General features: G+C 49.8%; 6 protein-coding genes across 12 annotated transcripts; 3 read left to right on the top strand and 3 right to left on the bottom strand.

Moving 5' to 3' along the window:
• Positions 1 to 3,771: 3,771 nt before the first annotated feature.
• On the bottom strand, positions 3,772 to 4,897 carry DEFB121 (defensin beta 121). Its single transcript, XM_042930136.1, has 2 exons — positions 4,840 to 4,897; positions 3,772 to 3,938 (listed from the first exon to the last, which is right to left on the bottom strand). The coding sequence occupies exons 1-2, from the start codon at positions 4,895 to 4,897 to the stop codon at positions 3,781 to 3,783; spliced, it is 216 nt and encodes a 71-aa protein (XP_042786070.1). The 3' UTR covers positions 3,772 to 3,780.
• Positions 4,898 to 28,430: 23,533 nt separating this feature from the next.
• Positions 28,431 to 37,564, top strand: DEFB123 (defensin beta 123). Its single transcript, XM_042931341.1, has 3 exons — positions 28,431 to 28,490; positions 28,813 to 28,960; positions 37,327 to 37,564. The coding sequence occupies exons 2-3, from the start codon at positions 28,903 to 28,905 to the stop codon at positions 37,518 to 37,520; spliced, it is 252 nt and encodes an 83-aa protein (XP_042787275.1). The 5' UTR covers positions 28,431 to 28,490; positions 28,813 to 28,902; the 3' UTR covers positions 37,521 to 37,564.
• A 12,026-nt stretch (positions 37,565 to 49,590) lies between these two features.
• On the bottom strand, positions 49,591 to 59,856 carry DEFB124 (defensin beta 124). Of its 2 annotated transcripts, none has more exons than XM_042931340.1 (2): positions 51,938 to 51,995; positions 49,591 to 49,745 (listed from the first exon to the last, which is right to left on the bottom strand). In XM_042931340.1, the coding sequence occupies exons 1-2, from the start codon at positions 51,993 to 51,995 to the stop codon at positions 49,591 to 49,593; spliced, it is 213 nt and encodes a 70-aa protein (XP_042787274.1). The 2 variants fall into 2 exon arrangements, 1 of the variants encoding a protein (XP_042787274.1); XR_006200504.1 differs by lacking the exon at positions 51,938 to 51,995 and adding an exon at positions 59,774 to 59,856 and having other exon boundaries at positions 49,659 to 49,745.
• Positions 54,671 to 62,995, top strand: REM1 (RRAD and GEM like GTPase 1). Of its 2 annotated transcripts, none has more exons than XM_042931338.1 (5): positions 54,671 to 54,748; positions 55,771 to 56,177; positions 57,254 to 57,336; positions 59,814 to 60,015; positions 61,209 to 62,995. In XM_042931338.1, the coding sequence occupies exons 1-5, from the start codon at positions 54,687 to 54,689 to the stop codon at positions 61,475 to 61,477; spliced, it is 1,023 nt and encodes a 340-aa protein (XP_042787272.1). In that variant the 5' UTR covers positions 54,671 to 54,686; the 3' UTR covers positions 61,478 to 62,995. The 2 variants fall into 2 exon arrangements, with proteins under 2 accessions (XP_042787272.1, XP_042787273.1); XM_042931339.1 differs by having other exon boundaries at positions 54,689 to 54,748; positions 55,671 to 56,177.
• A 22,669-nt stretch (positions 62,996 to 85,664) lies between these two features.
• HM13 (histocompatibility minor 13) lies at positions 85,665 to 124,810 on the top strand. Of its 3 annotated transcripts, none has more exons than XR_006200501.1 (13): positions 85,665 to 85,945; positions 94,224 to 94,322; positions 99,816 to 99,898; positions 104,977 to 105,065; positions 106,718 to 106,803; positions 106,882 to 107,007; positions 107,811 to 107,868; positions 111,026 to 111,109; positions 114,224 to 114,260; positions 117,152 to 117,254; positions 121,483 to 121,568; positions 123,290 to 123,492; positions 124,342 to 124,428. XR_006200501.1 is itself a non-coding variant. In XM_042931334.1 (13 exons), exons 1-13 carry the CDS (start codon positions 85,763 to 85,765, stop codon positions 124,442 to 124,444), a joined length of 1,284 nt encoding a protein of 427 aa, XP_042787268.1. In that variant the 5' UTR covers positions 85,665 to 85,762; the 3' UTR covers positions 124,445 to 124,810. The 3 variants fall into 3 exon arrangements, 2 of the variants coding, with proteins under 2 accessions (XP_042787268.1, XP_042787267.1); XM_042931334.1 differs by having other exon boundaries at positions 123,290 to 123,436; positions 124,342 to 124,810; XM_042931333.1 differs by lacking the exon at positions 123,290 to 123,492 and having other exon boundaries at positions 124,342 to 124,810.
• On the bottom strand, positions 117,806 to 128,173 carry LOC122215691 (translation initiation factor IF-2-like). Of its 3 annotated transcripts, none has more exons than XR_006200503.1 (4): positions 127,560 to 127,903; positions 120,279 to 120,759; positions 119,508 to 119,618; positions 117,806 to 118,823 (listed from the first exon to the last, which is right to left on the bottom strand). XR_006200503.1 is itself a non-coding variant. In XM_042931336.1 (4 exons), the coding sequence occupies exons 1-4, from the start codon at positions 128,164 to 128,166 to the stop codon at positions 118,741 to 118,743; spliced, it is 858 nt and encodes a 285-aa protein (XP_042787270.1). In that variant the 5' UTR covers positions 128,167 to 128,173; the 3' UTR covers positions 117,806 to 118,740. The 3 variants fall into 3 exon arrangements, 2 of the variants coding, with proteins under 2 accessions (XP_042787270.1, XP_042787271.1); XM_042931336.1 differs by lacking the exon at positions 120,279 to 120,759 and adding an exon at positions 120,796 to 120,852 and having other exon boundaries at positions 127,560 to 128,173; XM_042931337.1 differs by lacking the exon at positions 120,279 to 120,759 and having other exon boundaries at positions 127,560 to 128,173.
• Positions 128,174 to 139,651: the final 11,478 nt, after the last annotated feature.

Below are 139,651 nucleotides of genomic sequence, written 5' to 3'. Positions count from 1 at the left end.
CCTGAGACCATCCAATCTAGCCGCCCTCCTTTGTGCCTGGGCCTCTCTAATAAAGATGGGGGGAGTGGAGAGCAATCTTCAGGGCAGCCCCTGAATCTCTCTCTCTCTCTCTCTCTCTCTCTCACACACACACACACACACACACACGCACACACATACACATACTTTCTTCAGTTCCCCAGTAGCAAAAGAAGGCCAAGATTTAGAACACAAAATCCTGGCTCCCCTTCTAATAACTAGGCAGAAAAAAAATGATCTTTTCACTCTCTATGCTGATGCCTGGTCAAGTAAAATGGAGGAAAAAAAAATTATCAGGCAATTGCTACATTGAATTCTTAATATATCACCCTGCCACAATGTCTGTTCCAAAAATATTAAGTACATTTGTATAACTGATCTCATTAATATGTAATGATTTTGCTTTTAAGGCAAAGCATGACGTCCACAAGGCCTCCAGACATTCAGAGAAGACACCCCCTGACTCACGCAAGTGTATATTTCAGTTTGCTCGGCCATAATGGAAGCATCCACCAATGACCATCACAGCGATGGGTGATGTAACTGTAGCCACCCCTGCTAAGTGTCTCATCTTATAATCTCAATACGTATCTCTAGTAATATTCCGTGGTTATTGAGTATCAAACATTGATACTATTCCAAGGTGAAGCTATGCCCTAAAGAGGAAATGCTCATGTACCATTCCCGCTATTTTAAGCCAAACAGAGATCTCATTAAGTCAAAACTGTTCAACTAATATTGCTTGAATACTCGATTTGTGCTAGATTCTGCTCTGAGATACAGAAAATAAATCAGCCGCGGTCTTCATGGGGCTGACAGTCTATTATGAACACACACTCTGAGCAAATATAAGTACAGGTGTGGTGGGTGCAGGATCCAGGTGGCAAGGCCAGGACTAGGGGGAGGTGAGGGAGGTGCCCAGGAGGCACTCATATGACCCTGAGACTGAGGGCCCCTGACGGCTTGCACCTTAGGCACCTCCCCCTCCTCCCCCTAGTCGTGGCCCTGGCAGGTCTGAAGCCACTGTAGGAGAAGTCCAGGCAAGGCTCCAGATGTCCAGTGCCAGGACGGCTATGCTGCTGGTAAGATCCTGGAAGATTATTTCTGCTGCCCACTGTCCCTTGGTCCTTCCAAGCCCAGTTCAATTGTCGGGACTTCTAATCAGTTCTATGAGCTACATGGCATCCTGACAAGAAATGTCCTTTCTGCTTAAGTCGGTCCCTGATGAACTCAAGCCATTACATCCAGTGACAAATTTAAGGTGCGTCATCATCAAATATGTTGAGGAACGTTGCTGTATTCCATAAAGAACCCTTGTGACATTGGGCGCCAGGATGTGGGACAATCGGACATGGCAGAGAGATGAAAAGATCAGTGGCAAAACTCAAGGTAGGAGGTCTGGGGTGGGAGAAAGAGGGAGGATGCCAAGGAGGGACTGAGCCGAGGGGGTAGCCCTGAAAACAGATTGAACACTAATCGAGTATTCAATCGATATTAGTTGAACAATTTTGACTTAATGAGATATATGCTTGACTTACAGGGCCCCTCCCCCTCCAAAGACCCAAGGGGCGATGATGGCAGACCTGTCATGAGAAGTGAACAGGAGGGCATCCTGTCTTTTTTTTTTTTTTTTTTAATTCAAGTTAGTTAACATACAGTGTACTCTTGGCCTCAGGAGTAGAACCCAGTGATTCATCTCTTACATGTGACACCCAGTGCTCATTCCAAAGAGTGGGAGGGCATCCCAAGTCTTCCTGGGAATCGAACGTGTGCTAGATTCTGTCCTGGGTGCTTCCTACCTGTGATTTCATTTAATCTAATGACACCCCTGTGCCTTCGGTGGGATGGATCCTCACTTTAGAGATGAGAAAATAAAACAGAGAGGGTTAAATGGCCTGCCCAGCGTCATGCAGCAGATATGTGACTCAAGGACTTGAACCCAGATCTTCGGATCCTGAATCCAGTGTTCCAAACTGTTTGACACGTCTGGTGATACTTAGACACTGAGGCTGGAGGTTTTCATGAAAAAAAAAAGGTGTGCTGGGGATGACTGAGTCAAGCCATAAGGCTGAGGCCAATTTTAGTGTATGAAGGGACTGGATGGTAAGTAGGTGATGCTGAACAGAGCTTCCCAAGTCAGAATAAAGAATCAAATCCTTTTTGATTAATCAGATAAGTAGCAAGGGCTGGGAACACTTGAGACCATGACCCAAATCATGGGGCTGGTAATGGGAAAATCCCCACTGTCTCAGTTCGGGATCAGTCTTAGAAAAAGACTAGCCCACAGTTCAAGATCATGTGGCCCCCACTGGGAGGAAAGGAAAAAGATGAAATGGGAACCCATGTGGGGCCTGATACCTGCTCTCTGCAGGTGGAAGAAAACTATGAGACACAATCCAGGACTCCCTAACGGGGTAGAACTGGGGGTGTCATCAGGGGAGAGCAGTCACAGCCTTTTGGGCTGAAAGTAGAGAAAACGAAGCAGCGGGCTAAGAATGGGTTCTCATGGGGCGCCTGGGTGGCTCAGTCGGTTGAGCGTCCGACTTCGGCTCAGGTCACGATCTCGCGGTCCACGAGTTCGAACCCCGCGTCGGGCTCTGGGCTGATGGCTCGGAGCCCGGAGCCTGCTTCTGATTCTGTGTCTCCCTCTCTCTCTGCCCCTCCCCCGTTCATGCTCTGTCTCCCTCTGTCTCAAAAATAAATAAACGTTAAAAAAAAAAATTTAAAGAATGGGTTCTCATGTTCATCACAGATTCTTGCCTGCCTCCTCGACTTACCCTGAAACACCCCGAGATTCGGCCCCCAAAGCAGCCGTAGCCTGTATCTCGACTCTAAAGCTACACTGTCCAGCACGATAACCACTACCCACATTTAGCTATATAGATTAGATTAGATTGGATTCAGTATTCAGTTCCCCAGTTACACTAGCCACATTTTTTTTTCATGTCCTCATCGAGCTTACTGATTGTGGGGGGTGGGGGGGAGGATATAAATAACAAATCACGTAATACGTACTTGTGGAATGATTTAAAAATCAAATGCTCTCTGTTTGCATTACTGTCCCCCTCCCCCCCACCCCCACCTCCCCACCCTACCCCCCCACCGCGTTGACTTTATACGTACTCACGTACCTTTAGAAAACATAGCATTGGTTGATGTTTTGGTTTCTATTTCAGGGGACGTCTTTCTTTTTTTCACCCCACAATATGTCTTGCAGTGTTAGGTAGACTGACATCCTCTTTTTTAAGTGATACGTAGTGGTCATCAGTATGCATACTTCGTTTCCGGGCTAATGGGCATTTAGAATGTTCTGGGGCTTTCCTTTTGCATTACAAACAAGGATGCAACAGGCGTCTCCAGCCACTCACTCGCCACATCTCAAATGGTCAATAGCCACACGTGGCTAGTAGCTACCATATTGGACACCGCAGAGCTGGGATGTTTCCATCATTATAGAAAATTCTCCTGGCAGTGCTGACTCTAGAAAACAGGAGTCAAATGGGTAGAATGAACACTCCTTATTTGCATCATCTGGGATGAACTGTGGGCCAGCAGGCTAGGCGCTAGGTGCCAAACAGACTAACCTACTGGTCTTCCCTGTTCTGTCTCACCTGCACGCACACCTCCCTTTGTTCTTGATTTGTAAGTTCAATGAGGCGGACCTACCAGACACAAATGGGACAGTTGAGAATGATTTAGTAGAGCTGTGGGCTCCGATGACGTTGGGCTCAAAGTCGGGCGAGATGGGCCAGACTGCAGAAGTTACTCCAGGCTTCCGGTTGGCTTCAAGGATCTAGTTTTGACAGGTACATGCTTGGGGTTGACACAACACTTAGTCTCATCATTGCATAACAGGTAGAATACTTCGCTGTCTTTACACGTTGTTCTGCACCTTCCTAACTTTTTCCAGCAGTGCCTGGCTGAAATTAAAAGGGAAGGAGAGGACGGGGTCAGTCCTGAAATAAAGCAGAGGGCTGGGCAAGGGGGAAGGCACCCCAGCAGAGAAGACAGTAGTAAGGAAATAAGGAGATGTGCGGGGAGGAGTATTGGCCATTTTCCTTTCTTCTCCCATTTGTGTCATCCGTCACAACCCGGAAGTCCTCCCCAGGAGGCAGCTTCCCCTCCCTGGCCAACTCCTTTGGGGGAGGCAGGAGCCTTCCCCCGCCCCACACTAGGTTTTGTCTCCCTCATAATACAATGTAACCAGGTACCCAGTATCAGTTACTTTTTCCCTTTGCCCTCAGTCCCCTCTCTGACCCTATCAATGAAACAGGAGTCTGAAATACACCCATCTAGACATCTGCAAGTTTTCTAGGGCATCTGCAAAACTCCCAAGAATGTAACACTCCCTCCTCCACAACATCCTGGGCCTTTTTGTGCGTCTTAACCAGCCTAGATAATTAGCTGCTCTGGGGGACCCACAGCCTAGAGTGGCCCAGATAAATTAAAATTGCCTGAGAACGGTATCAGAATCCTCAATCAGAAATTCAGGAACCATTTTCATGGAGGCAACAATAGCTCGAAATTCAAATCCCCCCGATGTTCTTAGAAAAGTGCCCATTTCCTCCATATTCCGCACCCGAATCTCTCTCCTCCATGTACCCTCCTCCCAGATCATCATGTTCCACTTCTCCAAAGCACACCAGAGAAGATCAGAGTAGTCAAGTAATAACACTGGAAAGATCAGCTGGTACGAGAGAACTCAAATTTTCCCCTGGCTACAGAGATCATCCAGAGGCCTCCAAGGAGGCTGCCATTCTCCTAGTCCAGGCTGCTGGACCCCCCAGAATTCCCTGAACATGACACACTCCCACTATTTACCTTGGGTAACCTGGGCCAGGAGCAGGCTAACAGTCAAAACCAGGAGAATACGCTTCATGAACGCTGAGGGCTCAGGGGGAGATTAGGAGGCTTAGAGGCTTCTGGGCTGGCAAGACACGCAGAGGTCTGCATTCTGGGCAGTCCAGATGGGTATTTATTGCCCCGAGGAGCGTGGCAGAGCCATGATCAGTGAACCAGAAAGGGAACAGTCCCTTAAGATTAGACAAGCAGACAAGTCATCAACCACACTGGTTGAATGGCCACCGGATACCCCACCCTTGTCTAAACCTCCAGGGGAGGCTGGGACAGGGGGAAGAGACGTTAACAAAGAGAAGACACAGCCTTACCTTTGAGGAGGTTTGCAATATAACTGGGGAGCCAAGAAGGGGAAAAAATGTTTTCGCTAGTCATTCAGTTCTGGTAAAAGAAAAGAAAGGGCAGGGAGACCGAAAAGGAGTGATACTTCTGTGTCCCTTGGGTTCTCTCCAGCAATAAGAACATCTTAGGATGTCTCATATGTTGGGGATTCGTTTTAATGGTAAAGGAAAAGCATGGGGCGCCTGGGTGGCTCAGTCGGTTAAGCGTCCGACTTTGGCTCAGGTCATGACCTCTCGATTCGTGAGTTCAAGCCCCGAGTCGGCCTCTGCGCTGACAGCTCGGAGCCTGGAGCCTGCTTCAGATTCTGTCTCTCTCTCTCTCTCTCTCTCTCCTGGCCATCAATACTGGAAACTAAAATGTCAGGCTTTGTGGAGTGGGATGAGGAGGAAGGCCACAGCCCTGACTTTTAACAGCGTGTGTTTGAGAACAAGTGGCGTCCTCCTAGGTGGCAAAGGAAAGGCCACTTTCTCCCATCGCGGTGTTTCCTATAATCTATGGTAGACTGCGTTACCGACCCCAATTTTACACCCCTATCTGAATCCATTTCGAAGGTCTCATCCCGGGAGGAATGCACTTCCCTGTCCTTTCACTTTTGTCTGGGCTGTGAGACTCGCTTTTTAGCCAATGGCGCATGGCCAGGAGTGACAGCGTGCCAGTTTTGAGCCCAGACTTTAAGAGGCGATGACCGTTTGTACTGCCCTTTAGCGCCTCGGCCATCACCGTGAGAAGCACGCGCCCCAGTGGTCCAAAGACAATGAGACATGCACGGAGCAGAGCCACCCCGGCTTGCCCACGGAGCTGCAGTGAGAAATTAAGCTGTGCCTGCTACTCCAACCCCAAGCAGAGCAACCCAGCCAAAGTCCAGCTTCCCCGCTGACTCGTGAGCCATGATCAAGAACGCCGTGTTAAGACCCTGAGTTTGGGAGTGGGAGAAGACAGTAATGGCTTAGAGATACATAAAGCCAGCAGACAGATCAGAAAACAGCCAAATCGAATGCTTTTTAGCACAGTGATGGAAAGGTCTGTCATTTCAAAATGGGCAGACACAAGGGCACACGAACAGGAGGCATGTCTCCTTTCTGATACGGAATAAGACAGCTGTCTCCAAGAAAAACGAATGCTCTAGACAAGGGGCCATCAGACCTTTTCTGTAAAGGCCCAGATAGTAAATATTTCCGGGTTCTCGGGCCATGCAGTCTCTGTTGCAACTACTCAACTCTGCCTTTGTAGCACAACAAGCGACCACAGTGTGTAAACAAATGGGTGTGGCTGTGTTCCAAGCAAGCTTTATTTACAGGCACTGACATGTGAATTTCATATAATTTTCACACGTCACTAAATATTTTTTTTATTTTTTTTTCAACTGTTCAAAAATTTAAAATCCAATCTTAGCTCACGGGTCATACAAAATCAGGCAGCAGGCTGGATCCAGACTGGCAAATGTTAGAAAGCTAAATAACGCCAAATAATGACAGGGAAATGAGAATAGAGGAATATTCACGTACTGCTGGTGGGGTGTGGATCAGAGGCTGAATGACTATGAATCTCAAAGGTTCAGGGCCCCTCACTAGCTTGGACCCTTGTGAGTGCTGAGAATTCTAGAATGTTCTAGCTAAGGAGGGGAAACAAGGTTGCAATTAGGAAACGTCAATAAATAAGCATTTCAGGCTGATTATCTTAAAAGATCCCAGTAATCTATTGTAATTTTGTAGCTCATTCTAAATACACAGTCAGGGGCGCCTGGGTGTTGCAGTCAATTAAGTGTCCGACTTCGGCTCAGGTCATGATCTTGCAGTCTGTGCGTTCAAGTCCTGCGTGGGGCTCTGGGCTGACAGCTCAGAGCCTGGAGCCTGCTTTGGATTCTGTGTCTCCCTCTCTCTCTGCCCCTCCCCTACTTGCACTCTCTCTCTTTCTCAAAAGTAAATAAACATTTAAAAAACTTTAAATCCATATTCACTTTGGGACCTGGTTTTGAATTTGTAATTTTGTGCTCTTTGTAAACAGAATCCCAAAATTCTAAAAAGCTGGCTCCTACTCTTGAGATGGAAACAGTCATTCTGGGGAGGAATCTAATGACAGTCCAATTAAGTGTAGGCATTTGTTGTGACCCAGAAATCCCAATCCCGGGTACATGTTCCAAAGAAATCCTCCTTTTCCAAAAGGAATATGCGTGGGGATATCATATGCTAGAGAGTTTGGTGTGCACAAATAAATATGGATGAGTGTTGAAAACCAGTGCTCACTATAACTGCATCACCACTTTGGAAAAGAGTTTGATGGGGTGTTTGTTTTGTTGTGTTTTGGTTTTAGTGTGATGGTTTCTTAAACATTTAGACACACACTTACCATACAATCCGGTGATTTCATTCCTACATATTTATCCAAGATAAAGAAAGGGCTATGTCTACACCAAATAGTGTGCAACACATTTTCATAGCGGTTTTATTTATTCACGAGTAGAAACAACTGAAATATCCATCAAGTAGCAAAGAAATAAAAGGCAGTATGTCCATATAATAGAATACTACTCAGAAGTAAAGAATTAATGGTTACTACACACAGTATACAGGACTCTAAAAAGTGAGTGAAAGAAGCCAGATAAAAAGAGACCATACTGAATAAATCTATTTGTATGAAACTCTAGAAAAGATTAATCTACAGTGACCAAAAAAAAAAAAAAAACAAACCAACAACAACAACAGCGAAAAATATCAGTAGTTGCCTAGGGCTGTTGGGAGGGGGTGGGCATTGACTGAGATGGGACAATAGGGAACTTTTAGGAAGATGAAAACATTCTATACACAGGTGTCAAAACTCATCAAAATGTATACACTTAAAATGGGCCCATTTTTTAAAAAAAAATTTTTTTTTTTTTAACATTTATTTATTTTTGAGACAGAGAGAGACAGAGCATGAACGGGGGAGGGTCAGAGAGAGGGAGACACAGAATCTGAAACAGGTTCCAGGCTCTGAGCTGTCAGCACAGAGCCCGACGAGGGGCTCGAACTCACGGACCGTGAGATCATGACCTAAGCCGAAGTCGGCCGCTTAACCGACTGAGCCATCCAGGCGCCCCAAAATGGGCCCATTTTATACATCAATTATGCTTAAAATTGCAGTAAAGTTGACTTCTCTAAAAACTAGTGCTAATTTTAAAAAGTAAGCAACAGAACGAAATATATGACCTAAAACCACTATGTAAAATAAAAATACATACACTGTTTTTTAATCTTTTTTTTTTTAATTTTTAATCTTTCTTTATTTTTGAGAGACAGAGTGCGAGCAGGGGAGGGACAGAGAGAGAGGTAGACGCAGAATCCGAAGCAGGCTCCAGGCTCCAAGCGGTCAGCACAGAACCCAACGCAAGGCTTGAACTCACAAACCATGAGATCATGACCTGAGCTGAAGTCGGACACTTAACCAACTGAGCCACTCAGGTGCCCCCAAAATACAAACGCTTTAAATAGGTACATATTCAAACATGGAAAGAGTTGCTTGTGCAGGACACGGATAGGAATTGATTGTAGGGATAGAAATCAATTCATCAGTAAAAGCATCAGCCTAACAGCAACGCTGAGAGGAGCCTGGGTGGCTCAGTCGGTTAAGTGTCCAACTCTTGATTTCGGCTCAGGTCATGATCCCAGGATTGTGGGATGGACCCCCATGTGGGGCTCTACACTGAGCATGGGGCCTGCTTAAGATTCTCTCTCTCCCTGCCCCACCCCTCTCCCCCACTTGTTCTCTCTCACTGTCTTTAGAATTTAAAAAAGAAAAAATCAACAATGCCAAATTTGCTGTGAATAATTAACTGGCTAAAAGAAAGAAAAAAAGGGGGCTATTTGATAAGAGGCTTTCTTCTAAGGATCACTAGTGAGGAAATCAGCCCTCTGGACTGGAACTCATTTCCTTTCCTTCCAGAAAAGGTAGCTAAGGCCCAGGGCAAAAACAAAGGCACAACTCCCTCCATTCTTGAGGAGAGAGGTTGTTTCTAGAGTCTTGAAAGACTGGAGAGAAAGTAGAGAGCAACTCGTGGGAGCCCCATTCTTGCAGAAACCTGAGTTTAGAAGGAACTTCATTTGTACATCCAAAGAACTTTTAAAAGACACAGAGTTTCTCCTACACTAAACTGTTTCGAGATCTACCTCTCCTGCAGTAAAGAACTTTATCATAATAGGGGCGCCTGGGTGGCTCAGTCGGTTGAGCTTCCGACTTCGGCTCAGGTCATGATCTCATGGTCTGTAAGTTCGAGCCCCGCGTCGGGCTCTGTGCTGGCAGCTCAGAGCCTGGAGCCTGTTTCAGATTCTGTGTCTCCCTCTCTCTCTGATCCTCCCCCATTCACGCTGTGTCTCTCTCTGTCTCAAAAATAAATAAACATTTAAAAAAAAAAAAGAACTTTATCATAATATACAAAATGGAGTATTACTTGGCCATCAAAAAGAATGAAATTGGGGCACCTGTGTGGCTCAGTTAGTTAAACATCTGACTTCGGCTCAAGTCATGATCTCATGGTTCGTGGGTTTGAGCCCCTCATCAGGCTCTGTGCTGACAGCTCAGAGCCTGGAGCCTGCTTTGGATGCTGTGTCCCCCTCTCTCTCTTCCCCTGCCCCACTCATGCTCTCTCTCTCTGTCTCTCTGTCTCTCTCAAAAATAAACAAACATTAAAAAAATTTTTTTAAAAAAGAATGAAATCTTGTCATTTGCAACAACATGGATGGAACTAGAGTGTATTATGCTAAGCAAAATTAGAGAAAGACGAATATCATATGTCTTCACTCAAATGAGGAATTTAAGATACAAAACAGATGAACATAAGGGAAGAGAAGCAAAAGTAATATAAAAAACGGGGAGGGGGACAGAACATAAGAGACTCTTAAATATAGAGAACAAACTGAGGGGGGGGGGGAATGGGCTAAATGGGCAAGGGGCATTAAGACACTTGTTGGGATGAGCCCTGGGCGTTATACGTAGGGGATGAATCACTACATTCTATTCCTGAAATCATTCTTGCCCTGTATGCTAACCAACTTGGATGTAAATTAAGAACTTCACCATAACCCTGCATGTTTGTTCTCGTGGATGCCGATTCGCAGAATAAGTGGCCTAAAAAGGAATGACCGGAACCTATTATACGAATTATTTAGCAGAGTCAGCACTGGTTTTCAGCAGTCAAGGAGACTCTCATGAAAGACTGCGTCCCCTCCACATTTTTGCTTCATTGCAGTCTCTGGGGGTGGGGACATTGGAGGGAGGTGAGGAAAGAGGATGAAGCTACTGGCCACAGGAGGCTTGGAGACTTTCTGGCTTTCTTTCTATTACATTCCAGCTCTCTGGCTCCTGGTGCCGTGTGTAATTAGCAATGGCAATGGATATGCTAGTATTTCTTCTTCAAGTTACTTGAAAGGATGTAGGGCCAGTGTGGGGGAATTAAAAAAAAAAAAAAAAAAAAGCTTTGGAACCAAACAAATCCAGGTGTAAATCCTCACTTTACCATTTATCATCCACGGGACTTTGAAGTTTTTATTTAAATTCCAGTTAGTTAACATACAGTGTCAGATCAGGCTCAGGTATACGATACAGTGATTCAACACGTCCATACAACACACGGTGCTCATCGTGGTAAGTGTACTCTTAATCCCCATCACCTATTTTACCCATCCCCTCCCCACCTCCCCTCTGGTAACCATCAATTTGTTCTCTAGAGTTAAGAGTCTGTCTCTTGGTTTGTCTCTCTCTCTCTCTCGCTTTTTTCTCCTTTGCTCATTTGTTTTGTCTCTTAAATTCCACCTACGCGTGAAATCTCATGGTATTTGTCATTCTCGGACTGATTTATTTCACTTAGCATTGTACTCTTCCAGCTCCATCCATGTGGTTGGAAATGGCAAGATTTTGTTCTTTTTGATGGCTGAGTAATAGTCCGTTGTTTATAGACACCACCAGCCGCGTGGCTTTGAACAAGCCCATTAGTGGCTTTGAACCTCAGTTCGGCATTTCTCATATGGAGACAACACCGCGGACCTCAGAGGTTAGCTGGGAACATTAAATAAGGTACTACTTGCGAAGCACATAGAGCAATGTCTGACACACAGGAAAGCCCTGGTGACTGGTAGCTGTTGTTATTTACCGTGAATTCTCACCTACCTTGCCTTCTTGGAGCATTTGACTCATGACCTCTTTCCTCCCTGAAGCTCTCCTCGCTCCCCTCCGTCATTAACCTAGTCAGTATTCAGCAAAGATTGTCAGTGATTCAGAGACCTCTCTGCCCACTGTGGTTTTTCAAATCAAGGTAGTAAGTTTCAAAACTTTGGGTCTCAGTCTAAGATCCAGAGTGTTTACCCAGAATCCAGGCTCAAGGCCAGATCTCTCTTCTGTGTCTGGAGTGTATACAATGTATCTCTGTTCGAGCTCTGATGAAAGGCATATCAGAGCATGTTGCCAAGTTTATCCCTGTTTCTAGCTCTCTTGGGCCCCTCGGGATGACTTCTTAGTGTTGCCCAAACCTTTCCAGAAGTTGCTCTTTCTCTCAAGGCGTCATATCATTTTGTCTTCTTTCCCAGGCACCAACCACTGCTGTCTCCGTGTCAGGTCGTGTTTTCATCCCTCCTAGAATGTCTTTCTCTAACTGCCCCCCTCCCTGCCCCCCTACGCATGCCATTTTAAGGTTCCTATGGACCAAAGTCTAAGGTCCTCTGGACATAGTGGTAGAGGAACTAAGAGGGTTCTGGTCCCTAAAATGCTTACAGCTTCTTCAGGAAAATGGAAAGCAAGCATTTTTAAACGAACTTCCAAAGGCGCTTAAGAAATGTTTGCTAAATAAATCAAACCTTGATGAAGCAGCTGCTATGAACAGTTCAACTCTGTTGGGCACCAGAAATACCAAACAGTATAGGATAGTGGCCCCTAATAACCAACTGTATTAGGATAAACTAGATTACGATGTAGTAACAACAACAACAACATCAAAAGACTCTTGGTGGCTTGTGAGAACAAAGGTTTACTTTTCGCTCACGCTGCACGTTCTTTGCGGGTTGGCCGGAGACACTGCTCTGTCTTCTCACTTGGGAACCCAAACCGATTGGTAGCCACTCAACCGCTGCTGATCACCATGGCAGAGGAAAAAGAGAGCCCCGGTGGGTCTTAGAACTGCCTTTTACAGGGTGCCTGGGTGGCTCAGTCGGTTAAACGTCCGACTTCAGCTCAGGTCACGATCTCGCGGTCGTGAGTTCGAGCCCCGCATCGGGCTCTGGACTGATGGCTCAGAGCCTGGAGCCTGCTTCCGATTCTGTGTCTCCCTCTCTCTCTGCCCCTCCCCCGTTCATGCTCTTTCTCTCTCTGTAATAAACGTTAAAAAAAAAAATTAAAAAAAAAAAAAAAAGAACTGCCTTTTACATGCCCTGACCTTGGAAATAATGTGTATGATCTAACTCACTGGCTACAACAGCGACACGGCCCTGGCCAAGCACCAGAGGGCCAAGAAATGCACTCCCACCGCACACCTAGAATGCCAAGAGCCGGAAGTATTTGAATAGCGTCAACAGCCACACGTATCATCACCGTGGCCAGGCAGGACGGCCACACGAATAAAAACAATACAAAGTACTCTGTGCTGAATCAAAATAGAAAAACACATTCGGGTGGAACAGCGCAAGAAAAGGGACAATTAACAAAGGCCAGGGAGGTCAGCAAAGTTTCATGGAGGGCCTTGTCAGAGCCTTGAAGGGAGGCAGGTTCCAGAGAAATGGCAGAGGGGAGGGTGTGACGGGGTATTCCAGGTAAGGGAGCAGTGTGGACAGAGCGATGGTGGCTTCCAGGCTTGTGAGCCATTTGGAAGCAAGGAAAATACTGCATGGCTATAGCTGAGAGTTCATGCACCATATAATGTTGCAGGATTGGAGAGCCATGAGACCTTTAAATTCTTGAATGCAAATATAAGAAACTTAGACTTGGCTCTGGGGGTCAAAATCAGAAAATCGAGGGAGACTAAGAAGGTAGGAATCTGGTCCTTCCCTTCTCTCTTCCCATTTTAGCATGAGCATCTTTCTGTTGATCTGTTTGATATATTGACTTCCATTTAAGGGTTTGTTTTTTAAGTTTTCTGCTGGGGCACCTGGATGGCTCAGTCAGTTAAGCGTCCAACTCTTGATTTTAGTTGAGGTCGTGATCTCATAGCTCCTGAGATCAAACCCCGCGTCGGGCTCTGCACTCACAGTGCGGAGCCTGCTTGGGATTCTGTCTCTCTCCCTCTCTCTCTGCATCTCCCCTACTCACGTTCTCTATCTATCAAAATAAATAAATCAACTTTTGAAAAATATTTTCTGCTGCTTTAAAAAGAAGCTTGAAAATCCCTAGTGTCAACAATATGGAGTTTTTTGTTTTGTTTTGTTTTTTTAGTTTTTGAGCATAGATTCTTAGAATTCAGAACTAAGAGGCTGTCTCATGTCTTATGTTATCGAAAGCAAAAGTTCACTCTAACCAATCCTCCCCCTTTCTTTTAAAACACTTTCAGTGATGGAAAAATTAGTACATGTCAAGATAGCACATTCCATGCTTGGACTCCTGTCATTTTAGGAGTCTATTTCTATCGAACCAGAATTTACCCTCCTGTAACCTTTACCCAGCATCCTGATTTCTGCCCTCCAACAGCTACCGAGAATGAGTCCAAAACAAAACAAAAAAACACTCAGGACCACGTCTTTGAATTTTGACAACGTACAAGCCAGCCTCGAGAGAACCAGAGCTTCCACGATAGCAGATACGAGAAAATAACAATCCTGCTGGGGATGCCGAGAAAGTGAGATCAGCCCCTGTTTGTGAAGACTTAACTTCAGAGGGAGAGAGAGCCAGGTACACAGGCCAAAAGCACTTACAATAAGAGTTACCACTTATGGTGTCCTTCCTCGTGCCAGAAACTATTCTGAGTGGTTTATACATGTTAATTTACTTCATCTTCCCTGCAACCCTGCAAGATAGGGATGATTATGCTCCTCCTTTTCCTGATGAGGAACAGAAGCAGAGGCAAGATTGGGGTCTCTGCAGGGAAGGCTGCTGTGCACAGGGGTCTCTGGGGTTCACGGCCGGGCCGAGCAGGGGAGGCTCTCTGCCGGGACTGGCTCAGCAGCACTGAGCAGCATGTTTGGCACATGTCTGTAGGCCAGTATGATACTATTTTGATGACCAAAGATCGCTTTGCAATATAGTTTGAAATCAGGAAGCGTGATGCTTCCAGCTTTGTTCTTTCTCAGGATTGCTCTGGATATTCAGGATCTTTTGTGGTTCCGTGCAAATTTTAGGAATGTTTTTTTTTTTTTTTCTGTTCCTATAAAAAAAAAAAAAAATGTCGTTGGAATCTTGATAGGGATTGCACAGAATCCAAGGTGGCTTTGGGTAGTATAGACACAGTTACGATACTAAGTCTTCTGATCCATGAACACGAGAATACCTTTCCATTTCTTTGTATTTTCTTCAATTTCTTGTATCAAAGTCTTGTAATTTTCATATACAGATCTTTCACCTTCTTGGTTAAATTTCTTCTGCAGTATCTTATTGCTTTTGATGCTATTGTAAATGGGATTGGGTTGTTTGGTTTTTTTTTTTTTTTAGTGTTTTTATTTATATTTTTGAGAGAGAGAGAGAGAGACGGAGCGTGAGCAGCGGAGGGGCGGAGAGAGAGGGAGACACAGAATCCAAAGCACGCTGCAGGCTCTGAGCTGTCAGCACAGAGCCCGACACGGGGCTCGAGCCCACGAACCGTGGGATCATGACCTGAGCCAAAGTCAGACGCTTAACCGACTGAGCCCCCCCCCAGGCGCCCCTAAATGGGATTGTCTTTCTTTCTTTCCTTTTCAGATAATTCATTGTGAGGGTACAGAAACACAACTGATTTTTGTCTGTTGGTTTTGTGTCCTACAACCTTGCTAAATTTGTCGATTAGTCCTAAGCTTTTTGGTGGAGCCTTTAAGGACGTGTTTAGATACACAATCATGTCATCTGCAGAGAAAACTTCATTTCTTCCCTTCCAGTTTGGATACGTTTCATTTCTTTTTCTTGCCAGATTGCTCTGGTGAAGACTTGTAGGACTATATTAAATGTAAGTAGCAAGAGCGGGCACCTTTGTCTTGTTGCTGACCTCAGAGGAAGAGCCTGCAACCTTCCACAGCTGAGTATGACCCTCTCTGAGGTCAGGAGGTAGGGATGCCGTGGCCGGCTGGACTCTGTGGTCGAGTAGGGCTGCTGGCTGTGGCCCCTGGTCGAGAGGAACCACTACAAGGGCTCTGCAGTCCCCTCTGGTTGGATGAGATCTCAGGCTGCGTTTCCTGATGGGGTGGTGCCACTGAGTGTTCTCCACACTTGGGCCCAGCTACAGGCTGGGGGTGGGGAGTGGGGCTCCATAATTAGCCCTGCTGGGATCTCAGCCTATCTCCTGGGGCCACACGGTGCCACTGGCTGGATTCTGTGTTCAGGCCGGGCGGCAGCAGGCTGCCAGGGTCTCCGACCAGGCTCCTGGTCAGCAGGACCGAAGGCTATACTCAGCAGTTGGCGAGGGCTGCAAATTTGCTTCCCGGCCGGAGCAGGCCATAGAGTGTGCATCATTGGCCAGGGAGCTGGCAGCTGAGCTCCCTAGCCGTTTGGAATCACTGGCTCTGCAGAGGGACAGAAATGCTGGCTGAGATCTCTGCTTGGGTCTGCTGCAAGCAGGAATGCAGTCCGAGAGCGGGTACTGGCTGCTGTAAGCCCCGCTCCCTTCTCCATCTCTACCTGATCCCCAGTACTCAAGCCGTACAGATTCCTCCCAAAGATCCCCGTGAAGCAAGACCCTAGCGAGCCCCTCTGGAAGCAGCCCACAAGGCCGAGCTGGATGCCCAGCTTAGGTTCTCTTTCTCCCCCTGGAGAAACCATAGACCCCGGGTATCCCTCTTGTTGCAACACTGTGCTGGCCTTGGGCGGGGGGTGGGGGGCAGGGTACCATCAGAGTGTATGTTTTTTCTCCTTTTCTGAGGTCCGGGAGTGCTTCAATCTTACCCCCAAGTTCTCAGATTTCCACAGTGCCGTCCTGTCTATGGATAGCGGCTAGTTGGTCTTTCCGTAAAGGGGACTGAAGTTTAGAACAACCTATGCCACCATCTTGATAACATCACTTTCCCCTCTCAGTCCCTCGAGGAACTCAGGAAATCAGGGGGCCCTGATTGGATGGCAATCAGATTTCCACTGTCTGGAGGAGTGAAGGTTTGTAAGTGATACAGACCGTGTTATAAAAAACAAAGCCAGTTACGCGTCTGACTCTCGATTTCCACTCAGGTCATGATCTCGCGGTTCGTGAGTCGGAGCCCCACGTTAGGCTCTGTGCTGGGCAGCCTCAGAACCGGCCTGTGGTACTTCCCAGAGGTGGAGACCAGCCCACATCCTTGCCCTACAGCCTTGCCCCGTTGCTGAAAATCTGCACAGCCCAGATCTCCTCTCCCGTGTCACACTGACAATCCTCCTCTTATCTGAGCAGAAAACGAGAGCTTTCTTATCTGAAGAGGCTAACACGTGGTCTCTGGATGGGGGGAGGCAACAAGGCGCCCTCTGAGAGCAGGGGGATCGTATTGAACACAGGAAGAGAGTTAAGTGAAGTTTTACCTATTTAAGGGTAAGATCTGGCCTTCTTTCCCATCTCCGCTTTGAAGACACTGACAGGCAGATTTGTACATGTTGAGCAGGATTTTGGAGGACAGTGTCCAGGGAAATCTGACCAATCCCAGAGGAAAAAAACCCTGAAGATACAGACACTGTGTCTGCTTCTGTTTCAACTGCTGTAACAGACTACCATTGACTGGGTGGCTTACACAATAAGCATTTTTTTTTTCTCCCAGTTCTGGATCCTGGCAAGTCCAAGATCAAGGCACCAGCAGATTCAGTGTCTGGTGAGGCCCTGCCTCCTGGTTTATTCATAGGCTCTTCTCACTGTCTTCACAGGGCAGATAGGGTGAGACAGCTCTCTGGGGTCTTTTCTTATAGAGACACGAATCCCATTCATGAGGGCTCTAAGCACCGCCCAAAGGCCCCACCTCCTGACGCCATCCCACTGGGGGTTGGGATTTCAGCATATGAATTCAAGAGGAACGCACACTTTCAGGTCATAAAGATTGCAGAGGATTCTTCCAGGGGAGATTTGACCAGTCCAAGAGGAAAAAAAGACCTGAAGACACGGGTACTGTGTGTTCTTTGATAAATGAAGCCAGTTGGTCATGGCCCACTCACAATATAAGCAAATAACCAAGAACTACTAACCAGATGAGGAAAGCTTCTAACATACCGGAAACAGAAGGAGGAGGAGGAGGAGGAGGAGGAGGAGGAGGAGGAGGAGGAGGAAGAGAGGGATGGGTGGCAACAAAATAATAATAATAATAACAGCAACTGAAAAGAAGTAGATTATGCAGGAGACAACGTCATCGTCATCGGAAAAATCATCTAAATGAGAGAAGCTATTAATACCATGAAACTAGGACAGGATTATTTTTAAAAAGAAAGAAAAAAGGGACACCTGGGTGGCACAGTCGACTGAGCATCTGACTTCAGCTCAGGTCATGATCTCACGGTTCATGAGTTCAAGCCCCACCCCAGGCTCCATACTCTCTCTCTCTCTCTCTCCCTCTCTCTCTGCCCCTTGCTCACTCGAGTTCTCTCCCTCTCAAAAATTAAGTAATTAATTAATTATTTTACAAAAGGAAAAAGGGGCGCCTAGGTGTCTTAGTCGGTTAAGCATCCAACTTCAGCTTAGGTCATGATCTCAAAGTTCATGAGTTTGAGCCCCGGGTCGGGCTCTGTGCTGACAGCTCAGAGCCTGGAGCCTGCTTCAGATTCTGTGTCTCCCTCCCTCTCTGCCCCTTCCCCATTTGTGCTCTCTCTCTCTCTCTCTCTCTCTTAAAAAACAAACATTAAAAAAATAAATCAATAAAAAGAAAAAAGAATAAGAAAAAAATTTTAGTGAATAAAAGTACGAAGATAAAATTTCTAGAAATTAGATTAAATGAGATAAAAGCAGTAGAGAAAATATAAGAAAATGAGAAAATGAGGGTGCCTGGATAGTTCAGTCAGCTAAGCTTCTGACTTCAGCTCAGGTCACAATCTCACAGTTGGTGAGTTCGAGTCCCACATCAGGTGAGCTTAAGCCCTGCTGCGGGTGAGCCCCACTTCTCTCTCAATCTCTCTCTCTCTCTCTCTGCCCTCCCTTACTTGCACCCTCTCTCTCTCAATTAAAAAAAAAAAAAAGAAAATGAGAAAATTAGGGAATCCCACATTTGCAAAATAAGAATTCTAGGAAAGGAAGGAAGGAAGGAGGGAAAGAAGGTAGGAAGGAAGGAAGGAAGAAAAGAGTTACATAAATAGGAAGCAAGAAACACAAAAGGCAGGAAATCATCAAAGAAATAAGTCAAGGAAAAAAATGTTCTAGAATTGAAGGGCATGCATTTCCAAACTGATGGGGTCCATTGAGTGCTGAGTAGGATTGATTAAAATAATCCTACAAAAAATTTAGGCACATCATGATGAAATTTCAACACCCCGCAGTAGAGAGAAAATCGTAAAAGCTTTCAGAGAGAAAGAACAGTTTATAATACCGAGACGAGTTTCGGAATGGTCTCGGATTTCTCCACGGTGACACTAGATGTTGAAAGGCAATGCAACAATGCCTTCAGAATGTTGAGAGGAAATCATTTCCAATATGGAATGAGCAACCAAACTACTAACCGAGTGTGAGGTTACTACACGGAGGCCAGATGTTTTCCAGAGGCCATCAGGAGGTACTCTGCCAAAAGTAAAGGGGCAGATCAAGAAAGGTCTAGGATCCAGGAAGCAGGGCATTTATCACAGGAGAAAATCAAAGAGAATCCCCAGAATGATGTCAACGGAGACCCAGGATGGCAGCGGGTCTGGAGGCACCCAGTTCAGTCTGGAGCAAGTCCAACTCCAGGCAGATAAAATTGATAAGCTACCTAATGGTTCTGACCTTATTCAGAGGAGATAACAGACAGTTAAATTCTCATTTTTCATATCAGGAATTCAATAGGGAATACGTAAAAATGAAAAAAAAAAAAAAGGAAATAACAATAGTAAGTAAGCATATTATTTAGAGATATGGAGTGAAATCCAAAGAAACAACTAAAAGATATGAGGGGCACCTGGGTGGCTCGGTCGGTTAAGCGTCCAACTGTTGGTTTCGGCTCAGGTCATGATCTCACAGTTCATGGGTTCGAGCCCCGCATCGGGCTCTGTGCAGTCAGTGCGGAGCCTGCTTGGGATTCTCTCTTTCTCTCCCTCTCTCTCTGGCCTTCCCCTGCTTGTTCTCTCTCTCTCTCTCTCTCTCTCTCAAAATAAATAAAAGATTTAAAAGATAAGAAAGGGGTTCTCTTTGGAACGCAAGAAATGGAGAAAGGGAGATGTGTGGGCTATATGTTATTATAGCCCCTTATTCAAAGCTGAGTCCTAAAACTATGTTTGGCTTTGATGAAAATCCAAACTAAGTATAAAAAATTAAACTAATACACATAGAAAGAAACAATGGATTAAGAATCAGGCCTGGGAGTGAATATAACTTCAGCTTAACTCTTCAGCTTCTACAGCAATCCCAGAACATAAGACCCCTTGTAACACTGCCTGCCCCAGCTTCCTATCTCAGAGGTTCAAATAAATACGATACGCATCTCTGTTTATATTTGCCATGGTCCAAGAGGCGAGGAGCTGTTTCTAAGCCTGTACGCGGACGGGTATGTAATCCCAGCATCTCCCCATGATAGTTATGTGAATGGCACTGAGTAAATCACTTCACTACTCTGATCCTCAGGTTCCCTATCCATAAAATAAAACTGATAACCGTAACTACCTCTCAGGTAGGTCTAAAGGGACAATGAGATCATAGATGCATCTAACATACAGTAGATCTGGTTTCCTCTACTATATATACTTCCTTACCCAAGCCTTCCTTCTACTCGACTTTGATTAGGTGTGCCAAGAGACGAACACAGAAAACATCCAAAGGTATTTTAATCAAGCTCAGGAATCTGCTGAGGTCAGACTCGGGGCAGGGTTCTCTTCATTTCTGTGCCCTCGGGCTCAGAGCACTAATTCACGACTGTAACGACTTTGGCTGAAACTTGGGCTTCACGCAGCACAGTTTACCACTCATGCAGAAAACGTAAACCTTTTCATTCTTGATGCATTTCTCACGGCAGGAGCCACGAAAATTCCAGCATTTTTCAGTGCTGCCTGATACAAAGGGGAGAAAGGGAGAGAAGCCGACATCAGTCCTGAGGGGCGCTAGGTCCTGGCTTGAGAGGGCTAAAAGCCATGCAGAAGACCCTAGAACATGGAGTCACCTCCCACGATTTATAGGGCAGTGGTAAAGTCTCACATCCTTTCTGGACACTCATGCCACTCACTGCTCTTCCTGAATGTTCCGTCTCATGGGTACAGCGGGTCATAATAATTAAGGGTCAGTGGGGTCCGGTCATAACACTTAGGAACACGGACTCTCGGAACCCATCCACCTGGGTTTTGAAATCTGTCTATACCGCAGCCAACTAGAAGAACTCAAGCAGGTTACTTCCTTCCTCGGAGCACCGATTTCCTCTTTTCTAAAAAGAAGATACAGAACCTGCCTCAGACAGTTGTGGTGGGGATCAAATGAAGAGCGTATAAAAGCCATTAGCATGAAAAAAACTTCAGATATGACACGGTGGTATCTCGGAAAGAATTGTACATTAAAAAAAATTTTTTTAATGTTTATTTCTGAGACAGAGCATGAGTGGGGGAGGGGCAGAGAGAGAGGGAGACACAGACTCCGAAGCAGGCTCCAGGCTCTGAGCTGTCAGCACAGAGCCTGACACGGGGCTCGAACTCACAAACTGCAAGATCATGACCTGAGCCGAAGTCGGACGTTCAACCGACTGAGCCACCCAGGCGCCCCAAGAATTGTACATTTAAAAAAATCACTTTATTAGTAAAGGCTAAACTAGAAGGAATACATAATCAAGTAAATTAGCAGATAATGGCATAAGAGAAATACAGAGTGAAAAAGAGCCTGTGTTTAAAAAGAAAGGAAGATATGGGTGGCTCAGTCGGTTAAGCGTTCGACTTCGGCTCGGGTCATGATCCCTCCTTTGGTTCGTGAGTTCGAGCCCCACTCTCTGTCTCTGTCTCTCTCTCTCCAAAATAAACCACATTTATCAACACAGGACTAGTAATGAACATGATTAAATAGAAAGTTAGAGACGCCGAGGGTGACAGGGGTAGAAGCTTCTGTCAGATCACAAAGAGGGGACCGCACTAGCACCTTGGGCTGGGCAAGTTTGCCATGGGCTCTTCTCTACTTAAAACCTTTCCAAGGCTCCAGTACAGGGCCTGGCACAGACGGGCAACGGGAGTTAGGAAATTCTGTCTCTCTTCGGGCAGCTGTAAGTGGGGCAAAAGCCAAGTGATTTCAGAGACTCGTGTGAGAAGAGGTCACTATTGCCTTGCCTCCTTCCTGCTTTCCCAGCCTTCCCCCACTCCTCCTCCCCCACCTGACCTCCTGCCCTTGGCCCCTGGAGCTGACCGAGGAGTGGAAGGTCAGGGGGAGCCGGCAGAAAAATCGGCAGGTGACATTCGGTGCCTAAGAACTGGCACCTGCCACGGGAAAAGGAGACTGGCTGAGCGCCAGCCCTCCTCTTACGTGGGTTTAGAAAATAAAGAAGCTGCATTCGGGGGCGCCTGGGCCACTCAGTTGGTTAAGTGTCCGACTTCGGCTCAGGTCATGACCTCACGGCTTGTGGGTTCGAGCGCCGTGTCGGGCTCTGTGCTGACAGCTGGGAGCCTGGAGCCCGCTTCGGGTTCTGTGTCTCCCTCTCTCTCTGCTCCTCCCCTGCTCATGCCCCATCTCTCTGTCTCTCTCTCTCAGCAATAAACATTAAAAAATAAAAAATAAATTTAAAAAGCTACATCGGTTGCATAAAATTTCTTTGTGTTCCATGTGGATCTCTCGAACCTGATTTATTCTAAACGGAAGAACGAGACGTTGCAACTCGGAGGGGCCAGGTAGTTCCCCGGGGACGTCACAGAGCTGGTAAGTGGTGGGGCAGGGTCTCTCCCAGGATCTGGGGGCTCCTCTCTCTTCCCCGGATGAGCGGTGTTCCGCTCTGCCGCCCAGCAGCCCGTCCTCCCAGGAGCTGGGGGTCCCCAGCTGAGACCCACCCCCGACCCTCCCCCGAAGAGGTCTAGGTTACCTGGAATGACCCAGGACAAGAGCAGCAGCACAGCCAAAGTTAGCAAAAAGCGCTTCATGACTTCAGGTGGCTCAAGGGCTGGTGTCTGGCCTGAGGAGGTGACAAGCAAAGGAAGACAGGTCTGGACTCTCTGCCCCCTCTCATCACATGGAGCACACGTCACTTACACGTGCCTCAGCGTCCCACAGTTACACGCAGCCCTGGAACAGCCTGCCTCCCTCGGACTTCTCGGTCACTGCCCTGACTACGGCCCGCCCACAGCCAGACCAGCACCCCTGAGCTGACACGCCTGCCTTTATCCACTTTCACCTGTTAGGGCCCAGCGGGAAGAAATCACACGACAGCCAGAGAGGTTTGTTTTTTCCTATATGTCAGTCCTTTTTATGACTCACCTTGATACCCTCCAAGACCCCACGTCATACACAGAAAATAAGGCATCGTCTTTTCTATGTGCTGCAAAATAATGAAAGTTAAGTAAGCTCCTTTTTTCTTCTCTTTAATGTTTTTAAGTGTTTATTTATTTTTGAGAGAGAGAGAGAGAGAGAGAGACAGAGCGCAAGTGGGAGAGGGAGACACAGAATCCGAAGCAGGCTCCAGGCTCTGAGCTGTCAGCACAGAGCCCGACGCGGGGCTCGAACCCACGAACCAACAGATCATGACCCGAGCTGAAGTCGGACACTTAACCAGCTGAGCCACCCAGGTGCCCCTCTTCTTTATATTTGTTTAAAGGCTTCATTTTTGTAGAGCAGTTTTGCAATAAAATTAAGAGAATACAGAAGTTTCCCATATGCCCCTGCTCACACTCAGAAATAGCCTCCCCCGTTCTCAACATCCTCTACCAAAGGGGGACATTTTTTACAACCAATGAGCCTCCTTTGACACATCATAATCAGTCAAAGTCCATAGTTTGCATTAGGGTTCACTCTTGGTATCCTACATTCTACGGGTTTGGACAAACGTATGACACATCCATCATGATGAGATCGTACAGGTTATTTTCACCGCCTTAAAAAAAATTCTCCGTGTTCTGCCTATTCATCTTTCTCCTCCTCCCTCCATCCTGTCAATCACTGATTTCTTTTTTATTGTCTCCAAAGCTTAGCCTATGTCGTACAGTTAGAATCACACGGTATGATTCTAAGCCTTCTCACACCGGCTTCTCTCCCCCAGCAATATGCAGGTAAGATTTCTCCCTGTCTTTTCAAACTCATTTCCTTTTAGCCCGGAATAATATTCCATTGTCTGGATGCACCACAGTTAAGGTATCCATTCGCCTACTGAAGGGTATCTTGGTGGCCCCCGAGTTGTGGCAATTGTGAATAAAGCTACCTTGAATATCATGAGCGGGTGTTTGTGTGGACGTAAATTTTCAGCTCCTCTGGGTCAATACCAAAGAGTGTGTTTGCTGGGTCTTCCGGAAAGAGTGTACTTAGTTTTGTAGGAAACCGCCCAAGGGTCTTCCAAAGTGGCTGTACCATTTTGCATTCCCGCCAGCAACGTGTAAGAATTTCTGTTGCTCCACGGCCTGGCCAGCACTTGGTGATATCAGTGGTCCAGATGTGGGGCATTCTACTAGGCGTGCAGTGGCATCCCACCGTTGTTTTAACTTGCGTTTCCTCAGTGACGTATGATGCGGAACATTTTCTTTTCGTACGATTCTTTGCCATCTGTCCGTCTCCTCTGGTCAGGTGTCCGTTAAGAGCTTTGGCCTATTTTTTAATCAAGTTGTTTGCTTTCTCATTATTGAGTTTTCCATATTTTGTGACGTGCACTCCTAACACAGGCCTCTCTAGGTTCTCTTAGAGGCACGGCACTGGCTAGTGCCCTTACTCATAGGTCAGAGTCCCTGATCTGCAAAACATCTCCTCTGAGCTCTGGAAACTAGGAAATTCCTTTCCCTCAATGTCTAGGTCCCAACCCTGTGGGGTTTTCCGAGCTAATACTCCCAACCTCCTTCTTTTTAAATAAAGTTTGTTTACTTATTTATTTTGAGAGAGAACATACGTGAGCATGGAGGGGCAGAGAGAGGTGGGAAGAGAGAGAATGAAGAGCAGGCTCCACACTGCCAGCGCAGAGCCCGACGTGGGGCTCGAACCCACGAACTGTGAGATCAGGACCTGAGCCCAAATCCAGAGTCAGACGCTTAACCAACTGAGCCACCCAAGCGCCCCATCCAACCTCCTTCTTTTATTCCCTCAGCCTTCGGGGCCAAAGCTGCATCCAGAAATTGCTATATTTGCGTCGCTGCAACATCCCCTTTCCCTTTGTCAATTCGCAAATACCTGTTTAACCAATTCTTTCTATCCGTCCCCTTCATGGAAATATCTGGCATAGTTTGTTTTCCTGAATGAACCTTGACTGTCACAAGTAATAATGGGATTAGAATTACAGTAATGTTTATCACAGCGGTGTCTACAATGCAGACAATCAGAAACAACCAAAGTGTCCACACAGAGAGAGGCCTGGGTAAGTAAACTGCGATGCAGCCATCTGGTAACAGATGGGCCAAAAGAGGAGTTTGCGACATTTCCTGAGGAAAGTGAATTCCAACACATAGTCCCTGAGTTTAGTTACCATTGTTCATACGAAGTGCTTTGTTAGGGAGATGGAACAAGTCGGTGACTAAGTCACACTCAAACCCTCCTGACGGGACACCCTCTACCAAAGAGGATTTCCTGCCAAGGCCAAAAAAAAAAAAAAAAGTCCCCAGAAGCAGGAGCTGGGAGAGGTCATGCGAAGTCAGCCAGAGTTCATCACTCACTTTTGGGAACAGTCTGGTATATGCATCCCTCAGCGTGCCTCCAAAGGACCCACAAAGGGGCCTCACAAATAAGCCAGCACTGGATGCCCACCACTATTGAGAAGGAATTTCTCATCTGTCCTTGGGGAACTGGGAGGTCCTGGGGCAATGTCACAGTTGAGAATGGAGCGAACAGCAACTGACCAGCCTCAACTCCTCACAGCCCTGGAGGGAACGCCCATGCAAGTCCCTTCTGGTCCAGACAGAAGACACCCTCCGACCCCAGCCTTCTCGCCCGGCTCGGCAACAGCCTCAGCAGCGCCCAGGCGTTCTGAAAGCAAGTCTCTTCAGCCTGAAGCCGCCAGGGTTGTCCAAGGGAACCATCTACCTAGCTTCGCAACAGATATCTGGTCCTGTCTTTTCCCTTTTGCCTGGAACAAGCGGTACGGGTGGTCGATGGAATCCTGAGAGGGAAGAGGGGTCTTGTTTTGAGGAGTTCTGGAACTCCCGGGTTGGCGGTAAAGACCAGGCTGCCTGCCCATGACTCTCTTGGTTTCCTTGTCATCTCAAGGTGCCACATGGGCTGCCAGGCCACAGTGCCCACGTGGCCCCTGGCAGATACTGCCTTTGACAACATCAGCACCCCCAACAAGGTTGTGGAGACCCAGGTAAACGTTTTAAGGAAGGCACCCCAGCCTGGGTATCTTTCTGGGAAAGCTATAAATTGCCCTTCATTACCACTACCAACACCAGCCCACAATCTCTTCTCACAGTTGGCTTCATAGACTCTTGATGGCGGCCAGACCACGATGACATTCAGCTTTAGAGGTTTCTGTGTTGTCCAGAGGGCACCGGGGTCCCACTTCTGGCATTACTCAACATTAACATCTAGTGTATGTGACTTCAATATTTATTCAAGATTTTAAAGACGCAGCAGAGGGCGCCTGGGTGGCTCAGTCGGTTGAGTGGCTGACTTCGGCTCAGGTCATGATCTCGCGGTCCGTGAGTTCGAGCCCCGCATCGGGCTCTGTGCTGACAGCTCAGAGCCTGGAGCCTGCTTCAGATGCTGTGTCTCCCTCTCTCTCTGGCCCTTCCTTGCTCACACACACACTCTCTCTCTCTCTCCCAAAAATAAATAAACATTTAAGAAATAAAATTTAAAAAATAAAGATGCAGCAGAAATGTCTTCTTTTCAATAATTTCTTTGGCCGGAGTTGGAGACGGGGGCAGGTGGGCTATGGGACGTGCAATACATTTTTCTTCTTTTTTCTTTCTCCAGAGGTGAATTCAGCGTCCAAAAGAAAGCCAGTGAATACGTTAAGAGTTTGCTCGCCTACGTGGCCTGTAGCAGATTTTTTTTTCTTTAGGAAAGGAGGAGGAACAAGGGCACTGATGTTTCCATGTGGGCAGAGACCGCAATGTTCGTTGTTCACTGTGGCAAACACCTAAAGATACATTGGTGCCTGGGTAGGATGATGTATCCGTTTCCCGGAATTGTGATAACAAAGTACCACAACCCCGGGGACTTAAAGTAACAGAAATTTTCTTCTCTCGCAGTTCTGGAGACTAGAATTTCAAAACCAAAGTGTTGGCAGGGTCGCTTCCTCCTCGGGGGCTCAGAGGAGAAGTCTGTCCTATGCTTCTCTCCTAACTTCTGGCTGCTGGTGTCCCTCGGCCTGCAGCAGTGTCCCCTCCAATCCCTGCTTCCTTTGTCACACGGTTTCTCCCTGAGTGTCTCTGCCCAACTTTCCCTCCTTTCCCTCTTCTTCGAAGGCCCAGTCTGATCCGGGAAAACTTCACTTTATTAACTGGATTACATCTGCAAAGACCCCGTAAGTCCAGATAAGTCCAGATAAGTCGCACTCACAGGTACTTGGGGTTAGGATTTGAACATATTTCAACAAAAAACAACAGATTTTCTTTAAATTCCAGCTATGAGTGAAATTGAGTATCTTTTCACACGCTCAAGAGCCTTCTAAATCTTTTTTGTGAATGGTCTATTCGTATTTTTGTCCATGATTTTTCACGACTTCTACACCAGCTCCCTTAGCGACCCCACCAACGTCCTGAACAGATCTTTACTTTCCTAGGTCTTTCTGCAATTGAATAGAGTCCAATTCTCATAATAACGTCCTCGTCCCATAATACTGATCGTAGCTCTGCTTCCCAGATTGAACCTCAACTGACACATGTTTAAAAAGATGAGCCTCCGGGGCGCCTGGGTGGCTCAGTCGGTTAAGCGTCCGACTTCAGCTCAGGTCACGATCTCACGGTCCACGAGTTCGAGCCCCGCGTCGGGCTCTGGGCTGATGGCTCAGAACCTGGAGCCTGCTTCCGATTCTGTGTCTCCCTCTCTCTCTGACCCTCCCCCGTTCATGCTGTGTCTCTCTCTGTCTCAAAAATAAATAAACGTTAAAAAAAAAAAATTAAAAATAAATAAATAAATAAAATAAAAAGATGAGCCTCCTTGGGGGCGCTTGGGTGGCCCAGTCGGTTGAGTGTCAGACTCTTGATTTCCACTCAGGTCATGATCCCAGGGTGGTGAGATCCAGCCCCAGGTAGGGCTCAGCGCTGACCATGAAGCTTGCTTAAGTTTCTCTCTCTCTGCCCCCCTCCCTCCCTCTCTCTCTCTCAAAAATATAGATAGATACATAGATACATAGATAATGCAGATAGATAGATAACCCTCCTTAACAGAAATGAACACCCCCGTGGTGGATTTCCAGGCTTCAGGCACTGAGTCCCTTCCTCCCCACTGTCTCCTCTTCCTCATCAAGGTTCTAGAAGGAGTCGTTTACACTTACTGACCTCACTCTTTTGCCTATTTTCAGTCTTCAGCCTCCTATGTGGCCCCTTTGTAAATGGTTCTCGGGTCATTTTTGTCTCGTAAACCCTATCTACGCTTTTATACCCTTGAGGTCTACATCAAGTAGCCTCCAGTTAGGAAATGGAAACCACACGGGATTTTCAAGGGAGGGAACTGGTCACACGTTGCTGGAAGGCTGAAAGAACAGGAGGACCCTGAAAACAGACAAGAGTGACTACAGGAACTGAAGGGAGACGATGGGCTTTCCAGATCCGGGAGTTCAGAGCGGGGACCCCAACAGCTGGTCCTTGGACCTCTGGGGGAGGGGCTCAGCCCCGGGTGCAGACGACGTGGCCCTGGGGGTGAGGTCCACTGCAGGGTTAGCGCTGGGTTAGCTGAGAGCACCGCCAGGCTGGTGCTGGGGCTTCGTCTCTCCCCACGGTCGTCCGGGTTTCGTTCCAGCTGGGTCGCGTTTCTCATTTTCCACACCAGGGTAAGCCCTGGGCGGACTTCTCCACCCGGGACACCGGTGCACCCCTCTGCAGGTGCCACCACCTTCTCTGTGAGGTCTTCCCGGCCCCTCTGGGCTCCACGTGCGTGGCGCCCCCTGGCTGGCCCTCGGTGCGGGGGGGGGGGGGTGTTTAGAGCCCCTTGGAAGGACCTTGGACCTGATTGCCTGCCCCCCTCCCCGCCCCCGCCCCGCTGACCTTGCCAGCCCGTAGTATATGGCTGCACACCCTGGGCTCGGGCAGCGCGGGGGCCGAACCCGTGGGTGGCTGAGGGCACGTGCGGGTGACATCCTTCCGGTTGAACAGAGGGACCGACCGCCAGAGAGGCCGGAGCCCTGCCCCATTAGCTTTGCTGTCGCATCGGACCCGCAGCCTCACCTTGGGCCACTTCCAGCCATGAAGCTCCTCTCGCTGACTCTGGCCGCCCTGCTGCTCCTGTCCCAGCTCACTCCAGGTAACCTGGGCCTCTTGGGGAGGGGCAGGGTGTGGAGACTGAGGCCGGCTCATGGCGTCCCCAGGCTCCTGGCCTCAAGACCTTCCCTTTTGGAACCACATGGAGGAGGCTCCCTGGCCGGCAGCAGGTGCCAGATCTTAGGTACCAACCAGACATCCAGAGTTTCTTGCTCAGCCACCCCATCCATCCCTGCTCTCTCTCCCCAGGAGCAGGTGCAGGTGGCCTGGCATGTGAGAAAGAATGGAAAGGGGGGGGGGGGCAAGAATACAGAGAAAGACACCATATGTTTTCACTCTTATGTGGATCCTGAGAAACTTAACGGAAACCCGTGGGGGAGGGGAAGGAAAACAAACAAAAAAAAGAGGTTAGAGAGGGAGAGAGCCAAAGCATAAGAGACTCTTGAAAACTGAGAACAAACTGAGGGTTCATGGAGAGTGATGGAGATGGAGGGTGGGTGATGGGTATTGAGGAGGGCACCCTTCGGGATGAGCAGTGGGTGTTGTATGGAAACCAATTTGACAATAAATTTCATATATAGGGGAAAAAAAAAAAAGGAAAGGATGGGCAAGAGAAGGAGGAGAAGGCAACCTTTTACAAAACAGTCCCCAGAATGATCTAGGCTTTGTAAAGATCACAACCACTTAACCGGAGAGGAAAACGCACACACACTGTTGCTGCCCCTGTGACGGACGCTAGGGCCACAGAGATAAATGACATGGCCCTAGGGGAGACAAGAGACAAGAGAATTGACAACCCGAAGTGACATGAGCCGAGACAGAGGGGCTCTAAGGGTCTGAGGTGCACATGGGAGGGGCCAGCCCAGTCTGAGGGCCAGGAGAGTCCTCCTGAAGGGGTACCCTGTGTCCTGAAACGTATGCAGAGATTAGAAGGGAAAGGCGAGGAGAGGGATGCAGAAAGGGCGTCTCAGGCAGAAATCAGCTTATGTGGAAGGTCCAGCCGTGGGAGAGAGCGTGGCGCCTTCAGGGAACTGGCACACGGTTGAGTGGGTTAGGGGCCCGGCCAGGGGGAAAGCGGAGGAAGCATTCAAGGTCCAGGTCCGGCCTTGACTGCCAGGTGAGGGAGCCATGGGGAGGCTAACGGGAGGGGGGCCATGGTCAGACGTGCCCATTCGACCACCCCCAGCCTGGCTATGGGGCCCCTCCCACCCAGCCTGCGGAAGCTTCTACCCACACCCGGGCTTTCTCCTAACCTTTCTGCAGGGCCAGAATATGTGAATTTCCTCAGCCAAGCTGACCTCAGCCCTTGTATCTGCCGGTGGCAAATGTCTGTCATACCACGCGGCACAGGGCAGAGAGGAAAGCCTCAGAACCTGGGTGGGGGGGGAGAATGCCCTTGGGGGGGGGGGGGAGAATGCCCTTGGGGGGAATGCCCCGGGGGGGTAAGGGGGGGAAATGCGCCGGGGGGGGGGGGGGGGAGAATGCCCCACCACTTTCTAACCCCCTGACCTCCGGCAAGCGAATGGGTTGCTCGGCATTTCAACCTCCTCCTCTCTCAAACTGCTACAACAATGGCACGCGTGGAACACGCCAAAACGTCGGCGGGCGACACAGTGCAGCTTCTTTATTTTCCACAACCCATCTGAGTTTTCCCGGGAACCCCCATCCCGCCGGCAAAACAGTCACGAAGAGCAGGACCCATCATCAGGGGCTGCGCCGAACGTCAGCACTTACAACTCGTTCTCGTCTTTTCGGGGTGAAAGCGGCTTTCCAACTCAGTGCAGTCTCTTTGGAGCAGCTACTCGGTCTGCCAGCATTTCTTCCTTCTTCTCTCCCGCCCTCCCCCCCGCCCTTCCTCGGACAGCATCTGGGTTTAGGAGAAGGTGGTGCAATAGGTCATGAAGGAATTAATCGCTTTATTCAGTAAACATGGTTGAATGGATTTCATGTCCTGGGCACGGTGATAGGTTGGGGGAGGGGGACGGGGGGCGGGGAGCAGTGAGCAAATCAGAACAAAACAAGGTGAGCAAAATTTCTGGTCCTCTTGAGCTTACATTCCATTGAGGGAGGCAGAAAAGGTTTAAAGACATAAGTGAAATAGACGTAAGGGCAGCTGCTAAGTATATGAGCAGCATGGGCTGGGAGGGGATAGCGAGTACCAGGGGGAGGGAGGTTTGCCATCTCAAAGGGGTGCCCACGAAATGGCTCACTGCGATCTGAGGGAGGACAAGGGGTGAGCTACGTGGATTTGTGGGGGAGAACATTCAAGCTGAAGGGAATATCAAGTGCAAAGGCCCTGGGGCAGGAGCATGAAGAACCAAGGCAACCCTGTGCTAGGCCTTCATTGACTTCGGGGACAAGGTCCCTCATTGAGTGGCCAGGGAATGTTCTGGCACTTGCAGTGTACTGGATCCCATGGCTGACGGAAGCTCTCGGTCCTGTGGAGAGCCCCGCCGACTGAGCCCTTCACCTCAGCTGTCTTCGATCTGGTCCCCAGGTTTAGACCGCCCCTCGCACACACCACCTTCTGCATCAGGGGCTACTCTTGGCAGGTCCCTCAGGCTCTCAGCCTCGTTTTCTCATCTCCACCAGACAGACACAAGGAAACTTGAGGGTCTTCTGGATCTATTTTATGCCACAGCAGAGCAAAGGGAGACACACGAAGTCGATTTAAGCACCCAGTTTCCCCTGGGGAGAGCACTTCCCTCTACTTCCTACTGGTAATAGAGACTGGGTGGAAGTTTCTTTAGCTGGACCCTCAGCCTTTACCTCTCATGGCTTATGGTCAGGTGGTTTTATCTGACTCTACCAGGTCCCCTAATATCTAAAGGAGCTCTTTGAAATTGGAACCCCCTGACCCTTTCTGACACATTTGGGTTTTAGAGATCATTGTCTTGCCATGAACTAAAACAACTCATCTCATGTCAGCGAAACAAGGACTGTCATTCTATCTCTGTTGCATCCCGTTCCCCGAAAGCCCAGAAGCTGCCCAATTCTGCTTTTTGGCAACCAAGGGGGGGTCTCATGATTAAAGGGCAATGAAATATATACCACTTTAACGTGTTCAAAATAGTAAAGTTAGGTTCAGGACATATATATAAAAAATTCAGGAGATTGGAAATTCAGTGGAAATTCAGGACATACCTATAAAGCCCAAGAACCCAGCAGAAATTAGGTTTGGGCGGGAGCAGGGGGGACATGTCGCCTACACTTCCTATGTGATACGCACGTTATCTCTCCTCACGGCAGCCAGAGCACCTCCTTTATAACTGTCATTACAACCCTGGGCAATCAAACATCTGGTGGCTAAACCGGAAGTCCTCTGAGGGCAGGCACCTATCTCTCACTTGTTTAGAGTGGCATCTCGAGCGAATCGGCTTCTCAGTCTGTACCTGTGAGTATTTCCCTAGGACAGACATCTAGAAAGGAGATGGCTGGGTAAAAACTGCACAGTTTTAAGATGTTGTTGAGTTTTTTGCTAAGTAGCCTCCAGAGAGGCCAAAATAGAGTGTATGAGGCCGTCTTTCCCCTCACCTTCGCCAGGAGTTGTAACGACCAGAGGCGCCTGGGTGACTCAGCCAGTGAAGCAACCGACTCTTGATTTCGACTCAGGTCACGACCTCAAGTTTGTGAGATCGAGCCCCGCGTCAGGCTCTGTGCTGACAGCACGGAACCTGCTTGGGATTCTCTCTCTCCTTCCCTCTCTCTCTACCTTATCCCCCCTCGCCGCCCCCGCACATGCACGCTGTCTCTCAAAAACACAGATAAATAAAAAGTAGTTAAAACAATTCTTTCCCATTTCTGTATACTTCCCTTGCTAAGGATGCATCCCTAAAGACCCGATTTTTGACACGCCCACTTTGAAAATCCAATGTTTCTTGAGATCCCTTTCTTGTCTTTATAACTTATCTGTTGGGTCATTTGACCTACGGTTTCCCACGGCACAGATTTTGCTGATGGCATACTCAAGGTGAAGTTCAGTGTATTCCTATGACCTCTGTATTTCCTGAAAATTGGTACGTGGGTCCAGAGGTTTGACCAGGCTCAGGTTCTATCATTTTTGGCAAACTTTTGATGCTAATAAGGTTCTTTCATCAGGAGGCACACGATATCTTGGTTGTCTCTCTTTTAGTGACATTTACGGTTAATGGGCAAACTGTGGCTGATGCTCGTAACTTTGAGTTGATGCTCAAAGCCCAGTTACGTTAATTTTTTGGGCATTGCAACATGGTGGCATTCATTATGTGACTGTCACTAGTTAGCTGGAAATTTATTATGCTGAAATAATAAAGATACTCATCCTCTACTATTTGGTTACTCAGTGGTACAGCTTATATAAGAAAGAATAAATGCTTGGCGGTTTTTCTGGGTTTCTAAAGGTTTAGGGTTTCTAAAGATTAAGGAGAAAGACAGAGTTGAGGTAAAATGTCAATGAAGTTGTGTTTTTGTTTTGTTTCAAGTTTTTATTCGAACTCTCGTTGGTTAGCATACAGGGTAATATTGGTTTCACGAGTAGAATTTAGTGATTCGTCACTTACGTATAACACCCAGTTCTCATCCCGACAAGTGCCCTCCTTAATGCCCATCACCCATTTAGCCCACCCCCCATCTCCCCTCAGTTTGTTCTCTATAGTTAAGAATCTCTTATGGTTTGCCTCCCTCTTTTTTTTTTCCCCTTCCCTATATTCATCTATTTTGTTTCTTAAATTCCACATATGAGCGAAATCATATGGTATTTGTCTTTCTCTGTGAAGGAGTGTTTGATAGACTTCTTGTGCAAAGCAGTTTACATCAGGCCGAGGCTGAGAAATGGATTCAGGGTCCCATTTCCATGGGAAATACAAAATTAAGAGAGATGTGGAATTTCATATCCTGAAACCCCTTCTCTGACACTCTGCCCTTGGCTCTGAAATCAAGGCTACTTTTCTGTGTTGAAAGACTGGCTCCTCGGAAAAGTATGGAATGTTCCAGTCTTGCCGATATGATTTCAAATACAAAGTTTCAGACAGATGTGATTTGAGACTTTGTCCTTTTGTTAGGTGACAAAAAGCAGTTTCACTGGCTCATAACTGGTTATCTGGCGTGACAAGATATTCTAGGCTCATCTTGTACAACTCTTGCCCCAGATCTTGAATTCTCCATTTTTTTGAGAAGCTCGGACTTTTTTTTTTTTTTTTTTTAGTAGGAAAATGGTATTTCAGAACCATGATCTAGTTGCTAGAGGTATTCAATGCTATTAAATTGGTCCTTCATTTCACATCTTTTCAGTAGACAGAGCCAAGTGGGAAAATCAACACACTGAATACATATAAAATACCTCATGAGTTCATATTAATAGCGCCTATTCAAAGGGGTCTTGCTTAGACATGATAGGGCACACTTACTGAGTGGTGTTCCTATCAGGAGAAAACGCATCACTAACAGAAGAGTGCACCCAGGACCAGAGTCTTATTGGTAATACCCAGGAAAAGCCACCAGAAGCAAATTCATGGGTCCCAGAGGTCACACTATATTGTTCAGCTTTGGTTGGTTGCCTCCGTGGATGCATTTACACACACACACACACACACACACACACACTATATTGTTCAGCTTTGGTCAGTTGCCTCCGTGGATGCATTTACACACACACACACACACACACACACACACACACACTAGAAAAGTTTCTGGGAAATGTGCATGTGGCTTCCTCACATGGAAGGATGATGTCTAATGCCAGCTGATGGCGGACAACAGTTTTCTGGAATTCCTAGGATCATCAAGTGAATATGGAATTATTTTTAGTGACATTGTCAGCGGCTCAAGTGACTTCACGAATGAGCACGTGGAAGACTCAGGCACTCCACTGAACTTCTCCAGTAGACTGTTGCTCTAGAAATTGCCATAGCATGAAACCTACCCCCAGTGCCGGTGAGCCAAGTTAGCTTGGTTCCAAGTGGTCCAGCTCTCTCTTCATCACCACATGAGAACGGATGTGTTACAGACAAGTGTACTCATCCCCAACCACTGAGGTCAAGAGCAAGAGTTTGACTCCTGATAAAAAGGCAGCAAATCGGGGGCGCTGGGTGGTTCAGTTGGTTAAGCGTCTGACTTCAGCTTAGGTCATGATCTCACGATTTGTGGGTTCGAGCCCTACATCGGGCTCTGTGTTAACAGCTCGGAGCCTGGAGCCTGCTTCGGATTCTGTGTCTCCCTCTCTCTCTCTCTGCCCCTCCCCTGCTCATGCTCTGTCAGTCTCTCTGTCTCTCTCCCTCTCTCTCTTTCTCAAAAATAAACATTTAAAAAGGCAATAAATTGTTCCAACTTAATCCAGCTGTGTGGCAAGGAAAGGGAAAAGAGCTGGGCAACACATTGTGGCCCTTTACAATTCTCTGGGGGAAGAAACAATAAACAGACCCACGAACAAATTATGAGTCTCTTAGGCTCTTCAAGACCTTATGAAGTCTTCTGTCAGTTTAGCAGGTTTTCATTTTAATTTATGTTGAGTCCTTTCTATTTCTTATGAGGGTTGAGAAATGATAAGGGCATCATGATTTTTGGCAAAATTACCATTCCTTAATTAAAGTCCCAGTAAAAAGAGCACTCTGGTCATTAGACAGGCAAATAGGGTTTCTCAAATAGGAAAAGACAAACTACAAGTGTTTTTAGTCACAGGAAATGCTGTTGCCTCCTGGCAAGAAAAAGCATCTAGTCCTTCACAGAAAAGGCGGAGAATAGTGAGTCCATATTCAAATCCTTGAGATCTGGGGGGCTGTATAAAGAGTCCCTGAGACAGTGGGTCCTTTTCATGACCCACTTTTCCTGTTTTTCCAGGGTTATGAAGCTGGCACGTAGGACATACACTAAAGCTACCCTCATAAACAGTTAAAACTTCTCCACATGTTGTCTTAGAATAGTTTATAAGTTTTCTTTCCTGTGATGGGTCCCATTTTCCCCCAAGCTCCATTTCAGATAGTCTAGAAACACCAGTTACCCATCTTCGGGTCTCCATAACACGACAGATTTCTCTCAATAGACTTTTTCAGAACCCGGTTCTTGTGGTGGCAGTTTGTTCAAGGTTCAAAAGAAATTTTAAAAGATAATTAAAGGAGCACCTGGGTGGCTCACTGGGTTAAGCATCCGACTCTTGCTTTCTGCTCAGATCATGATCTCGTGAATTCGAGCCCTGCGTGGGGCTCTGTGCTGATGTGTGGAGCCTGCTTAGGATTCCCTGTCTCCCTTTCTCTCTGCCCCTCCCCTGCTTGCTCTCTCTCTCTCTCTCAAAATATATAAATAAAAACTTAAAAACAAACAAAGAAACAAAAACTTGTGGTTGGAATAGCAAAGTTGTTCCAGATTTTTGTGCCTCTAAGTTGAGGCTGCTGGTGCCATCCTACCCCCCAAACTGTCAGAACACTTCGAGAGCTGTGTTCGTAAGCCTTGCAGTTTGTTGGTTGGTCAAGATTCTGGGCCAGGAAAGGCACCGAAAACAATATGGATGGGTTGCTGCCAGGGGCACCGGGGGAGGAGAGAATGGGAGTTACTGTTTAATGAGTGTAAGAGTTGCAGTCTCACAAGATGGAAAGTTACGGGGGTGGATGGTGGGGATGACTGCACACGGGGTGAATGTAACAGCTTGTACACTTAAAAATGGTTAAGAGGGTACATTTTATGTGATGTGTACTCGACTACATCAAAGAAAAAAACCTAAGTACAACTGCCTTCTTAATGATAGGACTTGGCAAAAACAAAACAAAATAAGAATGGAATTATGAAGAGAGGGATGGAATGTTAGCCAAAAATAAAAACAAAAACAAAAAAACAGCCAATATGGATGAACCTTGAAAACATGATGCTGAGTGAAAGAAGCCAGACACAAAAGGTCACATTGTATATGATTCCACTGGCATAAAATATCCACCGTAGGCAAATCTATAGAGAGGAGGGCAAATTGGTGGTTGCCCGGGACTGAGGAGAGGGGTGCAGAGTTTCTCTTTGAGATGATTAGAAAGTTCTGGAACTAGATGGTGGTCATGTTTGCACGACATTGCGAATGTACTTAATGCCCCTGGAACTGTACACTTTAAAATGCTGGGGATGTGGGGAGGGTGCACCTGACTGGCTCAGTCAGAGGAGCCAGATCAAGGACTCTTGATCTCAAGGTCGTGGGTTCGAGCCCATGTTGGGTGTGGAGATTATGTAAAGAAATAAACAAACTTTAAAAAAATAAAAATAAATAAAATGCTTAAACTGGCAAGTTTTATATGTTCTTTGTATTTTCGCACCATTTTTAAAAAAGGAAAGAAAAAGAAAAAAGGAGGCCAAGGTCAAAGGCAAGGGAAACTGAGGACCTTCTATCACGTCTGCTTTAATAGCGCTTCTCAGGACTAACGCTGTCTCTCAATTCTTCTTTCTTTTTTGTGTCAGGCAGCACCCAAAAATGCTGGAATCTTCACGGCAGATGCCGCCAGAAATGCTCCAGGAAAGAAAGGATCTATGTTTACTGCACAAACAATAAACTGTGCTGTGTGAAGCCCAAGTACCAGCCAAGAGAAAAGCTGTGGTCAAGTTCTTCGAAGCCTGAAGCCATGAAAACGCAGATGAAGCTGCCCTCAGTCTGACCCCAGGAGATTCCTAAATTCTGTCAATAAATATGTGTGGCTGATCTCTGTGTCTGCCTGTTAGTTTGCAGGAGTCCCCTTGCAGGTGGCCCAGGACGTCAAAATATTTTCATCATTGGGACGCCTGGGTGGCTCAGTCGGTTGAGCATCCGACTTCGGCTCAGGTCACGATCTTGCGGTCCGTGGGTTCAAACCCCGCGTCGGGCTCTGTGCTGACAGCTCAGAGCCTGGAGCCTGCTTCGGATTCTGTGTCTCCCTCTCTCTCTGCACCTCCCCCACCCACACTGTGTGTGTGTGTGTGTGTGTGTCTCAAAAATAAACACTAAATGTTTAAAAACGCAATTAAAAGACATTCACAGAAGAAGGAAACTAGGACCCATCATCAAGAATAAAAATAGTTGGGGCACCTGGGTGGCTCAGTCGGTAGGGCATGTGACTCTTGATCTCAGGGTTACAAGTTCAGCCCCAAGTTGGGCATAGAGATTATTTAAAAATAAAACGTTTAGGGGTGCCTGGGTGGCTCAGTCAGTTAAGCATCCAACCTGATTTTTGTTCAGGTCGTGATCTCACAGTTCATAAGATCTACCCCCATGCCAGGCTCTGTGCTGACAGAGTGCAGAGCCTGCTGGGGATTCTCTCTCTCTACCTCTCACCAGCTCGCTTTCTCTCTCTCTCTCAAAATAAATAAACATTAAAAAAAATTTTTTTTAATTTTAGAGCACGAGCGGAGAATGGGGCAGAGGGAGAGAGAGAATCCCAAGCAGCCTCCACGATCAGCGCAGAGCCTAACGAGAGGCTCAATCCCACCACCCTGGGATCACGACCCAAGCCAAAATCAAAAGTCAGTCACTCAACCAACTGAGCCACCCAGATGTCCTGTCTGATAAAAATTTTAACAAAACGTTTTCTAGAACTTGATTAAAATTGTGCACATATTAGCAAATGTTTTGCTAGGGGCATAGACACTGATGGTAAAACAATCAATAAAGCACAAATTGAGGATAATGGTTAACCCTAAGAATACCAGAATTGGAAGGGGTAATACTAATAGTCTACTATTTTATCTGGATGGTAGGTATAGAGATGTTTGTTGTCTTATTATTTTTATAATATCTTTATATATTTTTTAATATTCTTTTGATTTCTGAGTCTCAAATAAGAATCAAGTTTTTAAAAAAGGAAATAAAATCTGTGAACATTAAGTACCTTAAAATTTTTAAGACCAGAGGGGCACCTGGGTGGCTCAGTCAGTTAAGTGTCCGACCTTGGCTCAGGTCAGGATCTCACGGTTTGTGGGTTCAAGCCCCGCATTGGGCTCTGTGCTGACAGCTCACAGGCTGGAGCCCGCTTAGGATTCTGTGTCTCCCTCTTTCTCTGCCCCTCCCCCACTCCCATTCTGTCTCTCCCTCTCAAAAGTAAATACATAAACATTAAAAAAATTTTTTTTTAATTTTTTAAGACCAGAAAAAAAAAGGAAAAGAGAAATCAGTCATGAAGACCTAGAGAAGAAAATATGTGAAAATTATATCATGGGAATGTAAAATAGTGCAACCACTTTGAAAACACTGTACCGTTTCTCAAAAAGGTTAATGTACCATATGATCCAACCATTCAACACCTAGGTATTTACCCAGGAGAAAAGAAAGCATATATCCACACAAAGACTTGTATGCCATTGTTCACAGCAGCTTTATTTGTAATAGTCCCAAACCGGAAACACTCTAAATGTCCAGCAACAGGTGAATGGATCAACAAGTTGTGGTATATCCATACAATGGAATACTACTCGGCAATAAAAAGCAACGAACTATTGATACATGCTACAACATGGATGTTCTCCAAATAATTATGCCGAATGAAAGAAACCAGACAAACCACGAGGTATTCTTGGATCGAAAAAGTCTGTACCATCTGACCTCCATACATCCTCCAATTTTGATGGATGGCATTTTGGGTCCCTAGTTATTAGGGTCAATTCAGAAACGGTACTGCCTTTCCCAGATACATAATCACTCTGGCCAATGGCCACAGGTGCCCTTGGCCTGAAGAAAGATTTTCAGTATGTGCTTGTGGCATTGTTACAGAGTCCTTCCTCAAAGGGACCCAGCCTCCATTTCGGTCAAGGGCCTTTGGGTCTGTGAATTTAAATGAGAAGTCATGACGCTCCACTAAGGCATCTCAACAAAAGGGTTTTTCCCCAGGGCAGGAATTTATCTGTTTTGTCGGCTGCTGAATCCTCAATAGTTAGAATAATGCCTGGCACACAGTAGGTATGCAATAAATATTAGCTGAATTCATGGAAGCAGAGTGTTGATACCAGGGAAGTGAAGCGGGCACCTGAGCTGACGATAGTTGAGAAGGCAGTGGAAATCATGAGACACGCCAGATCAGCGAAGCCTGAGCCTCAACCACATGCTCACTGGACTGTGGGTTCAAATTAGGAAGAAACAGAGCAAAACTAATGAACATGCACGCGATGCTGGAAATGTATCATTGAAAATTGCATCTAAATTGTTGTGAAACTAAGGTTTTGGTGGTTTTTTTTTTGTTTGTTTACCATATGTTAGATCTACTGAACCATAATTCCCATAAAGCATATATTCACTTGTTCATTCAGTCATATAATAAATATTTGCTGGGGCGCCTGGGTGGCTCAGTCGGTTGAGCATCCGACTTCACTTCACGGTTCGTGAGTTCGAGCCCTGCGTCGGGCTCCAGGTTAGTCTAGTTACACGGTAGTAAATAAAACAAACGTGAACTTTGTCATCATAGAGTCTACAACCTGCAGAGGGAAAAGGCATGAAACAAGAAATAAATTCATAATTGCATGTGGTGGTAAGGGCTATGAAGAGGGCAGTGATTGAGAACAAGGGGTGGGGGGCTCACGAGGGAGGTGGACCTCCACGAGCTGTCAGAGTGACTCTCTCTGAGGAGGTGGCATTTAACCTGGGATCTGCAGGATGACAAGCCATGCTTGCAAAGAGTGGGGAGCGGGTTTGCCTAAGAAGATTCCAGGTAGAACAGCATGCGTCTAGGCCTTTGTGCCAGCAGGTGGCTTGTTCCAGAGGCTGAAAGAATGACCATGTGGCTAAAGCCTGGTGTGCAAGGGAAGCGAGATACCAGAGGAGATTTGGGAGGCAATGTGATAGGCCACACAATATTTCGATGTTCGTGTTTAAAACACAAATTCGTGGGGCGCCTGGGTGGCTCAGACAGTTAAGCTTCCAACTCTTGATTTTGGCTCAGGTGGTGATCTCAAGGTTCATGAGCTTGAGGCTTGCACTTTCAAGCAGGGACCATGCTTGGGATTCTCTCTCTCTCTCTCTCTCTCTCTCTCTCTCTCTCCCTCAAAATAAATAAACTTAAAACGCACAGTACACACAAGTTCAGGAACAATTTATGTGTTAAAGGAGAGGATTTGTCTGCCTTTCTTCCAATCGCTTTTATTTACTCTTAGCTTCTGCTTCCCCGGATTATGCCTAACCCACCCCCTTCCCACCACCCACTCCCTTTCCGCTTCCGCTCCAGTTATAAACTGCTTATTCTCTGTATTTCCCAATTCTGTTCCAAAATTCCTGGAACAGAATCTCACTGATGCAGTTAATCCCTTTGTACCAATCCACCCCGTAGGTCGCTGGCCAGCCTAGGGGATTAGGTTGGTTTGGGAAGGTGCCCACCTCTTGTCCAATCGGCTGTGTCCAGGGCATGGAGGAGAGGAGTCTCCCGGTTCTGCACAGGACTGTCACTTCATCCAGGCTGTGAGCAGGGTTACAAGAGTGTAAATGGATGGGTCATGCAGCGTTCCATGTATTCACATTTCCATGTATTCTTGCTAGAAACTTCTATAGGGAGGAATAGTCTGCTTTTCCTTTGTGAAGCACAGCCAGCCCCTAGCCTTAGGGGGAAATAGACACCAATGAAATGCGTGTCTTCCTGGAGGAATTCTTGAAGAAGGGTAGGGCCGGGGCCCCCTCCCTCTATTCCCTCATGAGGTCGCACTAACCTATTGGTGAGGGCTCACCGTTCACCGCGTCCTCCTAGACCCAATGCTTCTTTTTATAATAAATATTTTGTAGTGCCCCCTAAAAAAATACTGAAATATTGTAACCTATCTGCTCACATAATTTCAAGAAAAAAATCAAATGAAGCCCTGTAACTATAATATAAAGGGGAAAAGAGACTATTTTATAGTAATATGTATTTTGATGTATAAATACCCTTGAAGACATAATGAAATATGTCAGATCTTGTACCTATACACAGCCTGAGTGCAAAAGCTACAAATGCAGCCTCCATATGCACAATTCAGATACTACCCCAAGTGTTTGCTATCTGTATCCTGACTTTCCAAAAACGGTAAACAACTTGGATAAAGTTCTAACCGGAGCAAAGTATAGTCATTCCTTGATTTACACAGTAGTTTCATTCCAGGAAAATTCAATGCGCAGAAAACACTTGTGAAACAGCCTTAGAGTCTGGGCTCGGAGAATTATAAATGGGTTTCTCACCTGCATAAATGTCTAACGGAACATTTGAATTTTGTTTGGGAAATGGGTCAATACTTCGTTTTCCAAGACCGTCACACATATTGCATGCCCCCTTGCATCCCGGGTCTCCAAGATACTAAGGACTCCATTAATTTTTACAATCAAAAAACAAAAACAAAAACAAAAACAAAAACAAAAACAAAAACAAAAAAACAGAAAATTCCAAAAATAACCCCTAGAGGGCAGTATCTTCCCATTGAGAATCATCGATCTGCCATTAACAGTTCTTTCTGGAGTGTGTTCTTTGTGAGACAGATAGAGCTACATCATAAGCCCAGATCAATTACAGAAATTTAACTGAGTGTGCTCAGAATAAAAGAGAGGAAGAAGTACGTTGTTTCCGGGGTTTTTTTAATTTTTTTCTTACTTTTTTTTTTTCTTACTTTCTAAATCAACCTAGTTTTGCCTTTCTGAACGTTGTATAAAGAGTCATTCAGTATGTACATCTTTGCATGTGGCTTCTTTTGCTTAACATAATGTTTTTGAGACTAATTCATGTTGTATCAGTATATTGTTATTATTTTTGTTTATTGTTAGTATTGTACTGTATGACTGTAATTCAATTTATCCATCCACTTACTGGACATTTGGATTGTTTCCAGTTATGGGACATTATAAATAAAGCTGCTATAAACATTAATAGATAAGTCTTTGTAGATACACATTACTATTTAATTTTATAAGTAACTCTGCAACTGTTTTTCCAAAGGGGTTGTCCGTGTTACATTCCCATCAGTAAGGTATTAGCATTCCGGTTACTCCATATCTTCACCAACACCCACTATAGTCCATTGTTTGGTTTTTTTAAATCATTCTGGTGAGCGTATAATGGCATCCCATTGTGATTTTAATTTGCATTTCCCTGATGCCCAATGATTTTGAGCATCTTTTCATGGGCTTATTGGCCATTTGTATACCTTCTTTTGGAAAATGCCCGTTTCAATATTTGCCCACTATATAATGAGATTGCCTTTTTCCTGCTGGTTGGTAGGAGCGCTTCATCTATTCTGGAAACGGGTCCTTTGTCAAATACATGTATTGCAAATATGAGCAATAGCAGCCCAAATAAACCGGAAGAATCCCTCCTTGAGCCAGTGGCTGTGTGAATGAGACATGGGAATTGTCTCAACTCCCATGCAGGAAAAGCATGTGGTAATGAAGGCATCGCGCTGTGTCGTGTGATTCCACTGTGAAGAGATACTTCTTTTCAACAGAAAGAAATGGCCCATTGATAACAGGTACTCTATAGGGTGTAGAGTACAATGGTATTGTAACAGCGCTGCATGGTGACAGATGGTAGTCATGTGAGCACATCATAACGTATAGAGGTGTCCAATCACTATGCTGTATACCTGAAACTAATGTAACATTGTGTATCAACAGTACTTCAATTAAAACATAAATTATAAGCGGCACCTGTCTGTTCCAATGGGTAGAGCATGTGACTCTTGATCTCAGGGTTGTGGGTTTGAACCCCATGTTGGGGGTAGAGATTAATGTAAAAAAAAATTAAATCTTATAAAAATAGATAAATAAGGGCACCTGGGTAGCTCAGTCGGTTAAGCAACCGACTCTTGATTTGGGCTCAGGTTGTGATCCCAGGGTCGTGGGATAGAGCCCCTGCATCTAGGCGCCACACTGAGGTTCTCTCTCTTTCTCTTTCTCTGCCCCTCTCCCCCACTCACGCTCTCTCTCTCTAAAAAAATTAAAGAAATCTAAATAAATACATAAATCCATAAATAAAATGAACATTTAAAAAAATAAAGTCTAATTTGGGGGGCACCTGGCTGGCTCAGTTGGTTGGGCATCTGACATCTGACTTTGGCTCAAGTCATAATCTCACCGTTCGTGAGTTCGTTCATGAGTTCAAGCTGCACATCACGCTCCATGCTGACAGCTCAGTCTGGAGCCCGCTTTGGATTCTATGTCTTCTTCTCTCTACCCCTCCACTCCCCTCTTTCTCTCAAAAATAAATAAACATTAAAAAAAATAAAGTCTATTTTTCTTTTTTTTTTTTTAAAGAAAATATCCCCCAAACATAACCAATAATTTCCTTTGGTGTATCACCAGAGAAACATGATGTGTTCCATTGATGGAAGAAAGTTCACAATGTATACCAGTCTTCAAAACAGTGCCCTCCTGAGCCATTGTCAAGGATAATTTGGGCCATATGTGATTGTTGCCTGGCTCTCCCACTTCGAGGTAGCCCTGGCACAATAAGCAGTTCCACTCGACATTGAAAATCCAGGTGGGGAAGGGAGCGGGGAGCCAGCAAATCTTACCCTGAACCCCCTATAGTACCTATCATTGTAACTCTCTTATTTTTTCCTTTCTTGTAAGCCCAAAGGAATCCACCTGTCAGCGGAACAAGAGATTCTTCTAATCTCTAATAGAAGAATCTCCGTGAAAATGCATATATATATATATATGAATATATGTAAACATAATATATATATTATGTTATATTATATATATTATATATTATATTATATATTACATACATATATAATATATACGCTAATATTATATATTGTATATATATATTATATATAACATAATATATATTATATATATGAATAGTATATACACTATATATGATATATGCGCGCGCGCACACACACACACACACAGGTTTGTAACTTTTAAAAAATATGGAGGTATCTCCATCCTGAGAATATATGTAGCAAAAGCTAACAGGGATTATGAGAGTGGTAAATATTTTGAAGCTCATCTATGTTTTATTTTCCCACAATGTGTTCTAACCATTCTACTCAAGTGGTAAAAGTTGGAAAATTTTTAAGATATTCTGGGAGGCATTTTAGTGCTAAAAATCTTGTTTTGCAAGACTAAGCACATATGGAAATGCTCATGATATATTGTGATAAATCGGTAAGTAAAAAAAAAAAAAAAGACACCAAAAAATATGTGCAGTTTGATTCCATTTTATTTGCAAGTCACATTTCACATGCTTTTTTTATTTGTGGGTAGTTGTGCTCAGTGAAAATACTGATGATTTTTACTGTCTTATTTGCACTTCTCTGTTCTCTAACTTTTCTCCAATGAACATATGTCACTCTTACAGTTAGAAAAAGTTATTGGGGCGCCTGGGTGGCTCACTTGGTGAAGCATCTGACTCTTGATTTTGGCTCAGGTCATGATCTCGCGGCTCGCGGCATTGAGCCCCGGGTCGGGCTCTGCGCTAACAGCGCTGAGCCTGATCGGGATTCTCTCTCTCCCTCTCTCTGTTCTCCACCCCCCCCACCATTCTCTCTCTCTCTCTCTCTCTCAAAATAAATAAACATTAAAAAAAAGAAAAAGGGGGCGCCTGGGTGGCTCAGTCGGTTGAGCATCCGACTTTGGCTGAGGTCAAGATCTCGCGGTCCGTGAATTCGAGCCCCGTGTCGGGCTCTGTGCTGACAGCTCAGAGCCTGGAGCCTGTTTCAGATTCTGTGTCAACAACTCTTTGGGGAGTGCCCTGAAACAGTACTTCTGAAGGCCACTGCATCACAAAAATCCCTTCTCCAGCATCCTCCACTCACCTGGCTCACCTTACACCCCTCCAGGGCCAGGGAGCTCTCTTCCTTACAAAGCTTCTCCTTCACAATGGCCTATCCTACCGAAGTGCAGCGACTGTTCTGTCTCAGAGATAGCCTTGACCTACAGTCCGAAGATTTAAGTCCAAGTCCCCTCTCTGCGCCTCAGGAGCTGTGTAGCTTCGGATAAGTCACTTTCCCTCTCTGAGCTTGGGAGCCTCATCCGTGAAGTATCTTGAGGAACCTTCCACCCTAGAATTGCCTTGTCTCCTTGTCCTGTTGGAGGCATCTATATGACTTTGGAGGTGGGATGTAGGCTTCGATGATGGTCTGTTAGGGTGCTGGGTGGGGATCAGCCATGTGCCTGTGAGGTGTGAGCTCCAGAAAACTATCTAGTCTGTTTCGTCTTGGTTCAGCCCTCAGAAAGATGATGGCTGCCTCCGACACGACGCTCTGAGAGGGACACAGCATCCCTTCTGTAGTAGTCCTGGCAAGAATGCAGGAGCTGAGGGGCACCTGGGTGGCTCAGTCGGTTAAGCGTCCGACTTCAGCTCAGGTCATGATCTCACGGTCCGTGGGTTCGAGCCCCGTGTCGGGCTCTGTGCTGATGGCTCAGAGCCTGGAGCCTGCTTCTGATTCTGTGTCTCCCTCTCTCTCTGCCCCTCCCCTGTTCATGCTCTGTCTCTCTCTGTCTCAAAAATAAATAAACATTAAAAAAAAAATTAAAACAGGGGCGCCTGGGTGGCTCAGTCGGTTAAGCATCCAACTTCAGCTCAGGTCACGATCTCGCGGTCCGTGGGTTCGAGCCCCGTGTCGGGCTCTGTGCTGATGGCTCGGAGCCTGGAGCCTGCTTCGGATTCGGTGTCTCCCTCTCTCTCTGCCCCTCCCCTGCTTACGCTCTGTCTCTCTCTCTCTCAAAAATAAATAAACATTCAAAAATTCAGAAGCTGAATCCAATTGTGAGCAAACATCGGACAAACTCCAACGGAGGGACATTCCCCAAAGTGACTGGCCTGGACTCCTCAAAAACGTCAATGTCATGAAAGACTGAAGCACTGTTCCAGGTTAAAGGAGATCCAAGAAACCTGACAGCTGAATGTAATGTGTGATCCAGGGGTTCTGTGTTGCTCTAAAGGACTTTTTTGGAATAGCTGGTAAAAGCTGAATAAGATCTGAAAATTAGACAGTAGAACTTTGTCGATGTTAACATGCTGATTTTTAAAACTGTACTGCGGTTATATAAGAAAATGCCTTTGTTTTTAGGAAGAACCCTCTGAAGTATTTAGGCCTAAAGGGGATCATGTCTGATAAAATATATAATTTTATATATAAATTTATATATATATATAATTATATATATATATATAAATTTATATAAATATAAATATAAAAATATAAAAATTTATATAAATATAAATGTATATATTTATATATATATATTTATATATAAATTTAATAATATATATAAATATTACATATTTTTATATACACATAGAGAGAGAGAGGAAATGATAAAATAAAATGTTAATATTTGGAAAGCCCAGGTGAAGGATCTATGGGAATCCTTTGTGCTGTTCCTGCACATCTTCTGAAGTCTGAAATACCGTGGACAAGAAGGTCAGCGGCATGCCTCTGGCTCAGTAGAAGTGATGGCAACGGCAGTATTTTATTTACTGAGCACTTACAAAGTACCGGATGATCTCACCTGAACCCCCCTACCAGCCGCCCCCTTAAGAGTGATTATAACCATTTTGCAGAGAAGAATTCTGACATCAGACACAGGAAGTGACCTGCCCTGATCACACGGCCCCCGTGGCCTGTCCGTGACAGAGCTGGGGTATGAACTTGAATCTGTCTGACTCCTCACTCCCCCAAATCATCGCCGTCTACACTGCAACAAGGTCACAAATTCCCTCACACCGTGTCTGGGACTGTGAAAGAAAAAAAAAAACAAAAACAAAAAACAACCAACATAGCTTCTTTACTTTGTAGAACAACGGAGAGGGGAGGGGTCAGAGTGGGGAACTAAATTTAGCTCAACCCAGTTTAAAACTTGGTCTCATTCAACAAGTTAAATAGTCTCTTGAGGTTTCTTGAATTCGGAGAGACTCAGTCTCTCTGGTGTAATTGCTCAGGCTCTCAGATTCCTCCTTTCCTCCCCTGCTCCTCCCATATATGACGGTAGGCTAAGGGTGAGGAGATTCAGTGGTCGGGGGCCGGCGGGCATCTGCTGGGATCTGGATGTCAGTGAAAGCATCCACTGGCTTTCCAGCTACAGCTGGTTGCTGGTGAACTGGTCTGGCCTCCCGCTGACTCATCATACTGGCTAATGTCGCCTCACAGTAGCTCTCTGTGGTTCTGTGGCCAGCTCTGGGGTTCTTGTTCTCTTTCTAGGCTGACACCAGGCCCACCTCGTCCCTACCACATTGGGTCCTAAAACAGGTCCCTGGCCATCGGTTCAATGTCTAGATCACCCAGAAACTAAGGGGCTACAGAGGCAGGACTGATACTCAGGCGGTAGGCTTTGCTATTAAAATAATTCAGTGCTTCCCTCCTGGTTGGTAAAGAGCTGTTGCCCAAGACCCTTCAGTATCCCCTCCTCTGCTCCAGCTGCCTCTGGCACATTCCCAGGTCCCTGTCATACCAGAAACTAAAGGGTTAACATGGCAGGTAGTCTCCAAGACTGCTCCAGCCCTGAGGCTCAGCATCCCTCCTGATGACATTAAGTATTCTGGATGTCACCAGTGTTCTTAGCCAGGGCAAGCAGGGTCCTTTCCTTACTCCAAGACTACCTGAACTTCTCTGGAAAGTCTCAAAGGACAGTGGATAAGAGCCCCCCTCCGTCACTGGCGTTCCCCTCAACTTATTGAACGTGCCTGCCCTTTCTGGGCTCTGCCCCAGGGGAAGGTGGGTCACCACTGGGGGTCATTCCCATCTTCCTTTCCCCACCCCCAGGACGTCTACTATAGAGGCTGAAGCACTCAAATCCCAGCCTCCCTTACACCAGGAGTAGCCATGTGACCCAGGTCTGGCTCATGAGAAGGAAGCAGAAGTCTGCTGGGGAGGGGGACCAGAGACAGTTTTTGCTCTCCTGGTAAAGAAGAGAAACTAGCCCAATCCAACCCTGCTTCCTGCTTTAAACAAGGATGTTGTGCCTCAAGTTTTGGTAGCCTTATGTGACCAGAGAGGATCCCAAGATGCTTGCCCTGATGTGGTTGCTGCCTAACGGCAGATAAGCCCATGCAAGTTGAGCTCTCTGTTTTTTCAGCCAGAGGCAATCCTGATGCAGGGCGAAGTCTGCTGGACCACCACCCTGCCTCTGCTCCTGTTTTCTACCTGCCTTCCGTGCTCACCGGTCCCCGGGCCTGGCCGAGGTTGACTTCTCCTCGCTCAGCTTTCCCTGTGTATGCAAAAACTGCTTTCATAAAATCCGTGGTCTTTTTCACCTGCGCAGGCCCTTGAGGTGCTAAAATAGGAGATCAAGGAATGTAGAAAAATTCTTTTGCTCTCTCGGGGGGCCTGCCTTTCAAGCCAAATGCACCATCTCACTGTGAATGCCAAAGTGTATTAACTCTACCATTATTAATCCTTACTATAATTAACTCATTATTATTATTAGCTGACATTATTACTGTTAACTCTACTTTTTTTTTGCATTCCTTCTATAAATTCCAAATCTCATGATATTATAATTTATCCCCATTTCATGGATGAGGAGACCCAGGAGGCTTACGGAGATTGAGTAATCTTTCCCGAGTTGGACAGAGTGGAAGGGATACAGGCAGGACCGGAACCATTTACAACAGTCATTAATGCCCACTCTCCCCGGGCACCTCCCCTCCCTCCACCAACCAACCCTCTATCCCTCCCATACGGGACCTCGCCCACCCCCACATCCCCAGCATGAGGGTGGCAGGGTGGTGAGCAAGCAAGAGGAGACGGGCAGCAGCAGGTGTTTATTGGAGAGCAAGGGTGTCAGCCCAGAACCAGCTACACAGATTCAGTCTTAGAGGGCAGAGGCCTGATTCCATAGGCGACACAGCACAGGGAGGCATCTGGGCACATGTGCATGTAGGTTTCATGCCTTGTACAGTAAGTTCGGCAGGCCCCTTGGCCTTTCCAGCACCGCTTGAATTCACTTCTCCCTATGCGAGGAAGACCACAGGTCACAGAGAAGCCCATGGGTTGCAGGTTAGACCACTGTTCACAGATTTGACCACAGATCAAGGGTTAGGCCACAGGTCACAGATCAGACCACTGTCCACAAGTTAGGCCACAGGACCCAGGTGAGATCACAAGTCACCGTTTAGCTCTCTGGTCGTTGTGTTAGGTGACTGGTCATACGACATCCCACAGGTCATAACTGAGGCCACAGGACATGAACTCTGACCACAGGTTAGACTAGAGGCAACAGACCAGACCACTAGTCACGGATGAGACAACCAGTTACAAATGAGCCCACAGATTTCAGTCCAGGTTAGCCTATAGATCACAAGTTAGACCACTGGTTACAAGTTAGAAACTAATTTCTTGTCCAGGTTAACCCACACCCCAGGTACACTCTAAGCGCTTTTCATGACAACACTGTACAATTATGGTTGGTCTTATTATGATCCCTGTGATACAGGGTAAGGAAACTGAGGCACAGAAAGATTAACAACCTTGCCCAAGTTTAGAGAGTCATTAAGGAGCAGGGCCAAGATTCAAACCCAGGTAATAAGGCTCTAGAGTCCGCTTATAACCATAGCATAAACTGCCTCACACATATGGATCCATTTAATGTTAGTGGAGGAATTTCTACCCATGGGCTATGGAAAAGGTAGGGCTTTGGAGGAATGCGTCCTGTGCCCCCTCTAAGGTCCCCTAGGAGGCCTCAGGTTCCTCAGCTCTATAACTCCCTTTCAGGGGGGCAGTTATAGGGGATTTAATCATTTTAGCACAGTGCCTGGCACACAGTAAATACTCAATAAATGGAAAGGGAGATTATCAGAATGACAGCTTCCGGCGGGGGGGGGGGGGGGACAACCAGGACTCATTGGAGGCCAACCCTCTCATTTTATGGACCAAGAAAGGGACTCACCCAACTTTCCCCAGCCAGTAAGTGGTGGGTCTGGAACAGGAACCCGAGACCCTGACTCCCAGGTGAGGGCGGTTCCTGCAACTACTCTTGACACATCATCACATCTTGACCTTCCGGCGACCCTGAGACCCAGAGGTGCTCTTTCCTCCTACATGGTCTGTATTCCCCGCCACCCTTGCTCCACTTCTCTCCTGGTACCCCCCACTCCAGCCACGCTGGCCCCCTTACTGCTCTCCAGACACCCCTGTCATTCTTCTGTCTCCTGCTGCTTGTAAAGATCTTCTTTATATTCTCACTGTAGTCAGATCTCCGCTCAAGCCGACCTTATATACAAAATCGTTAAAGGGGCGTCTGGGTGGCTCAGTCGGTTAAGTGTCCGACTTCAGCTCGGGTCATGATCTCGCGGTCTGTGAGTTCGAGCCCCGCGTCAGGCTCTGTGCTGACAGCTCAGAGCCTGGAGCCTGCTTCGGATTCTGTGTCTCCCTCTCTCTCTGCCCCTCCCCTGCCCTCTCGCTCTCTCTCTCTCTCAAAAATAAGTAAACATTAAAAAACAAATAAAGAAAAACAAATAAATTGCTGAGGTTGGGTGATGATACACAGAGGGTTTTTATACTATCTTTTATTTGTGTTTGGCATTTTCTAAAATAAGGTTTCTTTTGAAAACTTACGTCATTACATTAGTCTCTATTTTTGCATACGTTTACATTTTTCCGTAATAAAATGGCTTTTCGTTAACTCACCTTGTTTCTTGTGTTGGTCTCTCTACTTTCATGTAAATTTCAAGTTTTTCAAAAAACAAAAACAAACAACCACGCGGGGCCTCCCGTGACCCTCCCCATCAGCTCTCCCATCCTCCCCAACATGCACACACCACCCTAACCCCTTGCCCTGCTTCTATTCTGCTTAGCACTTACCACCACCTGACACAGGATGTGTTTATTTGGATCTTTTCTGTCTAAAATTATCAGCCCCATGAAAGCAAGGACGTTTTTTTCCTCTCCCAGCGGTTGTCATAGTGCTGGGACACAGTAAATGTTTTTCAAATACATATTTGTCGAGTGAGTCCCATTTTAAAGATTAGGAAACTGAGGTGCAGACTGATTTAGAAAGTTGCCCTAAGGTGCCCAGCAACTCAGTGGGGGGGCCAGAACTCAATCGCTGGTCTAGGCCTCCTCTGTCCCCCAGAATCTGGGAGGCTCTCCCTCATTTCTGCACACACACACACACACACACACACACACACACAGGTGATGTTACCTGGTGGCACATGACCCAGGACCAGGAGGGCCACAATCAGCAGAAGCAGCCGTGTCATGGCCACAGGGCTTCTGGGGAGGCCACCAAAGGAGCCAGGCTTACTGAGCCCTGCTGCCTGCGGCCCAGCCTTTATCAGGCTGCAGATCAAGGCAGGAGCGTGGGCAGCAGGAGACCCAAGTGGGAGGCCGGGGCTCTGTGGTCCTGAGAATATAACTGGATGTCAGCCAGCTATGTGGGAAACTGGTCAGCCATACCTGCCAGAGATTGCTGAGCTCTGAAGCTACGGACAGGATTTCCTGAAGCGATGTCTGAGGTCAGAAACTAGACATCCTCTCCACCTGAGAGGGTGGGGAAAGGTGGGGCTTCAGAGAAACCTGGTTCAACGCCAGCGTCTCCCTCTAATCGCTGTGCTACCTTGGACAAATCATGCAACCTCTCTGAGCCTCAGGCGGTCGTCAAGGAAATGATGACAGCCCCCCCCCCCCCCCCCCCCGTGCAAGGCTAAATACACGGACATTTCCCTTCCTGATGCCAAGGAGAGGGGGCCAGAACTCACTAACCCGTTCAAACAAGCATGTATTTAGACCACTTGGAAAATGGAAAGAGTAACAGTACTTACCTCACAGAGACGAATGGCTACCTAGCTCATTTAGAGGATTAAACAAAATAGTACAACGGTTCTCGAAGTGTGATACCCACACCAGCATACAGCAGCAATACCTGAGCTTGTTAGAAATGCAAATCCTTGGGGCACCTGGGTGGCTCAGTCGGTTGAGTGGCCGACTTCAGCTCAGGTCATGATCTCACACTCCGATGATCTCACACTCCATGAGTTCGAGCCCCGCATCGGGCTCTGTGCTGACAGCTCAGAGCCTGGAGCCCGCTTCGGATTCTGTGTCTCCCTCTCTCTCTGCCCCTCCCCCGCTCACGCTCTGTCTCTCTCTGTCTCAAAAACAAATAAAAACATTTCTAAAGAAAAAAAAAAAAAGAAATGCAAATCCTCACGCTCTGCCCAAACCTGCTGCATCAAAAGCTCTGGGTGCAGGTCCCAGCAAGCTGTGGTTTAACAAGCCTCCAAATGATTCTCATGCACAGCTAAAATTTGAGGACCACTGGGACCATATGTGCAAATAGCTTAGAACAGTGTCCTACCCGGGCATCTGAGTTGCCTCTTGAGAGAGGAATAGCAGAAACAGAATTCCAGGCAGAAGGAACAGAATGTACCTGAAAGAGTGGGGCATGGCCAGAGAAGGGTTCATTAGGAGGAGAGACTGGAAACGGCCCTGCAGAGGATAGGAGCCAGAGCACGAGGGGCCTTGAATGCCAAACTCAGGCTGTAAGCGTTGTGTAACCTGTCCAGATATCACTGTGAAATAAAGAAACTGAAACCTCAAGAAAGGAGGTGTGTTGCTCAAGGCCGTACAGCAATTGAGCCACAGAGCTGGGACTGGAAACCAAGTTGCCTCACTCCCAGACAATGTGCGACATGACATCAGTCACAGCCCATCTTGTAGGTAGGGAAAGGGACTCTCAGAAGGCCAGAGCACAGAGCACAGACATGAGGGGGCTCAGCGTCTGCCCAGAGCCCTGCGGGGCTGAGCTAATCTACAGGCTGCTGTGGGAGTTGCTCTGAGCTGGACACCTGGACCCCCTCAGCCATGACAATGAGCTCCACCCACAAGTACAGCCTGCTCTGCATGGCCCCACACACAAACCTGCCCTCCCCAGTCCCTCATGATCTCAAAGGAAGCACCCTGCCCAAAGAGCCTGGATACTAGCCCCCTGGATGGCCCAAATCACCAGTTCCCTATAGCCAATAGCTCTACTCTACCAGCATCACAGTGTCTCTCTCCTTCAAGTGCCTAAGAAGGCACTTTCTAAGTGTCTTTTTTTTCTAAGCCACGGCGGTGAAAGAAAGGGACAGTGGGTTGCGAGGCAGAAACCTGAGTCCCGGGGCCAGGTAAGCTTCAGTTAAATATCCTTTCAGTGTTGTGTCGGGATTAAATAAGCTAATAATCTAGGCAAAGTGCTCAAATCATACTAGCCACAGCCCAAATGCTCAGTAAATATTCATCAAAGAGGGGACAGCCATTCTTCCAGACACGGGACAGACCCCTGCATAAAGAGTGCTTAACCCAGAATTTGGTGAATGAATGAATGGGATGCCAAAATCAGGTATCAGAAGTCTTCAGCGCAGACCTAAGCTCCCTCCTCCCCTGGACCCACCTCCAAAATTCATTCACCATCCAGAGGAGAGTTTCTCAAAGTGGGGGCCCATGAACTCAGCATAAAGGTCACTTTGGGCACTTGTTTGAAATGCAGATTCCCAACCCCCTCTCCCAGAACTGCTGAATCCGCCTCTCTTGGAGGGTGGGCCCTGGGAATCAACATTCAACCAGTTCCGCAGGTGGTTTCTGCGAGGGCGAAATAAAGTTGGTGCACCCGGTTGCTGGCGTGAATGCAGAAGAGGATCCAGACCCAGGAATTAAGAAACCACATCTTTCCTCTCTCGCTGCCCGCCCTCCCCACCCCCCCCCCAACCCTGACACCGCCACTACCACCCCAGGCGAAGGACTTGGGGCAGTGGGTCAACTGAGCTCGGTGAAAAGTCGTTCCGCGACCGAGGCCTCGGGGCGGGGACCCCGGGGCTGCCCTGATGGGGCGGGGCTGACGGGGCGGGGTCTCGGCTCCTCCCCCGGCCCGGGCGGCGGGGCGGGACTGGCCCGAGGGGCTGCGCGCCGAGGCGGTGATGCAGCCTGGAGCACCCGGCAGCTGCGGCGGCCGGGGACCCTGGACCCCTCCTCAAGCGAGGTAAACGCCCGCGCAGCCCGCCGCCAACTTAGTCAAGTTGGAGCGGAGTTCGCCAGGCGCCTGCACGGGGGGCTCTGCGGCGCAGGCAGGGGCGAGGGAGGCCTCGAACCCGCGTCCCCGGGGTGAGGGTCCTCCGACCTGGGGCCCGGAGGGTTGGATAGCCTCGGACAAGGAACCCTCCCGGGATCAGGGGACTTACATCCAGGACCCTGGGCGGGGGAGGCCTGGAATCAGACCCCGGGAATGGCACATGCGCCCCAGGGCCCTGGAGGTCTCCTCCCCGCCCCCTGCCAGGACCCTGTCCTGTCACCAAACCTGGGGCCCGGCTGCCTCGCAACCCCTGCCCCCCAGCAGCCGCTGGAGGCTGTCGCGCCAGCATCTCCTGAATTTTTCACGTAGGGGGCGGGCCGGACACGCCGTTCCCATGGCACCAGGGCTCTCGAGTTACAGCCCAGGGAACCCCCAGATTCCCATCGCCCTTCGGAATACCAACCCACCCCGTGCTGCCTCTTAGCCCTCAGCGGAAGTGAATCCCCCAGGGGCCCTCAACCCTCCTCCGTATCCCCCAACCCCGATCTGAACCTTGGGGAAGTGAGCTGTGGGGTAGGGGAGGGCCGGGGCAATTCAGGTGCCTTTCAGAACGTAGGTCCTATGTTCCGAATGGGAGGGACACGTCTGTGGACAGGGTGTGTGCATGCTTGTATGGATCCCACCTCCCTGCTCCCCCTCTGCCTGTCTCTGCCTGTGTGTCCTGGGGTATTCGGTCATCCTCAAGGCATAGGAAGTGACCTCTGGGTGTGCATGCGTGTGCTCACAGCCTGCACGCTCACCCCTCCCAGCCCGCTCTAGGCTTACTCTGGCCCTGAAGCCAGGAAGCCCCCACCCCAAAGAGCTGAGGTGCTTCCTCCTGTCATTTGAACAGGAGAAGGTTTGGGAGGAAGTCATCTCAGAAGCTCATCTGGACCCTGCAGAAGGGGGTGACAGCACCTGGCTCACTGCCCATTCCTGCTTCTTGCTCACAGAGGGAAGGAAGGAAGGAAGGAAGGAAGGAAGGAAGGAAGGAAGGCGCAAAGCCCCTCCCACCCAAGGATGACACTAAACACCCAGCAAGAAGCAAAGACCCCCCTGCGTCGGCGAGCCAGCACTCCACTGCCCTTGTCCGCCCGGGGCCACCAACCTGGCCTCCTGTGTACAGCACCTTCCACAAAATCCCAGCATCCCCGGCTGGGCCAGTCAGCCTCCCTCAATCCTCCCCCCCGGCAACCTTCACCTGCCCCCAATGGTTGGTCCTCTGAATCCAGCGACTCTGAAGGCTCCTGGGAGGCCCTCTACCGCGTGGTACTGCTTGGAGATCCTGGCGTAGGGAAGACCAGCCTCGCCAGCCTCTTTGCAGGGAAGCAAGAGCGAGACCTCCATGAACAGCTTGGAGGTAGGGACTCTGTGGGCTGGGCTGGGTTGTGGCCACAGGAGTAAAAGCCCTGTAGTCAGGGGCACAAGGCTGCCAAGAACAATTGTGCAACTCACACACTGCTCAACTCTAAAGGGCATCATTCACATAGACTGTGAAGTGAATGATGCCCCCTGACAGTTGTGCAGGGCACAGCCCACACAATGGTCTAGAGGAGGGAAATTTGTTGAATTGTGAGAATTTTGCCAGTTTCTCAAGGATGATTAATTTCCATGTCATAAGGGAAGCAATTCTGAGCTCCATGAGTCTCAAAGGGAAAGAAATAAGTAGGCTTCCAGCCAGCTCAGAAACTCCCAGCCCCAACTTCCACCTCTCAGATCCTCCTACCTCCACAGACAACCATCCACGCCCACCATGACCAGCAGCAAAATTAAGATCTTGACCCACATGGAGACTTCCCAGGTTCCCTTATCCTCAAGTGATGCAGTGAGCAGAGAGAGCCGGGGGCCCCAGGATGAGGGGAGAAGGGACAGGACAGAGGAAATGAAGAGGGGTCCTTACAGGACTAGCTGAGAGTCCACAGGATGAGTGGAGAGGGAGGTTGGTTAAAAGCAAGGAGAAAGTGGGGACACTCTGGCCAGGCCCCTTCTCTAGCCTTGACCCCTCTGAGTGTGAGAACCCATATGAGGCATGTACATACGTGTACCTATAGGCGTGACCAATGCGGAGATTGAGGCCCAAAGAGGGTTCATACGACTTGCCTGAAGCATGCACTAAGCCAGGGACAGAACAGGAATGAGAGAATTCCCAGCCAACTTTAACCCCACCATCCCACACGCATCAACCAACAACCAACCAAAGTAGCAAAAGTTTTCTCAGCACCTACTATGTGTCAGCTATCTTGCTGGCAGCTGGGGAGACATGGGCTCCTCATGGAGCTTCCTGACCTGTCAGGAGAGACAAGACATCAAGCAAGTGCGGGAGCACTTCCAACACAAGTGGAGGGGGCGCTGTGATCAGAAAGGGGACTAGGGGAGGCCACACCCTCCCCAGGCCTGCTCCTCCTCCCTGAGATCTGGCTCTTCCCTTGGTTGCAGAAGATGTGTACGAGAGGACCCTCACGGTGGATGGAGAGGATACCACGCTGGTGGTCATGGACACCTGGGAGGCTGAGAAACGGGTATGGCACAGCAGGCAGGACTTGGGGGGGCGGGGGGGGGGGGGAGGTGCTGAGCCTAGGACCAGACCCCTGTCCCCTCCTCGGACACTACACAACAGGGACATGGCAGAGGCCATCCTCGGCAACCCCCAAGGCCAACAACTCCCAAGCAGCCTTTGGAACCAAAGACTGAAGAACCTCATGACCGTGAGTCCTTTCTCACTCCATTGATGCCCTCTACAGCCGTCCCAGGATGTGCTTCTCCCCCTGCCGACCCCCACCTTGTCCTCAGGACCCTCATCCCACACACTACCCCCCACACACTGTGCAGAAGGAGGAACACTGCATTTAGCACCAAAATGTCTGAGGGTAAACGACCCCCTTTCTCTTGCCTACCAGCTGTGTGGCTTTGTGCAGGTGACTCACCAGTCACCCTGAGCTTCAGTTTTCTCAACTGATAGATGGGTTGATCGTTCCTGCCTTCCTTACCAGCTGGTTTTTTTAAGTTCTTATGCAATTTCACAGTGGTGAGCAAGCGGTGTGCAGCATGAGACAATGCTGAAAATAGGTGAAGAGATGTAAATAATGATCATTCTAAAGACTCGTAACTTGGTAGCTAGTAAAGAAAGAAACCAAAGGAAGTCCTTCCCTACCCCCTTCCAGAGCGGGAAGAAAGCAGACAGGGATATGTCCCTGTTATGCTTGTCTCACCTTGTCTGAGTTTTCTTTTTTCTTGCTATACAGATAATACATGCTCACTGTAGAACTTTGAAGAAATACAACCAGAGAGAAGGATGTAAAAATCACCGGGAGCCTATCTCAGTAAGGGGTGGGCCCCGCCCCTAACATGCAGAGAGGCCTCACCCATGGGGTGGGGCTTAGGAGGGTTGGGTGATTGGCCAGAATGGCTGCCAGCCCTAGCGATAGGCAGAAAGGATGCGGACGAAGGAGCTAAGTGGCCAATTCTTTTCCGGCAGAATAAAAGAACACCCAAGTCCAAATGAGCGTGATGAGGATGATGACGGTCTTCCTAACTGCAGCTGACATTTATGCAGCTGGGTGGAAGCCCACCCTTTTCCCAAGTGTCAGCCCCTGTGCTAAGCTCTGTATATATATTATGATGTTCAGGCAAAGCAAAATCTGTGAGTGAGTATTCTGATTCCCATTCTACTGATGAGTAAACCAAAGCTCAGAGAGGTTCAGTAATGGGTCCAAAGTTGTCAGAGAGCAAGTGGAATTCAAACCCAGATCTATAAGACTCTGATCCTGTATTCTTTTTTTTTTAAGTTTTTTTTGTTTGTTTTTGTTTTTTTTTTTTTGAGAGAGAGAGAGTGAGAGAGCAGGGGAGGGGTGGAGAGAGAGAGAATCCCAAGCAGGCTCCGTGCTGTCAGCGCAGAGCCCAATGTGGGGCTCAAACTCACGAACTGTGAGATCATGACCCGAACCAAAATCAAGATTCAGCTGCTTAACCAACTGAGCCACTCAGGTGCCCTCCGGGTCTGTACTCTTCTGCACGAGGACTGTCCCTCTCCATTGCCACTGGGAACACCACCTTCTGAGCCTTCAGCTGGGGTTTCACCCCTTTACCCATTCATTAAAAAACACTAGCGGGATATGTATCACGGGGCCAGGACACTGGAGACCCAGCAGCGTATAAGATAGATGCGTCCTCTGGCCTTATGGAGCTCACAGGCTGGTGAGGGAGGGGCTACTTTTGAATGCAGTTGAAAATCCTATGGGGCAGAGTCCAGTGAATTAAGAAAAGGGATCAGCCTGGAAGTCCCATTTGGGAGGCAGGCGGGGGAGGAGTACTGGAACTGGAATTCTGTGCCCAGCTGGCTGGCTGTATGGCCTTGAGAACATTTTCTCTCTCCTCTGGCCCTTGGTTTTCCTACAAGTAAAATGGGGAAACTGGTTCAGTTTGAACCAGTTAGTGACGGTGGAGGGTCGAGGCAATTTCCAAAAAGGGTCCACAGTAGCAGTGTCATTGGATTGAGTATTTATTTACTTACTTATTTATTTGGGGGGGGGGGGGGGGGGGGGAGGGAGGGAGGGAATCTTAAGCAGGCTCCTTGCTGTCAGTCTAGCAAGACTGAGCCCTCCTCAGAAACCAGACACAAGAGCTGAACCCTTCTCAGCAGGAAGAGAAACCAAACAAATCTTTGGTCTCCAGTGTCCAGCCCACACTAGGAATCCAGGAATGAGAAAATATAGTCAGGTGGGTTCACTAGCCCAATTTTGCAAAGAGAAACTGGGGCTCAGACAGGGTTGGTGGTTTGCCCACGGCGACGATACAGAGAACAACGGCAGAATTTGTTCCTCAAACCTGTCTAGATTGTAAGCCTCAGCCCCGGTCCACCCATCAGACCATCCATCCCAGCCTCCGCCCGGGTCCACCCATCAGACCATCCCAGCCCCACCTTTCGCAGCGACGCCCCTCTGGCGGAGAGGTAGGTACCTTACGGTTTGAGGACAGGCCTGGGGTCCCTCTGTTGCAGGATGAAAGCTGGAGCCAGGATTCATGCCTGCAGGTGGGCAGCGCCTATGTCATCGTGTATTCCATCGCAGACAGAGGCAGCTTCGAGAGTGCCTCTGAGCTCCGCATTCAGCTGCGGCGCACGCATCAGGCCGACCACGTGCCCATCATCCTGGTGGGCAACAAGGCTGACCTGGCACGCTGCCGGGAAGTCTCCGTGGAAGGTGAGCCGTCTACTCCACCCTCCTCCTCCAGCTTTCTCTCTGCCGCTAACCCTAACCCCGGCCCCATCCTGCATCTACTTGCCTCAGCCTGAAAGCTAGGAACTGTTCTCGCCTCCTCTCTCACTTCCGGAAACCAGTCCCCCAAATCCTGTGAGGCCCACCTCCCTTAACCCCACGTTCCCTTCCCCCCATGCCCACAACCTCTGCCCCATCCTGGCATCTCCACCTTAGTCTGGACCAGCCCCCCTACTTCTCTCTCCCCGTTCAATCAGTTCTCCTCGCCAGCTGCCAGAGTTTTCCAAAACCAGATCTGAGCTTGTCACTACTTTGCGTAAAAAATCCCCCTATGGCTCCCCCATGCCCTTAATCAGAGACACTTTATCCACCGGACGGGATAGGTCCACTGCCTACAATCTTTTCAGGGGCTTATACCTGAGACCTGAAACAATTATGAGCTCCAAAACAAATACAGTGAGAAATTTGTAAATTCCAATTTCACAAAGCTTTAATCATCTACAAAACTTCATATTGTGACAGCCAACAACTGCAAACCAAAACGTTTAGTTATATATATAAGTTGTATTTAAAGTGGGATGGGGAATTAATTTCAATACATTTGATAACATGTGGGACCCATAAAGATCTCAAAATGGCCTTCCTCACAGGGCAAAATCTAAAAAATATGGAAACTGAGAGCCAGAGAAGGTAAGCCAGCTCCACGGGGTCACCAGCCACTGGGGGCTAGAACCCAGGCCCCTGTCTCCCAGCCCAGTGGCTTCCTGGAGATGGAAGACGATATATGCCTTGTGAGCAAACATCCCCAAATTCCGCAGCAAAACCCCCAGGCGATTTTGTGAAAATGCTGTCCCAGATCTCATCCCAAACCTCCCAAATCAGATTCTTGGCTGGTGGTTTCAGGAATCTGCATTTTAACAAGCTCCCCCAGGTAATTCTAATGCACAGCTTAGACCCTTTACCTGGCATTCAAGACCCTTCCCAGCCTCGCTTTGCATCAGAATCAGTCACTAGCCTGTGCACTAACTCCTCAGAGCCGGGTCTCGTTGTCCTCGGAATCCCCTGGCACCCAACGCAAGTTAGGGCACAAAGAAAAAAGTGACTCAGCTTGAGACTCAACGCACCTCTTCCTACCTTTATGTCCCCCTCCACCCGGCCCGTCTGACCCCGCCCCTCAGAGGGCCGCGCCTGCGCGGTGGTGTTCGACTGCAAGTTCATCGAGACGTCGGCCACGCTGCAGCACAACGTGGCCGAGCTCTTCGAGGGCGTGGTGCGCCAACTGCGCTTGCGCCGCCGGGACAGCTCGGCCCCTGCGCCTCCCGCGCCCCGACGGCGCGCCAGCCTGGGTCAGCGGGCTCGTCGCTTCCTGGCACGGCTGACGGCCCGCAGCGCCCGCCGGGCCCTCAAGGCCCGCTCTAAGTCTTGCCACAACCTGGCGGTGCTCTGAGGCCGCCCTGCCTCCTGGGGGTGGCGGAACACTGGGCTGCATTCTGAGCTCCACCGATGCCACCGAGGGTCCTCGACGCAGTTGCCTGGACTCGGCACACTGGGCTGTGCCTGTCCGCTGCCCCGAGGGCCGCAGCATCTCCCAGAGCTGCAGCTTCAGGGACCCCTCCGCTCCAGGAAGGGGTGGACAGACTATGGGACCGAAGCCTCAAGTTGGGCACAGAGTAGGGTTTTGTTTTTGTTTTTTTACGCGGTGCGTGTCTTTTTGTAAAAATCTTCCTTGTCCCTTGGCTCTGGCCAACTCACAATAAACCAGACCAGAAGGATGTCCTGTCTGCATGCCCAGACCTCTTTTGGAATCTTCCAGGCATCTCCACCTCCCACTCTCCCATCTACACTGGTTGCAGATTGGGTTAACCTGCTGACTTGGGTCAAGGTCAGTCAGTCAAATCAGTGGATCAATTCTGTGTTCAGGCCCTTCTCCCCTTCTCCGAACCACTGGGCATGGCCCCTGTGCGGCACCCCTCGCGCCCCCTCCCCCATCTTCGAGGGAGACCCCGTGGAGCATAAACAACCACAGTTCAGTGTGCTGACCTCCTATTTTCTCATAAACCCATGTTTTAGATTGTAGGTTCATAAAATCTTATCTGGAAGGGATCTCAGCATTCATCCTCACGATGTAATAGCTATCGTTTGTTAGGAGCTGTGTTCTAAGCTGTCACAACTAGGAATTGATCTTCACAAACCCTGTTTACTAATTAGGAAAATAGACCAATAGACGGTGAAGGTCCGCGGTCAAGATCATTTAGCTACTATAAGTGAACTTGTCAAAATTCCAATCCAGGCTTGTCAGGCTAGGGTTTGTGCCCTTTTCTGCAGTCCTCTTGGAGAATGTGACAAAGAGCTATAGAGTCCTGGGGAAGGGGACTTTCAAACACAAGTTTGCATATGACTTAACCTGGAGGGGTATCCTTGCCTCCATGAAACCCATCCATTAATCCCCAGGATTAGTTCAACTCATTCATTTTTCTGAGTGTGGGAACTGAAGTCCAGAGAGAGGAAGTGAGCATCCCAGCGTCACCCAGCTAGGGAGGGTGAGGACTGGACCCCAGGACCCAGCCTCCTCTCATGTCTGCGCAGGAAGTAGGAGGTAGTGAGGCATCCAGCCTGGCTGGGGCTGCGGGGCTGAGGCTGGACCGTAGGGGTCAGGTCAGGAGTTTCCAGCCGAAGGGGAAAGGGGTGTCACTACTTTGAGAGGAGAACAAGATGCAAATGGTTGGGACCATCATGTCCCTGACGCCTGACACCCCTGCCCCCAACCAGCTGCCCGCCCAGATGCCTTGGCCACCAGGAACATGGTGCCAAAGAAGGCTGGAGCTTGGGGCAGACGAGCCCCATATCCTCCGTCTTCAAGCCCCCAGTCTTGCCAGCAGGGCACTGATGGCACTTATTTCCTCATCCTAACTCCAGCTCGGGTTAAGGGAGGAGGAGGGGGGTCTTCCCCCACCCCAAGCTGTCTCTGGCCTGCGGTTGTGGGGGAGGGGCTCCAGTTGTGGAAAGTTGGCAGAGGCAGCCGGCAGCAGCCGGAGAGTGGAAAAAATGATATCAAACCCGGAAAAATGCAGGCCGGATGGAGGGCCTGAGTCGGCCCTGGGAGGTGAGAGGGAGGGAGGGAGGGAGGGGGCTCCACAGGCTGAGAAAGGAAGAGGGGCCAGGGGGAGAGCACAGGAGCTGGTTTTGAGAACACTGAAGGTAATCGCTGTCATTTCTTCCTTTCTTCATCCACAAATATTTATTGAGGGCCTACTAAGTGCGGGGCACAGTGCCAGGCTCTGGGGAGGTAGAGGCAAACCGAAGCAGTAGGATGCTGCTCCCTGGAGCCCCCGTCTGGTGGGGAAAGCAAACTAGAACACAAGTAAGTGAATAAAATGGTTACAAACAGATAAGGGACTAATGAGGGTGTTCGTGGAAGGCCCTGAGGATAATCCAGTGCAATCCTGCCAATTTACAGATGGGGAAACTGAGAACCGGAGAGAGGGGGCGGGCTTACCCCAGGCTACTCAGAGTGTGGAAGAAGTCATTGAGACCAGGATTAGGGATGGAAGGGGAGGAAAGGAAGGGAGGGAGGGAAGGAGGGAGGGAGGGAGGGAGGGAGGGAGGAAGAGCAGACCAGGGTCAAGGGGAAAATTATGCGGCCAACATGGCAGCGCAGTGGTTGAGGTGGGTCATAGGTCCTGAACCAGAGGGTCTGTGTTCAATCCTCTATCTCTCTGTTTCTCAGTTTCCCCATCTATAAAATAGGATTCACGACAATTCCCTCCTCAGGATTGATGTGAGGATTCAATGACCTAAGATGTGTAAATTTCTTGGGGCGCCTGGGAGGCTCAGTCAGTTGAGCGTCCAACCTCAGCTCAGGTCATGATCTCACAGTCCGTGAGTTCGAGCCCCGCCTCGGGCTCTGTGCTGACCGCTCGGAGCCTGGAGCCTGCTTCCGATTCTGTGTCTCCCTCTCTCTGACCCTCCCCTGTTCATGCTCTGTCTCTCCCTGTCTCAAAAATAAATAAAATGTTAAAAAAAAAAATTAAAAAAAAAAAAACAGTCCCTGTGTCAAGGAAGATTCAGTGACTGTTGGTTCCCACTAGCATATCTTAAGACCTTGGGGAAACCAGGTCTTGTTTTGTTTTTTTTTTTAATCTTCTTTAAATGTTTATTTATTTGGGGAGAGAGAGATTGCGAGCGGGGAAGGAGCAGAGAAAGAAAGAGAGAGAATCCCAAGCAGGCACCGTGCTGTCAGTGCAGAGCCCAATGCAGGGCTCGAACTCAGGAACCCTGAGATCATGACCTGAGCCGAAATCAAGAGTCAGTCACCTAACAGACTGAGCCACTCAGGCGCCCTGACCAGGGCTTGTTAAGGGTGGGATACTCTGGGACTGTAAAGATTTGCTTGGGAGTCTTTGCCCTGCTGTGACACTGGAGGACTTTAGGAAAATCTCTTCCCCTCTTGGGCTTCAGTTCTCCCATCTGTAAAATAAAGAGATTGAATGTGAACTTGTACCATATATTCATGTGCAAACCCATTTACTGTCTGCCCACCCCCCCCCCGGGAATAAATGCCCCATGAGGTTAGGGCCCCCAGTACTTCTCTTTCCCCAGCCACCTACAACAGTGCCTGGCTCATAATAGGTGATCAATAAATACCTGTTGAAGGGAGTGATTAACTGATCTGCAAAATGGCCCTTCCAATCCTGACCCCTCTAACTCTAGGAGTCTGTGAATAAAGCATAGCTGGGAAAGCGTGTGACAAAACCACAATACTCCTCCCAGGGACATGACCCGTGATAGTTTAGAAAAGTCTTTCTCACCCATTAAAAAAAAAAAAGCTAACTTTGTTTTAGCTCTTTCTGTGTGCTAGGCCCCATGTTATATGCTTGATACGCATTTTCTTATCTAATTATCACCACACCCATCTACTTAATAAGTACCATTTAACAGATGAGCAGATTTAGCAGAGTGAGGCTAAGAAAACCCAAGAAATTTGTCCAAGAAAGCGTAGTCAGGATTTGCACTCAGGTCAGGTAGGAGATGCTTTCTTTATTGTAGAGTTGGGGAAACCGAGGCCCAGAGAAAGGAGACAAATTGTCCAAAGGCATGTAATAATAATAGCAAGCAACTACATCACTCTTACTATGTATCAGGCACTGTTCTAAGTACTTTGCGTATATTCAGTCCTCAACACTGGTCATATTATCATGATGCCAGTTTGCAGATAGAGACACTGTATCGCAGAAAGAAAGGTTCACTGCCCTGCCAGGTCTGCACAATTAGCAAATAGCAGAGCTAAGATTCGAACCAGGGACGTGTAGTCCTGCAGTTTGTTAAGGGCTTGCCTCTGTTACACCATCTGTCAGTATGGCAAGTCCAGAGCAGGCTGGTGTAAATGAAGGGGCACCAGCACCCTGCTTCCCGGACGGGGGGGGGGGGGGGGGGTGGGCAGAAAACAAAAGCACACTGAGTGTATTCTAAGCCGCCAGCTGGGACTTTCCACCTTGAAGGGAGAGTACTGTTATGGAAAAAATGATAAAGCTCTGGAAAGATGAATGTCTCCCAAAGGGCCCCAAGTCTCTTCACAGTCCCCCCCAGCCTCCTTAGTAGGAGACGGCCACAAACTATGCCGGCCTGATCCAGATGAGACGAAGGCCACCTGGAACTTGACACACCCCAGCTAGGCTCCCTGAGTACTGAGGATCACTGGCCTCGATGGAAAGTTACAATTTCTCAGCCAAGGGCACAAAGCTTCCACTCAGGGAGCCCCCCTCCCGAGTTATCAGGTTCAGGCTGAAACTGCCTGTCCCCGGATGGTGGGAAATTCCCGTCCCCTAGGGGCAGCTGAAGCCTCCCTTTACTCAGCAAACTTGGACAAGGGTGTGTGTTCTGAAGGAGGGCAAGAAGGGTAAAGAGCGTCACAGCTGTCTGCTTCATAAAGACCAAGAATCTCTCAGTTCTGCCACGACCATAAAACCTTAGGCAAATCAAAACATACAGAGTGAAGGCGTTAGGGTAAAATTCTCTATGTGGTTGTCTCTGACTCAAGAATATTGGAATATTCTAGTACCTTAGCTTGAAAAAATACACAAGTTCAGTTTCAATTTCAGCAGCGTTCCCTTCTGTTCGCATCAGGGTTCAGTTAAAAATAATACTGATGATGGGATGGGAGCTCTGGGTTCAGCAATGTGTGCAATTTTCTCCAGTTCCATCTGGTTCAAGTTCAAGGCTAGGATGGGTCACCGTTCTGGTTTCTAGGCTGCATAAGGAACCACCCCAAAGCTTAGTGGCATAAAAACAAGCATTTTATTATGCTTCTAGATTTTGTGAGTCAGGAATTCAGGCAGGGCAGAGTGGATACAACTCCTCTCTAGGGCCTCGGCTGGGAAACTTGAAGACTCGAGTGACTGGAATCATCTCACGAGTCTGGAGGTTGAAGCCGGCAGTGTAGGGATCTCACTTACACGTGGCCTGGTGTCTTTATTTCCTGTTTTTACTGTAATGAGTTACCACAAACATAAGGGCTTAAAACAGCGCAAATCTGTTATCTCACAGTTCTGTATAGAAGTCCGACGTGGGTCTCACTGGGCTAAAATCAAGGTGTCAGCAAAGCTGAATTCTTTTCTGGAGGCTCTAGAGGAGAATCTGTTTCCGGCCTTTCCCAGCTTCTAGGGGCCAAGTGCTTCCCTTGGCTCATGACCCCTGCCTGCCTCCATCGTCAAAGCCAACAACATCAGGCCAAGTCCGTCTCATGCCTCCATCGCTCTGGTTCTCCCTCTTTTGCCTCCCTCTGCACCCCTGTGATTACGTGCAGCACACCGGATAATCCAGGATAACTTCCCGTTTTCAAGTCAGCAGATTAGCAAACAATGCCGTCTGTGACCTTAATTCCACGTTGCCATGTAACGTAACATATTCACAGGTTCCAGGGATTGGGACGTGGACATTTTGGGGAACTGTTTTTCTGCCTACCACAGCAGGGTAGGATGAAGGGTGTGGGAAAGTGGTGACTGGGTCTTCACTTTCCCCCCAACACACACACACGCGCGCACACACACACACACACACTCACTCAGTCTTGTTCTAATGACTAGAGAAAACCCTAAACTGAAGGCCTTCCCTCCTAGTGGAATGTCAGAGGCACTGGAACACTGTTCCTAGAATCTGACCTTGCCTGCCTTCCTCAGGTTCCTGTTTCTCTCCAGGAACACCAGCTTCTTCAGACCTCCACTGGACAAATACACCCACCACCCACCTTTCAGAAAACCTTACTCCTCACCCACAGATGTAGGTCTTGCTTCCGGATCACCCCTCTCCCCCAGCAGTAATGCATCCTCAGAAGTGGGTTATGGGGACTGGATCAAGACCCCCAGCTGCTCCAGCAGGGCAGTCAAGGGTGCTAGAGCTCTTCTGGTCTTACAGAACAGCCTAGAGAACAGCCCATGCCAAACCCAGTGTTCTTCGAGAGATCTGCCCACCTGTGTGAATGAGGATAGATGCCTTGTAGACGGCCAATTGTCTAGGAAGCGATCATTGAATCTTACATACCCGCATGTGCATTAATTCTAAACCCCAAACCCAGGGGTCACTAACAGATGCTCATAGAGTCAGATAGGTAACATAAATCATGAAGTAGACTGAATGGAGGACATTAGGGAGCACCAAGGTCTGCAGCCAACTGGAAGCACCTGCCTTGTGTACGGGGAGCAATAGATCAGAGCTGCCTATTACTGCTGTTAGGAAATGAATCCAGTGTTGCCTGAATTTAGGTTTTTCCAAGAAAGCCAGTAAGGCAGATATTTATGTGAAGTATCCCAATTCTTGTTTTTTTTTTCAACAAATGGTGTTGACTGTTTATTTATTTTTGAGAGAGAGAGAGACACAGAGTGCAAGCAGGGGAGGGGCAGAGAGAGAGGGAGACACAGAATCCGAAGCAGGCTCCAGCTGTCAGCACAGAGCTCGACGCAGGGCTCGAACTCACGAACTGTGAGATCATGACCTGAGCCAAAGTTGATCGCTTAACCGACTGAACCATCCAGGCGCCCCAAAGAATCCCAATTCTTAAATACTAGTTGCTAATTTTTATTTTTATTTTTTTAAATGCTTATTTATTTTGAGAGAGAGAGAGAGAGAGAGAGAGAGAGGGAGAGAACGAGCAGGGGAGGGGCAGAGAGAGAAGGAGAGAGAGAATCCCAAACAGGCTTCATGCCGTCAGCACAGAGCCCGTCAACCCAGAGCTGGACGCGGGGCTCGATCGCGCAAACCTCTATATCATAACCTGAGCCGAAATCAAGAGGTGGAGTCTTAACCAACTGAGCCACCCAGACGCCCTTGCTAATTTTAATTATTAAAAACCCTGGGGGAGAGGGGAAAGTGGGTGATGGGCATTGAGGAGGGCACCTGTTGGGATGAGCACCGGGTGTTGTATGGAAACCAATTTGACAATAAATTATATTGAATAACTAAATCAATAAATCAGTAAATAATAAAAAGCCTGGACAAGATAAGCAAAACATGTCCAACCAAATTCTGACCAGAGGCCGACAGTTTGTAACCTCTGGTCTGAACCCAAACAGTGACAGAAGAATGTACTCTCAGCCATTCCCCCATCTGCAGGGTCAACCCTCAGACCATGAAGTTAGTACTGAATTATAAGGAACAGCTTGTCCCTTTTGTTCAACTCCTTCCCTCCCCTTTCCAAAAGTGCCTCTTCAAGCCTATTGGGATACCAAAGTTGCCCAGTGCCAAGTAGTATATTTTTTAAATTGAACTTTGAATTACAAAAAGAATACATGTTAATTAGAAGAATAGATCAAAACAACAGAAAATATATGGTAAAAAGTAAAGATGCATTTATTTGTTAAGCTGCCCTCAGCTACACATGATAGAAATCCTTATAAGGATATTTTCTAACAAGGTGTCCAGAGGCCCTAAAAATGCCAGGTCACTGGGTCTGCGTCTCCATAATTCTCTCGGCGTTTCCTTCGTGGTTGCAATATGGCTGCAACAACCCCAAGCATCACATCTTCACCCCAGTATCCCAAGCAAGAATGGAAAGGGAAAGGTCAGAAAGAGGTTTTCTTTTTACCAAAGAGGAAACTGTCTCCCAGCAGTTTCCCTTCATATCTCACTGGCCAAACTGGGTCTCACGACCAGATGCAAGGTGGGCTGAGAAAGCCAACTATCTGGCAAAAAGGAAAGAGATTGCCACACCTGGCTCGGGCCAATCATGATTCATCCCTATGCTACCCTAACAAGATGGTTTTCGCAAGCAAAGGATAAGTGGGGAGGGTCATTGGATAGGCAACTTTAGGATTTGCCACAGAACTCCTTTCTTCTCCCCCAGTACCACTCCTTTCCCCGGGGGTTCCCACCATTAGCAGCAGTTTGGGGTGTATCCTTGCAGATTTTTCGGTACATACATGCAGACATTTGGTCATTTTTCTTCTCTTCCACATTGTCAGAGTTGCAATTTTACTCTGTTGTTCTCTTTTCCATGGGATCTAAAAGAAATCCTGATTGCTCAGAACCAGAGATTGGTTTAAAGATGGACCTACAACCCAGCTATGGTCAATAAGACACGAGGGAGATTTTACTGGAGGGTTCTAGAAAAAAGTTTCTTTGCTCTTAAAAAAGAGCTGGGAGGGGCGCCTGGGTGGCTCAGTCGGTTAAGCGTCCGACTTCGGCTCAGGTCATGATCTCACGGTCTGTGAGTTCGAGCCCCGCATCGGGCTCTGTGCTGACCGCTCAGAGTCTGGAGCCTGTTTCAGATTCTGTGTCTCCCTCTCTCTCTGACCCTCCCCCGTTCATGCTCTGTCTCTCTGTCTCAAAAATAAATAAACGTTGGGGCGCCTGGGTGGCTCAGTCGGTTAAGCGTCCGACTTCGGCTCAGGTCATGATCTCACAGTCGGTGAGTTCGAGCCCCACGTCCGGCTCTGGGCTTGATGGCTCAGAGCCTGGAGCCTACTTCCGATTCTGTGTCTCCCTCTCTCTCTGCCCCTCCCCCACTCATGCTCTGTCTCTCTCTGTCTCAAAAATAAATAAAAACATTTAAAAAATTAAAAAAAAATAAATAAACGTTAAAAAAAATTAAAAAAATAAAATAAAAATGTTCTTCTTTTCTAGTACGAGCATTTAAAGCTATTTTAAAAGGGATGCAACTCTTAATCTTGGGATTGTGAGTTCGAGCCCTGCATTGGGTGTAGAGATTACTTAAAAATAAAACCTTTAAAAATAAAAAATAAAGCTATTTTAGAAAAAAACTACATAATTTATATAAAGCTATAAATTTCCCTCTACGCACTGCTCTAGATGCAGCCCAGAAATTTTAGCGTGTTGGTTCCATGATCACTCAGTTCAAAATATTTTCTAATTTCCCCTGTGATTTCTTCTTTCCACAGGTGATTCAAAGGCATGTGGTTTAATTTCCAAGTACGGAGGGGGGGCAGTTCTACGTATCTTTTTTGTTACTGATTTCTAATTTAATTCGACTGCAAACTTGAAATTTGTTCTATAGCACAACATCTGGTCTACCGCGATTCATGTTCCACTGTGCGCTCGAAAATACTATTCATTCCATGATACTATTGAATACTGTTCAATGTCATGATTGGGTGGGGTGCTCTAAAATGTCAGTTAGGTCAAGGTAATTACTAATGCTGTTCAAGTGTTCCACACACTCACTGATTTTATCCCTATCACTTCACCAGTTGCTGAGAAAGCAATGTCGGAACCTCCAATTATAATTGTGTTGTGTCAATTCTTTCTGTCTATTTGTTTGTTTTCACCTTGTTCTTTTTTCATGGGTGCCAGATATTCCACAATATGGATGTACATAGTTCACCCACTGAAGGACATTAGTTTACTGTAAATGTTCTGCCCTTACAAACAGGGTGGCAGTGAATATTTTTGCACATATAGGAGAAATCACCAAATGCAAATCTACTAGGTCAAAGAACATGCACCTTTTACATTCTGACAGGCACTACCAAATTGCATTCCAAAAGGACTGCTTTTTTTTATATTCAGACCAACAGTGCCCAATTCCCCATACCATGACCCACATTAGGTATTACTAGTTTTTTCTTGTTTCACATTTTCTTGGGGCCAGGATGAGGAAAGTTTGGAAACAAAGATGCCTCATTACTTACTTTGCATTTCCTTAATTATAACCAAGTTGAGCAGTATTCCTCTTGGTGATTGTGCCCCTTAGCTGCCCAAAACCCCAGTGAAGCTTTGAAATTACAGCTTGTAAGGGCTGGATTAAAAATCTCAGCCAGAGCTATTCTGCTCTTTATTATCTGCCTGAGGCAGAGGGATGTTCTTTCTTCCAGTTACCAGAGCCTTGGTTAGAAGAGGAAGTCTGGAATCAGCCAGATCTGAGTTTGAATCCCTCTGGCTCAGCCATATGACATCTCTGACCTTGGACAAGTTACTTAGCTTCTCTGAACCTTTGGACCCTCGACTTTACAAAGGGGGTGACAGCACCTTGCACAGGTGTTGTATGGATTAGAAATCAGATACATAGGGGCATCTGGGTGGCTGAGTGTCCGACTTCAGCTCAGGTCATGATACCACGGTTCAAGCCCCACATAGGGCTCGCTGCTGTCATCGCAGAGCCCGCTTCAGATCCTCTGTCCCTCTTGCTCTCTGCCCCTCCCCCACTTGCACTCTCCTAACAATAAATAAAACATAAAAAAAAAAAAAAAAGAAATCGGATACGTAAAGCATGTAATACAGCATCTGGCCTCTAGTAGGCTCTAATAACAATTAAAAAAAAAAAATAGGTATTCGTTGAACACTTGCCATGTGCAGAGTGCTCAGCTCACAACAGTAAGAGACAACACCATTTACAGATGGGGAAAACTGAGGCCCCAGGACGTGTCTTGTCCAAAGTCACACAGTTTAGTAACCAGCTAAGCCAATGAATAAATCAAGAATGTCTGACTCCTGGAGTGCCTGGCTGGCTCAGTTGGTGGAGCGTGCAACTCTTGATCTCAGGGTTGTGAGTTCTAGCCCTACATTGGGTGTAGGGATTTCTTAAAAATAAAATCTTAAAAAAAAAGTCTGACTCTCAAGCCTGCTTCCCAAGGTAGCTAGCTCATTTCACAGATTAAGAAACTGAGGCCCAGGAAGATAAAATGACATGCAAAATTAAAGGGTCCCAGAGCGGCAACCAGTTGACCAAGTAAGTATTTCCCCTCCTTCTGGGTCCTGGTGACCAGCTGGAGAAGAGGCTAGAGAGAGTGGAGGCAGGGACGGCTACCCAGCAGAGGAGTCAAGAGCATGGAAAATGTCTCTTTCAGCCAATTTTCCTGAGGAACCCTGGCTGGGGCTCAGGGCTGGGAATAGAAAGCGTGCAGGGAGGAGGCAGCAGCCGCGTCCATCCGTCCATCCGGAGAAGCTGTTTGCAAAGTCCTGCTGAGAGAGACAAGTGGACTGGGGGCGGGGGGAGAGGAGCAGATCCCGGGGGCCAACGGTCTGGCCTCTGCCCAGGGCCTAGTCTCCTGGGAGAGGGGGAGCAGGCGTCCCCTGAGCTCTCTGCTTCCTCCTTGGGCTCCCCTGCTCTGTCTCTCCTGCTGTGCCCTCCCCACTAGTCTGGGCATCAGTCATCCCGGAATTGAGACGCTGGCAAGTCTGACTCTCTAGGGATTATGCACAGCCTAGTCCGAAGGTGCAGTGACCAGGAAGAAGGACGGATCCTCCTCTCAGAGATCTTGATGAGGGCTTGGCTTGATCCTTCGCTACTCAGTGCCTATAATGCCACTATCAGAGACACAACAGAGGCTCGCGCTCAGCCAGTATGCAGAGTTATGGCCACCCCAGTGGTCAAAATACTTAGCTATTTGCCTACTTGTTGTTAACAACCCCTGTCCCGAGTGCCCTCCAGGTACCCCTCAAGCATACTGGCCACTCTGGACCCTCCTCTGGGACTCCCCAGACCTCCCCACTTACAGCTACTAAAGGGATAACCCCTGCCACTGCAGGGCAGTCCAGGCCTGTGTGGACGGGTCTGTGAGCGATGGCCAGTCAAAACAGTTGTTAATACTTTTCCGATCATTCCTGGAAACTACCCTTTGGCTTAAAACTTGGTCTCTTATTTAAAGGCAAACTGATAGGAATCTAGAGTGAAAAGGGCCTTGTGCAACGTCTTCATTTTCCGGATGTGGAGAAAGGCCCAGAGAGAAGCAAAGACTTGCCCAAGGTTACACAGCTGGTGACGATAAGAGAAGGCACGACAAGGCAGGTCCCTGACTCCTGACGCCATCTTTGGGCGTCAGTTTCTCTGGCCCCCCCACAAACACTGAACTTCAGTGGGTGATGGAAGGAGGTGACGGCGAGGGACCTGTGTCGAGGCGGGACTGATAGCCAGTCCATTGGCTCTTGGACCTTGTAATCATAGTCATGGCAACAGTCACCTCGGTCACTATCTCCACAGAGATTGTCGTCAAGGCAACCACGACCTAGGGCCCCAACTTCCTGACACCAAGAGCCTTAAGATAAACCAGAAGCAAGTCTTTTCCATAGCACTGACCCAGATCGGAGCTCCGAGTAGGAAAGAGACTTGCCTGACATCACACAGCAAGTTGAGGGTGAAGGCTCTCACAGCCATTCCGTCCTTTGGCTGACACCCCCACCCTTGACCCATTTTTCTGCCTGCCTTGGTGCTTCCCACATTCCTCCAGCCCTCAGTCAGGGTCTCCTTCCCACGGCATCTCACCCTTGGCTGCCTGTCAGCCAGATCACCCTCCTGGGAACAGGCTGACATGATCTCAGTGTAGAACTCCTCACAGGGGTTTTCATCATTTGCTGGGGTTCCCTGGGGGCCAAAACGTCTTCGACACCCTTTGCTCCCCCCAAAGAAAGTGATCTCTCCACTGGAGGAGCTTCAGGCACTCTTAGCTCAGAATTGAGAAGCTCTTTGGGGGGCGGTCAGGCCTGTCCTCTGTGTAACACCAGAGTTGCTGCCCCATCGTGGAAAGGGCTCTGGGCTGGGAGGACAATGGCCCAGATTTCTAGCACAGTCCTGAATCTGATCCCCTGTTGCTTTTCCCAAGTCCCTTCTTCTCTCTGGGACCCTGTATCCCCACCAGAGAGACGGGCACGAGAATACTGGCCTTCTTCAGCACCACCACCGCCCGAAGGCTGCTGGAGACCAGATGCAATCCAGCATTTTAGTGTTACCAGAGAATGATGTGGTTCAAAGACCTGGCCTCCCTTCCGGCCTTCTCCTTTTAGAAGAATGGAATCTCAGGATTGGAAGGACGGTCCTGGCACAGGCAAGGGCTGGAGCCAAAACAGACAGGCTGAAAGAATCTGGAGACCCAAGAGTAGTTAATATGTTGAAGTGTAGGTATGGTGCTGGGGGCGAAGAGAGACTAGGCCAGAAGGAGAGGCCAGAGGTGAGTGAAAACAATCGATCGGCAGTTCTAGGGGGAGGACATTGCCTCAGGGACTCCCACCTGGGTCTGACCCTTGTACTCCCGGGCGCCGTGGGACACAGCCATGCAGGAGGAGAGACGAGAGCATACCAGGAATCAGTCCCTCATCCGTTGATTCATGAATACTTATTAGACATGATGCAGGCTGTGTGACCTCGGGCAAGTTATTTAGCCTTTCTGAACTGCAGATTCCTCACATGTAAATGAGGGCAATGAAGACGCCTGCCCCTGGGATGGCGTGAGGATCAAATGGGTTGGTTACTATATACAGATGTTAAGCACAGTGCCCGGGAAGTAAGCACTCCATGCGTGTGTGTGACAATGACCATGATGATAATTGAGTATCCACATATGCCTGGCGCTCTCTAGACAGTAGATGTGCAGGGTGAACACGGATGAACACTGTCCGTCATTCTGCCCTCGAGGGGCTCACAGTCTAATGCAAGAAACAAACCAAAAAAGAGAGCCTCATAAAAGCGGAAATAATAAAAAAAATAATAATAATTACAGACTGTCACATCAGATGGAAACCTTAACCCCCAGACTCAGGTGTGCAAGAAATACTCATTTCTTTCTTTTCTCAAAAAACAAATCAATTTCAGGATGCCTGGCTGGCTCAGTCGGGACACTATGTGAATCTTGATCTCGGGATTGCAAGTTTGAGCCCCACATTAGGGGTCTCTACCCTTTAAAAAAAAAAGAAACATGGGGTGCCTGGGTGGCTCAGTCGGTTAAGCATTTTGACTTCGGCTCAGATCATGATACCACAGCTTGTGAGTTTGAGCCCCACGCCGGGCTCTGTGCTGACAGCTCAGAGCCTGGAGCCTGCTTCCAATTTTGCGTCTCCCTCTCTCTGCCCCTCCCCTGCTCGCACTCTCTCTCTCAAAAATAAACTTAAGGGGCTCCTGGGTGGCTCAGTCGGTTAAGCGTCCAACTTCGGCTCAGGTCATGATCTCGCAGTCCTCGAGTTCGAGCCCCGCGTCGGGCTCTGTGCTGACAGCTCAGAGCCTGGAGCCCATTTCGGATTCTGTGTCTCCCTCTCTCTCTGACCCTCCCCTGTTCATGCTCTGTCTCTCTCTGTCTCAAAAATAAATAAACATTAAAAAAAAATTTTTTTTTAAACATTAAAAAAAATTTTTTAAGAAACAAAAAAATAAATTTCTACCCCTACTGCCCCCATCCTTCTGGACTAGAGAGAAATTTAATCTCTGCCCTTACTGAAGGCTACTCCCCGCCAGAGGACAAGAAGGGAAGCCAGGGGGCTCTCCCTAGCACTGGACCACGGGAGGCCTCTGACGGCTGTGCCCAAAGCCTCAACAAGCCCTAAAGTCCAAGCCTGCTTCCAAGCCTGGGGCCTCAAAGTCTTGCTGGAGTCTGGCATCTCCGGGCCTGGATCCATCCCCACAGAGTCTGGCCACCTGTCGCCGCACTATCAAGAAGGGGGCAGGAGGATCCCCTCCCCCCACCCCATGCCAGCCTCCATCGACCTTCCTTCACAGCTTCCTAGAGCTCCTTTGTGTCTCCCACCGTCCCTGCCCTCAGAAGCAAGGAGCATTCTCTCTGCAAGAAGAATTTGCAAACTCAAGAGTCTCTGGAGACCAAACACTTAACAACAGCAACCAAAGTGTGAAGCTTGGTACGGAGAGAACATGTGCTCTACCTAGAGAGGGCAGCACAGCTCAGCCCACAAAACTGCCATCGGCCATGCGGTCTAACGGTTAGGAGCCCACATTCTAGAGCTTTGTTACCTGGGTTCAAATGCTGGTGCTGCTGTTTACTGCCCGTGAGTTCTTAGGCAAGCCACTTAACCCCTCTGTGCCTGCTTCTTTAGCCATGAAAAAGAATATTTGTACCTACCTGTACAACAGCTCCAGGGGAGAAAGCACTTTGAATGGTGCCTGACATCAGTAGGTATCAATATATATTAGTGGAAATACAAGCGTGAGATTGCCAGATCCCCTAAGTGTTCAAGAGAAGCTAAAGATCAAAATTTTTGCTTTGAAATTGCTTTTTCAAAAAATGTGTATTTATTTAATTTGAGAGAGAGAAAGAGAGCACCAGCGTGAGTGGGGGAGGGGCAGAGAGAGAGGGAGAGAGGGAATCCCAGGCAGGCTTCGAGCCATCAGCACAGAGCCGGACGTGGGGCTTAGTCTCATGAACCATGAGATCATGACCTGAGCTGAAATCAAGAGTCAGACGCTTCACTGACTGAGCCACCTAGACACCCCCAAATTGCTCTATTTTTGAACTTTGGCAACAGAGTGAAAACAGTTGTTGAACCCATGAAGGTGAAGGTCATACAAGACACATCTGTGAACAGGACTGGACCTAGCGAGCTGAGTTTCCGTATCTGTTCTATGATGTTTAAACGTGTACAAAATGGAAGCCAGAGAGGAAACCGTCTTAGAGGCAGCTTCAGCTTTGAACTCTATGACCAAACCTTCCCTAGGCAAGAAATACAAAAAGGGGAGGAGAAAAGAGGGACAAAACCACAAACTGATATGTCAAATTACCCTGGTACACAGCACATTACCCACTGCAGTGTTATGTGCTATGAGGATTTTTTTTAAGATGCCGAGATAAAGAATTTAAGGTAACATTATCGACTGATGAATGGGTAAAGAAGATGTGGTGTGTATATATACAATGGAATATTACTCGGCGATCAAAAAGAATGAAATCTTGCCATTTGCGACAACATGGATGGAAGTATTGTATTACGCTAAGTGAAACAAGTCACTGGATGATAAAGATAAATATATGATTTCACTCATATATGGAATTTAAAAAAAAAGAATATAGGGGAAGGGAAAGAAAAATAAAATAAGATAAAAACGGAGAGGGAGACAAACCATAAGAGACACTTAAATATAGAGAACAAACTGAGGGTTGCTGGAGGGGCGGTGGGTGGGGGAATGGACGAAATGGGTGATGGGCATGAAGGAGGGCGCTTGTTGGGATGAGCACAGGGTGTTATGTGTAAGTGATGAATCGCTAAATTCTACTCCTGAAATCCATACTGCACTATATGTTAACTAACATGAATTTAAATTAAAAAAAAAAAAAACTAATTTAAGGCAACATTTAAGCTGAGACTCATGAGAAGGAGCTAGCTTAGCCAAGAGAATCAAAAAGAGAGAAGACCAGGAAAGGAGAAACAGCTTATGCAAAGGACCTGAGGCTGAAAAGAATTTAATGCAAAAGAGGAAAGCAATAATGGATGAGCTAAGTATCTTGGCAGGGACAGTGCATTCAGGGCCTTGAAGACCATGATGAGGAAGGAGCATGAGATTATCTTGAGGGCAGGGGGACCATTGAAGGGTTTCAAGCAAAGAGATAAGATACAGGGGGGGTCTCCAGGAGTTGAATGAGGAAGCTGTTGAAATGGCCTAGAAGAAACAATGTGGCCTGGATTGACCAGCAGCTTTGGGCATGGACAGCCCCAGACTTCGGTGTCTGAACTGGCCTCAAAGTCAAAGGCTGGATTTAGGCCTGAGAGCAAACCTACTGCTTTTCCATAAGCCAGGCAATGATTGGCTTTTCCAGAGTCAGGGTCCCTGGGAACGTCCTGGATATCCTCCTACCACCTATGCTGTGTCCGTTCACTGGCCTAGTCTGCCCTCTGCTGGCAGAAGAAGGCACTAGCGCAACGGGAGCATCTGCCTCTGGAAGAAACAGTAACAAGAGAGGACACCCAGGCTCCCAAATCTCCCCCATCTCAGTTCATCTTTATCTCAGCACCTTTATCATCCAGTGACTCTGTTCCGAAATGCAGGACTCAGTTTCTCCTCCTCCCTTACACCCCATCAGGGAGTCTTGTTGATGCCGTTTCCTAAATAGAATCCTAAATCAGAAATTTCCTAAGTATATCTTGATCACACCCACTGCTCCCCATCTCCACCAGGCCACGGTAGCCAAAGCCGCTTCCCTCTCTCCTTTGGTCTACTTACCTTGTTCTGGCCAATCCATTTCCCACTGGGCAGCCAGAGCCCTCACGATACCCTCTAATGCCAAAATTCTTTCTCCTCAATGGATAGCTCCTCGTACCGCTCAGTGTGGAGCCCAACGGGGAAATCCCTGGCATACACATGCCCTGGCATACTCATGTCCTTTCGTTGGTTCCTCTCCTTCCTCCATCCTCCCCTTCATTGCTGTTTGTCTCGTTCTCTGCCTCCTGTTCATGTCTACCACAAAGCAGATTTGCTATTTCTGTTTCTTTGGCACTTGCCAGCCAGGGCTCTCGGGGTCTCACATTCCCCTGGTGCAAATTGTCAAGGTCTTCCCATGCTAACCATATAGACAGTTGCTTCCCTGGGAAAAATACCAATGCCAAGGCGATAACACTTTCACCCTGAGTACAGTGTGATGCTAACATGCTAGGACTCTAATGTCTCATCATTCCAACATCCTATGGCTTGGCCCATGGTTACAGAAATCCTCACTGACCCTCCCAACCCCCACCATGTAATGGAAGGCTCACCCACCCCAGAGGCCTTCTGACAGTGGGGCGGCACATCATGACCACCCTGAACCAAGAGGGTTCATGAACCCAGGAGCCTCTGGGTTCCCAAGGCAAATCATAACATGTTAACTCAGCTCATGGGAGATGCCATTTGTAACGCACAGGTTTGCTGTGAAAGAGAATAAAGACAGGGAGCAGAGACGAGCCGAGAGACAATCCTGGCAGCACAGGTGCCCTGGTTTCGGAGGGAAACTGAGGCCCAGCTCGGTCCCTGACGTCCTGTCCACAGGTTCAGTTATTCACCTCTTCCTTGTTGTTCAAGAGCCAAACATTCCTATCGTTGCCCAAAGTGTTTGCAGCTGGGTTTTCAGCCCTTGCAAACCAAAGAACCCTGACTCACTGTCTGAAGGGCACTTCATTCCTTTTGCAAATCCAGCCTCTGCCCCCAACCCAACAAAGAAGAAAGAGAACTCTGAAATGAGTCTTTGCTTCAAGTCTTCAGAGATCTTGTCTTTTCTTTCTTTTTTCAGTAGGCTCCATGGCCAACGTGGGGCTTGGACCCATGACCCTGAGGTCAAGAGGCACATGCTCTCCCGACTGAGCCAGGCAGGCGCCCCATGTGTTTTCTTTCTTGAATCTCCAAAGTAGAGGGATGAGTTCATCATACTCCTTCCTTCATGGCAGACTGTCTTCACTGCTGTCCGGCAAAGTCCCTGTTTTATTTTACTTATGTAAGTTTTGTTGTTGCTGTTGTTTAAAGTTTATTTATTTTTGGTAATCTCTACACCCAACGTGGGGCTTGAACTCGCAACCCCGAGATCAAGAGTCGCATGCTTTTCCAACTGAGCCAACCAGGCACCCCTGTTGTCGTTGTTTTAATCCCCAGTTCCCACTCTCATTCCCACCCCTCTCTAGGGAACCATTCTAATGTGCTTGATGTATACTCTTTTCTTTTCTTTTCTTTTCTTTCCTTTTCTTTTCTTTTCTTTTTAGGATTTATTCAGACCCAGGGTTTGGTTTGTTTTTTTTTATTATTTATTTATTTATTTATTTTTAATTTACATCCAAATTAGTTAGCATATAATGCAACAATGATTCCAGGATTAGATTCCTTAATGCTCCTTACCCATTTAGCCCATCCCCCCCTCCCACACTCCCTCCAGTAACCCTCTGTTTGTTCTCCATATTTAAGAGTCTCTTATGTTTTGTCCTCCTCCCTATTTTTATATTATTTTTGCTTCCCTTCCTTTATGTTCCTCTGTTTTGTATCTTAAAGTCTTCATGTGAGTGAAGTCAAGAAATTGGTCTTTTTCTGACTGACTAATTTCGCTTAGGGTAATACCCTCTAGTTCCATCCATGTTGTTGCAAATGGCAAGATTTCATTCTTTTTGATTGCTGAGTAATACTCCATTGTGTATATATATCCATTCATCATCCCTCAATGGACATTTGGGCTCTTTCCATACTTTGGCTATTGTCGATAGCGCTGCTATAAACATTGGGGTGCATGTGCCCCTTCAAAACAGCACACCTATACCCCTTGGATAAATTCCTAGTAGTGCAATTGCTGGGTGGTAGGGTAGTTCTATTTTTAATTTTTTGAGGAACCTCCCTACCGCTTTCCAGAGTGGCTGCACCAGTTTGCATTCCCAGATGTATATTCTTTAATATGCAAATATTCCTGTTAGATTTGCAATGTTGCTATGTGATAAGGACTTGTGATTTATGGAAATCATGTTGCACATTTCTTCATACTCAGCTCCACGTTTTAAAGATCTCTACATGTTGATGAAGATAAGGGAGATTATAAGGGATGTATTTGGTGCCCCACCCAGATCCCCTTTAACAGACATAGTGGCCCATCCCCCAGCTGTTGGGAGTGTTGGCTGAAAGCCACCGGCAATGGCCACCTTCTCTGGAGAATTGCCCTTGGTCAAACAGGGGCCAACTAGTCAGGGTACCTCACCCCTGACTCTTACACTTTGGCCAGTGACTGACAGATACAGGGTACAAGAGGTCTGGCCTCAAGGCAGGAACGATTCTGTGATGCCCCAGAACTCTCCTTGGGGTCACAGAGAACAAAGTCTCTGGCTGAGACCTCCTCCTCACTTAGTCTTTTATTTCCTGCATTCCCTCATGCCCGTCCCCCTAAAAACACTCTCCCTCAAAATCGCTTAAACAATGGGGTGTCTGGTGGCTCAGTCAGTCGAGCGTCCAACTCTTAAATCTCAGCTCAGGTCACGATCGCAGGGTTATGGGATCAAGCCCCGTGCTGGGCTCCGTGCTGAGTATGGATCTTGCTTAAGATTCTGTCTCTCTTCCCCTGCCCCTCTCCTCTGCTCAAACATTCTCTCTCTCTCTCTCTCTCAAAACTAAATAAATGTTAATTTTTTTAAATAAATAATAATTAGGCCAGGGCAAAGAGCATATACCATGACTCCCCGCCAAACCAGGAGGCAGCGTCACCCCAGCTGAGCATGCTCTGAGATTGCTTCTTGTTGCTGGCTAGCGTTCCATAGACACATCCGTCACATTTTGTCAATCCTTCCCCAGTGACACAGACCTAAGTTTGCTCTGACTTCCTGCTACCAAGAAAAATAACAAACACTGCTGGAAATCCCTGGGCATGTCCCTTGATAGACCCGCGTGAAAATTTCTCTAGGATTATGGAGCTGAAAATAATCCACATGAGCCATTTGGGCCTCCAAAAAGATTTTCCAGGGCACCCGGGTGGTTCGGTTGGTTGCGTGGCCAACTTCAGCTCAGGTCATGATCCCCTGGTTCGTGGGTTGGAGCCCCACATCAGGCTCTCTGCTGCCAGGGTAGACCCTGCTTCAGATCCTCTGTCCCCCTCTCTCTCTCTGGACCTCCCCTGCTCATTCTCTCTGTCTCTCTCCCTCTCTCTCTCTCTCTCTCTCTCAAAAATAAATAAACATTAAAAAAAAATATTTTCCTGAATGAGAATTCCAGCCCTAAGGCAAGGAGGTATGGAAGCACCAAAAGTGTTTCTCCCTGTTTCTTTCATCTTAGTGAAACCCCAGGGGCATTTCTGCGAGCTCTACTCTGCCAGAGATACAGGGGTTCCTTGGGGTTCCCCGATACTGGAACCTGACACAGAGCTGACGTTCAACTCAAGCTCGGAGGGATTGTGGGGTGAGAAAGTGAAGGTTACGTGAAGAGAATGATATATTCCCTCATTCATATACAAACATTTATGGATCACATACATGTAAAGGTCCCATGGCCTTGGAAGATATTGAGAACAGTAAACATTTATAGAGTTTTACTGCTTTCCTGCCCATTCTCGTACAGAGATCAAGAACATGGGACTATTTGGGCCCTCGGGCAGACATATACCATCTAAGAATAAGGAGCTTCTCCTACACCGGCATTTTTCAGACTAAATGTGCATGTGGATCAGGTAGAGATCCAGTAGTCTGGGTGGAGCTGAGATTCTAGATTTCTTCCAGGTTCCCAGGTGATGCTGATGGGGCTAACCTGGGCACCACACCTGGATTAGTGAGGTCTTACAATCAGCAGACAATCATCACACCTAAACAATCCATGTTTGAATTTTCCCACTCATCTCAAACTTTCCTTTCCAGGCTTTTAAAAAATGTTGTGACCCAGGGGCGCCTGGGTGGCTCAGTCGGTTGAGCGTCTGACTTCGGCTCAGGTCATGATTTCGTGGTTTGTGAGTCTGAGCCCCCCGTCGGGCTCTGTGCTGACAGCTCAGAGCCTGGAGCCTGCTTCGGATTCTGTGTCTTCCTCTCTCTCCGCCCGTCCCCTGCTCACGCTCTGTCTCTCCCTCTCTCTCAAAATAAATAAATAAGTAAATAAAGAAACATTTTTAAAATGTTGTGACCCAGGAACCAATCAAGAATGGTACATTACATTTGTTTCCTTTCATCAGCAACAATCCCCCCATAGAATTTTTCCCCCATGGCACCAACATTTTTGAAGAGTCCAGGCTACTTGTCTTGTAGAACCTTCCACAGTCTGTACTTTTCTGACATTTTCTGAGGTTCCTTCATGAGTAGATGTGAGTCAAACATGTTTGGCAAGAAGACCACCCAGGTGATGTGTCCCACACCTCACATCACCTGTTGTCATATTGTCCCACCCCATCCCATTTTGTCACTCCATTGTAAAGGAAACCTTTTGTAGCTAACAGGTAATCTGTGAGGTGACACTCTAAGACCGTACGGATAGTTCCTCAACCTTTCTCACAACAACTTTAGCATCCATTCACACTCTTTGCTTGTGGGGTCTGGAAATATTTAAATATTTGATAGTGTGTGTAAGTGTGAGTGAATATGTGTGTGGGCATAGATGAGGGAAAAAATCAGAAAATCTGAAACCCATTCATGGTGACTGAACACAGTAATAAGTGAACAAGAGAGAGGGACTACATCCGTCTCTGGAACAAATATTTGGTCATTTAGCTACCTCAGGCTCCCAACAGGCTGCTTTCTTGACGTCAGTTCAGAAATTGGGAAAGTAACCCCCTACAGCAGGCTTCAGCAGATAAAGCCTCAGGACACCCACCTGCAGACTGTCTCATCCCCGTCTCCAGACAATATCAAGACAGGTCTGCTCCAAGCCAGAAATCCAACCCTCCAGAAGCCTTGACAGGATCTTTCTGAACTTGGGTCAAACCCTCAGTTCCCTGGGTCACATTCACAACCTCCCACTCTGGAGTGTGAAGAGAGATGGCCGGATCCGCCTTAGAACAAACTAAATCAAGTGCTCAGCCTAGCGGGAGATAGGAGTGTCCAACTTCCGGTCACAGACTCTCAGCTGGGGAGGCACAGAGCCGTGAGGCCTGGTTGCTGGGCAAATCCTGTGGCCGGAATTATTGATGGATGAATTGATCGGGCACACCACCTTCACCCATCCATTCATGTCAGGCCCAGCTTAGTGAAAAACAGAGGCTGAAACTGTACGCCATTCTCTCAAAACTAAGTTACTCTGGTCCAAACTCCTTAGCCTCTTGTGTAGCTAGAATATTGCAAAGAGCAAAGGCTTTGGAGTCCTACAGACCTGAGCTCAAGGGTCTCCTTTTCCACTGCTGACTGTGTGTCCTGGGCTGGCTAGTTTAGCTTACCTCAGTGAGGCTCAGTTTCCTCATCTGTAAATTGGGACCAATCAACTCCTACCAGTATTGTGGAGATAACACACACACACATACACACACACACACACACACACACACACACACACACACACAAAGTTACTAGTACAGTGCCTGGCATGTCCTAGGCAAATAACTCTATCATTCAAACTCTTATAGTCTGACTCCTTGCCTTTGTCTGCCTTCACCATGAGCCCCACGCTCCAACCCCACCTCACCACCTGTCAAGCTTGGACCAGGCCATGGGATTTTATACCCTCTGTGTCATTTATCAACTTATTGCCTCTCAGCTCTCAGTCCACTCTTTTTGCCTGCTCTGGGCTGATGGAGATGGGCCTTGTAAGTATTTCTCCTTTTCCAGCTGACATAGTTAAGCTTTTTCAGTACCGTGTACTAAAGGGACATTGGAAGGGTGCCTGGGTGGCTCAGTCGGTTGAGCGTCTGACTTCGGCTCAGGTCATGATCTCGTGGTCTGTGAGTTCAAGCCCTGCATCGGGCTCTGTGCTGACAGCTCAGAGCCTGGAGCCTGTTTCTGATTCTCTCTCTCTCTCTCTCTCTGCCCCTCCCCACTCATGCTCTGTCTCTCTCTCTCTGTCAAAAATAAGTAAACATTTTTTAAAATAATAATAATAAAGGGACATTGGAGGGGAATGGATCTTCCTTCCTGGTTTCAGATTGGCTTGCTTCCTGGGTTCCAGGAGAGCATACTTTTTCTCCATCACTTGGCCCAAAGTTTCTCCAGTGCTAGGTTTCTGCGGGGTGTAACTTTCTCAGTTTGTCTGCCACATACTTTCTCCAGCTTTTAACCAGGGCAGCAATAACATAGCCAGGAGCCCCAGACAGCATGGGACTGCACCCAAACTCAGATCACGTCTACCCACACCTTCTCAGCCCTGGACACACATACATTGGAAGCTCCACAGGGCTGTCCATCTACAGAGCCAACCACCTGACTTTTGTCCGCTGGAACTGACTGAAGGGAATCACTCTACAGAAGTGCCCAAGCCATATGCAGAAGTACACTAGATTCCTAGAGAGGGAGATATCTATGAACTGTTTATGTCCCTTAACATGCTATGGAACACACAACTACACACTAACATCCTACACGCTTCATATTTTATTTTGCTCATTTTATTTATTGTTTTCCCAACACCTCCCCCTACCACTGCACTAAAAATGCAAAAACCCTCATGAGTATAGGGACGGACTTTTGCCTGTATTCTCCCTGTGTGCCCAGAGCCTAGGACGGCGTCTGGCATATAACGGGATATTCAAATACTTAAGGAGCGATGCAAAGATTCAATATTGGATGAATGATGCATGCAGAAACAAATTCTCAGTTATTCGGATGAGGACTTGTAGGGAGCAGAACAGCCTGGGATCAAGGAAGCCGGCGAGCACCGGGGCATGGGCTCCTCAGGTCTCTCTCTCCGGATGGATGCCCACCGCAGCGGTCCAGTGTTCCTTTCCCGACCACTCGCGAGTTGCTTGGCAACTGGTCGCCCGGCCCTCCGCTTCCATTAGAGGGCGCGCGGGCGGGGAGACGTGAACGCGCACGCGTGCGCGGCGCGGGCCGGCAAGCGGGGCACGTCACTTCCTGTTTCTTTAAGGGAACGTGGCTTTTCCCTGCAGCGCCTGTCTTCCTGTCTGCGTCTCTGCTGCGGCGGCCGGAGCTGGAGTCGGACCCCGAGCGCAGCGTCGCCATGGACTCGGCCCTCAGCGACCCGCACAACGGCAGCGCCGAGGCGGGCGGCGCAGCCAACGGCACGGCGCGGCCGCCTTCCACGCCCGAGGGCATCGCGCTGGCCTACGGCAGCCTCCTGCTCATGGCGCTGCTGCCCATCTTCTTCGGCGCCCTTCGCTCCGTGCGCTGCGCCCGCGGCAAGGTAGGTCGGGTCGGAGGCAAAGCCGCGCTCGCTTTCCACCTCCTCTCCGGGACGTGACTGACGCGGATCCTTCCCCCACCCGCCCTACACGGGACAGACACTACCTCTCCCCGGACACTGACCTTTCCCAGCTTGGATCACCACCGCTTCCCCACCACATCCGGGAGCTGGCCTTAGGTGTCCCGGGATCTGACACCTTCCCAGATAGAGGACTGGCTTCTACCCGCAGTCGGACCCTGACACATCCCTCCCTCTCCGTGCATCATGCTGCAAACACTGTCAGCCTCACATGCGACTCGGGCATGTATTGTTCTGAGCCTACTGGACCCAGGCAGATCGGCCGCACCCTCTGCTCTGGCTGCCCATCCCATATGGGACACCTCATCTTGGGCTCTGGGTCAACCCCAATCTGTACCTGATGGGGCGCTGGTCCTGACAACTGAGTGGTACAATCCCTTGTCATTCCTCCGTTAGGAACTCTGCCTCACCCACCCTAGGGCAAGTTCTAGGATCCAGGTCCATCCCTAAGCTGTGACACCTGCCTAACTGGAATCTGTGAACCGCAGTGCGCTTTCCTAGAACGCCCAGATCAGGCCCCTGCACTGCCTCAAAAAAATTAACCCAAGGATATAGCCGCAGCTGAGGCCCCAATTTTTTGCATCACCTCTCAAACCACTTCCACGCAGCTAGCCCCTCAGAGCCTGACTCCATAGCACTTCTCTTTTTTACCAGGCATAGACCCTTCTTTTGCTGGTTTGCTCTCCCTGACTGGTAGACACCTCCTACCTTGGACCTGTCCTGGGCTGAACCCAGACCCTACGTCAAAGTAGCTTTTCTTCCTGTGCTCCCTAAAACAGTCTCTCCACCAACTTTGGCTTACCTGCTGAGGAACTAAGCCGCTATGGGCCTCTCTTAGACTAGGCCAGATCCACTTCTGACCTTCCTCAGTATATGTCCCATTGGATACCTAAGAGGACCCTGGCACCTTCCACCCCCTGACTTCCTCCCCTCACCCTTCTTCCCTGTATTAAGCTCTCTCCAGCCCATTACACCGGTGGCTTCTCACTTCCTGGCACCCTCTCCCCTCCTGATCTGTAACTCCTCCCTGGCCCAAACCTGAAATTGAACCTAAGCGGAAGCTGTCTTACCCAAAGAGGGCAGGTCCACAAAGCAGCTGCCACTTCGGAAACTGCTCAAGCCTGGGTTCTCAAAACATTACCCAACTTGAAGGCTGGCACCTTCCTTCCCCACGATCAGAGAACCTGCTGTTAGCTCCTTCTGTGGACAAACACAAAGGGGAGTAGTCAGGCAGGGCATAGGTGGCCCCATTTGCCTGCCTTTCCATTCTGCCTCTTCTAAGCAGAGTTCAGATGGCTTTCAGCCTCCCTGCCATGCCTTTTGGGCAGACACTTGTGTGGGGCGGGAGGCGGGGGGTGCTGAAATAGACCAGGACAAAGGAAAGTGAAGGTGGCATGGCGTGAGCTGATCTGAGGGGCTCCCAAAACTGAGTAATTCTCCTTGGTGTCTCCTCCACAAGGATCACTAATCTCTTAAGAAAACACGTTACTGACAACAGAATTTCCTGAACCTCCACTGTTGTTGGGGGGGCATGCTGCAAAAATGAATCGGTCAGAGCTCTGTCACCAAGGGCTTTAGGTGCCTGAATGGAGAAGGAATAGCTAGTTATGTGATTGCAGTACAGTCGTGCTGCAGAGTTTAGGGAAAAAGTTGGAGCACACCTGAGGCAGGGCAGAGAGACTTTGTGCTGGAGCTGGGCTTGAGCCTTGATGCAGAGGTAGAATTTCAGCTAGAAGACATTCTAGGCAGAGGAAACCAGGTAAGGAGCTGTATGAAGCAGTTTAGGAGGTGGTGGAAGGTCTGGTGTGGCAGGCACAGAGGGTGTGCATAGAAGGGAGCTTTCGATCCACCGTAGCCTCTAAATACCTCCGCCACCGTCTCCTGCAGGGTAGGGGAGTTAGAAAGCCGCATGAAATCGCTGGCAGCCAGACCCACCACCGATAACTAGGATATTCTGAGAGGTACAGAGCCTTCACCGTCTTTGCTTCTCCCAGGAACTGAATGGGACAGACGGAGCCAGTTTTATTTTCCCTGTGGTACAGAGAAAGAAACTGAGAGTCAGAGAAATGACTTCTCATGATCCCTCTGCCAATTAGGGACAGAACTAGGTGTTGCTAGATCTAGTCCAGGTGCCTCCAAAGACCCACACAAGTGGCATTTGGGCCTAGGGGAGGAAAAAAAAAAAAAAAAAAAGCCAAACAGCTCCCTTTTTCTACCCTGACTCATGTTTCCCTGGTCATGTGGCAAGGAGAGAGAAAAGTTAGTGTGGGGGCCCAGGAGTTTTGATTTCCCACCAGTGTTAGACCTTAAAGCCAGCTGAGAGAGGGCATGTGAGGACAGAGTTCTCCCGGGAGCCAAGTTGTCCATAACAGGCAGAGCAAATTGTGAAATCATGGGGAGAAGAAGGTGGAGCATCCAGGAGTGTGTTGGGAAGAAGTAGCCATGGGAGGAGCAGCCTGAGAGGGGTGCCCATCCCTGTCAGAGACCTGTGTTCCCAGAAGGGAGCAGATCCCAGCCCAGGCAATAGCTGGGGATCAGATTGCTTCAGAGGCTCTTGGCCTGTAACTCAGAGGAGCCCCTCAGCCAACTGGACTGGGCTCCTGCTGTGTGCCAGGCCCCGGGCTGGGTACCAGGGGTGCTGGGACAACGAAGGCCAGGACCTGCCCTCCTGGAGCTTAGTCCCCATAGAGAAACAGATGTGTGAGCAGCCGCCTAAACCGAATCCTGACATGCCTTCCAGAGGAGAGCACAGCTGCCTTTACACGGATGGGCGCAAGTTCAGCAGGCAGAACAGGAGAGAGGGAGGCGTGGCACCACGGAGTGTGTTCAGGGAGGCAGTGGGCACTGTGATGTGAGCTGGGGCAGGGGCTGGGAGATCGTGACAAGAAGATGCTCAGGCAGCCTGCAGCCTTCCTGGGCGACAGCATCCTGAAGGCAACAGAGCAGTTCATCTTCATAGTTAACAAAGCGACCACACACTGGCGCTTGTAAAGCCGTGCAGAAGTATAAAGGAAAAACCTCCTCAGTGCCACTCCTCGAAGGAACCCAGTTAGCTGTTTGGTGTGTAATCTTCCAGAACTTGTCCTGTGTGTATACAAATGTATTATGCATGTGCCTATGTGTATACACATACATAGGTTTATTTTTACAACAGTGGGATTTTACAGTACTTACTGCTCTGCAATTTGATTTTTTTTTTCCTGCTTTAGCCCTATGTCTTGGTCATTTTTCTATGTCAGTACATGCAGATCTGCCTCATTTTATGGTGGGGAGGGTGAGTAATGCATGCTTGTGGCATAGATTTCCAAAGGCGTAGAGGGGCACATGGTGAAAACCCCCCACCCACCCCCGCTAGCCATTTTCCCTCCCCAGAGGCAGCCCCCTTTACCTGTTTCTTGGCTGTCCATCCAACAAATTCTGTGCCTTTACAAATAAATAAGCATATGCTTTCCCCCGTCTTTGTTGTATAACTTCTATGTTGTTATAAGTACTCTCTTTTTTGCACCTTGCTCTTTTCACCAAATATATGCTGGAGATCAAATACGTCAGTACATACGGAGTGGTCATGTTCTTTAACAGCTACATAGTAGCCTACCTGTGTCCCACAGTTTGTTTAGAGCACTGGTTTTCAAAATGTGGTTTCCTAGACCAGCAGCGGCAGCATCACCTGGGAACTTATTAGAAATGTAGATTCTGAATTAGAACCAAAGGTGGGCCTGGCAGCCTGTTTTCACAAGCCCTCCTGGCAATTCTGATGTGTGCTCAAGTGCAATTTAGAGTCCTCCACTGGTCGTTCAGACGGGTGTCAGTCTTTTACTATTACAAACGGTGCTGAAATTAATCTAATACATTTGTTACTTGACACTTGTCTGTGTTTGTGGGATGATTTTTTTTTTTTTGAATCGATCTGCTGGGTCACAGGCTATGTGCATGTTTGACTTAGATGGATTTTACCACATTTGAACCATAAAGGTTGTATAAGTTTTACACCCCCACCGGCAGTGACCTCAATTCCTGGGTGATGGCTGTGTGATAGTCCAGTCTCCAGGGCTTTCTGAGCCAGGTACGTATATGATACAGTCAAGCCTAGGCTTCAGAAAGTGCTCCTGGCAGGGTCAGTGATGGGCGGGAGAGAGGAGAGGAAGGAGGCTGGTGAGGTGGTCATGGTAAAGACTCAAGTGGGGCACAGGATTGGAGTGGGTAGTGCTAGAAACGCCTATGAAGCAGAGTTGTGGTGACGTGAATGAGTGAGTGTAGTGGAAAGGAGAAGAGACCCTGGGGTCTCCAGCTGGGGTGTCAGAGGAACACAATGGTCCACAAATCCCAGATCATTTCTAGGGCATGGCCTGGAAGCAGTACTCCCAGAGCTCAGGCCGAGCCAATGACTTGAGGTTGGGCATCTGTCTTCCCTCACTACTTTTGCTTCTGCCCTGCTAACTGAACGTCCAGAATGTCACTGGAAGCTAAATTTATTTCTCCTATTTGTGTCAGCTTCCCCCCCCGACACACACACACACATATTCTCTAATTACGTTTTGCGTTTCGGGAGCTATTGTGTTTGCACAAGAGCGTCTGGCTTAAAAATCCACATTGAACTGATGGAGAATCCTCATAACCTTTTGTATTTTTGTAATGGTGAAGGTCAACTGTTTTATTGCCACAGGCCCCCTGAGCATCCTGTCACCGCTTTCCAGCAGGAATTTCCAGGTAGGGAAGGTAGAGGTCATCTAGGAAGTAGGAGCTAAGAGTTGGCACACTAGAACCAGACTGCCTCAGTTTGAATCCTAGCTCTACCACTCACCAGCCGTGTGACCTTAAGCAAGTTGCTTCACCTCCTTGAGCCCCTGTTTCCTCATCTGTAAAGTGGAGCTCTTAAAAACACCTGCCTCATAGAGTTTTTGCGAAGATGAAATCACGTAAAGCACCTAGAACAGTGCTTGGCAGCTAGAAAGCTGTCTGTAAATGTTATGCTTATTACTGTTGTTGTTGTCACATTTCCAGTCTCCCATTCAGACCCAGCATTGCAGCATGGGTATTTACACAGTCACCCACCAAGGAGACCAGGTTCCTCTGTATAGTGGAGCATGTGTCCCACCTTGGCTTGTTATCAAGTAATTTTAAGCCTCTCCCCACCCAGGTCACTGGGCCGAATTAAAAGGAATATGTGGAAATGAGCCATAACACCGGTTTGTAGGTGAGGCCAGAGTCCCATGTGTTCTGCACCTGCAGCTCCCTCTGCCTTGTTCCCTACCTTGTACACAGAGCGGATTCTTCAATTCAGCATTTATCTCGCTCCTGCCCCATACCAGACCCTGCGCTTGACCTTCAGGGCCTTGCCCTGCTTTCATGTGATTCCCTTCTACACCACCACCACCGCCACCACCACCATCATCTTACAGAGAGTCTAGACAGCTTGTGTGATAGCTCAAGGCACAACACTAAGTATTTCCAGTGCAAAAGTCATAGAATCCTGAAGCTCACACAGGATGAGCAAATCGAGGCTTTGAGAGAGAAAATGACATTCCTGGGTCTCACAGCTGAGAAGAGGCAGAACTGGAAGTCGGGCTGGGCTTTCTGACGTCAGAACCTTCTCTCAACCATGTGGCACTCTCGTGCTGGGTATCACACCGGTATACATCTTACTTTGTCACGTGTCACATTGTATTGTGATACTCTGTTTACACAGCAGGGTCTTGGCCCGCCTGCCTGTGAACTCTCTGAGATCAGCAGCTGTCTAATTTATGTTTGTGCCTAAGCTCCTGCTACAGGGGACATGCTCTGGATTTGTGGAGGAATTTTCCCAAGCCCCCCCTAGCACACTGCTGCCCAAAGCAGAAACCTAGGGCCAGGGGAGAAGGAGGGAGAGAGCCCTGCCTCTCTCTGTCAGTACCACTCATCTGCCCCACTCCCCACCTCCCAGCAGAGCTGCCCCCGGGGGCTCCGGAGACAAGGGTCTCCCTCCCAGCCCAGTGCCTAGCCCACCTCAGTCATGCGTGTTGGGGTTTGGTGAAGTGCCTCCCACTCACCTCTCCCTGACCATCATGGCTCCTCATGCAGTCATGGTACTTTACAGTTTGCTATTTCACATCCCATCTCGTTTCGTTGAAGTCTTTTGGCCCTTTTAGAGGTAAATAAACCTAGAGATTGTGCTCCTGTTTGACAGATGGGTAAGCTGAGGCTCAGAGAACAAGGACTTGCCACAGTCACCCAGCAAGCTATTAATAGAGCACTGCATACCTTGGCCATGCTTTACATGCGTCATTTGCAGGTGTGTGACTTATCTGTAGGAAAAATTCCCAGCAGTGGAATTGCTTGGTCAAAGGTATGTGCATTTGTTGTTTTTTTTTTTTTAAGTTTATTTATTTATTTTGAGAGAGAGAGAGAGAGAGAGAGAATCCCAAGCAGGCTCAGCACTGCCAGTGTAGAGTCTGATGCGGGACTCGAACTCACGAACTGTGAGATCATGACCTAAGCCACAGTTGGACCACCAAGCAACTGAGCTACCCAGGCATCCGCATTTATGGTGTTGACAAATATTGCCAACATGCTCTCTGCAGGAAGACCGATTTACCCTCCTGAAGGCACTGTGGGTCAGGCTCTGTTTCCCCACAGCCTTACCAGCTCCACCTGTTAGTCAGCATGGGGACCTTTGCCATTCTGATAGATGAAAAATGGAATCTCTGTACTTCATGTCAAGTTTCTCTTATTAAAAAAGTGAGGGTGAACATGTATACCTGCGATTAAAAGCTTTAGGTGGTTCCTGCTCTGTGAACCTTCTCTGTCCTTGGACATGTGCAAATTACAGTTTGATGCAACTGCTAAGTCGTCCTCCTCAAAAGGCTGGACCAGTGTATATATACTGAAACCTACAGTGTATGTGCATCCCCGTTCCCCCACCCCCCCCATCTCCATCTCATAACCATTTAACGGGCTTGCTGCTCTCTGCCCCCCTCACCTTCCCCTCCTGCAACTTTCCTTCCATCCTTGAGCAGAAGGCCTGCCTAAGCCAAAATCTTCCCTCTCTGGGCAACTTCCCCTTGAGCATGTTTTGTGCTGTTGGTTTTTAAGAGGCAGCTGTGAGCCAAAAAATTAATGAGACTCTACGGCTGAACATGATCCCTTGTCCCAGGCGTGCTGGTACCTTACTCATAGGACAGATGTGGTGATGGTGGACTCTCGGGCATTGTGACGAGAGAACTTCGCTTCGACATGGGCAGAAGTCTCATCTGGCATTGCTAGGACTTCAGGTAGCTAGGTTATAAATAGAATTACACATATAATAGGAATTGCCTTGGGGGGAGTAGGCTTAGCGTGGTGGGAAATCTGGGAAAGGTTGGTGGCAGGGACATTGGCCAGGTCCTTGAGGACTGAGGATCCTGCCTAGCAGAGAGGGCATGGAGAGCATGATGATCTTGAAAGCTGTTGACTCTGTGTCTTTTTACTATAAATTTAAACCAGAATTCTACTACCATTGATGGATTTTCATTAGAACGTTTTCTGGCAGGAATTCTATGAAGCTGATACAATCCCTGTGCTGCACTGTTGCCCTACTTTCATTTTTTTCCATTTTTAAAGTACTGACATTATTTTGACTACATTCAGGTTTTTTTTCATGTAAATATTTATCCTCTGTCATCTCTTCACCCAAATCGCACTGTCGCCAACTATGGCATCTGCCATTGTAGATTTAATTGTGGCTTTTACTCTTACCAGATTCACTTTTCCCAGTCAGATTCCTTAAGTTTAAGTATTGTCCAGATTTGCTTCTTACAGTTGGTGTCTTCCCACATACGGTGTCCGCGGCTGTTGTTGATTTGTTTCTACTCGTACCTATTGGATAAAAAATTCATCCCTCCAGAAGGAAATTGGGAATAGTTCTCACGAGGTCTAGGACTACTCTCGTGTTACCAGTTTCCAGGGTTTTTTCTCTCGGTTATCATATACTGGAACTGCTCTCGTTGTCACCCTTTTCCCTAGATGGGCCACATGTGCCCCGTGTCCTCCCTGGACTGTCCCTGTCGGGGTCCAGATCTCCCCAATGGCAAAACGGCAGGGTAGACCATCTTGCTCCAGACCGTCTTTGTCACACGGACAAGTCTTGGGTCCAGAAGACGTGGAGGGGAAGGAGGTGAATGAGCTGTGGCCTTTGGAGGCCCGAACCACAACCCCTGCTCACAGCCACCTTTCTTGTCTGCTCCAGAACGCCTCGGACATGCCTGAGACTATCACCAGCCGGGACGCCGCCCGGTTCCCCATCATCGCCAGCTGCACGCTTTTGGGGCTCTATCTCTTTTTCAAAGTAAGTCCTTTGCCACCTGTGTGTCATTTGGTTTCAATAACTTTATTTTGTTTTGTTTTGTTTTTCCCATCACAGGGGACATGCATGTTCATTTGTAGAAAATACAGAGCAGGGGGAAAACCATTAATCATTCACCCCTAGACCGACTCCGTAGAGATAACCACTGACAGTGTTTGGAACTCATTCCCATGGTCTTTATTTCTCTTCTCCACGTAGCTCTTGTGTTTTGTTTTCACAATGCTGTTTTGGTTGCACTGTCGTGTTCATGCTGGGACGGGGTGTGTAGCTTGTGTCTCCGCCACGCCTCTGCCCTACTAATTGCCTTCTTCTTTTTTTTTTCTTTCTTTCTTTTTTTTTTTTTAATTTACCGAGGTTTATTTTCCCAATAAAAGTTACACAGGCTCAGTGTTGAAAACCTGGAAAACACAGAAAAGTAAAAAGGGGAAAACAGCAGTCATCCAAAACCCCACCACCAGAGACAATCACAGATTCCCTTTGGAGGTGTGTCCTTGTTCTGTCTTCCCGGTGCGTGGTTGTCCGTCGCTGTGGCCGCGCGGCCGGCGTACTCACTTGCGTAGCTGCTGCTTTCCCTCCCCACTAATGACGTCATGGGCATTCGCTCACGTGACCTCAAACTCTTCTTACGCTTCCGTGTTTTTTTTAACGCAGCACGTAATATCTCCCGACTGTGAAAGCAGTGGTATCTGCGGAAAACTTAAAGGGAGGGGAAGATATCAAGAGAGGGAAGAATACGCAGAGGTGACGATCGCTGTTAACATTTGGGCAGGTCTCCTTCCAGGCTTTTAACACGCACGCTTTTAACGTAATTAATCATCCTCTTGTAACCGAAGCGGTGTGTCTTTTGGTTTTGCGGTAGTGCTGCGTCACAAGTGCTTTTGTCCTGGTCACTGAAAGTTCCTCAAGAAGGACTTTTAATTTACATTTAAGACATGTTTTCATTTTTAAATGTTTTTTTATTCTTGAGAGCGAGAGAACAGTGCGGGAGGGGCAGAGAAAGAGGGAGACACAGAACCCAAAGCAGGCTCCAGGCTCTGAGCTGTCAGCCCAGAGCCCGACGCGGGGCTCGAACTCACAGACTGCGAGATCATGACCTGAGCTGAAGTCAGGCGCTTAACCGACTGAGCCACCCAGGCGCCCCTAATTTACATTTTAAAAATACACGTAGATGGTTAAAACACTGTTTTCAGTCTAAGGGAAGGTGTCAGTGAGCCATAAGCTTCTCCCTAGCATAGCGTCTTGTGAGTCATACGCGTAGATCTACGTTTATGTGAAAATTTAAAAGCATAGATCTGTGTCAGATAAAGGGTTCTTACCACGGAGATATTTTTGTATCGGCAAAAGTCACATCTACCTCATTCTTTTTAGCAGCTGCTTGTGGTTGTATTTTACGGAGGTGGCCCTGAGGGATATCTAATGCTGGGCTATCACCGCAGGGCCGTGTGAACATCACGCACAGTATTTTGGCCCGGCCCGTATTCTCAAGTGTATCTGCAGCGGGAGAAGCAGGTCACATACCACCTCCACTTGTCATTTGAATAGATAGTGCCAGATCCCTCCGAAAAGACTGCACTCATTTACATTGCCTCTAACAGTTAGGAGTATGCTGACTCCCCTGTACTTTCACGTGCATGGAGCAGTATCCGAATTCTTTCCCAGTCTGTGAGTGAGTCAGAAACATAATTTTTAACACCGGTTTGCTGTTCCATCGCTCCCTCGTTGTTGGATCAGAGCTGCACTTCTTAACGGTTTCGGGATACCCCCACAAGCAGATTCCCCACAGCTCACCTCCAACATCCCCCTCACTTTAAACAGAAGAGGCCATCCCAGTTTTTACTCTTAAAAATAAGAGTGCATCAAATAACGTTAGGTATTGACTGATGGTTTTTTTTTCCTGGACCTCGGGTGAAGAGTTGAATTTATTCTCTGCTTTGGTTCACAGCCCACGATCATGCGTCTGTGCCAGGCTCCCCTTCACCCCTAGTGCCCACCTCCATTTCCCACGTCATCTCCCTCTCCACGAGCAGCACCCGCTCTGATGCGTTTGCTTTATGTCCTCAGATGTGTGTCTCCTTATAAAATGTACGGTGTTAGTATATCTGTGTGTGCCGAGAGTCTAGCTTCCCTAAATAGAACTGTGTGGTACATCTCCCTGTATGCTTTCTCTCCCCGCTATACTTCTTTTTTTTTTTTTTTTTTTTTTTAATGTTCTTATTTTATTTTATTTTTGAGACAATGCAAGAGACAGAGTGCAGTCAGCGGAGGGGCAGACAGAGGGAGACACAGAACCCGAAGCAGGCTCCAGGCTCTGAGCTGTCAGCCCAGAGCCTGACACGGGGCTCGAACTCACAAACCGTGAGATCATGACCTGAGCCGAAGTCGGACGCCTAACCGACTGAACCACTCAGGCGCCCCAGCCCCTATAGTTTTGAGAGCGCTCTGTGGCTGTCTCTACATCCAGCCCATTGCCCCCAACTTGGCTTTTGGCAGATAATTCTCAAGTCTCTGCCGTGCTGAGTGCCAGGGATATATACCCAGGCCCTTGCCTCAAGACCTTCTAACGTTTTTACTACTTAGGATTCTTTCCTTCGGCCAGGTTCCCTCTGAGAGAAATTTCTGGCAAGTGAAGGCATGGGCATTTTCCTTTAAAGCACTGGATGCTCAGCCTGTCCCCCTCTCCAGGTAGGTAAGCCCCAGCCTGCCTTGTGGCAGAGGACACAGCATACCTCTTGCCCAGGTCTCTAGAGGGCCCATACTGAGATTTCTGAGAGGCAGCTGGACAACACAGCCAGCGGATTCTCACCAAACTCTGGGCTGGCAGCTTGTGGAGTGGTTTGCCAAACGGTGGTAGCCCTCAGCCCCTTTCCTCCTCTCCCGCCGGGTGGGACAGAGAGAATTTGTAATGTTTTTCAATATCCTAAAATTTATCTTCTCCTCACCTCATTCAAAACTGATTATTCGAGGCAGCTTATAAAAATTATACCCAACAGTGTAAGGAAAAAAAGTAAAGGAAGAAATTGGGGTGAAGGAGAAAATTAAAACAGGAGAAAACAAAGCCTTGGGTAAGGACCACACCCTGACCCCAGGCTCTAAACTTGAAAGACTTGTACTCTTGTCAGAGTGACTCTGAAACCCGTGTGGCTCTGAGTTTCTAACAGCTAAAGCACAAAGAAAGCCAGACCTGGTGCACCATTCACAGGCCGCACAGTCAAGCCCACTGGGTAGCTCAGAGTTGCAGCCAGAGAGGTTTCGCCAAGGGCCCACGTGAAAGGAACGCTGCCGAGAGGTTATGCCGCATCTTCTAAAACACAGCCCACATGCCATGGAATATGTCCATGGGGCCTTTTCTTTTCCTAGTCACATTATAGGCCACTGCTTTGCTTATCTAGTCATTCTTCAAACATTTATTGAGTGCCTGCTATGTACAAGGCCCAGAGTGAGAAAAACAGCTGACCCATCCCTGCCCTCGAGGAGCTTCTTATTAATTGGTGGAGGTGGACACCAGTCAAATCACATCGATAAATGTGAAGTGACGGTCCCGGGAAGCATCGCAGGGGCAAGGTCTGTGGCACCAGGGAAGCACGGAAGAGCCAGCCTAGCTAGCAGGAACCTGCTCCTGCCCCCACCCCACCCCTGCACCCCCCATCTCAGACAGCAGCACCTCCGCTTCTGCCGGTCCAGAACAGATCTGGAATCTGACTGCTGCTCATCCCTTCCCTCCGTCCCCCAGCTGAGGGCACCATCCTCCATCCGCCAGACTATGCAGTGCCCTCCTCACCAGGCTGTCTGCTTCCACCTTTGCCCTGTGGAGTCCGTCTTCCACACAGCAGCATGGGATCCTCTCACGCCGTCAGATCAAGCCATAGCCCTGCCCTCAGCCTCCAATACCAGCCTGCCTCACCCAGAAGAATCCAGTTTTTCTCGTGGCACTGCAGGGTTTCTCTCCCTCTTACCTTCCCAGCTTCATCTCCTGATACACCATCCCATTACTCCTTCGGCTCCAAGCTCACAGGCCCTCACTGTTCCCCACACACATAAGCAACGTACCCACCTCAGGACCTTTGCGCTCACCCTCACCTCTGCCCCAAATGCTTCCCCTGCCCGCCCCCCGGCCCTCCAGTATCCTCACAGCAGCTCTCTTGTTTCGTTAAGGTTCTACTCCTGAACAACAGAAATATCTTCCCATTGGGAGGCTTTCCCTGGCCACTTGTCTACAGGAGCAGCTCTCCCCTCTTCTCTGTCTCCTTGCCCGGCCCTGCTTTTCTGAGCAGCATTACCCCCTGATAAAATATAGTGCATATTTGTTTCTTTTGGGATTCTTTGGCTCATGAACTCCACGAGGGCAGGGACTTGTAGGCCTCATTCCTTGCTGTATCCCCAGGGGCTCTCACGATGCCGTGTGCATAGTAGGCAATCAGTAAATGTGAGCTGAATTGATGAGGGGTGGTTGTACCCAGGAGAGCTGCTCCGAGCTGAGAGCTAAAGAGGGAAGAGTGGCCTAGGCGAGGAGAGAAGAGCGTGTGCACAGGCTGGCTAACTGTGCCGGGGCTGTGGCGCCGACAAGGCCCCGCAGAAGGGCCACTGTGGCCACAGCAAGTAGAAGGAGAACAGTGTGGTCTGAGCCGCAGCTGAGAAGGTCCGCAGTGACCGTCGGGGGTGGTGAGGGCCGGAGGGAGCGTATGAGTCTCGAGCTTATGAAAGCGAGGCTTGAAGTAGGGGAGCAGCGAGGGGAGACAGGCGTTTAGACAGATTCCGTAACAGCCTCCTTGCGAGTGCCTGGTGCCCCATACCACGGCTACAAACCCTCCTAAAAACAAACTCAGCAGAGGGTGCGGAGAACATGGAGTGAGATGGCAGAGGCTTCCCAGACTCCTGAATTCACAACAGTGACAGCTGGCTTCAGAACACGGTGAAAGAGAGCTTGACAGTAAGGCCGAGAAGCCGAAGTCAGGGCCTGCTGTCATAACTTCCAGCCATCACCATGGGAGGAGTCATCCAGAAGCACATAACGTAGAGGATGAAGCAAGGCACGAGTGACTTGTAACTAGTGTGCTTGGGGCGTTGGTGGCCGCCGTAGGGGGCTCCCTAGATATTTGGGCAAGGAGAAGGAAACTTGGAAGAGGTCATTCTGAGGTTCAGATGACTGCCTTGGGACTCTGCACTCCAGACTGTCCTCCCCCGTGATTCCCACCCGAGGACGCTGAGCACAAATCTATTGCCTGTCCCCCGATAGCGGGGCCACCAAGCCCGAAAGTACAGACTCCTTTGCGAGTGCATCTGGGGACCTGAGGTTCCTCCCTTCTTCTCTATAGCCACAGGAGCTAGAAGGCCCCTAGCACTCCCTGAGATTCTTCCTGACACCGTTCCCTAACTCCAGCGGGTGAGACCAGCCTGGAGAAGAGAAGCGGGGACTCTGGTTTCCTCCTAGCCACTGGCAACCCTGACTTCCTGTTTCTTTTTTTATTTCTGCCTCAGATATTTTCCCAGGAGTACATCAACCTCTTGCTGTCCATGTATTTCTTCGTGCTGGGGATCCTGGCCCTGTCCCACACCATCAGGTCAGAAGGCATCTCTGCAACATTTGAAGCAGCTTTCTCAGGAACCAGTACAGGGTCTTGGATGAGAACATGACCTTTGGCGTCATTCAGAGCCAGGTTTGAATCCTGGCTGTAAAACCCAAGGGCACCTTTCCCCTGTGTTACACCGTGGATGACCTAGAACAAGAACCTTAACCTCTGGGGGCACCGTTTCCTTACAAGGAGTCATAAGAGTATCCAGTGGGTGTTTCCCACCAGCACGGTTGTTGGGAAAGTTAATTTGTGAGCAGTAACGTGATGTCAGTCGTCACGGTGCTGAGGTGGGGAATACCAGTGCCACCTGCCAGGTGTTGTAGGCTGTTGTGCACCAAGCACTGAGCCCGGCTTCTCCCACGTGATCTTATTTCATAATGAGAGAGAGGCAGTATAGTGAGAAGAGTGCAGGCTCTGGAATTTGATTACCTGAATTTGAATCCAGACTCTGCTACTTAATAGCCCTGTGGCTTTGGGCCAGGTATTTAATCTCTCTGGCCTCAATTTCCTCACCTGAACGTGGAGGAAAATAACGGAACCTTCCTCGTGGGTCATGTGGAAAGCTTTTCGCGTAGCATCTGGCACCTGATGTGTCCGGTGACTTAACTGTCGTTGCCATTATTACCTGTGCTCATCTGCCAGGTCACTTTATGAGGTTAGCTGTTGCTTTTAATCCCATGTTATCTTCAGAAACTGAAGCTCAAAGAGATTAAGGAATTGGCTAGGATCACACATTGGATAAGCAGCAGAGCCAAGATTCAAATCCAGGTCTGGGTGACCCCAGAAGCCCATCTTCTCACTGCCAGCCTGCTAAGACTGCCACGTGCTTATGTCCGTTCTGTGGGGATGAAGGACCTAGGCCAGAGGCCCTCAGGGGGTGCTGCTGTTAACGTTGTGGACAGGCCAGTTCTCCGTTTGTTGTAAACATTTGGCATCCCTAGCCCTGCTTACCGAATGGGAGTTGTGTCCCCCGCCCATCCCCTAGCTTGTGACTACAAAAGCATCCCCAGCTGTTTTCACCTGATCCCTTGGGGTGGTACAGCCTCAGGTTGAGAACCACTGACCATGAGGTGGCCAGCAGACCAGGAAGTTCCCAGAAGGAAGGAACTCAATTTGTTGTCAACTTTGAAGGGTAGGAAACCTGGAAGAGGTGTGAAGGAGAGGGGGAAGCCAGGAGCTGGAAGGTCTGTATGCAGTGAAGGCACAGTCAGGATCTTTCCACAGTAGTCAGAGAGAAAGCTAGAGAGGAAGCGCAGGGCCTGCTCACCAAAGGCATTGGAAGCCATTTGAGTTTGGCTTTGCTCCTCTGGGCACACTGGCAGGACAGTGTGGTTGGTAATCAGGAGCGTGGGTTCAAGAGACAGTTGGTCCTGGGACCAAGGCCGGCTCTGCCGGCTGCATGATTTGTGTAAGTTTCTCAAGCCATCTGAGCATCAGTTTCTTCACCTATAAGACAGAGGCACTACATCACCTCCTCATTGGGGCGTGGGAAGGAGCAAGCGAGCCACATCTATCACCTGCCTGGAGCTCGGTGCTGGGCACACTGTGAGTTGTGCTTCTGGCCCAGGGTCGCATACTTGAACTCTGGTCTTTTGACTGAGTTCATTGTTGTCTTCAACTATACCTACCCTTTACCCACAAAATCTTGTTCTGGCCATCTTATGAGAACTTTAGTCCAGCCCCGTCCTTAAAATTAAGGCTCAGAGAACCTACCTAGGTAACTTGGACCTAGCAGCAAGATAGAGGCAGACCCGGTCTCAAAGGGCAGACCTTTCTATCTGATGGATCTGGGGTGGGGTGGGGGCAGTCACTTCCAGGCACTGGGGCCCCTCCTTCCCCATGATGATTAGGATCGCCCTCCCCCCCTTTCACCCATCCCACCCCTGCATCTGAGAGGCTTGAGATTCCCAGGCCTCTTGGTGGCCCAACCCCCACCTCAGAGTGAGAGAACCCAGTATATTTTGTTTGTCTGTCTTTTAACTAATTCGTGATTTTGACTGTTAGAAATTACTGACGGGAATAGAACCAACAGCAAATGGAAGTGCGTGTAGTAAAAACTACATCAGTGACTGATACTTCACGGAGGAGTCATTTTCTTGATAAAGTTGAGGGCACAGTATTTGACACATGGGAAAATCCGACGTCCTAAGGCTAACAGATGACCAGGGACAGGCAAGGTGTTCACCGCACAGGGTCAGGGCTGTCCTCTGAAAAATTGCATATGGACCAAAAACAGTGGCATGAAAGAAATGGCTTTGGAAAATTTACAGGGAAAAGAACTGATCAGATGCAAATAATTTTAGCAAAAAGGGTGGAGGGCATAATTTAATCACGTTGTTTAGAAAGCTGAGCCAAAAATTAAATTTATTTTTCTTCTTCAGTCAAATTGAGTTTCCTCAAATACTTTATCGAAGAAAGTCTACAGTGTTGTTAGCATTTCCATGAGCTGTTTATATCCAGACTTGGAGTCAGACCTCTGTCGGGATCCAAACCAGAGGGTCTGAAGGTGGGATTCAGGGAGGGTGTGGCTCCAAGGGGTTGTGTGACCACTGGGATTCACAGCTGGTGGGAGCAGACGGGGTTTTGAGCCCAGGTCTGTCCGACTTTGCAGCCCATGTTCTTTCCAATTTGGTGAGAGTAAAGGGGAAGCAGAGCTTGGAGGGGGTGACTGGCTGTCCCCTTGTAGCAGTCCTGCGGTCCCCAGAGGACTGGGGTGGGGAACAGACCTGCTGAAGGGCTGGAAGAGCCCGCCCCGAGCCAGGTCAGCCCCGGGAGGAGATTCTCATGGATCCTTCCACCCCCGCTGCCATCGCCTGGCCGGCCACCTGCCTTCACCTCGTACAGCCACCGAAACTCGAGCCCCTGCCAGCACCCTTCCTGCCAAGGGAACCTCAGCTTATTTTTATCATATCTGCGCTCACACCCCCTCCAGCTGACCTTTAGAGGGAAAAGGGCCCACAAGGCAAAAATCTGCCACCCCGGGAGGAAAAGGCCAGTTTCACTGCCCCTTGCTTTCCACTCCCAGGGGAGAAGGGCACCAGGATGTGGTTTCCCAGCAGGAAGCGGTGACCTTTATTTAGGTTTGATGTGAACCATCAAGGGCCAGAAAGAATCTGTCTGCTACAAAGTCTGCATTCAGAGGCATTCAGCAAGCGTTTGCTTACCACCTGCCTCCCAGGCACCAGGCCTGTGGTGGGTGGGGGTGAAGGTGATGAGACAGGACCCCTACTCTCAGGTTCAGCCTCACCAGCCAGGTTGCTTGACTCCCGTGCCATGTCCTCCAGCAGCCCTTCTTTTCTAGGGATAACCAAGTCGTCAGTCTAGAGACTTCCTACTTTAAGTCGAAGCTGCAGTCGAGCTTACAGGGTGTCGAGCATTCATTTAATACCCTTAATAACTAAGAGAAAGATATTATCGTAGTGTTCCAAATGATCCAGATGAAGAGACCGTTGTACAGAACAGTTAAGTAGCTTTCCCAAGGTCACGCAATTGATCAGTGGCCGGGTCAGGATTTGAAGCCAGGAAGTCTGGTTCCCAGAGTCTGTGTTCTCAGCCACTGTACCCTGCTGGTTCCCAAGTTCAGCATCAAGCTCCTCAGGAAGAGACCGAGCTGCGGTGAAGGGCTTAGCTTCTCAGCCTTTTCTTGGCCTCTGCTTCAAGCTCTGGCCCAGCGTCTCCCAAAAATGATTCGGCAAACAGAGCTGAAAGTAGTTTCCAGCCTTACCTGTCCCAGCCTCTGCCCCCCACCTCTTCAGAGCCCTCCTGTGGAAGCCTGCTCCCGGTTCCATCCTTGTGCCCACTACACTTCCGTTCACAAAGCCTTCTCGTTCATGGCACAGCCCTGCAGACAGGCGTTGGCTGTGTGATGAGTGGGGAAACTGAGGCCCTAAAATAGTTCTTAACTCCACATCTTCTTTCTCTAACCTCCAGGGTCTTAGAAAGGGAGCTCTCTTTCCCTGCCTTTACTGCTGTGCCCTGGGTACCTCTTGGCCTGCCTCCATTTACCTACCAGTCGGGAGCACCATCCTGGATTTGCCCACCTCATCTGCCATTGTCAGTCTGATCCGGTGTTGCCAAATGCTTTTGAGCTCATGCTCCGGACAAGTGCCAACGCTGATGGACACTCACAGTTCTTACCTCCCTGCTGTGGGTCCAGAGCTGGACTAAAGCCTCTTCCCTGCCTTCTCTCTAGCTTTACAGCAACCCTTTCAGACACTGGTATTATTACCCTGACATACAGCTGAGGAGATGAGCCACTGAAGTGAGTCGCCCAAGGCCACACAGCCTGGTACATGACAGAATAGTCTTCCGGGCTGGGCTACCCCCAGGGCCAGGCTGGGCCAAGAGGTCCTTATCTGCTCATCTTTTTCTGAAGGTGATCCAGAAAAGAATTTCCGTTGCCTGCCTGGCCAAGGCATAGAGTACACTGGATAATCAGAGACAGTTTTTCCAGAGATGAAGCTAAGCCCATCCTGAGCAACAGAGGCCTCATGGAAGAAGTGAATGTGAGGTGCTTCCCCCCACCCCCCACCCCCCACCTTGGGGCTGTGATTCATCCAGCTAATTGAGTCCAGCTGAGTTTATAAAAATCCAGGCCTGACAAGTCATGGAGTCAGAGGTAGGCAGTAACCATCAGGTCATCTGACTTGATAGGTCTGGAAGGGAGTCCAAGAATAGGCATTCTTGACAAAGGACTCTCACAGAGACAGTAAGCGGACCAGGCTTTGGCCTCTCTTGCTGTCCTAAAAGTGCATTTTACATGGAAGTCTGCCCCTGCTTCGTGCCTCTTGGACGATAACCAAGAGGCAGTGTGGAAGCACTAGGAGTCCAGAGGCCTAGGTTCGCGGCTCAGCTCAGAGACCCTCAGCTGTTGACCCCGGGCGGTCACTAACTCTCTGAGGGTCTCTGTTTCCATCTGTAAAATAGGGACAATGACTCTTCCCCACCGGGGCAGCCGTGAGGGTGCCAGAGGGCAAGAGCTGTAAATGGGTGCCTCTGGGGTGGTGTTGGGGCTGTGACTGCCCGTGGGGGCCCAGTTTGCCAACCTGCTTTGTCTTTCCTTCCAGCCCCTTCATGAATAAGTTTTTTCCAGCCAACTTCCCGAATCGACAGTACCAGCTGCTCTTCACACAGGGCTCTGGGGAGAACAAGGAAGGTCAGTGCTGCCCGCTTTCCCTTGCCTTGGGGATCTCCCACCTCCGTTCCCCTTTGTCTCCAAATTCGGGGCTCTCCAACAGAGCGAGTGATGGAAAAGGTGGGCTCTCGAATTACACCGCCTGGGCTCCCGTCCCCACTCTGCTGCTACCTACGCATAGGACTCTGGGTGAACGCCTTTACCTCTCCGAGCCTTGGGTGTTTTGTTGGGTGTTTTTTTTTTTTTCATCTGTAAAATGAAAATGATTATCTAGTACCTCCCTCATAGGCATGTTGTTGGGACTGCGAGTACGTGATGAGGGGAGCACTCAGCACCCTGCCTGGCTCACAGGAGCACTCAGTCAAGCTGGCTGTCATGGCTCCTTGTGTCATACCTACCTTTAGTGTGATTACTCTCCCACCAAGACTTGGAAAAGGGGTTCTTTGGCTTGAAAAAAAATTGAGAACTATGAGGGGCGCCTGGGTGGCTCAGTCGGTTGAGCAACCGACTTCAGCTCAGGTCGTGATCTCACACTTCGTGAGTTCGAGCCCCGCCTCGGGCTCTGTGCTGACGGCTCAGAGCCTGGAGCCCGCTTGGGATTCTGCTGTCTCCCTCTCTCTCTGTCCCTCCCATGCTTATGCTCTGTCTCTTAATAATAAATAAACATTTTTTAAAGATTAAAAAAAAAATAAGGCTAAGCTTACACCACAGAGTCTTTGGGGTCCCAGGTTTCATGTCTTGTACTCTGCCACACTTGGGTGGCCCTTAGGCCCAGGATGAGGTACCGTCCCTCCACAGGGAGGGAGAGGCAGCTGTATCATGGGCCCGTTTTAGCTACAGGGCAAGCCAGAAGATGTGGCCGTGAGCTAACTGACCTCATGTCCAGTTAAAAATCGCCAGGGTGCTATTACCGCAGAGGAGAGAACAGAAATTGGGGCCAACCAGCAGTCCACTCCACTCCAGAATCTGAAAGAAATGGCTGCACTCCGTGATCGTGGGCAAGCCCCACCACCTCCCTGGGCTTCCTCACTAGGAAACTTGAAAGTGACAGAGATTGGCTGTAAAGGGACGTCTACCATAGGGCTCCCCACGGGAGCAGACTCAGGGACTCCCTCCTGCTTTCTCTCCAGGCCTCCCACTCTTACCTCCTCCTCCTTCCTCCTTTGCTGGTGAGGTAGGGCTGCCAGCAACCTTCTTGGTTTCCTTTGGTGGCAAAGTAGAGAGATTCCTGAATGAACTCGGACCTAGCTAAAGACCGGGGCTCAGTGGCAGCTAGTATTCATGGAGCACCCACTGTGTGCCAGGCACTGTGCTGAGTGCTTTCTAAGGACCATCTCACTTGGTCCCCATGGCGGCTCTATCGGGGAGGTGCTGCAACCCCCTTGTTACAGAGGAGGAAACTGAAGCTCAGAGAGGGAACTGCCTCCCCCAAGGTCACCCAGCTACAAATGCTGTGTCTGTGCTTCTGGCACCTCAGACCACCTCCCACTGACCCTGTGCCAGGCCTGAGTTCTCTCTGGGCCTCCAGTCCCTCCGCTAGGAAATCGGGGAGGGGGGGGGTGCTGGGGAGGCTCTGACGGTGCCCACAGCCATGCCCTCCTCCGTCCAGGGGCTGACAGGTGGGAGGGGCAGCCCCGCCCCGGGGAGTGGACTTACCCGGCCTCTCTGCCCAGAGATCATCAATTATGAGTTTGACGCCAAGGACCTGGTGTGCCTGGGCCTGAGCAGCATTGTGGGCGTCTGGTACCTGCTGAGGAAGGTAAGGAGCCAGGGCCCGGGGGAGGGGACGTAGGGGCAGAGGGGGCAGAGACCTGATCTCACTCCCCCCTTTCCCCAGCACTGGATTGCCAACAACCTCTTCGGCCTGGCCTTCTCCCTTAACGGGGTGGAGCTCCTACACCTGAACAATGTCAGCACCGGCTGCATCCTGCTGGGCGGACTCTTCATCTACGATGTCTTCTGGGTGAGTCGGGCAGGGACACAGAGGGCCCCCGCTGCCTCCTCCCTGTCTCTCTGGCCCCGGCGGCAGTCATCTGGTGGAAGGCAAGACCCCGGAGCGGGTCCTCTCTGGGTCCGCTTGCCCTCATCTGTGAAACGATGAGAGAACAGACACCCCCCTCGGCTACGAGCCCACGGTGTGCCCGGTGCCTTCCAGCCACTCTCGCCTCTTCCCGCTGGTGGCCCTGGCAGGGCACTTCCTTTCCCATGTCTTCCCAGCAAGCGAACTGAGACTCAGTTCAGGCAGGGGCGGTTAATGATGATGAATGGGCCCAGTGAGGGCACTGATCCAAGGACAGAGGCTGCTGTTGGCAGCACGCCCTGGCACACACCAGCCCTGGGCCGAGGGACCTGCCACACACACTCACGACAGGCATTGCCGAGGCATCAAGGTCAGCCTGACTTAGGCCCCCTTTCCCTGGCCTCATGCAGCCTCTCTCTACCTTAAGTGAGTGGTACTGAAGGACTTTATCTCTTGGGAGGGGCAGAGCCCTGGGCAAGCAGGAGGCCTGGCTGTGGCCATCAGAGGCCCTCTTCCAGCTCCTTCGAATCATCTGTTTGTTGCCCAGAACCAGGAGCCCCATGAGGTGTCCATGTGACCAGTATCGGTGGCCACCTAATCTCAGCTTCACATCTGCTCTGGAGCGCCTCCTCACTCCCTGCCCCTCCCTGCGGATCTCAGGCAGCATCGCATCCAGAACCCCTAGGACAGCCATTCTTTCCCACCTGGCCCTCACCTCCCTCCAGACTCCTGTCTTCTCCTCCTAGGTATTTGGCACCAACGTGATGGTGACAGTGGCCAAGTCCTTTGAGGCACCAATAAAACGTAAGTGACCACATCCTTGTGGGGATCCCCTCTGCTTCTGCCTCATGGCCCTTCCCCTCGTGGTCCTGTTTTGGTCAGTACCTCTCCTTTGGCTCTTCCCCACGCACCTCCTCCTCCTCCAGGCTTCCCTGTGTCTCAGGCTGGTTTCTTTCCCCTCTTAGACTCATCTGGCTGTGTTCGTGCGCAGCCACCCTCTGCCCAGGTCCTGGCGTCCGGCCGCTCGGGCCCAGTGGAGTGTGACACGGGATGAGCTGGAGGGGAGCCAGCATAGAGGGGGCATCTGACAGAGCCTGTGGTGGGGCGTGCGAGGACTCTCCAGGAAAGGAGATTCCACGCTGAGACCTGAAGCCTCACTGGATGCCTGGCTATGGGCACCATCTGTCCCAGACCTCTCCCACTGCTCAGGTTTTGTTCTTTGGTGTAGCTACCCATTGTATAAATATGAGAAAGTCTAGCTGTAGGCACCTAGGCGTCAGTGAGCAGTGCGGAAATTTTTTTTTAATTTTTTTTTTAATATTTATTTATTTTTGAGACAGAGAGAGACAGAGCATGTGCAGGGGAGGGGCAGAGAGAGAGGGAGACACAGAATCCGAAGCAGGCTCCAGGCTCTGAGCTGTCAGCACAGAGCCTGACACGGGGCCCGAACTCGTCAACCGTGAGATCATGACCTGAGCCAAAGTCAGACGCTCGACCGACTGAGCCACCCAGGCGCCCCAAGCAGTGCGGAAATTTTATCTCACGCTATAGCAGGCCCATAGCAGAGCGTCTCAGGAGTGAGTTAATGACCCTCACAGGGTGGAGGCCCCAAGAGCTGGCTTGCTCCAGTGTCCACACCACCGTCTTCAACACGTTCCCCTGTCCCTTCAGCTCATCACTCCATGGTCCCAAGCTGGCTGCCGCAGTTCCTAGCACTAACTGCCCATGTCCAGGGGCAGAGAGGGAACTCTGTGTCTCTCTCATCAGAGAGAGATTTTTCCCCCACAGGCCCAGATCCAAACTGGTCATCAGCAAGGAGGTGGGAAAAGTATGATTAGCTTTACGTTTAAGGCTCAAACCACTCAGTCACCTCCTGGGATCACGAGACCCAAAGAAGAAGATGGGATGAGTCAGGCCGATCGCAAGGAAGAGGGTAGCGTCCTGTTGGGAAGGCATCGTCAATGAGAAGTGAGCGCCACGAGCACTTGGCAGCCAGGGTGAAGCCAGCCTCGGAGAAGCAAGAAATAACTGTCCTTCTCACAGTCATACCCACCACTGCTGCAGACTGGCCTCCATGAGCTAGACAGGCTCCTGGCCAATGCTGCTCCCAGATGCTATGGTCCCGGCTCAGAGACCCCGAGGAAAGGAGTTTCTGCCAGCTTGGGCTTGAATAAACTGACGGGGCCCAACCCAGCCCATGAGCCAGGCCCTCCCACTGGGAAGATGGGGTATCACAATGGACAGGCCTGGGTCACTGCCCTCCTCAGTGTCTGGGAGCAGAGTATTTGAATTGGCCGTCCCCCAGAACCAAGGATGTGAAGCAAGGCAGTTCTCCAGCAGGAGAACAGATGCTGGGCCAGCCGGAACAGCAGCTATTCCCCACGTGCTGTGATAGATGAAGCCAGCCAGGGTGCCAGGAAAGCTTTCGTGAAGGATGAACACATGTTTGCCGAGCAGGCGGGGGCAGTATGCAAAGGGCAGAGGCACAGAAATGCGTGGAGGGCCCCGGGAGCAGAGAATCGGGGAGGGATTCTCATGGCTGAGTTTAGGGGAACAGCAGAAAAGAGGCCGGGTTTGGGAAGTCAAGAGTATCGTGCCAAGAAGCCTGGGCTGCCCAGTGGGCGGTGAGTGAATTACTGGAAGACTCTGAAGGGGGAAGTGACACTATCATACTTGGGTTCCAGCGTGGGGAGAAGCCCCATTGCCCTCCACTGCTAGGCGTAGAGCTCAGGAAGGATAGCACAGTGGTTAAGTCAGGCTGCCTGGTCTAGAATCCCAGATCTGACACTTGCTGGCTGTGTGGCCTTAGGCAAGAGACTTCACCTCTCTGGGGCCTGGTTTCCACATCCACCACTTCGAAGTGGATGGTAGCAGGATTGGGAAGATTGAATGAGGAGATCTGTAAATCACTGTGACTGTGCATTCAATGTGGAAAGAAGTGGGAGGGGAAGGGCATCTGGGTGTTCGCTAGGGAGGCACAAGCCTCCCCCAGTTTACCTCTGCTTACATATCATTGGCCAGAGCTAGGCCCCACAGCAGGGTCTGTGCTAACAGCTCAGAGCCCGGGGCCTGCTCCAGATTCTGTGACTCCCTCTCTCTGCCCCTCCCCTGCTCGCTCGCTCTCTCTCAAAAATAAATAAACACATACCAAAATTAAATTAAAAAAAAGAAGGCATGGGGTGACGGTTAACAATGTGTGCAAATCATCTGATCCTCACACAGCCCTATGGGGTCAGTTCTGTTATACCTGTTTCACAGATGAGAAAGTTAAGGCACAGAGCAGTCAAGTGACCTGTGCAAAGTCACGAGCAGAGCCAGGATTCAGACCCACTCAGTCTGACCCTGAAGCCCACACCTAATTGCTCTCCTGCATAGCTTGCAAGATGCTGTGGGTGAAGTCCGGTGACAGCCACCTCTTGCCATAACTGGACACAGAAGGAGGCATTTATCTCAGTGTGTGTTTATATAAATAAGCAAGTGGGTCAGCGTGGTTTTCAAGTGGGGGGCTTTAAGTACAGAGAGTGTAGGAATGTGGCCTTTTCCATTTAGCATATCCAGAAGGAGCCTATAGCCAGGGCGCTCCCTGCTGCGGACCAGGCCCCACCACCTGTCTCTACCTCTGCTGTAGTGAGACGGAAAGCCTTTGAGATGTCAGCACCACATGGGCTCTTTGGTCTCTTTTGTACATGTGGCTTTAGGGTCAATCCCACTTAACCAAAGGGTTCCATAACTATCAGAGGTCACCGAAAGGGTATGGTGTGTCTTAGCTTAGATTCTTCCTCTTCTAACCAGCCGTGATTCCAGGTGGAGGCTTTGCCGTTCAACCTGTCAGCATCCTCTTACTTCCCCTGCCCCCTTGACCACAGGTGTGCAAGTTTTGTGTCACAGAGGTGGGGAGGCTGGGAGGTGGTCTGAGCTGGGCTTTCGCCAATTCCTTACATCCCCGCCTCCCCCCCCACAGTGGTGTTTCCCCAGGACCTGCTGGAGAAGGGCCTCGAGGCAGACAACTTTGCCATGCTGGGACTTGGAGATATCGTCATTCCAGGTGACGGGGATGGGATGGGGGCCGCAGTGCGAGTGGTGGAGGGACTGAAAGGTGGGGCAGGAGCACTGTGACACAGTCTCGCCCGCCGGGAACCTGGAAGGGTGAGGCCGGGCGATTCCAGACACCCACCCCGTGGCTCAGCCCAAGGTCTCAGCACACATTGTAGAGCGCCAGTCACATGCCTGGCCCTGGGCTGGGTACTGGAGGGACGGCAGTGAGTGAGACTGTCCCCACAGAGCTTCTGATCTGATGGAACACACCTTACTCAAGAGCTGCAAAAGTGTCTGTGGCCGACCGAACCATGTTCTGTGAAAAACACAGTTCATGACCCTTCTCACACCTACACACGTACGCTTCCCTTGCCAGTGTTTATAGGTATTACCAATATGCTAGAACTGCCAAGGCCCCTGTGGTCCTCCTCCCCCAGCTCCCAGGAGAATGTGCCCGGGTGTGTGGACACAGGCGCCATGAGCGTGGGCTCCTGTACTCTGGGCAGAGGGACGTGTGGCACACGCCTGCTCATCCACATGAGCTGACCTTTGGACCGTCTACATGTGGGCGCCAGTGCACCTGTGGCTGTGGGCATGCATCTCTGGGGGCCCACGGCCTTGCCTTGGGGTGCCGGCAGCCCGAACCACCAGTCAGAAGACTCAGAGCTGCTGCTCTGCGCGTAGCTGCAGCGACTGTGCCCGGGATACGCACATCCTGGTGACAGGTGTCCAAAGGGGACACTTGTTCCTGTAGTCCAGAGGCTCAGACTCAAAGGATCAGAAGCACCCCTGGTGCTTGCTTGAAAGAAAGAACAAATGAAAAGCCAACCTGTTCTTCACTCGAAGAAGTAACAGCAGTTCTAATAACGGGAGGTGGCACAGGCACTTCCGTCGTGACACTTGGATTTTGTGTGTGGTAAGGCAGCGGTTTTCTCTTTTACCAGTAAGGGAACTGAGGCTCAGAAGTAAATGGACTTAACACACCTTCACACGCTGGCCCCGGGCCAGGGCCAGGACTCAGGTCAAGTTGTCTGTCTGCAGAGAAGGGCTTCACTGTCAGAACTGCCCTCTACCAGCAGTTACAGTGAGAAGAGGATGATGAGCACAGCTACCATTCGCCAGGCACCTGTTTCGTGCCCACCACCGTGCCAGATGCTTTTCATACAGTGTCTTTGCTGCTCCTAGCAGCCCAGGGAGCTAGAGGGTATTTCCATTTTACAGATGAGTTAACTGAGATTCAGAGACTTGCTCACGTTCCTGGGCACGTGGGGGTATGGTCTTGAACTCAGGAGTTTCCATGATTTGCAGTGCTGGGAGGCAGGGAGACGCAGTTCCGTCAGACAGAAGAAACTGAATCCTGGAAAGCAGTCAACCCACCGTGCAGGACACCGGCTGCCCCAGGCACCCACACAGACTTCCCCGGTATCCTTGTTGGCTATAGTTCTGGACTTGAGGCGTGCACGGGGCGTCACTGCACGTCCCTGTGTATCTAAGTCTTTGAGCAATTTCTGTAGGTGGAGGTTGATGACACCCTCACAGCGCCCCGGTGATGCTCTTCAGAGGATAACGGGTTGCTGCAGACCGTTGTTTTGAGGACCAGATGCATTACTAGGAGTGAAAGCTCTTAGCAGAACTCTGGCCCCTGGATTGGTAGGAGAGCAGATGTAGAATTCGGCCGTGGGGGGCGGGGGGGAGGGCACTGGGTTCCCAGCTTTGTTTCCAGAAAGGCAGCATGTATCTTCTCGTTGCACCCGCCCACTCCTTCTCACACACAGCCTCATGGTCTTCAGGGAGGAGTAATTGATTTCCCGATTTAAAATAAGTCCTGTGTCAGGGCGCCTGGCTGGCTCAGTCAGCAGAGCACGTGACTCTTGATCTCGGGGTTGTAGGTTCGAGCCCCACATTGGGTGTAGAGATTGCTTAAGGATAGAATCTTTTAAAAATATAAGTAAGAAATAAGATGATAAAATAAAAAAGAGTCGTATGTTGCCATTCGGTGCTTCTGACCAGTACAGAATGTTTTGTTTCTTGAGAGCCTACTCTCAACTAAACGAGATTCAGCCCTTGCCCTGTCTGAGCCCAAAGACCAGTAAGGGGGACAGACATTGGTATGTGAACAGCATACAGAGTCTGGGCTAGCCTGCTGTGTCTCGGGGACTCTGGCTTTTGGGGGTGTCTGGGCTGGGTTTTGAAGTGCGAATAGGAGTGCAGCGGGTAGACAGAGTTAATCCTCTCCTGCGCTCCCCCAGGGCCTCCGGGTGGTCTTCTTGCTCCTACTCCCTCCAAGCAAGCAATTGCCACATGATTTGTTTTCAGAATCTGTTTAGGTTTTTCCCCTGCTTGTAATTTAATTCTTCCACGTGTTCCCTTAGTCAGGATGGAGACCCAGTTCCTCCTTGTGCCCCATGGCCCTCCCTGCATGGCTGGTCCAGGCCCTGCATCTCCTGCTCTGGGCTGCGTGCAGTCTCAGCTGGCGCCTTGACGCCTGCCACAACTCCAGCCCCTCTTTCCTCGGGACCTTTGCACGTGCCGTTCCCTCTCCCTGGCAAGTGTCGCTTCCTCAAAGAAGCCTGCCTTCCTCTTTCCCTCCACTCCCCCCTAGCCTGGCATATCTCCTGATAGACCTTCCCATGACACAGAAAGCACCCTTTCACGGTATGAACTTACATTGCATTTTGTTACTGTTTGATCAGCTTGTCTACCTCCTGCCACCTCAGCTGAGCTCTGTGTGTGCAGTGGTCTTGCTTACTGTTGCCTACAGTGCCTGGTACTTATTAGGAGGCCTTAAGACACATACGGGTGGATGGACCCAGTGTGACACAGTGTGGTGCTCTGAGGTGCCGCGTCAGTGTGGTCCCAGACCAAAGCAAACCCCTGGGACCTTCTCATTGTTCTAGGTGGCCTGATGGCAGAGAAGCGGGATTTCTGCTGGCAGTTGGCAGTGTTGGCCACACCCTTGTTCCCCAGTGATTGCTGCATGACTGGGAACACGAGGCTGGGGACCCGGTTGCGTGTTAGTTTACTACCCCCCGCTCCTCCCCATCCCAGGCAGGGGACTCCATCCCCGAGCCTTCCTGAGTGCCAGTTTCCCTGCCACCGTCTAACCCTGGCTCTCTGCCCACAGGGATCTTCATTGCCTTGCTGCTGCGTTTTGACATCAGGTAAGCTACCTGGAAGTTCTAGCCCTCAAGCTCCATGAGTGGGGGGCCTTCTCTGGGCAAGGTACTCCAGGGGCTTCCCAGAGGCTTTTAGACGCCCAGAAGAGTAACTTGGAGATCAGACCCTCCACCTCCACGGCAGCCAGTGCAATTCTGATTTTGTCTGCACTTGACGTCTGAGTGTTCAGAGAGCCTATGGCCAGAAAGAAAAAAGGATCACGGTCCGAGAGATTTAAACGCGAAAGGTCCTAGTGGTACTCACGGTGCTTTCACTGTGTGTCCTTGCCAAGTGAGCTGACCTTTCTGTGCTAAGGTTTCGCATTCTGAATGTAGTGTATTACCAAGAAAATCTGGAGGGAGTAAGCACAGGGCCTCAGGGCAACCCAGCTGCAGCCCAGTCAGCCGTCACCATGTATTATCAACCGAGGGTCGGGTCACTGCATCCCAGCTGCTCTAGCTGCTCCCGCCCTCTCTTTACTCAGATTTTTTCAGTCCATTGTAGGAAGTGAGCACAGGGAGAGGGAAGGGGGCCAACTTGAGTCCCCACTTCGAACAGAAGAGGTTGCACTGTTAACTGAGCACTTGGGCCCCTGGGCCTCCCACCAGCAGGTGGCGCCCGGTCTTCCCTGTGTAAGGCTGGCAGCATGTATGCTGAATTTCGAGGTGGTTCATGAACTTTTCTTAATCTCCTCGTGCCCAGTAGTTGCAAAAGGAGTAATGGTGTTGACAGTGATAGCAAGAAACTCTGTACCAGTGTCACTGAAATCGAATTGGCCTATGAAACTTGACCCTGCCGACGTACATCTGGGTTATTTGTGTAGTACCACTCGGAGCTCACAAACATGGGCTTACAGGCAGCCTTTGGAAGGGACCTGGCCAGTTTGTAAGTAGAGGCACATCTGTGCCAACTGGCTGTAGCCCTGGCTGTTCAGAGGCAATGCAGAGAGAACCCCAGGAGAGTCCCTGGGCCACTGGCTAGGGACACAGATTCACATTCGGCTGCCAGCACCCTCAGAGGCGGGATCTCCTTCCTAGCCTGGATTTGCAGGATCAGCTAGCCCTTCAGAGCTGGTTCCAGAATCCGGGCGGCATGCCCGAAGTGGTCAGCTTCACCCCAGGGTCCACGGCAGCATAGCTTCGAGAGCACTTGCAGCTCTGGGCTCAGCAGCAGCCAGGACAAGGAGAAAAAGGACTGGAAGGACTCATTCACTCCACAGATGGTGCTGGGAACATGCGGAGGTCATAGAGCTGATGTGAAAGGGAAGTCCCGTCATGGCAATGTATCCAGCCCTTCTGAGGCTGATCTTGGATGAATTGCCTCCAGGAAGCTACTGGCACTTTATCCAAGGTAGTCAGGGTCTATTTAGCGTACGGAACAGGTTGCTGAACTGTTACATCCACTGTACTGAAAAGTAATAACTCAGCTTTGCAGCTTCTGCATCGGTGTTTCTCAAAGCATGACTCCCCCATGTGAGATTCTCCTGGGTGGTTTTTCAAAGTGCACATTCCTGGGCACCTGGGTGGCTCAGCCAGTTAAGCATCTGACTCTTGATTTCAGCTCAGGTCATGATCTCGTGGTTCATGAGTTCAAGCCCTGCATCCGGGCTATGTGCTGACAGCACAGTACCTGCTTGGAATTCTCTCTCTCCTCTCTCTGCCCCTCCCCGACTCGTCTGCATGTGCTTTCTCGTTCTCAAAATAAATCTATATTTTTTAATGTAGGGGCGCCTGGGTGGTTCAGTTGGTTGAGTGCCTGACTTCAGCTCAGGTCACGATCTCATGGTTCATGGGCTTAAGCCCTACATGGGGCTCTCTGCTGTCAGTGTGGAGCCCACTTCGGATCAGACGTCTCCCTCTCTCTCTGCCCCTCCTCCCCCCACTCGCATTCCTTCCCTCTGTCTCTCAAAAATAAACTTTAAAAAATATATGAGGGGCACCTGGTTGGCTCGGTTGGTTGAGCGTCCGACTTCGGCTCAGGTCATGATCTCGCAGTCTGTGAGTTCGAGCCCCGTGTCGGGCTCTGAGCTGACAGCTCAGAGCCTGGAGCCTGTTTCAGATTCTGTGTCTTCCTCTCTCTCTGCCCCTCCCCCACTCATGCCCTGTTTCTCTCTCTCTCTGTCAAAAATAAACATTAAAAAAAAAAAATTTTTTTTTAAATGGTCAACTGCTAAAAAAATATATATATGTATATATATGTATATGTATATATATATATATATATATATATATATATATGAAAAATTTTTAAAAATGCAGATTTCTGGGGGTGCCTGGGTGGCTCAGTTGGTTAAGTGTCCAACTTCGACTCAGGTCATGATCTCATAGTTAGTGGATTTGAGCCCCGCATCGGGCTCTGTGCTGACAGCTCAGAGCCTGGAGGCTGCTTTGGATTCTGTTTCCTCTTTCTCTCTCTGCCACTCATGGTCTGTCTCTGTCTCAAAAATAAATAAAACATTAAAAAAAATTTTTTTTAATAAATAAAAATGCAGATTCCTGGTCCTTGCCCTAGACCTATTTAATCAGATTCCCTGGGATTTGGACCTGAAAGTCTGTTGTTTTTTTGGTTTTGAGGGATTTTTTACAAGCTTTCTAGGGAACTTGTATGTTGGCTGAAGTCTTAAAGCCACTGTTACAGGTCATGGCGCTTGATATTCGCAACCACTGAGCAGATGGGTCGTGGTTTTCCCGTTTTGCAGATGAGTAAACTGAGGCCTAAAGAAGGAAAGTGACTTGTCCAAAGACATACGGCTGGGGCAGCACCTGAATACACAGCCAGTGCCAAACTCTCAGCCGTCCCAGCCGGCCTCCATGGAGGCTCTCCCCGCGGAAGAGGTGGCGCTGCTCCCATGCCTGTAACTAACCCTCCTCCTCTTTCTCCCCACACCTTCCTGAAGCTTAAAGAAGAACACCCACACGTACTTCTACACCAGCTTCGCGGCTTACATCTTCGGCCTGGGCCTTACCATCTTCATCATGCACATCTTCAAGCACGCTCAGGTGAGTAGGACTGTGCTCGGTGCCTCGGGAATGTTCTCACTGCAGGTAGTAGGGACTTACATACCTGGGGCTTGTCTGTCACATACACAAGCAACCCAGAGGTAGGTGCTCCCCAACGATGTCAGAGTGCGCACGTCTGTGACCCTTGGCCTTTCCCCCATGGAAGGATGCTGCTGCTTCTCCAGGGAGCACAGGCACATGAGTGGCAAGGGAGAGGAGCACGGATACCAGCCACGCCTGTGGCCTTCATCAGGAAGGCAGAACCTCTCCCGGAACACTTGTCAGATTTTTGCTCGAATCTCATGGGCCAGATCAGGGTCACATGGCCCCTACTGCAGGGAGCCTGGGAAAGAGAGGCTGCAGCTTCTGAGCCTCCGGAGTGGGGCCAGTGGAACAGTGTCGGGTGGGTGTTGAGTGTTTCAGCCCGGTGCCCACCCTACCGGGTGAGGGAGAAGCTGTTCGGGGCCCTCCCTGACTCCCAAGCATCTAGCCTCTGCTTCCTCCTCCCACCAAGATGGGTACTGAGCCGCCGCAGAGTGAAGCAGGGTGGATGAGGGCTGAGAGCTTTTATTGAGACCTGAGGAGGGGGCAACAAGGAGGAGACCGCCAGCAGATGGGCTTGCTGAGTACTGGAAAGCAGGGCCCTTCCCGTACACCAGTCTCCATTCACTTCTTCCCGAGGGTCCTCACGAGCAGGTAAGGGAATTGGAAGTCAGGTGCCACATGGCAAGCATGTGCTAGAGCAAGGATCCCAGATTGTGACATGTGGAAACCAAGCCCTGGCTCTGAACCCCTGGCAGTGGGAGAGGCTGGGTGAAATGAAGGCCAAGGGGACTCGGGGGAGGAAGTCCAGACTCCCCCATCTGTTCAAAGCAGGACTGTGGGCAGGTTGCAGAAGTCCTGCTTGATTTCCCGTGGTAGTTAATTAAGAAAAAAAAAGATTAGTTAATCGTAGCTAGCTTGGAGTTTTTTGAGGACGAAATGAGTTAGCGTAAGGAAAGTGCTCACAGTTGTGCCTGGCCCAGGTAGTAGTAGCTGTCATTGTTGTCACTGTCCCCTCCATCCTCCACTCCCTCTGCTCCCCTGCTTTCTCCCCTCCCCAGGGCACCAGCCACAGAGAAGCCCCCTTTGAATTAATCACAAGAGCTGTTGGTTGAGCAGTTACTCTGTGCCAGGCGCTGTGCTAAACCCTTTTGCTCATTAACTCATTTAGTTCCTACAGTACCTATGATGTTTATGAACCAAATAGTAGTCTCTTTCTACAGAATGTCCAAGGGCCAGAGTCCCCTAGCCTATAGGTAGAGAAACCAAGAACCAGTGAGGAGTCATGTCTTATTCACTTCTAGCCCAAATGGCCTGCAAGCCGAGAGTGACACACACCTGACAAGAAGGTCTCCGAGAACGACTGGGCCTGGCTTGGGGGACGGACTCAAGAGTCCAGATTCCAAGCCCGGAGCCATTCCCCCAGAGGCCACCAGGTGGCAGCCTAGCCCGCTGCCTGGGCTAGACTGGAGGATCTGGTTGGGAGCTCCCATACTGGCTGGAGAGGTGGTCCTCTGTGCAGGGACACTGTAGGCCAGAGAGAAAAGGAGACTTCCTGGGTCACACAGCAAGTTAAGCTGGGCCCTGGCTGGAGCCCCGGACTCCTGACCCCTGGCCCCAGGCCTGTGCTGGCCCCTAAGCAGCAGCCCAGCCATTGCCCTGTCATCCACGTGGGCCTCCCCCTAGAAATCTTGGGAAGGGGATCCAGGACACAAGGGCAGCCTGTTTCTTCAAGACCCTCTTCCTCTCCATGACACAGGCAATCCCAGTGCCAGTAATTCCCTAGGTGGAAGTCCCAGTGGTGCTGCTTAAGTGGTTTTCAACCCATGTAGCCTCTACCAAAAACCCACTCCAAGCCTGGGGTCTGGCAGCCTCCTAGAAAAGCCCCCTCCAAGATGATCAAGTGTCCTCATTGTACAGAGAGAGGGAAGCGGTTTAGCTGTGGTCACACAGTAGAGCAGAGGCCAGATGGAAAGCCAGGAGCCTGACACCCAGTTCACCATCCCAAGCTATACATCCTAGCCTCTCCTCAGCGCCAATTTTGGAGAGGTTCCTCGGTGCCTTGAGAGGAAAGAAAATAGTAGGCGTGTATTCCTGTGATGATAGCAAAGTCGCCACCTCTCAGAGGAGCCTCAGTGGCCCCCGGCCCTCAAGTGAGGCAGGCCTGGAGGGAGCCAAACTTCTTCCACCCTCCCCCGGGAAGCCCTGTACCTTGCCCAGCCTGGTGCTGGTGACTTAGAGACAGAGGCACCTGGAGCCACATCCTGGCCAGCTGTGTGATTAGGGCAGTCCTTTCCCTCCTCTGATCCTCAGTCTCTTCATCTGTAAAGTATAAGGAGATCTTTTCAGGAATTAAATTCTATTAAGTTTGTATTTATTTCATTTTCTGTTTCACAAATTTCTGCTTTTTGCCTTCATTATTTGCTTTCTACTTTTTGGTGTTTTATTCTTTTTCTGGTTTCTTGACTTGAAAGTTAAAATTATTTCAAGTCTTTGGTGTTTTCTAATAAATGCACCTAGAGTTATAGATTTTCCTCTGAGTACTGCTGTGGCTGCCTTTCACAGGTTTTGGTGTGGACTTTAGTCATTGTCATTTCTATCGCTCTCCAAAAGGCCTAAAGCCTAACTCGCCCAAGTCCTGACTCAGCAAACACCTAATATAGTGAGAAAAGCTCAGCCATTTACACACCTCGTGTGGCCTTGGGTGAGTCATTTCTCCTTATCTAAACCTCAGTAGCATCGTCTGTAGAACTCAGATTGTGTTACTAGCTCCAAGAGTAATACATAGGAAGCGGTGTGGTACATGACCCATGCGTGGCAGGTGCCAAGAAATGGTCTGAAGGTCAGGCTTGGGGGGCTCTGGAGTCCTGTCCTCTGAGCAGGGGCTGGCTTCCCCTTCGGAGTGAGGTCTCACCTTACATCTACAAGACACCCTCTTAACTTTGCAAGCACCCATGAAGAAGCCACTTGCTTAGGATTTACCAGGCCTCCTCCTGAAATGCCAGGAATAGAGCAGTGACGAAGACGGCCGTGGACCCAGCCCTCATGAAGTTCACAGCCTAGCAGCAGAGAGGCTGAAGTCTGCAATGATACAGCAGTGTTCCACTCCACATTGCCAGAGAATGCTGCAGGGCATGGCAGGGGGCCTTGAGAGTGGATAACAAGGGGGCCTGGCTCCGTGCCAGGGAAGGCTTCCCCGGAGAAATAAAACTGAGCAGAGGTCCAAGGAGGAGGAGTCTAGGCAAAGGTGGGAAGAGCATCGCAGGCAGCAGAAACTGCCGTTGCAGAGGTCCTGTGGCTGGAGGTGACAAGGAGGACCAAAATCAGGTCCTCCTTCCTATCAGAGTAGGGCAGGTCAGGTGACACTGGAGAAGGAAGCGGGGTCACGTCTCACGGGGTCTTCAGGCCCTTGGGAGCATTGGTGGTCATGGAGGGCTGGGCAGTAATGTCCAACTTTCGGATGCTGTGGGGAAAAGAATAGGTTCAGTCCCCAATTTACCGTTTAATAGCTGAGGCCTGTGCTGTCCCCTGTCCTCCCGAAGCCTCAGCCTTCCTCCTGTGAACAAGAGGATGGTCATAGGGAATTGGAGATGGGCTGAAGTGTTCCTTGGGAGGCTGAGCTCAGCATAGTGTGTGCAGCACATGCTCCATCCTGCCCTCCAAACCCAGCTTCAGCAGGAGTCTCCGCACACAGGATCTGGAGCCAGACTGCCTGGGTCATGTTATTGTAACAACACCTCCTGAAGTGTTTGTTAAGGACGCAGACTTCCACCCTCAGACTCGGGAAGCAGGGGTGAGATCCGAAGCCTGAGCTCGGCACCTGCCCTCACCCTCTGGCTCATCTGTTCTCAGCCACCCCGCTAGTTTCTGGGACTAGGACCCACCCAGGAGGTTGTTTGTTTGAACCTGATGTCCCAGGTGATTAGGATACTGCCAGCCAGACTCCTGGGGACCCTTAAAGCCCTGCATGCTTGAGTTTCTTTGGGTTCCTTGCATTCCCTCCCAGGGAGGAGCAGCCTGGTCAGAGAGCCAGGAGCCCCAGATAAGGGCCCAGCCACTGACTTGCTCTGGGAACCTGGGCAGTCATTGTCCCTCAGTTGCGCCCAGAAGAGGGTTGGAGTGATGGACGTGGCCCTGAGCAGGTACCCTATACAGCATTTTATCACCAGCCTCTGTTCTCTCATAGCCTGCCCTTCTATACCTGGTCCCCGCCTGCATCGGCTTTCCCGTCCTGGTGGCACTGGCCAAGGGAGAAGTGACAGAGATGTTCAGGTAAGGCAGGGCAGGGGCGGACGTCCGCATGGCCCAGGTGCACCTGCAGGCAGCTAGTGGGGCCTGCCGGGGCTGCTTGTACACGTCTCCAGGGGAACATTGTTCCTGCCACCAGCCCACCTCTTGTCCTTTCTGCCAGCATGTGGGTGCCTGGCCTGTGGCGCCAGCGGGCACCTTTCCTCGGGCCGAGAGCCAGGGGAAGGCAGCCCCCACATCCAGATGCCTGCTGGGTCTTGAGAAGGGACTGGCTGAGAGAGTTTCCCCCCAGGCTGCCCCACTGTCAGGAGCCCTGGGTTCCCAGCCTGACTCTGCCACATGACTTCAGCCTTCCTTTCCCCGACCTCAGCTTTCCCATGTGAGTAATAGGGAGGATCCTAGTGTGGTGGGAGGTGCCCCAGGTTGGAAATCAAATGTCAGTCCCTGTTGAGCTGCCTCAATGGCTCTGACCCACAGCTCTGTCTCAGCAAATGTCTCACTCACACACATACCCCTTCCCCGTGGCCATACGCACACCTGCCACGCCCTGTGCACAGCCCCACCCATACCCCAAGGCCTGCGTGACTCTGACAGGTGTCTGTTCCCCAGCACCACTGACCCCGCCTGCCGGGGACCCAGAAATAGCTGCCAGCTGCGACTGAAGCTGCCCACTCGGGGGCCTTCCACCCAGCTCCACCTGCCTGGCCTCCAAGTTGTCCCTCGAGTGCCTGCCAGGGCCATCTGTGCACCTGGCTGCCTGCAGGGGAACCCGTGACTCACCCCCTCCCCCGTACCTGCCTCTGCCCTCCCTGTCTTGCCTAGAAGCCCCAGGCTCCCAACCTGCCTGCCCGAATCTCCTGGCCGGGCAAAGCCCTGTGGACTCACGCGAGGCTGGGGGATGAACTTGGAGGCAGATCTGGGGGCAGGGGTGGGATCTGATGTCTGAGCTTAGCACCTGCCCTCACCCTCTGGCTCATCCATTCTCAGCCACCCCCCTGCCTTGGGGTAACCCCCTCCCGCCAGTCCCAGTCCTGTTGTGTCCACACTGGGCCAAGCTCTGAATATCCACAGCCAGGTCACCTGTTCGGTGCTGGGCTCCCCTGAATATTCTACCACTTAGGCACTCTACACCCCTTCTGCCCCCACCCCCAGGATATCCTCTGGTTAAGGTGAAAAAGCAGGTGGTCTCTCTCTTTCTCCATCTCTCCCTAATTCTCCACCTTACCTTTCATTTTACTTTTCCCTTACGAGGCTCTCTCTTTTTTTATTCACTTGTTTATTTTCAAATAGGTAACACAGTCACATGGCTCCAAATTTCATAGCCATGGAAAGGAAAACCCCCTGACACCCCAGCCATCTCAGAGCTCTGTCGCATAGACGTTCAGAGAACACTTTGCTCCTAACAGCACGTGTGCGCGTGCACGCTCCTGCACAGCCGGTGGCCCTCTCCGAGCATTCTGCATCTGGGTTTTTCACACCACGGTAGATCTCAGAGATGTTTCTGCAGCAGCACGTGCACATCTAGAGCATCCTTGTTCTTTTGCACAGCTGCATAGTGTCCCCTTGTACGGGTGCATCATTTTATTCTCCTAGTAATTCCGGCTTCTTTCCGCGGAGTCCAAAAGTGCAGAGGAAGACAAAATTAAGACACGGCTCTGCTCCCTGCTCATTGCAAGAGAAGTCTCTGTCCTCCCCCGTCTTTTCCTCTCCATCTCTTTTTTCTGTCTTCTCTGTCTCTCACACAGCTACGAGTCCTCGGCGGAAATCCTGCCTCACACCCCGAGACTCACCCACTTCCCCACAGTCTCGGGCTCCCCAGCCAGCCTGGCCGACTCCATGCAGCAGAAGCTAGCTGGCCCTCGCCGCCGGCGCCCGCAGAATCCCAGCGCCATGTAATGCCCGGCGGGTGTCCACCTGCCCGCTTCCCCCCACTGCCCCGGGGCCCAAGGTAGGGCAGACATCCCAGCTCCAGTGTACGGGGCAGGGAGCATTGCCAGGGGCAGGCAGCAAGTGGCACCTCCACAGCCATGAGGCAGTCACTACACCCAGCCTCAGGGCCGGGAGCAGGGCTCTAGAACCTCACTGTCCTCACCGGTAGCGTGGGGCTCATGCGAGAGAGAGCGGACAGTACAGCCCTTGTCGTCCAGGAGTAGATATTCTTACATGTAACCCTGGGCAGATCACTTTCCTCTCCCGGAGCCTCACTCTGTTCATCTGTAAGTGGGCACATTCCTGCCTCATGGGGTTCACCTGGGGAAGAGATACAGGTACTACCCTTGGTGTGAACTCAGTTGTTCAATAAATGGGGCCCATAGCAAGAGCCAAGCCAGGGTGGCGGCCTTCGAGAGTGGCACCTTGCCACTTGCCAGTAGAGCAATCCCCTACCTGCCTGCACCCCTGGGGCTGAGTTGTTTGACCCTTGCCATGTGCTCTGGGAAGCAGCCCATCTCCATAGCCTTGTCCTGGTTGCCCCATTTTTTCCCCACTCTCTCCAGTGGAAAGTTCAAGAAGCTTAAAGTTAGTCCACCCAAGGCCAACCAGCCCTTCTTCCATCTGCCACTGCCCTTGCCACCTCGTGGCACCACCAGGCACAGAGAAAGGAGAGAGCAGCCTGTCTGAGGAGGGCATACAGTGGGGCCAGGGCCAAGTACTGGAAGATGCTGGGCCATGGATGCCAGGCTGGTGTTCCTCGTGTGCCCAGGGATTTTCCTGGGATGGTGGGGAGGCGGGGCCCAGAGATTCTGCCCTCCGCCTCCTCTAAAGGTGTTGTTTTTTATTGTTTTGTTTTTTTGGTCAGTTATGAAGAGTCAAATCCTAAGGATCCAGCAGCAGTGACAGAGGGATCCAAAGAGGGAACAGAGGCCTCGGCATCGAAGGGGCTGGAGAAGAAGGAGAAATGATGCGGCTGGTGCCTGACCCTCTGAGGGCCAGACCAGGCAGGCGGGGACGGACCAGCATAGGCCTGCACGGGCAGAGGGCGCAGGAGGCCTGGCAGCTCCGGGAGAGGGGCGGGGGCAGCAGGATCCCTCCAGCAGGGCCTCCCGTGGCCTGATTCCCTCTTCCCCCTTCTCTGGCCTTCTTCTGCCCCTTCACATCCCCTGCAGGCAAAGGAAGCCCCCAAACTCCCCCACCCTCCCAGAGGCCAGGTGGGAAAAGTGGGTCTGATTTTTAGACTTTTGTATTGTGGACTGACTTTGCCTTACATTAAAAATTCATCCCATTGCCCGGGCAGGCCACTGTGCCCCTGGAGGGGTTCTCTGCACCCAGCATCTTGCATTGACTTTACTAGCTCTCACCCTCTCACCCAGAAACTTCCCTGCAAGCCCCTTCCTGGGGACTGTGAACTCTCACAACCTGGGGGAGAGGCCCCGACCTCCAGGTCCTTCCATACTCCTGGATGCCCACCCAGTGCCTGGCTAGCTCAGCCTCCCATGGATACCCTCTAGCCAGCAGAGGGGGCCCACGAGCCTGCCTTCATTCCCCCCCACCCCCACCCTTTCAGTTCTCCTTGCCACTTCCTCCAACATTTGGGGGCTATGAGGCTGTGGGACAGGTGCTCTATGTGTCACCCACCCACCCCAGCAAGTCCACAAGGAAAGTACCAAAAAGCCGACCTGACTCTGCAAGGGGACCAGTATCTGCAAAGCTAGTGAAATGTGCAGGGCCTCATGGATCCCAGGGATGAGTTTAAATTTTATTCCCAGGCTGGCAGGAGCCTGCTTCTCTGGGCCTGATGTCCATATGGCTTCAGCTGGAGAGCACTTGGACTCTAGGTCACCCTGGAGATCAAGCCCCCATCATTCCTATTCTGCTCATTCCCAGGGTTGTTCCCAGGAAGATGCTGTTGCTAGAAGCCACCCACCCCACCCCACCCCCACATTGACGCCACTCACAGCACAGGGGCCAGGGCCCCTGAGAGGCTGGAGTGGGAGGACAGGAGGCCCAGTGCTTCTGGGAGGTGATCCAGGCCCGAGAGCTGGAGATCTCAGAGCCAGCGTTTCTCCAAAGTTTGCTGAAGACAGCAAGCAGCCCAGACCTGTAGGAGAATCTCCAGTGGACCAGGCGAGGCATGGGCACCGCCCTTCTCCACCTGCCTGGTGCGGGGTCACTGGGTGGAGAAACAAGTGGGAGGGGGTGACCACCAGTCTGAGACTCAGGCCTCCAACTCCCATTCCAGAGCTCTCCTGCCCAAGCTTCGGGTTCAAAGGCTGGAAATAACAGTGGCTTCCAGACAGTTTGGAGGTGGCCAGAAGACAAGTATGAGCAGAGAATAGGAAGTATCTCTATAATAATCACACCTCCATACGGGATTTCACTTCATTTCCGTCTTAGGCTCCAGGTGCTAGTATTAGTCCCCTTGTGCAAATGAGACAATTGAGGTGGGTTGCCCACGGGGGTGGATATGACCTCAAGCAATCCACGCTGAATTCCAAAGTTCCTAAGGACTGTGCAGCTCCCCTCTAGACCCTGGGCCTGCGTCACTGACTGCTGTTCTGGGCACCTTTGAGACAACCGCCCAATTTCTCTGGGCCTACAGAGAAGGAAAGAAAGGGTAGGAAATCTCAAAGGTTTCTCCCAGCCATGGGGTCCCTTTCAGGGGCTTCTCGGATCTCTGCCGGCTCCTGCCGCCTCCAGAGTGGGGAGGCCGTGTGGTCCTGGAACAAGGCCCCTCTGAGGGCAGCAGATGGGGCAGGCAGCCCAGGCACACAGCATGGTTGGCTCTGCGGCCCAGGGCCCACAAAGGCTTCATTGAGTCACCGCCGGCCCCCGGCGGAGGCTGAGGTGGCAGTGGCGCCGGGCGCCTGCCACCTAATGACCGTCCTGGCCCGGCCAGATGTTCCACAGACCTCGGCAGCGGCCATCCAGGGCCCGCCCGGCCAGCCGGCACCGCAGAGGCCACTCTAATTCCAATTAACCAGCTTCAGCTGAGCAAACAGCGGGCAGCGGTGGCCCAGCCCGGGCGGTAGGCCCGGCCCGCAGAGCCTCCGAGTCTAGACTCCAGATGTGAACCGCCACCGCCAGAGTCCCATGGAAAAATGGCACCAGGCCGGGCACGGATTGGGCCTGCACGCGGGAGAGGTGGGGGTGGGCGGGTGGCTGGGCAGGGCTCTGGGTGGGCCTGGTGCCAGCCTCACCCTGGGGTAGGGGTGGACTCTTGGGAAACAAACTGCTCCAAAACCCCCAAGTTCTGTCCCTGATAGAGGAAGTGTTCCTCTCTGGCCTCCCATTTCCCCTGACTACAGTAGGCAGCAGGGGACTCCAATGGGGAGGACCAGCCCTGCTGAGAGCCCTGATACGATTTCCTTTGTATTTAACATGTTTCTAGCAAGATGTTAATGTATTTTTAAAACATGTATGTGATCGTTATAACAACCCTGTAAGGTAGTACCATCATTTTTACAGATAAAGGGAACTGAAGCAAAGAGACATTAAGTGCTCAGGGGGGGATCTGAACCCAGGATGTCTGGCTTCCAAGACCACGATGTTCACCACAGGTGCTGTTTGACATAAATCAGGATACTGGATTCCGGGTTCCCTTCCTTGGGAGCAGCGCTGGAGAAGAGGGTCAGCATCTGGCAGAGCAGGGCTGGCTGCCACCGTGTGCCTGGAGGGGCCTGCCCGCTCTGTCCTGTTTCCTCAGCTGTGAAATGGGTAAGACCCTCCCAGGGCCGCTCCAACTTCTGGGGTTAAAGCCTTGAGATAACCCTGTCAGAGCTCAGCACCAGGAATGAGCTGGGCACCGGTCAAGTCAGTGGGCACAGCAGGGAACACAGGTCAGCCCCCCCCCCCCCACTCCCGATCTGAAACTGTGATGGGGAAATAGACTTGAAACGGCTGAAAAAGTGAATAATGTCAACACTTGGGGCAGGAGTGGTGCCTCCGGTTTCCACAATCTTGTCCGGGGTCCCTGAGAGGCAAGGCGAGAGCTTTCGAGATCCAAGAGGTCAGAGTTCATCTGTCCTTGCACACGTGGGAAGACTGGGCCCCACCCCGCCAAGGAAGGGCAAGCCTTACCCGGGGTCTCACAAGGAGTGGATACTGGGGAGGGGTGCTCCGACCCCCGCCGGCTTTCCCACCGCTGGGATTCCCTCCGCGACTCCAGGCCGGGTCTTGGGAGGCGGACGCATCCTGCCCGCGGGTGCGTCAGGAAGGGCCGAGCGGGAAGGAAGGCACCACCCCCACCCCCGCCGCGGCCACACCTGGGCTCTCCCGGCGGGCGGGGGGCGCGGGCCGGCGCCTGGCTCCAGCGAGTCTGGGCCGCCTCCCCGCGCCGCCTCTTGGGGGCCGCCAGATGGGCCGGCCGCCCGCCCAGCGACGCAGGCAGGAAACGGCCGCCGGGGCTGCCAGGGACGCGGCCGCGAGCGCCGGGGGCGGGGCCCGATCTGGGGCCGCCCCCTGTGGGGAGGGGCCAAGCGGCCAAGCGTGGTGTCGGGTCAGCGGGTGTGGTCCCTGAACTCCCTTGGGCAAACCTCTCCCTTTCTCTGGCCCTCAGTTTCCCCACCAGTGGAACGGGTCTGCTTTTCCTAGCTCTTTTCTCAGCACCACGTGACACGGGGCAGTTTCTTGCCCTTCTGTTCCTTTGTTCCCTTACCCGGGAAATGGGGTGACGGTGATGGGCCATCTCCACTAGAATACCAACTCTGAAAGGGCTGAGCCGCCCTCGCCACCATTTGAACCTGGCCCAGTGACCGAAAGATGAGGACACTCAGTACCCTAGGGGCCTGACACATAGTAGGCACTTCATAAACGAGCACACGTTACCTTGAGTCCACCGCTTACCAGAGGTACAGCTTCAAGCAAGTGGCTTCTTGTCTCTGAGCCTGTTTCCCCATCTACCTCGTGCGTGGCTGTGAGGATTAAGTGAAATCATCACGGGAAGCACACGTAACAGGTCCTCCATAGATGATATTTACCAAAGCATCTACCAGATGTGTAAAAAGAGATATTATTGGGGTAAATTTGAGGGCCGGAAAGATTAAAAAGGAATTGGTCAGCTTGGGAGGAAAATTCTGTTGTATTGGTATTCTTTTGTATATTTTGTATTTTTAAAATTTTGAGCCAGGTGAACATACTTTTCAAAAACAAATACAATTGAAATAATACAAATGAAATGGAGAATAAAAAGAAATCCAACCCCAGCAGAAAGAAATATTAACTATTATCTGCCTCTGGCAAAGGAGGCATCTAAAACTCAGGAAGGGTCTGAAACCTGCCCAGGGTCCTGAAGAGCTAGGAAATGGCAAGGATGTGATTTGCACTCCAATTTGTTGGACTCCAAGTCAAATACACAGAGGAGAGATCACAGCTTCCAGGAGAGATCCAGTCTGAGCAGAGGGGCCAGATGAGCGAGAGTGAGAAAGAGTGAGAGAGCCAGCAGAGTGAGAAAGAGTAAGAAATGAGGAGAGGTAAGCAGGTCCCACAGGCCAGGCCAAGGAGTGTAGGTTTTATCCTGGAGGCAGTGGGGATCCAAGGAAGGATTCTGAGCAAGGGAGTGACATGGTCCTTTCTAAGCATTAGAAATGGAGGTCAGGAAGCCAGGTGTGGAGCTACAGGCCAGTGATAGTGATGTTAGGGCAAGGGCCATGGACATGAATAGACGAGAGCAGGCCAGAGTGGACCCAAGTTCATCCAGATGTCCCTCTGTAGCACAGCAGGGCCACAACCCCAGATGTCCCAGCTCTATTTACCTCTGTCCTTTTCCTTGGAGGTTTTTGGGGGGTTTTTCATGTCTATTTTTTGAGAGAAAGAGTGCACACGCCAGCAGGGGAGGGGCAGAGAGGGAATCCCAAGCAGGCTCCATGCTGTCAGCGCAGAGCCGGATGTGGGACCCCAATCTCACAAACCCTGAGATCATGACCTAACCTGAGCCGAAATCGAGAGTCTGATGCTTTACCAACTGAACCACCCGGGCACCCCTGCTTGGAGGTCATTCAACCCACACCACTCTCACCCTTACAAATGTCCTGAGACCCCTGAAGCAGCCCTGGACCTGGTGAGGTGCCAGGAAAAAGCCTAGATTTCCAGCGACTTTCAGCTGAAAGAATCGGGGACAAGGGTGCTGGAGGTGGAGAACTGAGAGGATGTCAGCACCGCCCACCGAGGGGCTCTGGGCCAAGGGTCTGGCTCCTGTTTGCATGCACTTTGTGCATGTACGTGATGTTCCACGCGTGTGCAATGTGCACGGTTTGGGTGTGCGCACATGGGCGGATCTCTATGCGTGTGAACCTGCACAGGAAGTCAGCCTAGGGGACTCGCGCACACCCTTCCCTGCGGGCAGTACAGATGACACTGTACCCTGGCAGTGTAAGCAGAAACCTTCACTGGAAGAATAAGAAGAGCAGCTGCCTTTATTGAGCACTTACTGTGTCCCGAGCACCAAGTGTTTACATGCAGTACACCCTTAAAGCTCACATTGCCCTCCATGTGGCGAGTCTCCATTATACAGATGAGGAAAATAAAGGCACAGAAGAGAAGGCACCAGCCACCGCCCGCCTGCAATCAAGAGCCTGCCCAAGCTCTGGGCTCCCATGAGGCTACCACCTCCTTGTCATTTTTTATGCCATTAAACAATCATTTACAAAAACCTGTTACTATCCAGAAGCTGCATCCATGCCCTGTAGAAAATTAGAATATGTGTTTTAAAAATGGGAAAACAGCATATTCCTGCCACCCAGAGATCATTGCCTGCCGTTGATACTTTAACATAGATTTCAGATTTGGGGTTTTTTTTTAATGCTCATTATGTCTTTTTTGTAACGCAAATTATATCTAGGCTGCATCTATGTTGACATCTTTTTTTGTTTCCACAGTTAACAACCTTCCCCTTCCCATTTTGGTCAGTTGTCAACTCAGCTAATGCCCTGACTGCATCCAACCTTTTTTGTCATTTAAAGGCAGACCAGGTGAGACAAACAGGCTATCTGCATGTGAAGGCAGACCCCTGTGTGGCGGATGAGACCCGCTGGGATCTGCGGTGAGCCCTTCCTCCCCTCTGGTCCCTGCCCTCCTCAAAGCTAAAGAGTGGAGTGGCCGGCCCCATGCCCGCCTGGGAGCAGCCCTGCGGGGACAGCGGAAGGAAACCCAGAGAAGAATGAGCCCCTTGGCTCTGCATTCAAGGCCTCCACGTGCCTGTCCCCCGCAGGCAGGTGCCCACCCTTGCTGCTAAGAGCTGGATGCCCACCGCTTCTCGGGCTCCCTCAAGGGCCAGCCGGGGCACCCCAGCTGGAATGGGGGAGAGGGGGTGGAGGCACACTAGACACACGCGTCACAGATGGTGGGGGACAGTAGAGAAAACCCAGGGGCCAAGGCTGGGGAGCCAGCTGCCCAAGTGTGGAGTTGGGGGAGGGGCCAAGGCCCTCTCTGCTGGACCCGGGTCCTCTCTTCTGGAGAGTTGCCCTGTGCACTTAGGAGTACGTGTGTGTGTCTGCGACAGCGAGACCGAATGTGTTCTTTCGAGAATCCCTGTGTGCTTGGGTCTGTACAATTATGTCGTAAGCACGAGGACATCTTATGTGGGACAGCGTTGTAGACGTGCCTCCACCTGGTTGCGTCTGTGAACATGCACTTGTGCTGTGTTTAAGGGTGTGTGTTTGTGAGCAAATGCCTGCCCTGGTGTGCGTGTGAGAGAGAGCAAGATCGATCGTGCATGACTGGGAGAGTGTCTAGGCTTATGAAAGGGTTTTTGGAAAAGCTTGACTTGGAGGAACTTCTGCAACCTTCTTCCTGCCTACGTGTGTGTGGGTCTGTGTTCCAGGTCTCCTTCTGTGGTCCGTGCTCCCCTCTGCGTGGGTCCCTCTGAAGCCTCAGTTCTCCCACCCGTGAGACGCGGGTGCTTGGTGACTGGTCACTGTTGGGGTTGTTCTGATCACCCTTATCTTCCTCCACCGCCTGCCTCCTTTCCAAGCACTGGCCAGTCCTTTCTGCTCCAGTCAAATTGATGACATCTTTGTTTTTTAAGCCGAAAACCTGCTTCTCCCAATTTGCTCAGCAACTCTTTGCTAATCACCCTGGATTTACCTAGGACATATTTTACAGGAATGAAAGAGCCATTCAGGGAACAGCCTGGAAAATGCCCCCACGGAGCTGCTGATCTGTGCGGCATGCTGTGAAAGGCTCTGACTTTAACTGTTCAGGCCCAAATGTGCAGCGCTATCAACGGAGAGGGGGAAAACAAGGGTTTTTTTGTCCTTTAAAAAAAAAAAAATCTTTTTGTTTTCAATCTATGTCTCTCTCAAGCCCCACAGGATGGAGATGTCCTAAAATAAGAAATTAGACAAGAGGGGAATTCCCATTATCTGAGTTTTTTTAATGGGTCCCTTAGGATTCCACAGGGACCCCCTTCCCAGCTGCTGTGTGGTCCAGGCCTGTGAACGCCAAGCCCCCCGCCCTGGGGCCCGCGCCCACCCACCACCCAGCCCCGGTGGCAGTTTCCCAGGATTCACATGGTAATGAAGGCATCCATCTTCTCCCAGACACACACTGGGCCCTCCGACCCTCCCCGGCCCCCCGCACAATGGCCCCCAGCGCCTCGGCCTGCCACCTGTTGGACTTTCCCAGGGAAGGGGGGGAGAGGGTGGAGGAGAAGAGCCCCTTCCTCCCAGCCCCCAGCCCCATTTGCCCCCTGGTCCTGGGAGTCAGACACGGAGAGAGCGCCCAGGTCCTCGACTCCCCACGCCCCTCAGCCGTCTGCCCCCTCAGTTTCCTCATCTGCAAAATGGAGGTGATGTACCTGGGGCACGGTGTGGCTGGAGGGATTCCGTGGGGGATGGCGCCAGGAAGCGTGGGCTATGGACAACGGAGAGTCAGACCAATGACAAAGTGTCAGGAGTCGCTGCATCCTTGTCAGGATGCGTCCCCACCACAACCTTTCCGAGTGGCACTGCTAGAATCCCATTTGCAGAAGAGGACACTGAGGCCCGGGGAAGACGGACCGTGTGCCCAAAGCACCACGGTCCCCAAAGCATCAGAGCCCTGGTTGGAATCGAGGTGTGCCTCACCCCAGAGCCTGAAGTCTTAACCCCTACATTAGATCATTACCACCATTATTATCCTCACAGTTACTGAATTAGATAATGATCCTGGAATGCATACTTCTGCCTTGTGACAAGTAACAGGGACCTGGGGTGGGGGTGGAGTGCAGGGGGAGAGCATTCCCAGCAGGTCTCTGAGAGCAGGGATAGTTACCAGTTACAGCAAGCAACAGAAAATCAAAATCATGGCCTCTTTAAAAAAATTTTTTTTACATTTATTTATCTTTGAGAGACAGAGCGAGACAGAGCACAAGCAGGAGAGGGGCAGAGAGAGAAGGAGACACAGAATCCGAAGCAGGCTCCAGGCTCCAAGCAAGGGGTCCGCGCAGAGCCCGACACGGGGCTCGAACCCACGAACCGTGAGATCATGACCTGGGCCGAAGTTGGTGACTTAATCAAGTGAGCCACCCAGATGCCCCCAAATCATTGCCTCTTTAAATGGAGTCTTGGGGGAGCCCAGCTGGCTCAGTCGGTAGAGCACACGAGTCTTGATCTCGGGGCCATGAGTTGAAGCCCCACGTTGGGCAGAGAGTTTACTTAAAAAATAAATGTATTACCTATTTAAAGAAATAAGTCATAATAAACGGAGTCTTTGGAAATCACTGGATTCTGCCCCACCCCCCGGCTGCTCCCCAGTGCCTTCCTACAACTTGCCCAAATCCAGCACCCCCCACACACACACTTAAGTATTCAGAGGTTTTCTCTCTGCATTTATGGGTGCACGGATAGGATTAAGGAGGATTTTAATTTTGTTTAGAGTTGACCTGCATGTCCAAATTCTTTATAATGAGTATGTATTACCATTGTAACCAGCTTTTACACCAAGAATGAGTCCATTGTTATGAAAAAGCAGATCCTAGAGAAGTACATACAGCAAAAAAGAGAAGGTCCACCTTCAGTCTGAGCCCCCTACTTATAGGAAGTATCCAGAACAGGTAAACCTGTCGAGACAGAAAAGAGGGAATAGATTAGTGGCTGCCAGGGGCTGAGAGGTAGGGGCAAATGGAGAGTGACTGCTAATGAGAACGGAATTTCTTTTTCTTTAGAACATCTTGATGAAAATATTCTACACTTAGCTGTCATGAAGGTTGTGCAACTCCATGATGTACTAAAAACCGCTGAGTCGTACCCTTTAAATGGGTGCATTGTATGATTTGTGAATTGTATCTCAAGAAAGCTGTTGGAGAAGGGTGCCTGGGTGGCTCAGTCGGTTGAGCGTCCGACTTCGGCTCAGGTCATGATCTCGCAGTCCGTGAGTTCAAGCCCCAGGTTGGGCTGTGTGGGCTGACAGGTCAGAGCCTGGAGCCTGCTTCAGATTCTGTGGCTCCCTCTCTCTCTCAAAAATAAATAAACATTGGGACGCCTGGGTGGCTCAGTCGGTTAAGCGTCCGAGTTCAGCTCAGGTCATGATCTCACGGTGCGTGAGTTCGAGCCCCGCGTCAGGCTCTGTGCTGACAGCTCAGAGCCTGGAGCCTGCTTCGGATTCTGTGTCTCCCTCTCTCTCTGACCCTCCCCCATTCATGCTCTCTCTCTCTGTCTCCAAAATAAATAAACATTAAAAAAATTTTTTTAATAAAAATAATAATAATAAATCCTTAAAAATTTTTAAACAAATAAATAAACAAGTGTAAACATCTGGGTTTTCCTCCTCAGAGGCAGAGATTGATCGGTATCCCAGCGAGATACAAACAAATGCAAAACAGGTATATGATCTTTTTTCTTTTCTTCTTCTTTTCTTTTAAGTTTATTTACTTATTTTGAGAGAGAGAGAGAGAGAGAGCGGGGGAGGGGGGGAGCAGAGAGAGGGAAGGAGAGAGAATCCCACATAGGCTCTACACTGTCAGCACAGAGCCTGATGTGGGACTTGAACTCACCAACCATGAGATCATGACCTGTGAGCCAAAATCAAGAGCCGGATGCTTAACTGACTGAGGTACCCAAGCACCCCTTTTCTTTTTCTTCTTTTAATTTTTTTTTTTTTTTTAATTTTTCTCCTGTTTAAAATATAAGTAGATGGGGTACCTGGGTGGCTCAGTCCATTAAGCGTCAGACTTAAGCTCAGGTCATGATCTCCTGGTCTGTGAGTTCGGGCTGTGCCGGGCTCTCTGCTGTCAGCTGGGAGCCTGCTTTGGATCCTCTGTCTCCCTTTCTCTCTGCTCCTCCTCCTCCCCTGCTGTCACTCTCTCTTTCTCTCAAAAATAAATAAACATTTAAAAAAATTAAAAAATACGATAAAATCTAAGTGGCGGCAGTCTATATGCATAGTACTCGGCAACTCATTTTGTTTGGGGTTTATTTCCACTTAACAATGTACCGTGTCGATCTTAGATCCCTGTGACAGGCAGCTTCCTCCTTCTCTTTGACAGCTGCTTGGATTCCGTTATATGGAGAGAACATCCTTCATTCAACCAATCCCCTAGTGATGGGTTTTTTCCAGTTGCCTGTTCTTCCTGTACATACATCATTTCACACATTGGAGTGTGTCCTTAGTATAAATTCCTGAGAGTGGAAGTGCTGTCTCATGATTTCCCAGGGCCACATGGCATTTCGTAGTTTATTTAACCATTCTCCTTTTGTTGAACACTTAGGTTGCTTCCAATTGGTGGCGCTTCTGAACAAATTTGCTATGAACCGAATAAATCCGCTATGAACACTTTTACATCCCTCTCAGACCCCTTGAGCAATGTGTTAGGACCTGTGGATCCTCCCCACTTCTGGCAGCCACCCTCAGGGGAAAAAAAAAAAATGCATCAAATTCACCCAACTTGGAAACCTACCCAGAAGCATCAAAGTTAAGAAATTCTGATCTGGGGGCATCTGGGTGGCTCAGTCGGTTAAGCGTCCGACTTCGGCTCAGGTCATGATATTGCGGTTCGTGGTTTCAAGCCCCATGTCGGGCTCTGTGCTGACAGCTCAGAGACTGGAGCCTGCTTCAGATTCTGTGTCTTCCTCTCTCTGTGCCCCTCCCCTGCGCTCTCTCTCTCAAAAGTAAATAAAACATTTAAAAATTTTTTTAGAAAAAAGAAAGAAAGAAACTCTGATCTAAACCAACTGCTGCCATCATTCAAGTGGAGAAACATAAGACCCGAGGGGGTCAGGGCCATGCTTCACACAGTGGGGATAATGACTTTGCAGGGGTAGCATCAGAGCTGTTGAGATTCGGCACAGAGTCAGGTCACACAGTCATCTCTGCCGAAAACCCTCCCTTGGCTCCTGCCTCACCGAGAGTAAAAACCAAAGTCTTCACTGTGGCCTATATGATCCCAGCTATGCCTTCTACCCACTCCCCCATACCTCCTTGACCTCACTTCCTAGCACCCTCCTCCTTGCTCATTCTGGCTAAAGTCACACTGGCCTCTTGAACACACCAGGCACACTTCTGCCTCAGGACCTTGGCACTGGTTGTGACTTCTGCCTGGAATATTTTTCCCCTGATAGCTGAAGGTAGTGAGAGAACAAGTTTTGTTTTTTTTTGTTTTTTTTTAAATTAAATTTTTAAATATTTTTTTTTTAACGTTTTATTTATTTTTGAGACAGGGAGAGACAGAGCATGAACAGGGGAGGGGCAGAGAGAGAGGGAGACACAGAATCTGAAACAGGCTCCAGGCTCTGAGCCGTCAGCACAGAGCCCGACGCGGGGCTTGAACTCATGGACCGCGAGATCATGACCTGAGCCGAAGTCGGATGCTTAACCGACTGAGCCACCCAGGAGCCCCAATATTTATTTATTTTTGAGAAAGAGAGAGCACGAGCAGAGGGGCAGAGAGAGACAGAGACAGAGAATCTGAAGAAGGCTCCGCGCTGTTAGTGCAAAGCCCAATGTGGGGCTCGAACCCACCAACTGTGAGATCATGACCTGAACCGAAGTTGGACTCTCAACCATCAGAGCCACTCAGGCACCCGGAGAACAAGTTCTTTACTGAAATATCACCTTTGCAGAGAGGACTTTGTTGACACACACACCCCCAAACCCCAGCCCTCCTTATTCCCTCCTTCCTGATTTAATTTTTTCCATAATATTTATCATTAGATAATATATATTGCACTGACCCTGTTCACTGTGTGCCCCCCCCCCCCAACACAAACTCCCACAGGACAAGGACTTCTGTCTGTTGTGTTCACTATGACATCCCAGCTGGCTCAGAGCCAGGCATACAATAGGTGCTCCCCAAATTCTTGTCCATCGAGGGTAAGAATAAAGTTTGCAAAGCACGTAGCACACAGGAAAAGAAGTGTGGTATCCAGGAACCCACAGGCTTCCAGAATCCTGAACTCTGACTCTAGCCCTGCCACAAAATTGCTGTGACCTCGGCCAAGTCACTTATCCTTCATGACCTCCATGTTCATGCTCCCTCGATCCGGAGGGGAACTTAGCGCACGCTCGGCACAGCGTGGTTGTGACAATTAAGGTAATGATGTTAAGTCCGATAAATGCTTAATAAACGTCAGCCAGCACTGCTGCCTGGACGGTGGTGGTGCAGTCCCGGGTTGTGCGCGGACACCTCCACACGTCCACCTGCCAGGACGCCGCGTTAATACGGGTGGCTGGCGGGAGTAGGGCACAGGGGCAGAGCTTTCAGCCCAGATTCCTTTCTGGCACTTAACTGAGACAAGTGGGGCGGCTGGGGGCAGGGCCAGAAGTAACATATTTGCCCTAGAGAAGCCCTTAGACCCTGCCTCGGCCCCTCCTCCCCAGTTGCCCCGGGTGGTGGACACCCCGGCCGCACCTTGCTCGCTGCTCGCCCTCAGCAGCCACAGGGGGAGGGCGGCGGGAGAGCAAGCTGGGTTTTCCCAGGCTCCCCACCCCATCCCGCGAACATCTGGCCGCGAACATCTGCCCCGAGACTTTGTCGCCCGGCCCCAGGCCGGCCTCGCACCCATCTGCCGGCGCCCGCGGCCCCCGCCCATCTGCACGCGCCCCCTCCCCCCGGGGCGGTTCCCGGCGCCCTCGCCCCCGCCCTCCAGGCTCGGTTCCCACGGGTCTAGCGCGGGAAGCCGGGCGGCCCATCTGCCCGGCGCGGCGGGTGCAGCCGCCAGGCGTCCCCAAGGGGCGGGGCGCCGTGCCCAGGAATGCCTTTCAGGCGGGTGCGCGCCCCGAACAAAGCCCGGGGTGCGGGGCCTCTCCTGCACCGCTGGGCCCGCAGTCCCCGCCCCTGGGCTCCTCCGGGTCTCCTGCTCTTCCCTCCGGGGCCATTTGCCAACCTGCCCGCCTCTGCTCCCCACCTCTGCCGCCTGCAGCGGACAGTCGGGGTGCCCCTGCGCACCCCTCCACTTCCAGCCGCTAGACCCGTAACTGTGCTGCTCCCGCTGCCTGGAGACGCCGCGGTCCCTCTCTCATTGCTCGCCTAACTTGTGCTGTGAAATGTAAAAGTTACCGACTAGTAACAGCGATTTGTGCTCCTAACACCACATTCCCACCACCCAGAGCTACCAACTGTGGGCAGCGCGCTGTATTTGCCCCCCTTTCATCTCCTTTTTTTTTTTTTTTTTTTAAGTTTATTCATTTTTCAGAGACAGAGAGACAGAGTATGAGCAGGGGAGGGGTAGAAAGAGAGGGAGACACAGAATCCAAAGCAGGCTCCAGGCTACGAGCTGTCAGCACAGAACCCGACGCGGGGCTTGAACCCACAAACTGTGAGATCATGACCTGAGCTGAAGTCGGACGCTCAACCGACTGCGCCACCCAGGCGCCCCTCGTCTCCTTTAAAATATAAAACTTTAGGGGCTCAGTTTTATATTTTGGTTGAGCCTGGGACTCTTGATCTTGGCTGAGGTCACCATCTCATGGCCCTGGCATGGAGTTCCCTGCTGAGTGTGGCCTGCTTAAGATTCTCCCTCTTTCTCCCTCTGCCCTTCCCCCACCCCTCAAAAAAATAGAGAAAATAAATAAAATTATGTCTTAAAAATAATTAATTAATTAACAATAAGACTTTACAGATCGGGCAGACCATTTTGTAACCAGAGCCGTTGCCCTTTTCTCCAAGACTTTTTGTCACCCACTCCCCAACTAGCCATGACTTGGGCATGTTTCCTTATACCCTGACTACACATACATGTATCAGTGTTACTTATTGTGTGTGTGGTTTTTTTAATGTTTTATTTATTTTTGGGAGAGAGCACAAGTGGGGGGCAAGAGGGGAGGGGCAGAGACAGAGGGGGACAGAGGATCCCAAGAGGGCTCTGCTCTGACAACAGAGAGCCCAAGAGGGCTCTGCTCTGACAACAGAGAGCCCAATGCCGGGCTTGAACTTAACAGATGGGTGAAATCATGACCTGAGCCAAAGTGTGACGCTCAACCCGACTGAGCCCCCCAGGCGCCCTGATATTAGTGTTACTTGTGTGTGTTTCTGTGTTTCCGCTTTTTAAAAAAATCATTCAGGGGCGCCTGGGTGGCGCAGTCGGTTAAGCGTCCGACTTCAGCCGGGTCACGATCTCGCGGTCCGTGAGTTCGAGCCCCGCGTCGGGCTCTGGGCTGATGGCTCAGAGCCTGGAGCCTGTTTCCGATTCTGTGTCTCCCCCTCTCTCTGCCCCTCCCCCGTTCATGCTCTGTCTCTCTCTGTCCCAAAAATAAATAAAAAACGTTGAAAAAAAAAAATTTAAAAAAATCATTCAGCATTTTCCCTAAGTAACATCAGATTTTGCGTGTCTCCAGCAGAACACACATAGGGTTAATTCCTTCCCGTTAACTCTTGCCGATTGTGCCACTGTCATTTTGTTTCCGCTTTCCGTGGTTGGACAAGGAGGTAGTTTTCCATCTGTTGCTGCTGTAGACAAAGCCGCCATGTCTGCCCCCACCCCCACCCCCCCTCGTCTCTGGTGTCTGGTGTGCAGAACTTGCAGGGAGTGTCCGTGGGAGTGAAGTGCCGGGTCACAGGGTGTCCCAGGGTGCACTTTTACTCGATATTGCCAAATTGAGCCCTGAAGGGATCATACCAGTTTACACGCTCACCAGCAGGGGATGAGGGTGGTTTCCCCACATTCTCACCACATGTTATCTTATGGGACTTCGAAGATTTTGCAGTTTGATGTGGCACTTGCGTCCTTGGCTCGCTCCACATGTGAAATGCTGGGGCTCAG

Source organism: Panthera leo, chromosome A3 (genome assembly GCF_018350215.1).
Source record: "Panthera leo isolate Ple1 chromosome A3, P.leo_Ple1_pat1.1, whole genome shotgun sequence".
Classification (NCBI taxonomy): domain Eukaryota; kingdom Metazoa; phylum Chordata; class Mammalia; order Carnivora; family Felidae; genus Panthera; species Panthera leo.
This window is presented reverse-complemented; position numbering and strand designations above follow the sequence as displayed.

What these genes read in the sequence shown, in the direction of transcription:
- DEFB121 (XM_042930136.1), bottom strand. Translation starts at nt 4,897, where the DNA reads ATGAAGCGTATTCTCCTGGTTTTGACTGTTAGCCTGCTCCTGGCCCAG. An exon ending in CCTGGCCCAGGTTACCCAAG is followed by an intron (nt 3,939 to 4,839) that starts GTAAATAGTGGG and finishes TTTTAATTTCAG; the next exon opens with CCAGGCACTGCTGGAAAAAG.
- DEFB123 (XM_042931341.1), top strand. Translation starts at nt 28,903, where the DNA reads ATGAAGCTCCTCTCGCTGACTCTGGCCGCCCTGCTGCTCCTGTCCCAG. An exon ending in CCTGTCCCAGCTCACTCCAG is followed by an intron (nt 28,961 to 37,326) that starts GTAACCTGGGCC and finishes TTTTTGTGTCAG; the next exon opens with GCAGCACCCAAAAATGCTGG.
- LOC122215691 (XM_042931336.1), bottom strand. Translation starts at nt 128,166, where the DNA reads ATGGCCCATCACCGTCACCCCATTTCCCGGGTAAGGGAACAAAGGAAC. An exon ending in CACTCCTTGTGAGACCCCGG is followed by an intron (nt 120,853 to 127,559) that starts GTAAGGCTTGCC and finishes TCTTGTTCACAG; the next exon opens with GAGGAAGGCTGAGGCTTCGG. An exon ending in CCAGCACCAGGCTGGGCAAG is followed by an intron (nt 118,824 to 119,507) that starts GTACAGGGCTTC and finishes TCTGGCCTACAG; the next exon opens with TGTCCCTGCACAGAGGACCA.
- DEFB124 (XM_042931340.1), bottom strand. Translation starts at nt 51,995, where the DNA reads ATGACACGGCTGCTTCTGCTGATTGTGGCCCTCCTGGTCCTGGGTCAT. An exon ending in CCTGGGTCATGTGCCACCAG is followed by an intron (nt 49,746 to 51,937) that starts GTAACATCACCT and finishes TTCCTCGCATAG; the next exon opens with GGAGAAGTGAATTCAAGCGG.
- HM13 (XM_042931334.1), top strand. Translation starts at nt 85,763, where the DNA reads ATGGACTCGGCCCTCAGCGACCCGCACAACGGCAGCGCCGAGGCGGGC. An exon ending in GGCTCTATCTCTTTTTCAAA is followed by an intron (nt 94,323 to 99,815) that starts GTAAGTCCTTTG and finishes TTTCTGCCTCAG; the next exon opens with ATATTTTCCCAGGAGTACAT. An exon ending in TGGAGATATCGTCATTCCAG is followed by an intron (nt 111,110 to 114,223) that starts GTGACGGGGATG and finishes CTCTGCCCACAG; the next exon opens with GGATCTTCATTGCCTTGCTG.
- REM1 (XM_042931338.1), top strand. Translation starts at nt 54,687, where the DNA reads ATGCAGCCTGGAGCACCCGGCAGCTGCGGCGGCCGGGGACCCTGGACC. An exon ending in TGGACCCCTCCTCAAGCGAG is followed by an intron (nt 54,749 to 55,770) that starts GTAAACGCCCGC and finishes TCTTGCTCACAG; the next exon opens with AGGGAAGGAAGGAAGGAAGG. An exon ending in CCTCCATGAACAGCTTGGAG is followed by an intron (nt 56,178 to 57,253) that starts GTAGGGACTCTG and finishes CCTTGGTTGCAG; the next exon opens with AAGATGTGTACGAGAGGACC.